Source organism: Symsagittifera roscoffensis, chromosome 4 (genome assembly GCF_963678635.1).
Source record: "Symsagittifera roscoffensis chromosome 4, txSymRosc1.1, whole genome shotgun sequence".
Lineage (NCBI taxonomy): Eukaryota > Metazoa > Xenacoelomorpha > Acoela > Convolutidae > Symsagittifera > Symsagittifera roscoffensis.
This window is the reverse complement of record NC_087065.1, coordinates 72,608,813-72,752,991: the sequence shown is the minus strand read 5'-3', so window position 1 is coordinate 72,752,991 and position 144,179 is coordinate 72,608,813. Positions and strand designations below refer to the sequence as shown.

Below are 144,179 nucleotides of genomic sequence, written 5' to 3'. Positions count from 1 at the left end.
CTGTTCGCTCATAATCTGGTTGGGCTTGAAGTAGAAGCAGTCATTTTGCAGATGGGTTTTCAGGCTATCGGCTGACATAAGCACCTCGCATTTTGGCTCAAGACACCTCACGTGTCTATGACAAATTCCATGGGAAATATACCTGTGATTTCGCAGGCCTTCCAAATCATCAGTATAGGAATCTTCTTGAGTAGGACATGCGTAGCATCGAAAATCTCCGGTTGCCTTCTTTGCGTGGGACATTTGCAAATGTAACAGAAACTCATCCTGGACATAAATCCTCGGCTCTTTACCAGGTAAACACCTCTCACACTTGTACTTTTGGTTATTTCTATTTATGGCCATTTTTCCACAGTCGATGCAAACTAGAAACTTTCGTGGATCTGATTTAGTCAGAAGTTCCAGGCGTTTGGAAGCATCGCTAGATAGCCTACCCAAAAACAAGTCATCTAAATTTGGAATGGACATCGTATGTTTTGAATTCAAGTGCTCTTTCAGCTCGTTAACATTACCAACTATTAACTCGCTGCAGCCGAAACTACACTCAATGTGCTCAGAACAATAATGAGAAGCCTTATGCTCGAAAAACTCTTCGTAAGAGGGACATAACTTATCACAGATGGGGCATTCTGGAATGGATTGTCCGACTACAGTATCTAGTGCTGCTTTATGTATGGTCCTCATGTGGTGTTCCATAGCTTTGTAATCCACAGTACTAATTGAGCATGACTTGCAGATCATCGGCATAGGATGGTATGTCAATGGGCACTTGGTGCAGTGCACGTAACCTTTTTTGATCAAACTGTCTCGGTTACTTCTAACTACGCACTCTTTAGCACCATCTATGTACTGTTTATCTCCAAAAACAGATCTATTTGTCACTAGAAATAACTTCACAAAATTAGATCGACTAGAAAAATCTTCTCTTCCTGGGTGACTCAAGTATAAATACTTGTACTTCTCAAGTAAGGTTTTTCCACCCGGTGACAGATTCGTGTTAGTCGCGATAGCGTCTGCCGAACTTCTTTGCCTCGCAAGTGGAGTCGTGTTCAAACTATTTGAGACTGAATTGTCATTAGTGTTTTCCTCCTTTATACTGATTGGATCATCTTCAATTAGATCGACGACTTCGATTGTCTTTTTCTTAATCATAGACGGACCATCATGTCTATTTGGAGCTTTAACTAGTCTGGTAGCGAATCCAGCTGGTTCTCTATTCAAACTTGAATCACATTCTTTTTCAACTAAGCTAACTTGTTTCAAAGGCTGCGGAGACGGCGATGGACTAGCGTTTTGACTAATAGTTTTGTTTTCATCTTCTTTCGGAAGGCTATTTAAAAAACATTTGTCGGGTGAAAGCTTTTTTGTCGACACGTTATTTTCCTCTAAGGTATTTTTTAGACTTTCGTTAATTTGCGCCTCTGCGTCCGTGACTGTATCATCAACAGTTAGTTGTAAATTTTCATTAAGAGCTATCTTTATATTTGAATTATCGATGGTCAAAATTGGTTTCAGGGGATTAAAAGTTTCCTTCAGTTTAATAGATTGAACAACTTGCTCGTCATCTTCTTGCTCGTGTTCATCTTCACTGTCGAGCAAGCTTACGACTTCTACTTTTCTGGACTTCGCACATGTTCTTTTCGCTTTCTGAGTGCAAACCTTCTCGGCTGGTTTGATAACCTTCGCTGTGCCAGTTGAAACCTTTTCAGTTACCTTACTTGCCAATTCCTTAGTAGGAAGCCCCATTTTTGACCTAATGGATTGTTTCAAAGCTTCTTTGGGCTTCAATTTCAGTAAATTTTTTGAATCGGCTATCTTCTTTTTCTTGATGTTCGTTTTCGGCGAAGTCAGACTAGCCATGTTAACTTTGGCTAGCTTTCGTTTCTTGGCAACGGCGGTTATTTCCTTCAAGGTTACCCAAGCTTTTGATACTTTCTTACCCTTTTCTAACTCTTTTCCTGTGTTTATGGCGCTGCTACTCTTTCTAACATTTGATTCAAGGTTTACGTCAGAGTGGGCAACTTCTTCTGTAGATTCTGTATTCATCGGAAGTTCCGAGCTCTCATCTCTTTGCTGAACTTTATCGATGCCTATGGATTTTCCGGATTCCTTTCCAATAATCTCCCTGTCAACAAGTCCTTCAGGCTTTCTGTCACACTTCGTAGCAAACGCATTGTTATTATTTTCCAAAATAGTCGGCGAATCAGATTCAGTTGGCTTGTTTTTATCCAAACCTATCAAAGGATTGTTCACATCGTTGGTACGTGTGTTAATACTATTTCCTAATTCGTTTTCTTCAGCGGCGATTCGTCTAACAGATATCGGACACTCAATTGATGGTTCTCTCATTTCGGTGTTTACTTTTTGGGAAGACAAGAGTCCTCGAATTTCGGCAGCAATCACACGGTCAAAAGATAGAACCGTATTAGACCTATTTTGTTTCACTTCATTTCTTTCAAGGCCAAGTGCTCTAATTTGAGATAATCGAACCTCTTCGTCACTACTAACAGAACTCGTGGTCGACAAATTAATATCCGAAAATGAATCAATTGTATGTTCTGCTTTTATTGGCGTGCTGGACGAATGCTTCGATTGAAACTGTTCTAACGCCAATTTGCTCTCTTCGCTAGCTTCATCTTCACAATCATCTGAGGTTGAATTTACATAACTATCATCCGATTCTTCGTCTGAAAGTTGGTCACACTCTGTCTTGATTGGTTGGAACTCAATTTTAACATTTACACCTGCAATTTCATTTGAACTTTGATATTTAGAGGGTTCAGGAATCGAAGTTGTGCCAGACTCATTAGAGCTCTTTTGGGATCCCTGTGCGGGTCCCAGCGTCATTGATACTTGAGGCGACTCGAAAAATGTAGGACTAGAAATTGCCTGCTCTTGATGAGTTTCCTGTTCGATCGACGTCCGTGGGGGCTCTAAGTCCATCACTGATTCAAAATAGTCTTCATAACTAGAATCGGCTGAGTAAAGTATCCCTCCCTCCATCTCTAAGCTGGCAGTGGTTGCATCAGACATGCAAACATCTTCAGCAGCTCCTAGACGAGAAGAACTGGCGTGTAATTCTCGACTAACAGTTAAATCTCCATTGAATTCACCCGCATTCCCTGTAAGTTTGGTGTTTTTGACTAAGTCGTCTACCGAGCATGCTGTAATATTTGCCATTAAATTTGGTGCCTGAGAAACAGAAGTTCTTGGTAGGTCACAATATTGAGTTTTGTTCACTCCCGCACAAGCTTGTGTATTCTTGGAAGTTTGACATTTCTCAATAACATGCGGGACAACCCTGCCACTTAGCTCCACATTTTCAAATGAGCTATTATCTACGGAAAATTTCCCAACGTTAGTCTGAAACTTATCCAATCCTGGTGCTACCAAGCTCCTAAGTCCGTTATTTGCTTGACAACTCGACTCCAGTAAACAAGGATTTATATCTAGATGCTGCGCAATAGTTGACTTTTTATTACTTTTTTCATTCATTCTACGATTTTCGGGCTCTTCATTTGCTTCAATTTTTATTTCCATTTCTTTTGTTTGTTCAATACTTTTTGAATTATGGACATTAGCGTCATGAAGAGCCTTCAAATTTTTGATGGTACATTGGCACAAGCTACAAAAGAACCCATGAACCAAGTCCAGATGCGCTTCTAGCGTCTTCTCAGTTAGAAGATCAATACATCCTTCATCGCACTGTTTATGTTTATCAGAACAAAGGTGCTTCTCTTTCAAATGCAGGTCAAAATTCTCAACCAACTCAAAACTACTTCCGCAGAAATCGCAATCCAACTTTTCAGGTACTTTGACTACACTACTATGATTCGCTTCAACATGCAATAACAACTCTGATAGCAAAATAAATTTTGTTTCCTTGAATTGATTTTCACAAACTCTACACTGAAACCCTCCTTTCAGAGGACAAGAGTATTTGCATAGTTTACATCTAGTCCATGTCGCTTTCTCAGCTATAGAAGCCGACGGTAGCTTGAACTCGCTTATCGATTTTGATTGGACGAATTCTGTGTCACTTATTGGTGACATAGAAGCTGCCTCTGAAATCGGCGAGAAATTGATGGCATCTAAAAGTCCACTCAGTTCGTCTTCTGCTTGCTGACCACACGTGTAAACCTCAGCTGGTCGCGACTCTTTTACTTCACATTCTTTAATTTTCTCTGTCTTCAACATTTGCAAAGCATCCAAAACACCTCTTTCAATAATTAAGTTACTTATAGAAGTCGCTGGTTTTGTATTTTCCACTTGACGCACTAAATTGAAAGAATCTTTGGTCAAATTTAGCGTTCGCGTTGTATAACTTCCATCCACTTGTAGTGTTTTTTGAGTTTTGCCAATCGATTTCTCGAAAACTGGAGATCCATTCTTCGTCTTGGAGCGCTTTGGGCTCCTCTTTTCATGATTCTTGGAAAGCGGCGATCTACTTCTTGGTCTACTTTTGCTATGATCTTTACCGTGAGAAGACCTACTCAATGATCTTTTACGACTTTTTGATTTTTGTTTTCGAGCTCGACCTCTCGATCTTGACCGTGAACGTCTTTGGGACTTTGATGGTTTTCTATCTCTGGAACCCGAACGTCGTCTTGACTTAGATCGATTTCTCGGCGATATTCTACGCGAGCGTTTCGAGGACGAATCATAGTCGTTTCCACTTCGTGAACTACTACTACGACTCCTGGATCGTCGCCTCGTTTTGAGCGACCCGGAGCCACATGTTCCTCTGGAACCATGTTCATTTTTTTTCTTAGAGGACCTTTCGTCTTTTCGCTTTTCTTCATCTCTTTGTTCTTTCCTCTTACTTCTGTGCAAATTTTCAATAGCTCCTTCTAATTTTTCCAAATCATGCTCACGATGTTCATAGTGGTGATCTGGATATAACTGACGTTGATCGGATTTTTCGTTTCCTGTTCTTTCATCGTATGGGTTGAAAAATGGGTCTTCGCTGCTTTCAAAAACCGTGTTATCCTCAAGATCGCTTATCGGCTCGCCATCTAAGTCTTCAATCAGCGATTTGCTGGTGTTCAGATTGATAGAAATAGGAACTGGCTTTGATTTCTCTGGTCGAACTCTTAAATCTGATTGCAAATCGTTATTTTCCTTTGACAGGTCTCTGATATTATCTTCAATGTTGTTGTTTATTCCTACAGAATCTCGCGACCTAGCCAGAAAACTATCCATATCGAACGCAAGATTTCTCTCTGACAAAGTCCTGTCATCGTTATGATTACTGCGAGCTGAACCATACGCTAGCTCTCGTTCAGGCATTGGTTCTCTACGTGTGCTGGAAACTGGAAGGTCGTTGTTATACAAATTAGATCGACTGTTCTTACTGCGACTCACTGGGCCTAAAATCAGAGATATCAAAAATTTTCCTCGATAAAACATCTAATATTTAACCACAGAAAAGGATAGATGATTTAAATAAATCGTTCAATACTACCTGAAGCATTGGATTCAAATTTATTACCATCTCTGCGCGGTCCAACGGTTGCATGGAGTGGAATAGTCGGCACTGCTTTCACATTTACAGCACGCTTTCCATACTGGGCATCATGATAAACTGTCATATGTTCACTCAGCGAACAACTCAACACATCATTGCATACCTGGCAAACATGCTCCGAGTATACGTGCTCAGCCATGGAGCGAGAGTGCGTTTTTGGGATTAAGGTTTTGCACCCAAACGTGCACTCTTCGTGATCAGACGTGCACATATGGTTGCTGTAGAAATGGGCTCTTAAAGCATTTGGGTTCTTGTTGAACATCTGATGACAGTTCTGCACGTTACACTGAAACTGAGTCATTTTCACGCAACCGTGATCTTCCTTTTCGTGTACGTATCTATCGACGACTGTTGTGAACTTCTTCGAACACGCGAAGCACGGAAACTTATCACTTGGGTAACTCAGCTCACAGTTTAAACTCTCACAAAAATACTCCATGTGCTTTTTTGGCGAGTCTTTGGACATTATGGGTTCTGACGAAGCAATCATGGCATGACATATTGCACTTTTGGGGTTTATTGCTTTCCAGTGTTTTTCCTTAATAAGTTTTCCAACATACTCCTCGAAGTACTTCTGACGGTCCTCGTTTCCTATGCCGTATTCTTGCAGAATCTCTTTCATTCCCTCAGTCAGTTTCTTAATTCTCTTTTCAGAAGTCGCATGCGGCTCTTTCACAACACCTTCATAACGATCGCTCATGGCTTTCATCATCGGTGACATTTGCTCGTCGTCTTCTGCTTCCGAAACCGTTTCATATTCTATTTCCTCAGCCCTTGGTCGATTCTGCTTCTGAAACCTTTCAAGTCTAATTTTGATGACAGACTCCAAACTCTTGCCATCTAACGGTCCTTGAGAAGCACCGCTGAACGAGGGTCTATCATAAGCGTTCGCCTCTTCCATAACTTTTTGGGCCTTTACTCCTCTCGGTCCAAACTGCTTTTTTCTTCCAGAAAACTTCACGCCTTTCGGCGGCTTGAAACCGTTGTAGAGATAACCAAACCTGTAAAGTAACTCTTATTACACGTGTGGATAAATATAATGCAAAGTTAGGTTTATACTTTCTACCCTGACTGTTTTCAAGGACCACTTTGGGCAACATTTACCTCCAATTTCGACTAAGGTTTCACACCAACTGAGAGCAAATGTTATCAGCTATCTTCTATGTAAGTATTAATATTATGTTTCATCAAATTATCATCATATTCGGGGTCTTAAAATGCTAGCTTCAAAATCAGCGGAGTGAACATCTTCTCAGCTAGAGAATTTAACTGTTCGCCGTTATAACTTTTTGTAAATGGCAAAAACTACCATTTTTAGACCCAGAATAACCTGCTGTCTTTTAAATCAAACATTGATACTTTCATAAAGAGTAGCAGAGAACATTTTTTTTTCGATCCATGTAACAGCTTTGTCCAAAAATGGTTTTAGAATATAGCCATTTCAGAGACTAAAACGTGGACGAATGCAAGAAGCTACGCCTCCAAAAATTCACTGTTACAGGCATCACTAGAGAATTTTGCAACAAAAGTGTGCATCGATTTCAATTGGCGATAAGTTTGTTAGCATTTTTGTAGAATTTTCTATTTTTCAAGCGAGCATGCATGATACACTATTGGACAAACTTAAACGCAAGTGTATCATGAATGCTCACATGATAAATAGAGAATTCGACAAAAATCCTTAGCAAACTCGTCGTCAATTGAAATTAATGCGCACTTCGTTGCAAAATTCGGATCAATTGAGCAATCATAACCCCCCCCCCCCCATTCTCGCGTACTCAATAGGTACTTGAGACATGTTTATAACCACTTGAAAATAGTTTGAATGACATGAAATCACAAAACATATTTTCCAACGAATGTGGAAAGCCAAAATTTACGATGAAAAGCTCTAAAGTTTCATTTAGATTGAAAAAAAAAGAATCAATAAAACAGGCATAAAAAGCGACTTTTTTCTTTTTTAAAATGGCAAAAACTTTTTGCGAACAATATAAAGGTGCTGCGGAGAACCGTTTTTGCTATTCAGATACAAGTCTAGAGCACCAACCCTGGTAAATTGCTTTCTTCGATGAGGCTATGGTCGCCTAAACAAAATTTTGCAAAAAAAAAAACATTTTTTTTCCATAAATTTCGATTTTTTTCTAAATTTTTCTCGATACTCATGTGAGATAAACTTCGTTCGGTCAATTGATTGCGTGCTATAAACACATCATCCATCTACTTGTGTTTGCTGACGTCTTTTTGTAGAGTTTATTCGGTTTTGCTGGGGGGGGGGGAGATAGCTCAATTGGTCATTACGGGGGGGAGATTGCTCAATTGATCCCAAAATTCTCTAGTGCGTTGCCTGTAACAATGAAACTTTGGAGGTGTAGCGACTTGTATGCGTGCCGCTTAGCATGTGCAATTAAAGTAACTACTCACTTTGTTGCGGCACGTATCATATTCAGTTTTAGTTACAAACGTGATAAAACTAACTCAATCCTAATTGCGCTAATAGCGGCGTGCTAAGCGGCACGCATGCACGTGGGCAGCTCGTCAAATTTTCTAGCGCAATAACCTGCAATTTAACAAACTCGATTTTTACATACCTTGGATCTGTGCTTTGTTTTACAGCTTCCGCTGCAACATCTGGACCATCAAGTCCAAAGAAGGACTCGTTATGTACGTTATACTGCCTTCTTGGTTCCTCTTGGCCCGGTGCCTGACTCTTTCCTAACTGCTGCATTAATCTGTTCTGTACCCTTCTGGTATGACTTGACGAGCAAGACAATGCTGCCGGCTCATTAATCACGTTCACTGTCAAACTTTCAGACGACTTATCAATTGAGAACTCTGCTTTATCTTTTTTACGGTCACTCGACTGCTTGGGATCAGACTTTTTGGGGGCAATGTGCTCAATTTTGATATCGTTTTTCTGCCATTTCATTGACTTGTTTACAATTCTTGGAACTCCTGCATGATTGGTGAACCTCGAAGCCTTGTCCCTTTCAGTAGTGGACAGACTCTGAGTCAATGATGGTGAATCATTGGAGGCCCTTGATGACTTGTTGTCATATTCATTTCTACGATTAACACCAGAAGCACCAACTACCGACAGTGGGATGACATTGACAAGATTTGGATCCAAAAAATTATCAGAATCTCTGAATTCATCCGCGTTACTCGTCAGACTATCCGGCAAATCCATCGGAGCAAGTTTTTTTCTTACGACCGGTTTCATTTTTACTGAAAAGTCTTAACACATTTTTTTCTAAAACTACGCCCATTTAAGTTTTGATTGGTAAAATGTATGGTCCTATTTTTCATTACCCACAAACTGTCTGAAAATCAAATTTCGATTACGGTAATTCAGATACACAAGCTTCTGTTATCACTCCCATAGTTCATCCTGAAATTACAACTCAAACCATTTTTTTGCCTTTTCAATGATCATGATTCCTTCCTTAAAAGCTGTATTTTATCCGAATGAAGTTTTTAAGGAGAGAAAAGTAGTAATCACTTGTTGTTCTGACCATTGAGACACTTAGTCATCAGGTGTGTTTTAGTTGTTTTTTTTTTAGCTTTTTCCACGGTAAATCAGGTACCATTAACCATCATCAGAGTTATAATCCTATGTAATGTTGAAAACCCGAAAAAGGGTTGCTAGTGTCGACAGTGCAAAGTTTCTACTTCTAATCGATTAGGTCGTTGGAAGTCCTGCCTCAAACAGACATCATTACTAGAACAGAGGTTCTTGTTAGAATACAGAGGTCGTTGCTAGAAAACAGTAGCTTTTCGTTTTTTCGAACTTTTCATAAATAACATTGATGGAAAATTCCAAAATTACGATAACACCAGCTTATTTGTGAAAATTTTCTTGAATAGAAAAACATCTCGGTGGCAAAGGAACGTTTCACACAACCGAGGCGAAGCTGAGCTTCGCACTACTTGTGATACAAATATGAATGGCTATGAAATTCAAACTAAAAAAATTCAAAAAGTCGTTTTTGTCAGTAAAAAATCCTACAAAAGCCCAAAATATCCGGAACAAAATCGCCTGCACCATAGAAAACTTTACAAAGAGCTTTGAGAAAGCTAAATAGAAGCCAACTTTTCGAAAAATAGGCCTTTCTGCGGAACTAAGCAGATAATACCCGTACTGAACTTTTTGTGCCATTTCACGGCTGATCATCCATTTAGCAGGGGAGAGAATATTCTCAGGACTGTTCCCCCATTATGCAGGGCTGTTCACAAGTGAGCATGCGTATTTTTCTACAGACGTGGTCGTACCTGGATCTTACATGATCAGACCTGAGTGAAACATGTTCATACCTGTCGCAGACATGATAACGACTGACTGAAAACTTGACAAATTCACTTCGTATCTTGACTAATTGGTCTTTGTTGTTAAAAATTCACTTTTTCAGATTTTTTTTGAAATGAGCTTATCCAAATTTACCTCCTCGAGTCAAATATCTTCAAATGAAGAAAATTATGTCGCATCTACATCCCAAAAAAGAGGACGTCAGGTTAGTTTCAGGGGATCAACGGGAGGGATAGTCGAAAAAACTAAGAATCCCCGGTTTGAACTATAAAGCATTGAATTGAAGCAATTCGTCACAAAATTTTTTGGCCAATAATCCTTCAATTTTCGCGAACCAGTAGCCGCAATAATTGCGAATAAATTAAAAAGATTTGATTGGTTGATACTGATGATCTCATTGAATAAATTAACAACAAATGTGCGACTACTTTTTAACGCATGATTTTTGTCTAACTTTATTTGTTAAGCATTTATTTAAAGTGATGAAGTTTTGACTAACAATTAGTTTTATGTTGACAGGAAACAGAGAAAAGTATCCACATGCCCCGCTACTAACGACTCCCTGCTGGCAATTAAAGAAAGATGCATCTAACGACTACAGTAAATTTTCAAAAAAAAAACTTCACCGATGTCAGAAAAAATTTGAAAAAAAACTAAAAATTTGAAGTAAAGTGTCACATTATCAAGCTGAGTTTATGATGTTGTTACAATTTAACCATTTCTTTAATTATCTTATAATACTGAAGATACCGATTTGAGCATATTCGGTTCAGGCATGGCCATGTATCCTGCAGATGTGAGCATGTTTAGTTCAGGTATGATCATGTATCCTGCAGGTGTGAGCATGTTTAGTTCAGGTATGATCATGTATCATGCAGGTGTGAGCATGTTCAGTTCAGGCATGATCATGCATGCTGCAGGTGTGAGCATATCTTCAGTTAGCACACCTGATGCAGGTCTGATGCAGGTATGTGCATGCCGAATATAGACATGCTGCACATCTGTTACAGACATGAATTTTGCATGATTTTACAATGATCAGATATGATTATGGCCAAAAAGTTCGGTACGGGTAAGCAGACAGACATTAAAATTAGCCAAATTGTTCTAATTGCAAGAAAAACAAGTCTCAACTGGAACTAGAATCGAACTCCCGGGTTTTCTCATTTCAAACATTGGGGTTACAGCAACCTGGAATACAGCTCAACCATCGAGCTACGGAAAATTAGCCGAAAAAAATTAAGCAGACGGACGATAGTCCGAAAATGCACAAAAGCTCTAGTTTGCAAAAAGGGCCCTACCTGATTCCAACCGCAAATAGTTGCCGTCTCAAGCAGTTGTTTTACCTCTACGCCAGATGCACCGGATGGTTGATTGGATTTGAATTTGTTATTACCAGGAGGTAACAAAGCCGAAATAATCTCAACAGAGACCCTTCATGCAGAAAAGAATTTCAGAAAAGTTCTTAACTTATAAAAAAAGTCCCTTTCCCCTCAGAGCTCACACGAAAAAAGTGAAATTTTAACAAAAAAGTGAAATATATTTTTTTAAAGGTTCAACAGTTAATTAAAATTTGTATCTGAAAAATACAGAACGATACAGACAATTTCAATATAGTAAAAATGCACAGCATCAAACCATCCAAAACGGTGTGCAACGACAGGCCGAGTTGTGGTACTCGGGAACCATGAACAGATGGAAGTAGAGCGGGCGATAGACACTGATGGACATGGAACTGGGTTGAGGGAAATCTATAGCAGAGGGACAAGAAGGACGACACGGGAAAGAACAGAAGAAAGGCGCATCTAGGAGAGAGTGAACTAAAAGACAGACTATCGGGAATTGAGAATATTTACATCAGCATCCACCATTCTTACTGGAGAATCTCTCATTTTCTTTTTACCGCGTAGGGCTATCAGAGCGGACTTGATGACGGTAAAACTCAGGCGCTTTCTTATATAGTTCTTATTATCAGCGTAAGAGCAGCCATTCTTAGAGCAAAGTTTCTCCGCTAGAACAGTACAAAAGTGATCGGCCTCTTCACCCATTGCTCCATTAGTAGCAAAGACAAGGGGGTGAAACTGTCATGCTCCACTTTCTGAACCCGTTCTAGGTATGCAGATTTCTTCATCTTCTCGTGGTCGGCAAGAATTGTTTTAACCGGCTTACCACGGTTCGATGGTGAGTTGATGTGGGTCACTCTGACGTCGTACATCGATTTTTGCATTGGCGTCCAGAAAGACCTGCACGCGATATCGAGACGAGCGCCTTCTTCAATTTTTCCCCGAATAGTAATTTTTTCCTCATCGGTCAGGGAAATTAGCGGAGGCTCAATGCTTACATCTTTACATACACTATTAAGAACATCAGCAAAGAGATCCCGGACGCAGTTATGGCGCATAATAACAAAGCCACCTAGCTTACAACTTAATGAGTGGTCAATGCTGTTATTTTGTCCACATTCACACTTCGTGGCCATGTTGACAAGTGGCCACTCATATCGCAAATTCAGACAATGTCTGAATTCATCGCTGTTAAAGTAGAAACCGTGTTCTCTGGACGGCATGCAAGACAGCCAAGTTGATGTTCCCTTTGGCTGGAGCACCTCCAAGGCTCACCTTAGAGACGGCGTGGCTTCTTGCAATATTAGATTCAATTCTGACTTAGCGTGTTCTTCGTTCCGTTTTCTGATGGCTTTGCGCGCTTCTGTGGTAGCTCGCATTTCTCGATAACAGCGCTCGTTAATCTCGTGCACAACTGTTTCGAGTTCTCGTGCTCTCGTTCCGCTCGCGTAAGGGGAATGAAAACGCCTAGACCTCCTATTTTGCAGGGCAACGCTAAAACTCTGCGCTCAAAGTCAGTGATGGTTCTGCCCAAAATCTTTTCTAGGAAATAACATATGTGGACCTCTAATTTAGTTAAACCGTCGTCGATGCCGCGAATGGTGCGCATGGCGAACGACCACTTGCTCTGCATGACTTTAAGAAACAGCATAAGAAAGATGTGGTTCGCGAGTCGCCATTTCGCTTAACTTATCGATCTGTATGACCCACTCCTCAATCAGTTTCCCAACGTACTGCTGTTTAAACTGCGCCGAACCTAATGTTCCCCCGATATATCGGTGGCACTCCGTGGTAATGTTAACTTTTGAACTAGCGAAAAGGTCTGAAGCTACTTTCTTGGACAATTCATCTTTTAATATCAGCCAGCACTTGTCTGGTCTTGGGTACTATCCATATCTAGGGCCCAGTGACAACAATGACTCCCACCAGCTTTAACATGTTGCAGTTTTCCGATCGAGGCGGCGTCGTCAGCAAACCATGGTTGATGGCAGAGGTGGGTTTTCAGACGGTCAATCAGAGGCTTAATACTAACCGCATAAAAAGCCATGGCAGGATTATTGCCTTGTGTCGTTTCTTCACGAGAAGTGATTTCCATTCCGTTATTGAGTATGAGGCGCGCCGGTCTTCGATAGGCGTTGATAATGAAGCGCGAAATTTTAGGGCATAGCAGCTGTATATTGTAGAGGGCCGTTTTACGATTGAGACTATTGAAGGCGTTGGTTGCATCCACAAGAAGGGCAGCTTCAGATTCTTCTGCTCTGAACAGTTCTTGCGCTGCGTGTATCGTCGCCTCCACTCCCCCATCACGACCCGCACATAACTGATGAAGGCCAGCAGTGGTTGCGATGTCTTTGCTAAATTGTCGTGTTGTTGACTTGCCAATGATTCTACGAAGTACCTCACCGATGCCAATGGGTCTTATTCCACCTGTTGAATCTTTGGGTAGGGCTATTTCGCGACAAGATATAAATGACTCAAGCGCGCGAGGATCTAGTTCTCGGTACAAATACGTCTAGCGACCAGCGAGACGTCTGCGCACAGATGCTCAGACTCTGCACGGTGCTTCTTTGAGCAAAGAAGGGTGCGCATATGCTCAGCTGAAACCCCAGAAGGACCTGGAGAGCCTCTCGTACCCAGCGCAGAGCGATATATCGAGTCTCCATCGATGGTTGCGTACACCACTGGATCAACAGCGGGAATATCACCATTCAGTAGCTCCCCGGGCGATGGTTCTGCCGCGTCTGGATGTAACTTAGCGATCTTCTGCCGATTTTCTTTGTTAATAAGCAGAGGTGCACCAGAGTCGGACTCACTCAGCAGTTTCAAAGCAGCAGACAATTAACCTTGAAGAACTAAATTTGCGAAGGCCTTTGTTATGTTTGTTGCGTTTGAAACTTTCATCTCCCCCTGGATAGCGGCACCTTCATTAAACAACATGTCCATCTAACCCTCTCTCCACCACCGAACACGTTTCTCCAAGTACAATACATGATCTTTCGCTTTGGAGGTTTTGGATGGTTTCTGCAGGGCTAGACACAGAAGTACATGAAAAGCTTTTAACGATATAAATTCATAGCACGTTTTATGAATAAAATGGTTCAATATGCTTGAGAGTTCACGTTTGAGATCTTTCGCAGCATTGCCATGTGGGATGTCCAAGAGGTTTTTCTTCCAATGCACACATTTATCATATTATAAATTAATTTTACCAATGAAATCAGAGGGGCAGTGATATCTCTCCGGTTCATCTGCCCGAGGCAAGTCAACGCAGTAGAAATGGTACCAACGGCCGCACCCCGTCTCGATATCACACCCAATCCAGGATACACCGCGTCCAGTGCAGTCGGGCTGACGGCACTTTTCGCCGATGTTTTCTTGTCGTTCATCATCAGTACTGCCAGTTGTATGTGGTGTCACAGCATCTTGTCGATTCCTGGCGGACCCCAGGCGTGTCCGGCTAGTGACTTGACTGGCCATTCTGCTCCTCGTGTGATTTCAGACAGCTTCCGCATCCATAATACCGGAAACTATTTAATAAGTTTATGACAACAATTAAAAAGTGAAATATTGTTCAGTAGATGAAGAAAGTGAAATATTAACAAATCGAGCTGGTAAAATTACAACATCAAAAAAGCAAAATTAGATTCAGCCTTATTCACAAAAACACTAAAAACATCTGCAGTTAAAATTGTTTACAGCTTAAATAAACGATACTTAGATGTGGCAATAAAGTAGAAAACAAAAAAGCAGAAAAATAACAGACCGAAATTTTTTTGAACCGGAACAGTTACCCTTTGAACAACAGAACCTGGTCACATTCGAAGTAAGGACTTTTGCCGTCCTAGGCGTATTCGTTACCACCAAGCAAAGGGTGCAAAATAAAAGATATCGGTGCCAGAGAAGGACATCGACGACGGACTGGATCGACGAGCGACTCGACTGAAGCGTGTGCAACGAGTAAAAAAACGGTAATAACTAGGATTCAGTGTTGTAACATTCGCCCGGAAGTACAAATCGACGGAAATTAAAGCTAGGTTCTAAAACGACTGGCTAGCGCCTAAACACAGCTCTACATACTTTTCACCGTCTCTGCCACAGACAGTTCTTTTGGTGGTCTTCGTAACATCGGGTCGACAAAACGTTACTGCTTCTGGCTAGTGTCAAAATACTCTAATTAACTTAATTATATGCAAGAATAGTGAGCTCATGGCTGGGTATCAGTATCCCCAGACCACGAGGTCACTCCTAAAAACATGGCTACTACTATTTATTATATTTCTATTGTTTTTGTTCAGTAGATAAAAATCATCATCGCTATCGAAGATGGATCAACCCTATCCCTCATCCTAGCTTCTCATTCTCTGAAAATGATTCGGTATGTTAATTAAATTCAACTCAGGACATGACCAGGAGGCCAAAAGTTAATATATAACAGTAAGTTTCTCGTAGTTGTTCACACTGCAACTATTGTTGTTCTGTTTCGCCGTTTCAGTGTGTATGAAATATAAAAAGGTTACGTGTCGTTGACGTCAAAATCGAAATTTTTAAAATTAGCATGTCAGTTAAAACTAACCCTTCTCAATTCGTCTAATCGTTCAAATAACGTCGCTAATCCGTTAAAACCATCAATCTTCTAGGTCAGATGTTCTTTTTCTGGTCGATAAAAATTCGAATGCGAAACTGCATTTTCGTACATCCTGGTCGAATGTCACATGTGAACATAAAAAAGTTTTGGATGCATTCCTGTTGCGTTGGAGAATCCAAAAACGATTATACTGTCATCAGATCAAAATGAAAACCAGAGTGGACGCGTGAGAATTGTGTCTCGAATAATTCAATGAAAGCCGAGGGTCGATAGGAATTGGCCGAAAGTCGATGCAAACAAATTGAATGCAAGCTGGACCGCTCCATGGAAGCCGCACATGTGACATTCGACACGAATGGCGGTCAAAAGGCTTGTCAACAACGAAATTTTATTAGCGGCAGCCAAGTGAGAAAATTGGTTGTTTCGATGAGTTTACAGTGTCACTCGTTCAATTTGACGGATTAGGAGAGGTCAATTTGCAGTGACGAAATTAATCTCAAAAATTCGTTCAAATTTAAAGACACTTAACAATCTTGAAAATTCGCAGTAACTGAAAATGCGCGAAAATCAGAAGAACGATTTTCGCTAGTAGAAACAACAACGCCTCTCGACAAAGAAGAAACAAAAGGCAAAAACTATATTGAAATTACAATCGAGACTATCCAAATTGTAGCGATTGTACTGCTACAATCTTTACGGAGCAGTTCCCGAGAATTTGGAGAGGTATTGTGAAGATTTTACTACCCCTCCTGGACCGCAACAAGACCGCTGTTTGACCAGTTTCAAGAAACCGGAAGGGTGTTGGGAAGAGACTGAAACTGGTTTTTAAACAATTCTTGGCTTCCTGGTGTCCTGAATTGATTTTAATTATCATCTTGTTCGTTTTTCAGAATATGAGAAACTAGAAGTTAAGGAAAAGGGTTGATCCATCTCCGATGGATATGATGATTTTTATTTACTGAACAAAAAAAGTAATTTGATAATCAGTAGTAGCCCTGTTTTTAAGAGTGACCTCGTGGTCTGGAAATACTGAGACCCAGCCATGAGCTCACTATTTTTGCATGCAACTAAGTTATTTTTTGCGGTCTGCTCGATAGCCCTGAATAGTAACAATTTTGTCGACCGGATGTTAATGGACCACACATTGAACTGGTTCTGGTAGAGACGGTGAAAAGCATGTGAAGCTGTGTTTATACGCTAGCCAGCCGTTTTAGGACCCAGCTTTATTTTCCGTCGGTCTGTACTTCCGAGCGAACGTTACAACAGAAAAATGTTAAGGAGAACAAAGTCACGTATTGACCAGAATCATTAATTAGCAAGCCGACACGGGCTAATGCTCGTGGCGAACTTGCAGTTCAGATACAAAATTCAATTGAATCTACATGAGAATCCCAATATGGCCAAATTGAAGTAAAGTGAGATTTTTTTAGATAATAATTTCTTTAAATTTCTACTTATTTTAAGTCGATGGTGCACAAATGTGCAAAAACTTTCGTATTTCACATTTTTAATACCCTCTACAGACATAATCTACATAAATTCAATTCGCTTCCGATTTGCTTCCAAATACTAAAATAATTCGTTCTAGTTTTGCAAAATTTCAAATAATGACAGGAATTCTCATGTGTAAGGTCGCAGTTTAGTCTATTGCCCGTCCTAAACTCTAAAAAGTTTGTTCTAATTTTGCAAAGTTTCAAATACCGACAATAGTTTGTGTTGCAGTTCAAATCAATCTCAAATACTGAAAAGTTCCTTCCAATTACAGTACAAATTTTAACTCAAAGAGAAAAAATCAATATTTTGAATGAAAACCTAAAACGAACTTGGAGCTAAAAAATCAAATATATATGGGCGAAATCGGTAGTTTGTTGAATTTCTGCAAAACCTCAACTACTGGAAAAAGCCAATACATTTGCGGATCAACCATACATTCCCCTCAATCGATTTGGAGGGGTTAAAAACTGGGGATCTTCTTAAGTATTTCTCCCCTTCTGCAATAGTGGAGAAAAAAATTAAAAGGTGCAAAATTTTTTTATGCTTACACGTTAATTTTTTTCTTCATGGGGGTTTTTCTTTACAAAGTACCATAGTGAGGAAAATAGTTACAAAGATCCAAAACTGGTTTTTCAGAAAAAAGTTAAAGTCAATTTTCAGATAAAATTTTAAATGAAATTCTTGATGTATTTTCTATATAAATATTTAGTAATACAAAAGGTCCAAAAGGAGAAAAGGGGGCTCTATGCTAGGTCATTTAGGTGGAGAGATTGCACGGTGGTTGATCCCACATGATGTTCGTATTTAATTCAAATTAAGATTAATTTATTTTCAGATCTGATTTGTTTTAATTTCGATTTGATTTCCAAATCATCAATACCGATCAATCCGATATGACTAGCTTCGAATGCAAAAGCAAGTTATCATGATTTTTACTCATTTTTTTCAAGTGTTTTTTTCTTCATACAGCTTTCAAGCTGGGGTAATAAAATGGTCTTGCATCTCAGATAAACTCTTACAACTAATTTGCAAAAAAAACAACGCATTTCATTTCTACTTTTTTTCAGTTTACGTTACGTTTATATAAATCTGTTAACGGGTCTGTTGGCCGAGAGGTAAAAAACATGGTTACAAACCACGGTTAGGTGGATCAAATCCTTGGCAGTGCATTTTTTTTCTAACACCCAACGAAGTAAACGTGTATCAAAATTATCGTGGCCTAAAACACATTTTTTAAAATTATATCTTAATAAAATTTAAGGCTCGCATTTCACAATCCTATTCACAATTCTCGTTCACTTTTCACAATTGATGTACCAGTTTCACATCCTAAAGGGCTATTTTCACAAAATTGATGTGGCATTGTTCCAAGATTCGATGCTGGAGTCAAATGACAGAGCTTAAGATTTTCCGGAATCCATTCAAATTATTGGCTTTTTGCTTTTTTCCGTTTCTGCCAACATCACATTTGAATCAATTTTAGGTTGTGAAGGATGCTTTTGTAACAAGGGCTAACGATGTCATAGCCTAATTTTGTCTGCATACCATTTTTGTAACAATCCGATACTGTGAAAAAAGTTTCACTCAAAAAATTTTGCTGGTGGGGGCGGGGGATCGAAGGAAAAAATTCCATTTATTCAAATTTCTTTTTTTAATCCTTGGCTGATTTTGATTTTTTGTTCTTCATAGAGTGCGACCTACAATTTTTGCAAGAAAGTAACATGGACCGCCATGTTACTGAAAAACGATGCGAGGAGATGGAGGCGACAGTGAAGAAATTGATTTGAATGCTCTGTGGCTCGTAGGGTTTCAGCGACTGCTACAGAACTGCAGAGCATTTGATGTCGCCTGCATGCTGGGACAGGATAAGAGCCGTGAGTTCGACCTGCGAGGATAAAATTGGCGATAATGAAAGTGAGTGAATATGTTTGCTTTTCAAGTAGGATACAAACCCAACAATCTGTCTAATTTTAGATTTCATATTCAAACTGTTTTAGCACTAGCCCCATTAATTCAGTCCACGTCCGTGCAACTAGACAGTATCACAACAACGACGATGAGGCAGACGACGAGACGAATTACAATAAAAAATGCGTTCGGAACCAGCAGAAACACGACCAAGACAGAGACGACTAGCAAGATGACCTGGAGCAAACATGAGCCGTGCAGAAAGGAGCAAGATGCGACAACCTCCTGGTGCAAGCAGGAGCCAAACGATCCGGATGCGACGACCTGGTACAAGCAGAAATAAATGACGAATGTATGCAATAAAGAGCCGGAGATTCAGGAACCCTTTTTGACCAATTCAGTTGTTTTTGACAAAAACGCCTGATTTTTTATGTTAATTTTCTAAGTATAACTGTCCACCCACTAATCTGCAATTGAATCAACATTATTGTTTTAGCCCTCCAATTCACTGAATGGCAAGGAATTTTCTAAGGGTAGTGCTTGAGGTACTGTTGGTACTACAGCTACTGCTCCAGAAATGACAGGTAGTAGCAATGAACATACCGGCCAGTTGCCTTATCGGAAACCAGAAGCTCTCGAAAAGAAACGGCAAAGTTTTTCCGTGTTTTCAGGCAGTTTCTGTATCACGAGTGCCAGTCCGATTGAAATATTAACTCAAATTGACTAAGGCGAACTGAGGGAAAGACTTCCGCAAGCAAGCATCTAAAGCTAAAACTAGCTCAAAGTCATTATAATTAAATTTCGATAATCTTTTTCATGTGTTTTGTTAGATCATGCCTTTCTCAATTGTAATACATTGCGTGCCTGCGGTTAATCTTGTCAATATGATCCAGTCAGACTGGCTTATTGGCCGAAAAAGAAGCTTGTTAGTTCTATCGGCTAAATCTATCAAAGGTTTCACTAGCCAACTAACAGGGCCTGACTTCGCTGTCCCAAAAGCAGTCAAGGATGTGTCGTTGGGACACATACATAAAAGGAAGTTGGAGAAGACAGATATACCGACGGAGAAGTCAAGCTACCTGCTGCTATTGCAGGCTGGTGCAGTAACACAATTTCACCAGGATTTCGCCGATACATCTGTGATGCACATTTAAGTGAAAAATTAAACAAAGTTTCGCGTAAAATTTTTCAAAGAATACAGAAATCTGTTGATCTTAGTTCTTTTTTGTTTTAGGCTGCAAATCAGTTTTTTTGAGGCTCCGTCGGTCAACAATAAGCAGATACTCCAGGAAAACATGGTGCAGCAATCTCTGCGTTGGAAACCAATGTTTCCTTGGGATGACCCTCGCTGTGATGTTGGAGGGTGTCACAAAACTGTTCTGACGAGCACCAGGCCCTTGTTATACCAGCTGGCATGAAACACTTCATGCCAGCTGGCACGATACACATTATGCCAGCTGGCGTGATACAGTTCAGTTTCATCCATCGTTGACACCTGTTGACGGCTGCCAGAGTTTTTGGACACTACAAGAGCCCTTCAGCAGCTGCTAACTGCGTTTTCGATGTTGGCTCTGAATGAGCTGATGGCGCAATTGTGGTTAGTATCAAAGATTAAATTGATACCAACTTGTCGAAATAAAAAAATAGAGAGTATATTTTAATAGCACCATAGAAACGATGCCGCAGCAAGAATTAGGAGAAGTAGAAGAGGTCTGGTGTACTCTGAAGATTCACGACAAAACTATAGAAAACCAACTTGCCAGAATAATTTGCTTACGTACCTCCGGCCGATTTTCAACCCAGATACTAAAATACTTACTTCCGTAACCCAAAAAATGTACCCAGTTTGATCGCATTTACTGAAATACTCAACTCATCCCAAAAAACGAGTTTCATAATCCGTATACTGAAATACTCCATCAAACCCAAAAACTGAAGATCACTCAGTTCAATATCACATACTAAAGCCTCAATACCCCGCCCAATATCAGTCAAAAAAGCCTGAAGACTTATACCGAATTTGATAGCGAAATCGATTTTCAAACAATCGCATCGATCTCATTTTTTTTGTCAATATTATTAGTTTTCAATCTTTCAAGGTCAAAACGTAAACGTCTGGATGTGGTAATTGACATTTTGAAGCGGTTTTTTCCATCAATTGCAATTTGTGATTCTATTTTTTATCATGCTGTCTCAGTAACAAACTGAATTACTGCATTTCAGAAAACATGCGATCATGTTCCTCCTTAACTGAAATTGTCTGTGTGTGACTGCCAAGAATTGTGCCCTATCTGTTGCGAAGAGGGAAGACTTTTCCAGATACACAAGGGGCATGTTGTCCTTGCACACAAGCTATGCATGATTTGTTGGCGTAGGGTGGCAGCCGAAATGTTTCTTCTGTCGGCATGATTTTTAACCATTCAGTCTGTTCTTTTTTAATCCTTGGCTGATTTTGTTTTTTTTGTTCTTCATAGAATGCGACCTACAATTTTTGCAAGAAAGTAACATGGACCGCCATGTTACTGAAAAACGATGCGAGGAGTTGGAGGCGACAGTGAAGAAATTGACTTGAATGCTCTGTGGCTCGTAGGGTTTCAGCGTCTGCTACAGAACTGCAGAGCATTTGATGTCGCCTGCATGCTGGGAGAGGATAAGAGCCGTGAGCTCGACCTGCGAGGATAAAATCGACATTAATGAAAGTGAGTGAATATGTTTGCTTTTCAAGTAGGATACAAACCCATCAATCTATCTAATTTTTGATTTCATATTCAAACTGTTTTAGAACTAGCCCCATTAATTCAGTCCACATCCGCGCAACTAGACAGTATCACAACAACGACGACGAGGCAGACGACGAGACGAATTACAATAAAAAATGCGTTCGGAACCAGCAGAAACACGACCAAGACAGAGACGACTAGCAAGATGAACTGGAACAAACATGAGCCGTGCAGAAAGGAGCATGATGCGACAACCTCCTGGTGCAAGCAGGAGCAAAACGAGCCGGATGCGACGACCTGGTACAAGCAGAAATAGATGACGAATGTATGCAATAAAGAGCCGGAGATTCAGGAACCCTTTTTGACCAGTTCAGTTGTTTTTGACAAAAACGCCTGATTTATTATGTTAATTTTCTAAGTATAACTGTCCACCCACTAATCTGCAATTGAATCAACATTATTGTTTTAGCCCTCCAATTCACTAAATGGCGAGGAATTCTCTAAGGGTAGTGCTTCAGGTACTGTTGGTACTACAGCTACTGCTCTGTGGCTCGTAGGGTTTCAGCGACTGCTACAGAACTGCAGAGCATTTGATGTCGCCTGCATGCTGGGAGAGGATAAGAGCCGTGAGCTCGACCTGCGAGGATAAAATCGACATTAATGAAAGTGAGTGAATATGTTTGCTTTTCAAGTAGGATACAAACCCATCAATCTATCTAATTTTTGATTTCATATTCAAACTGTTTTAGAACTAGCCCCATTAATTCAGTCCACATCCGCGCAACTAGACAGTATCACAACAACGACGACGAGGCAGACGACGAGACGAATTACAATAAAAAATGCGTTCGGAACCAGCAGAAACACGACCAAGACAGAGACGACTAGCAAGATGAACTGGAACAAACATGAGCCGTGCAGAAAGGAGCATGATGCGACAACCTCCTGGTGCAAGCAGGAGCAAAACGAGCCGGATGCGACGACCTGGTACAAGCAGAAATAGATGACGAATGTATGCAATAAAGAGCCGGAGATTCAGGAACCCTTTTTGACCAGTTCAGTTGTTTTTGACAAAAACGCCTGATTTATTATGTTAATTTTCTAAGTATAACTGTCCACCCACTAATCTGCAATTGAATCAACATTATTGTTTTAGCCCTCCAATTCACTAAATGGCGAGGAATTCTCTAAGGGTAGTGCTTCAGGTACTGTTGGTACTACGGCTACTGCTCTGTGGCTCGTAGGGTTTCAGCGACTGCTACAGAACTGCAGAGCATTTGATGTCGCCTGCATGCTGGGAGAGGATAAGAGCCGTGAGTTCGACCTGCGAGGATAAAATCGGCGATAATGAAAGTGAGTGAATATGTTTGCTTTTCAAGTAGGATACAAACCCATCAATCTACCTAATTTTTGATTTCATATTCAAACTGTTTTAGCACTAGCCCCATTAATTCAGTCCACGTCCGCGCAACTAGACAGTATCGCAACAACGACGACGAGGCAGACGACGAGACGAATTACAATAAAAAATGCGTTCGGAACCAGCAGAAACACGACCAAGACAGAGACGACTAGCAAGATGACCTGGAACAAACATGAGCAGTGCAGAAAGAAGCATGATGCGACAACCTCCTGGTGCAAGCAGGAGCCAAACGAGCCGGATGCGACGACCTGGTACAAGCAGAAATAAATGACGAATGTATGCAATAAAGAGCCGGAGATTCAGGAACCCTTTTTGACCAGTTCATTTGTTCGCCTGATTTATTATGTTAATTTTCTAAGTATAACTGTCAATCCACTAATCTGCAATTGAATCATTATTATTGTTTTAGCCCTCCAATTCACTGAATGTTGAGGAATTCTCTAAGGGTAGTGCTTCAGGTACTGTTGGTACTACAGCTACTGCTCCAGAAATGACATGTAATAGCAATGAACATACCGGCCAGTTGCCTTATCGGAAACCAGAAGCTCTCGGAAAAAAACGGCAAAGTTTTTCCGTGTTTTCAGGCAGTTTCTGTATCACGAGTGCCAGTCCGATTGAAATGTTAACTCAAATTGACTAAGGCGAACTGAGGGAAAGACTTCCGCAAGCAAGCATCTGAAGCTAAAACTAGCTCAAAGTCGTTATAATTAAACTTCGATAATCTTTTTCATGTGTTTTGTTAGATCATGCCTTTCTCAATTGTAATACATTGCGTGCCTGCGGTTAATCTTGTCAATATGATCCAGTCAGACTGGCTTATTGGCCGAAAAAGAAGCTTGTTAGTTCTATCGGCTAAATCTATCAAAGGTTTCACTAGCCAACTAACAGGGCCTGACTTCGCTGTCCCAAAAGCAGTCAAGGATGTGTCGTTGGGACACATACATAAAAGGAAGTTGGAAAAGACAGATATACCGACGGAGAAGTCAAGCTACCTGCTGCTATTGCAGGCTGGTGCAGTAACACAATTTCACCAGGATTTCGCCGATACATCTGTGATGCACATTCCAGTGAAAAATTAAACAAAGTTTCGCGTAAAATTTTTCAAAGAATACAGAAATCTGTTGATCTTAGTTCTTTTTTGTTTTAGGCTGCAAATCAGTTTTTTTGAGGATCCGTCGGTCAACAATAAGCAGATACTCTAGGAAAACATGGTGCAGCAATCTCTGCGTTGGAAACCAATGTTTCCTTGGGATGACCCTCGCTGTGATGTTGGAGGGTGTCACAAAACTGTTCTGACGAGCACCAGCCCCTCGTTATATCAGCTGGCATGATACACTTCATGCCAGCTGGCACAATAATCATTACGCCAGCTGGCGTGATACAGTTCAGTTTCATCCATCGTGGACACCTGTTGACAGCTGCCAGAGTTTTTGGACACTACAAGAGCCCTTCAGCAGCTGCTAACTGCGTTTTCGATGTTGGCTCTGAATGAGCTGATGGCGCATTTGTGGTTAGTATCAAAAATTAAATTGATACCAATTTGTCGAAATAAAAAAATAGAGAGTATATTTTAATAGCACCATAGAAACGATACCGCCGCAAGAATTAGAAGAATTAGAGGAGGTCTGGTGTACTCTGAAGAATCACGACAAAGCTTTAGAAAACCACCTTACCAGAATAATTTGCTTACGTAACTCTGGCCGATTTTCATCCCAAATACTAAAATACTTACTTCCGTAACCCAAAAAATGTACCCAGTTTGATCGCATTTACTGAAATACTCAATTCATCCCAAAAAACGAGTTTCATAATCCGTATACTGAAATACTCCATCAAACCCAAAAACTGAAGATCACTCAGTTCAATATCACATACTAAAGCCTCAATATCCCGCCCAATATCAGTCAAAAAAGCCTAAAGACTTACACCGAATTTGATAGCGAAATCGAATTTCAAACAATCGCATCGATCTCATTTTTTTGTCAATATCATTAGTTTTCAATCTTTCAATGTCAAAACGTGAATGTCTGGATGTGGTAATTGACATTTTGAAGCGGTTTTTTCCATCAATTGTAATTTGTGATTCTAACTTTTATCATGCTGTCTCAGTAACAAACTGAATTACTGCATTTCAGAAAAGATGCGATCATGTTCCTCCTTAACTGAAATTGTCTGTGTGTGACTGCCAAGAAATGTGCCCTATCTGTTGCGAACAGGGAAGACTTTTCCAGATACACAAGAGGCATGTTGCCCTTGCACATAAGCTATGCATGATTTGTTGGCGTAGGGTGGCAGCCGAAATGTTTCTTCTGTCGGCATGACTTTTAACCGTTCAGTCTGTTTACTTAGCCATAACTATTGCTTTCTACCTTTTTTTTAACTGAATAAGACTGGGGCCATGTGAACAACCCTTCTTTTCCACCTTTGATCACTTAGTTGAACCTTCCCAATAAAAACCACAAAAGAAAAACCCAACCCCCTCCCTCCGTATCAATCATGTACTACCTTTGTTTAGAAAATTCTCAGAAACTTATACCAATGATATCTTCTGGAGGAACTATTATTTGTCCCGGACACCACGTTGGGTGACGGACAAACCGAAGTTGAAACAGTATTGCTGTTCCGTGGCTCCGACGAGGAACCGGCAGTGATACTGAACATATCGGATTGTTCTAGTGGTGAAGACGAAGTCAGTGCCTCATCTGCCGTTGTGGCGAACAGGGCGTGCAAGAGTCTGGAACGGCACTCTATCATCGGACTCCGACGACTCTGACGACAAAATTTCAACGCGATCGGGCGCGGGCGTGTTGGAACAGCGCCATTGAGTTCGGGGCCGTCGGTCGCGAATCTACCAGTCCGGGCCTGAGGCCAAGGTCAAAAAACCGCTGGTTTTCCGCAATCTGATATCGTTCCCCTGTCCTAGAATCTCAAAATTCCAAATTTTAAAATATATTACTAAATTTTTCAACGACTATTTTTTTCAGAAAACTGTTTTTAGTGCTAATGTCAGTCAACTCCCCACTACTCCAGTACAGTCTATTTTATCAGTACGAGTCAATGTCAGTCACATAGCTCAATCTTCATCAGGCGTCTAAGAATCAAAATTTAAGAATCTCAAACTAATTTTACTAAAATATTATATGAATTTGTGTTTATTAGAAAACTGTATTTAGTGCAAACGTCAATCTTTTCAGGATATGTCTCATATCTCTTCTGTTCAACCAATCCTCTATTCAGTATTTCTATTCAGTATCTGTCCCAAATCTTTTTCTTCATTTCAAGTGGAATTATTCTCAGCATTTGTCGCATTCTCTCGCAGGAAAGAAAATCAATAGTATTAGTTGAGTTCTTGTGCCCAAATTTTATTAGTGCCGCAGTCAATTTCCATCCTGCTGTGCAATTTCTCGTGTCACACTATTATTAGTGCTCTAGTCATTTTTCTCCCTACTGTGGCATTACCATATCATTTAGTTTGATCAATTTAGTGCCAATTGTGCCGGAATTTGATGATGCGAATTGCTGTATAGTTTGTAACTAATTGAAATTAAAACTCCCAATCATTTGTTTTTCTGATTTGCTCTATTTAAACCTAATTTTTATTCCTTTTAGGATCTACGCGTCTCGTTAATCATCCACCAGAATGTCTCAATCTATTTGGCAATAACTAAACCTACGAAAACTGTTCACACTCAAAACGAGCGCATGAAGATCAAAATGTGATGGCCCATCTCATTTCTCCGAAATTATAGAAAAGTATCTTCAATCTTCTTTTTATTAAATCACCGTTTACCACATTTTTTTAAATTATGTTAGAAATTACCGGTCCAATATCAGAGTTTCCTGGGTTTTCAATTGATCGCTTCAATGTTGAGAACCTCAAATCTACGGTTTATTTTCTTTCGCAGTGCTATACAGATCAAATGAAGGGCCTTAATGAGCCTGAGCTTTTCGAAAGGTTAAAAGACTCTAATTTTAAATTTTATTGTCCTAAAGTTTTGGCTGCTTTGTTGAGCTCATTGCCGCTTTATGTTCATTTAATTCATTGTATAAATCCAATGGATTGAAAAATTGAGTTAACATTGAAAGATTCAACGGAAGGGTCGAGACACTCTTATTCCTGCGGGTCACTGTCCAGGTGCAGTAATTATCCTACTAGTCTCCAAAGAGACATCTGTCCTTTTTATTGGCAGTTTCAGATGATAAATTGACCATACGAGGCGATTAAATCATCTTTTCAACAATTTACAAGAATCTGCTGTTCACAACTTTGATAATATTCAAATCGACACAACGTTTTGAAATAATGGATTCCAGTTTTATACCTAGTAAAAAGGGGTGTCTTTCAACCATCTTTCACGCTGTTTCCGCATGGCTTTGATCATTTCAAAATAACGTGGTCCATTTTTTTGTAACAAAATCTGTTACGGCAATGAGTTTTGATGAACGAGCTTGCACTTAGATTCAACACTGAAGTTCACGTTTCATTATATCAGTATCAACTGTGCAAATTTGTTCCGGCAAGTCATAATTGCCTCACCTTAGATGTCGAGAGAATCAAAATCTATTTCTGCAAGCTGTCGTCTGCGTCTGAAAACTTAGACTGCCTTACAAGCCGGGCATCTTAAGTTCAGAAACGCTTACAATCATTCCAACCTTAATATTCTTCACTAAAAATGCGATAACTGCTGGGAGAATGGTTGAGGCAGTGTCTGAGAGAACTATTTGGTGCTGCTACTCTGTTATTTTTCGCACTCTTCACCTGACGAAATAATTGATTTTTTCCGAGCCTGCAGCTCAAAAGTATTACACGCGTCGTTTGTCCGGATGAAGATACTTTGCTTCCCTCTGTGAAAGCTGTTGTTTTGAATACGCTGAAACCTCAGAATTCAAGCACGTCAAACGATGTGCGTACAAATCTGTGGAAATAGAAAATTAGGATCGTTAAGAGAAAAACGCACACTTTATCTCGAAAAAATTGCAACAAACAAACCAGAATACTAACACCAACAGTATGCAATGAATAGAAAACGTAGAGACATTGAAACAACAGAAACACTTTGTCGAAGTTGGATATTTGAGGGAAGGGATTCACAACTAGTGAAAATGAAATTGCAGAGACAGAAGAAAATAAAACAAGTATATCGTTCAAAGTGCTCAACATTATTTGAAAACATGAATACTTATTTTTCCGACCATATTTTTTTCAATCAAATTGATCAAATTGTTCAATAATATTTTAAAACAGTTTTTAATTATTTTTCTTACTAAATTTCTTACCGCTTGTATAAGTTTTTCTTTCAGTTTTTAAAAAAAGAGGATGCTTCAATCCAATCTTTAGAGGATGTTTCAGTTCAGCTTTTAAAAAACACAATCGAGTCGTCCTTTTTTGCAATTAACATAGGAAACATCTCATCTCAAATACTGATGAATGATGATGCTTTCTAAACCAAATGAACTATCTCATCTAAAAGAGTGATGAGTGATGATGATTTCTGAACCATTTCACACCCTGAACTAAAAAATGCCATTCGATGATTGTGTTCACCGTTACCAAAAAATCATCCGATCATCAGGTGATCGATGAAGCTTTGACATCCGCATCTAATTATTTAACTAATGTTTTAAAATTCGTTTGTGGATTCCGCTGCCAATGGATAAGTCCTTGCTTTCAAATTGCGCGTTGCTATCGATAAAAATTCCACCTCTAGCTTTTAATTGTTCTTATGCAAACTCAGTTATTAACAAAATTGCAGAGTCCACCTACAATTTGCGCAATCCGCATACATTTGCCGATTCCGCTGACAAATTTTGCGGATTCCACTTAAATTTTGCGGCATCCACTTACAGTTGCGATCCAGAAAAACTAGCTATATTTGCTCGTTGCGGAATCTGCAACAAAATAAATGTTCTGACAAAATTTACATTACAGGTATTTGTTCGCGGAATCCACTTAAATTTTGTTAGTTGAATCCACTTACATTTTGGAACATTTTTAAAGTTTTGTCTCTGGAATTCAGTAACACAAAGACTCAAAATTTTGCGCCTCGTGATGTTCAAAAGGTTTTTTTAATTATGAAAATATTTCAAAAAAAATCTCGGAAATGAATTACCGGTACCTCTGGAACTTTGCTTCTCTAAGTGGCGAGGAATTCTCTAAGGGTAGTGCTTCAGGTACTGTTGGTACTACAGCTACTGCTCTGTGGCTCGTAGGGTTTCAGCGACTGCTACAGAACTGCAGAGCATTTGATGTCGCCTGCATGCTGGGAGAGGATAAGAGCCGTGAGTTCGACCTGCGAGGATAAAATCGGCGATAACGAAAGTGAGTGAATATGTTTGCTTTTCAAGTAGGATACAAACCCATCAATCTACCTAATTTTTGATTTCAAATTCAAACTGTTTTAGCACTAGCCCCCTTAATTCAGTCCTTGTCCGCGCAACTAGACAGTATCACAACAACGACGACGAGGCAGACGACGAGACGAATTACAATCAAAAATGCGTTCGGAACTAGCAGAAACACGACCAAGACAGAGACGACTAGCAAGATGACCTGGAACAAACATGAGCCGTGCAGAAAGGAGCATGATGCGACAACCTCCTGGTGCAAGCAGGAGCCAAACGAGCCGGATGCGACGACCTGGTACAAGCAGAAATAAATGACGAATGTATGCAATAAAGAGCCGGAGATTCAGGAACCCTTTTTGACCAGTTCAGTTGTTTTTGACAAAAACGCCTGATTTATTATGTTAATTTTCTAAGTATAACTGTCCATCCATTAATCTGCAATTGAATCATTATTATTGTTTTAGCCCTCCAATTCACTGAATGGCGAGGAATTCTCTAAGGGTAGTGCTTCAGGTACTGTTGGTACTACAGCTACTGCTCCAGAAATGACATGTAATAGCAATGAACATACCGGCCAGTTGCCTTATCGGAAACCAGAAGCTCTCGGAAAGAAACGGCAAAGTTTTTCCGTGTTTTCAGGCAGTTTCTGTATCACGAGTGCCAGTCCGATTGAAATATTAACTCAAATTGACTAAGGCGAACTGAGGGAAAGACTTCCGCAAGCAAGCATCTAAAGCTAAAACTAGCTCAAAGTCATTATAATTAAATTTCGATAATCTTTTTCATGTGTTTTGTTAGATCATGCCTTTCTCAATTGTAATACATTGCGTGCCTGCGGTTAATCTTGTCAATATGATCCAGTCAGACTGGCTTATTGGCCGAAAAAGAAGCTTGTTAGTTCTATCGGCTAAATCTATCAAAGGTTTCACTAGCCAACTAACAGGGCCTGACTTCGCTGTCCCAAAAGCAGTCAAGGATGTGTCGTTGGGACACCTACATAAAAGGAAGTTGGAGAAGACAGATATACCGACGGAGAAGTCAAGCTACCTGCTGCTATTGCAGGCTGGTGCAGTAACACAATTTCACCAGGATTTCGCCGATACATCTGTGATGCACATTTAAGTGAAAAATTAAACAAAGTTTCGCGTAAAATTTTTCAAAGAATACAGAAATCTGTTGATCTTAGTTCTTTTTTGTTTTAGGCTGCAAATCAGTCTTTTTGAGGCTCCGTCGGTCAACAATAAGCAGATACTCTAGGAAAACATGGTGCAGCAATCTCTGCGTTGGAAACCAATGTTTCCTTGGGATGACCCTCGCTGTGATGTTGGAGGGTGTCACAAAACTGTTCTGACGAGCACCAGGCCCTCGTTATACCAGCTGGCATGATACACTTCATGCCAGCTGGCACAATACACATTATGCCAGCTGGCGTGATACAGTTCAGTTTCATCCATCGTTGACACCTGTTGACGGCTGCCAGAGTTTTTGGACACTACAAGAGCCCTTCAGCAGCTGCTAACTGCGTTTTCGATGTTGGCTCTGAATGAGCTGATGGCGCATTTGTGGTTAGTATCAAAAATTAAATTGATACCAATTTGTCGAAATAAAAAAATAGAGAGTATATTTTAATAGCACCATAGAAACGATACCGCCGCAAGAATTAGAAGAATTAGAGGAGGTCTGGTGTACTCTGAAGAATCACGACAAAGCTTTAGAAAACCACCTTACCAGAATAATTTGCTTACGTAACTCTGGCCGATTTTCATCCCAAATACTAAAATACTTACTTCCGTAACCCAAAAAATGTACCCAGTTTGATCGCATTTACTGAAATACTCAATTCATCCCAAAAAACGAGTTTCATAATCCGTATACTGAAATACTCCATCAAACCCAAAAACTGAAGATCACTCAGTTCAATATCACATACTAAAGCCTCAATATCCCGCCCAATATCAGTCAAAAAAGCCTAAAGACTTACACCGAATTTGATAGCGAAATCGAATTTCAAACAATCGCATCGATCTCATTTTTTTGTCAATATCATTAGTTTTCAATCTTTCAATGTCAAAACGTGAATGTCTGGATGTGGTAATTGACATTTTGAAGCGGTTTTTTCCATCAATTGTAATTTGTGATTCTAACTTTTATCATGCTGTCTCAGTAACAAACTGAATTACTGCATTTCAGAAAACATGCGATCATGTTCCTCCTTAACTGAAATTGTCTGTGTGTGACTGCCAAGGAATGTGCCCTATCTGTTGCGAACAGGGAAGACTTTTCCAGATACACAAGAGGCATGTTGCCCTTGCACATAAGCTATGCATGATTTGTTGGCAGAGGGTGGCATCCGAAATGTTTCTTCTGTCGGTATGACTTTTAACCGTTCAGTCTGTTTACTTAGCCATAATTATTGCTTTCTACCTTTTTTTTAAACTGAATAAGACTGGGGCCATGTGAACAACCCTTCTTTTCCACCTTTGACCACTAAGTTGAACCTTCCCAATAAAAACCACAAAAGAAAAACCCAACCCCTCCCTCCGTATCAATCATGTACTACCTTTGTTTAGTAAATTCTCAGAAACTTATACCAATGATATCTTCTGGAGGAAATATTATTTGTCCCGGACACCACGTTGGGTGACGGACAAACCGAAGTTGAAACAGTATTGCTGTTCCGTGGCTCCGACGAGGAACCGGCAGTGATACTGAACATATCGGATTGTTCTAGTGGTGAAAACGAAATCAGTGCCACATCTGCCGTTGTGGCGAACAGGGCGTGCAAGAGTCTGGAACGGCACTCTATCATTGGACTCCGACGACTCTGACAACAAAATTTCAACGCGATCGGGCGCGGGCGTGTTGGAACAGCGCCATTGAGTTCGGGGCCGTCGGTCGCGAATCTACCAGTCCGGGCCTGAGGCCAAGGTCGAAAAACCGCTGGTTTTCCGCAATCTGATATCGTTCCCCTGTCCTAGAATCTCAAAATTCCAAAATTTAAAATATATTACTAAATTTTTCAACGATTAATTTTTTCAGAAAACTGTTTTTAGTGCTAATGTCAGTCAACTCCCCACTACTCCAGTACAGTCTATTTTATCAGTACGAGTCAATGTCAGTCACATAGCTCAATCTTCATCAGGCGTCTAAGGTTCAAAATTTATGAATCTCAAACTAATTTTACTAAAATATTATATGAATTTGTGTTTATTAGAAAACTGTATTTAGTGCAAACGTCAGTCTTTTCAGGATATGTCTCATATCTCTTCTGTTCAACCAATCCTCTATTCAGTATTTCTATTCAGTATCTGTCCCAAATCTTTTTCTTCATTTCAAGTGGAATTTTTCTCAGCATTTGTCGCATTCTCTCGCAGGAAAGAAAATCAATAGTATTAGTTGAGTTCTTGTGCCCAAATTTTATTAGTGCCGCAGTCAATTTCCTTCCTGCTGTGCAATTTCTCGTGTCACACTATTATTAGTGCTCTTGTCATTTTCCTCCCTACTGTGGCATTACCATATCATTTAGTTTGTTCAATTTTGTGCCAATTGTGCCCGAATTTGATGATGCGAATTGCTGTATAGTTTGTAACTAATTGAAATTAAAACTCCCAATCATTTGTTTTTCTGATTTGCTATTTAAACCTAATTTTTATTCCTTTTAGGATCTACGCGTCTCGTTAATCATCCACCAGAATGTTTCAATCTATTTGGCAATAACTAAACCTACGAAAACTGTTCACACTCAAAACGAGCGCATGAAGATCAAAATGTGATGGCCTTCTCATTTCTCCGAAATTATAGAAAGGTATCTTCAATCTTCTTTTTATTAAATCACCGTTTACCACATTTTTTTAAATTATGTTAGAAATTACCGGTCCAATATCAGAGTTTCCTGGGTTTTGAATTGATCGCTTCAATGTTGAGAACCTCAAATCTACGGTTTATTTTCTTTCGCAGTGCCATACAGATCAAATGAAGGGCCTTAATGAGCCTGAGCTCTTCGAAAGGTTAAAAGACCATAATTTTAAATTTTTTTGTCCTAAAGTTTTGGCTGCTTTGTTGAGCTCATTGCCGCTTTATGTTCATTTAATTCATTTATGTTCATTTATGTTCATTTAATTGAATGATTCAACGGAAGGGACGAGACACTCTTATTCCTGCGGGTCACTGTCCAGGTGCAGTAATGTTCCTACTAGTCTCCAAAGAGACATCTGTCCTTTTAATTGGCAGTTTCAGATGATAAATTGACCATACGAGGCGATTAAATCATCTTTTCAACAATTTACAAGAATCTGCTGTTCACAACTTTGATAATATTCAAATCGACACAACGTTTTGAAATAATGGATTCCAGTTTTATACCTAGTAAGAAGGGGTGTCTTTCAACCATCTTTCACGCTGTTTCCGCATGGCTTTGATCATTTCAAAATAACGTGGTCCATTTTTTTGTAACAAAATCTGTTACGGCAATGAGTTTTGATGAACGAGCTTGCACTTAGATTCAACACTGAAGTTCACGTTTCATTATATCAGTATCAACTGTGCAAATTTGTTCCGGCAAGTCATAATTGCCTCACCTTAGATGTCGAGAGAATCAAAATCTATTTCTGCAAGCTGTCGTCTGCGTCTGAAAACTTAGACTGCCTTACAAGCCGGGCATCTTAAGTTCAGAAACGCTTACAATCATTCCAACCTTAATATTCTTCACTAAAAATGCGATAACTGCTGGGAGAATGGTTGAGGCAGTGTCTGAGAGAACTATTTGGTGCTGCTACTCTGTTATTTTTCGCACTCTTCACCTGACGAAATAATTGATTTTTTTCGAGCCTGCAGCTCAAAAGTATTACACGCGTCGTTTGTCCGGATGAAGATACTTTGCTTCCCTCTGTGAAAGCTGTTGTTTTGAATACGCTGAAACGTCAGAATTCAAGCACGTCAAACGATGTGCGTACAAATCTGTGGAAATAGAAAATTAGGATCGTTAAGAGAAAAACGCACACTTTATCTCGAAAAAATTGCAACAAACAAACCAGAATACTAACACCAACAGTATGCAATGAATGGAAAACGTAGAGACATTGAAACAACAGAAACACTTTGTCGAAGTTGGATATTTGAGGGAAGGGATTCACAACTAGTGAAAATGAAATTGCAGAGACAGAAGAAAATAAAACAAGTATATCGTTCAAAGTGCTCAACATTATTTGAAAACATGAATACTTATTTTTCCGACCATATTTTTTTCAATCAAATTGATCAAATTGTTCAATAATATTTTAAAACAGTTTTTAATTATTTTTCTTACTAAATTTCTTACCGTTTGTATAAGTTTTTCTTTTCAGTTTTTAAAAAAAGAGGATGCTTCAATCCAATCTTTGAAGGATGTTTCAGTTCAGCTTTTAAAAAATACAATCGAGTCGTCCTTTTTTGCAATTAACATAGGAAACATCTCATCTCAAATACTGATTAATGATGATGCTTTCTAAAACAAATGAACTATCTCATCTAAAAGAGTGATGAGTGATGATTTCTGAACCATTTCACACCCTGAACCAAAAAATGCCATTCGACGATTGTGTTCACCGTTACCAAAAAATCATCCGATCATCAGGTGATCGATGAAGCTTTGACATCCGCATCTAATTATTTAACCAATGTTTTAAAATTCGTTTGTGGATTCCGCTGCCAATGGATAAGTCCTTGCTTTCAAATTGCGGGTTGCTATAGATAAAAATTCCACCTCTAGCTTTTAATTGTTCATATGCAAATTCAGTTATTAACAAAATTGCAGAGTCCACCTACAATTTGCGCAATCCGCATACATTTGCCGATTCCGCTGACAAATTTTGCGGATTCCACCTAAATTTTGCGGCATCCACTTACAGTTGCGATCCAGAAAAACTAGCTATATTTGCTCGTTGCGGAATCTGCAACAAAATAAATGTTCTGACAAAATTTACGTTACAGGTATTTGTTCGCGGAATCCACTTAAATTTTGTTAGTTGAATCCACTTACATTTTGGAACATTTTTAAAGTTTTGTCTCTGGAATTCAGGAACACAAAGACTCAAAATTTTGCGCCTCGTAATGTTCAAAAGGTTTTTTAATTATGAAAATATTACAAAAAAAATCTCGGAAATGAATTACCGGTACCTCTGGAACTTTACCAACAGACTCGAAGCAAAGCTCCGCACCAATTGCAATTCAACCACAGATGAGAACGTCGAAAAACTAGGTCTACCAAAGTTTCTGAAGTCTCCGTAGAAGTACACTTTAAGCAACAATGCCAGACATTTGAGTGTTAAATTAGCAACAGAACAAAACTTACCAAAAGGAAATAAAGCCGACTGTCTGTGAGCAGACATAAGTGGAGCCAAAAAATAAATAAATTCAAAAACTTTCAAGTCCTCTTGGAACAACACTTGCAACTGAAATAAAAGAGTGGACTGCAGAACAAAAAAAGCGATAAAGCAACTAAGCTGACAACTTTTCAGCAAACACTTTTCGAGGCGAAAAAAAATGATTTAAAAAAAGTTTGTCCCCTGAAACTACATTAATCAACACTTGCAACTACATTGAAAATTATGTACATCACACTAATTCATTACTCATTCTTCTTGTCTTTCTTTTGGAAATTATTATAAAAACCAGAAGTATCTGTTTTGATACTTTTCCATTAAATTCAGTTGGTTTTAATTGGTCACTTAAAAATCATTCCAGAAAAAAGCTAGTGTACTGTAATCGGGAACAAGTCATTTTTTCCGTTGAAAAACTTTTTACAAATCGTTATTTTTTTACTTGCTTTATTATTATAAGAAGTTTTTCAACGGAAAAAATGACTTGTTCCCGATTACAGTACACTAGCTTTTTTCTGGAATGATTTTTAAGTGACCAATTCAAACCAACTGAATTTAATGGAAAAGTATCAAAACAGATACTTCTGGTTTTTATAATAATTTCCAAAAGAAAGACAAGAATGCTTTGACATTTCAAACAAAAATATTCCTAAAAACTCCTTTCGCCTGACAAAAAATTCCAAAGCACTCGACTGAGGTAGACGGTATTTGATATCCAAATAGGTTTCCACGTGTAGTATACTTTCCTCCCTTTTAACAAATTTCAAAAAAGGTCATTATTCCATTCAGAAAACCTTGAATTAACCTGAAACTTACAATTTTGTACAAGTATTCACAAACATTTACAACAGACTGTGCAATCAAAGACAAAATTGAAACTTTAAACGCTACAACACTATGTTTAGAAATAGAAACAGGGAAGGTCAACCCCAAAATAATACGTATGACAGCCTTTTTTTAATCTTTCAAGTTGACACTCCCTTTTTACAAAGAAAAAAGATAGAGTTTAATTAGTTTCGTTTTTTATTCTTGAATCTAGTTGTTCTGGATTTAATCCAGTTCAGTCCACTGCTGCCCAGTGATGCCAAGACAGTCTCTGTTCCGTTCTGAAGTGTTCAGTGAGATCTGTTTGATGAGGAGACGAGTTTGAGAATCCTCACTGCCGGCACTACACGGTCTAATCTGTCCACTCCTAAGCATAACACAGATAAAAAACTAAACAAAGAACAAAAAAAACTGAAAAAAAAATATTTAAATTTTTGATATTTTTCAACTTTCGGAGATGTATAATAGGCGGCGGATGCAACTGATTTAACCCTGATAAAGCTGGTTCCAGCCGGAATTCGAACTCAGTACGATAGGGGGTTTTCGTTATATGTTTTAGCCACCATATCAACCAGTCATAACCGAGAATTACCAATTTCCGTCCATGTACTTGCGCCAAATAATTATGCTAAATATTAAGAATTCTTTGTTGGGTGATAAATTCTCCATTCCTGCAGGCTTTGCGACTGCTTAGTACAGTGGCCAACACATTTGACTCAAGGCGCAGAAGTATGGATTCGCTTCCATATGTGAACATTTTATCGTTATGTACAGATTGAGATTAGTGGAAAGTAAACCGCTCTTCTTCGCGTAAACCACATGAAAAATCAAATTTGAGCGTGAACAATATTTAAGAATTTTCCTGAAAAAAAAACAAATAGAAAATCATAAAGATATTTAAGTGGAAATAACTTTGCTCTTTTATACTTAATGATAAACACTACAGAGGCGAACGCTACTGACGAACGGTACTTACTTAAAAAAATTGTTTCAAAAATTATCGCAAAACAAGAGATATCAAAATTAGTTGTCATTAAAATATTGAAACTAAAAGCTTGAAGTTTCGCATACCCCCGAAGTCTATCGTCAAATATAAAATGGTGAAAAAAAAAGAAATTAAAAAACAGGTAAAGCTTCGCAAACACTTAGCGAAAACACGAAAAAAGCAGCTTTATAAAGTGCAATAAGAAAAGTAGAAAAAAGCCTCAAATTAGTAAAAATTCGGCCACGTCTCGGATTCGACCTGCGACCTAGAGAATGAGTCTCGGGCACCAATCACTCAGCCACGGACGCTTAAAAAATCACAAACACTAGCTACAAATAAAGCAGAGAACAGATGCTATGAAAATCGTGGTTATAGCAGAAGGCACACAAATAAGTGAACACTTTTATTTGCGATTTAGGTTAGAAAAAAAACAAGTTTCATACTAATACACTACGCTGCTGGCTAGTGTAATTAAAAACATCAATTCGATCGTTCTAAAAGAGCGGAAATTAAACCGACAGGAATTGAGACCAAGAAGCTGAAAAATTAACATTTATAGGTAAACACCGATACTGCCGATAAATGAAGTTCCTGCCGATACTGGACCCGCTGCCTTTTGGAGGCTGAAGCAGGCGTTTTACCGCTACACCAACCGGACCGACTCGTGAAATTAATTAATAATTCATATTAATGCAAGGTCACTTTCCTAACAAATTCGAAAATGTTGAAAATTTTTACAACACTTCCTTTAAAATTCTTGAAAATGTGATTACTTTTTTCAATATTTGGTGCTTTAAATCCAATGAAAAATCGTACATCAATATTTTATTTTTAAGAGGGGGAGTGCTGACGTTGTTGTTCAGTAGTCTGTTGAATGAGAAATTGAGATGAGAAAAAGGTTAGAGCAAACTCTAAGTACTCACCTAACGCATGCATCACCTCTTCTGCCATGCACTCGAACTCCGGAAAGAACTCGTCGTGGATGCGCACCTTCTCAGTTATACTAAAAGGAGAACAACAATGATTATCACATCAATCAACAAGGAACGAGGAATCTCAATCAGGTAATTGCTAAAATATATTCTAAGGATCCGTCATCGGAAGATAAATCCACGAAGCCGAGAGCAACATAGATCTGGCCGAAGTTTTGAAACATATTTCATGAAGTTTTTCCAAAAATCTGAAGGTTAAATTAAACATTTTTCTTCTTCATTGATTTCATTCTTTTATGATATAGCTAATTAATACAGCCTGTAGAGGCAGACGCTTAGCGGATCCTAGGATCCCGTTGCCTGTTCTCTCAAAGTTTCTTCAGATTCTGATGCTCTGATGTATTTTTTTTTACTTTCGTTGGAGAAATATATTCTTCCTTTCTTTCTCAAGTTAAATTTACATCATCCAAAAGGTCATTTAAACTAGTGAACTAACTCATCTGCGAATCAGATTTCAGCAAGGCTTGATCAAAAACTTAAGGCACCCTTTTTTGAACCAATTAGGTGTTCTTTTTTTACCCCACTTTAAAACAGACAAAAAGACTACAAAAAAGTAGAGAGCGCGAGACCGATAGAGAGATACTTCTTTGTTCTATTGGCAGCTTACTTGAGAAGGTCGTCGGAGGAGATGAGAGTCTTGAGTTGTTCGTAAGTCCTGTTGTTGAACTCCCTGCAAACTGCCTCAAATGCACCAATCAGAGTACGCGTGGTGGTAGAACTCTGGTCTACAATAGAAACAACATTGTGAGACATACAAAATAGTGAGCTATGGATGATTTGAACAGATATCGGGGTCTTTTCTGTTATACGGCCCAAATTAACAAACTGTTAATTGAGCTTCAGTTTTCATTGAAAATGCTCAGAACTCTTTTTCACTGATATTAATTTCAACCAATCATTTTCGAGCATCATAATCTAACTGTCGAAATGGCACAGAGAATACGTTTTGGGCCGTATAATAAAAAAGACAAATATCTTTTTTTAACTTCTCATGCAAAAGGGGCAGATTAGATTAGTAGATACTAATCAGCATATATCTTACCAGTAAAATCAAAGACACGGATATTTGGACTGGTTATGATAAAGCTCTCTTTACCCAAGTGTGGTTGCTTTTTTTAAGCTTTTTGGTCCGTTTGAAGCGTTTTCTTCTCTGATTTCAATTTTCTCACTTGTGGCTACAATTAAAGATGTATATACTATATTCTGTGCGTTCAGCCACGCGCGTATCTTCGAAAATCAATGGTATATTTCCGAAGATTTTTTGGTCAATCAAATTTACTTTCCTAAGGACGCTTATCCCGCAAAATTAGTATATACTAACCTTTTGAAAAAAAAGGCCCCGTGAGCCATAAATGAATGTCTTAAAACAGTATCTAAAAGGAGTTGACTCCGAGCGAAAAGCGAAAGAGAGAGAGAGAGAGAGAGAGATGAGAGAAGAGATGCGAGAAGAGATGAAAAAACAGTCAGTCAGCCAAGTTCTTCACTATCATCAGAGAGGACCAGAGTTGAGGAGACTGAGAGAATCCAAAGACCACTTCATTGAGAAACCCTACGACCTACAAAGGCTCCTCACGCGGATGGAGAGAACGTATCTCGACGCCGTAGTGTCGAAACAAGCGTCGTAAGTGAGAGTATATATAGAGAGAAAAGCGAGAGAGACAGAGAGAGAAAGAGAGTTGCTGACCCTTGATTCCTCTTGGGCGTTCAGTTACATTCAATCCAGTTCTAGTTAAAAGTTCAAAAGTTCAAGTTGCAGTAAGGCGATGGGGTTAAGTTATGCGCTTTCCACTGAAGAACATATTCGACACAGATGCGAAGCTATACAAAACAAAAATAGCATCATGGATTAGCAGACAGACAATGAGACGAAAGCAACTATATCGAAGAAACTTTTTTCAAATTCGAAAGCAAATGTTTCAATATTTGTCGCAAATTAGCTTCCTTTTGAGGACTATATTCCAAACACACCATCATCACCACTAAATCAACATTCAAAACCATTTGCCGAGTGGCCCCTAAGCCAATACTTGGGTAGACACCAGTTGAGTCGAAAAAAATGAGCTACAAACTTTACGCCCATTCATTGAAACACACAAAAGAATAACAATCTATTTTAGGATTTTCATCGACGCCACATAAAGTAAATGACTCGATATTGCTTGAACCGAACTCTTTCAATTAGAAAAAAAATTATAGTAAATCAAAGTAAATCAAATCAAGCTTCCAAAGTACAGACCAACTTTCAATTATAATGAAGTTGCTAAAAAAATAATTTAGAAAAAACATGCTATGAGGATAATCCATGCGTTGGAGCATAAGTCAACAAAATAAGCAGATAAACGATACTTAAACATAGCCAAAAGACAGTTGGAAAAAACGAATGCACAGAAAAACTTAATGACTTAATTTATGAAAAAATCAAATTTGAACTTTCAAATTGCAAAAAAATACACTTAAAGCTTTCTTAATATCTAGAACAAATTATGATTGAACTTTTTTTATTATTAAAAAACCGAATATGAGAAAAATGAATCAATAAGCAAAGTCTTTACTTCACTGGGAAATCTGAAAAATCAATTCCACTTTCGAAACGAGAATTCGATCAAGTTTTAGTGATTTTTACATTTTGCTGCTCGCGAGCAGAATTTGACTTCCTGTGAACAAAAAATGGAATTGAGCTTAAAAAGAAATCAAAAATCCAACCTTGAAAAAGTAAAATTTGAGCCTGAGCAAGACTTTTCCCGAAAAAAAAACAGAAAAACCATCGCGACCTATATAAGAGTCTGAACAACGTTCATCGGCTCTTAATAATATGCAGACAAACGATAATTAAGTTTTCCGAAAAAAAAATTATTTCCGCAAATAATATCAAAAGATGCGGCCGGGACTCAAACCCTCGAAACTTATGTTCCAAAGAACTAATTGGAAACAGACCTGAAAGGTGTCCATGTATATATAAAGCAAGGTATAAATTCACAAAACAGAGAGTTGAAAAAGAGTCAATGAACGCACGTTACCAGAAAAATATACGGACTTAGAAAAAAATAGATGGCCTCAAAGCTCTTTTAATTTCTGGAACAATTTATGATTGGCACTTTTTTGATAAAAATAACCCAATTTCAGAAAATTGGGTAAATAGGTAAAATATTTATTTTGCTGGGAAATTCGATAAATATCATCCACATTCGAAACTAGAAGTCGACCACATTTTCGTTACTTTTAAACTTTCGCTCAACAAAGATAGCCTGAACAAATTAAAAGGTTTTGCCTGAAAAAAATACGAACGAAAAAAAAATCATCGCGACCTATTTAAGAGTCTGAAATATGTCCATCGACGCTTAATGTAAGATGGAAAATAAAACAAGGTCAGGCCGGGATTCAAACCTGAGACCTGTAAGAAAAGTTGTTAACGGGAAAAATACTAGTTAGCGATTACAAGTCACTTGCGCATGCAAGAGAAAAAAAGTTCCAGGTAACTAAGCAGCATAGAGGGTAGGAAGCTAGATGGTGCATACCCAGTCCAAGGAGGTCCTTGAAAGTGTTGATGGTGTTCCGACTCTCCTCTAACTTGGAGAACACATCGTTCATTCTGGGATACACGCCCTGTAGGTGGGGACAGTCGAACAGCTGCTGGAAGTGCTTCACCATGTCACGCAGTGTCTTCACATCCACTGTGCCTGTCGGATCAAGCGAATCCTAAAAGAAAGCATTCTCAAAACTAAGAGGCACATTTATCCCACTCAACCAAAGAACAACATGAAAAGAGCCAGATCAAAACACAACAATGACAGGCTCTTTTTCCTTTTCCTCCACCTGCAATTTTTATAATTTAAATTACTGTTCACATTGTCCAATTGTCATAAATTAGGCCATGACAAACATGTTTGGTCTTCATAGTTAACCTAGTAAAACCACTCGTTAGACCATAAAATTGATGCTTGTGTTAAGTGCGGAGGAAAAAAAGAGAGCCTAATGACACATACGGTGTACAGGGAAAAATAAAATTCCCAGAAAGCTCAAGAAATGCTCAACTTCACAATAAGATTGAGAAAAATAGCCGACAGGATATCTATTTTGGTTTCAATCAACTCAGAAATCCCTGCCTTCTTAAAAAAAGGATCATCCATGAGAAAGCAAGCACTATAGAAACCCATTTATTATAGTACAACAGCAATAGTCGCATTTATCAAATTAGTTTTTAGTGATTGATTAGCTTTAATTTCTATATTATTTTTTATCCGAAAAACTAAAATGTTGAAGGAAGTATATAGAACAATAACTGATCTGATTACTTTCTGAACCGCAATTGCTTCAAAACAATTAGGTTTACAGTTTTCGAAAGTCTCTAAAACATCTTTCTATTTAGAAAGCATGCACTATCAAAACTACTTCGAATAATGTACAACATAACCAGGCAAGATTGTCATCTTAGCCTCGTCTAGTTTAGGATTATTTCGCTTTCATTCCTTGAAAACATTAGAACAGTTTTCTACACAAGAAAGCAAGAATCATCAAAACTTCTGCAAAGAAGCACAAATGGCAGGGTAAAAAACAACCACGCAAGATTACCATATTAACCTAGTCTAGTTTACAATTATTTATCTTTCGTTCCTTGAACAGCAGTGAAAAGATGAAAAACAATTTTCTAAGCATGATAACATGAAACTTCATAACTTCACTAAAACATGAAGCACAATAACCGCAGGTTTCAATCAACTCAGAATAGGACTTCTCAAAGTAGGACCTTACAAGAAAAAGCTAACACTAAGAAACCCATTGATCGAAGTACAACAGCACTAGTCGATTTACCAAATTAGAGCTTAGAGATTGATTAGCTTTCATTTCTAATAATTTTCTATCCGAGAAAAACAAATTAATTGGTGAACGAAGCATGTAGGACAAAATTGTTTTTGTTTTCTGAATTGCAATTTCATCGAAACATATAAGATTCCAGATTTCGAAAGTATTCAAAACCTAAGTCGATTTCGGAGGCATGCACCATCGAAATTATTTCATTTAATGTACAACACAACAAGGCAAGAATATCATCTTAGCCTTATTTAGTTTACGACTGTTTAGCTTTCGTTCCTTGGAGACTGAAAACCAGTCTTATACTCAACAGCAGGAAACGCTGAGATTTCAGCAATAAACATGCACAGTTGGCAGGGCGCATATTCTGGTTTCAGATAAAACACAAGGACATTGCTTTCGGAACCAGATCAATACATGACCTTGTTTTGCTTTCGTGATTTTCGCAAGGAAAGCTCGAAAGGAGAAAGCGGCAGGCGCTTAAGAAACATATTCTTTGTGTACAATAGCGCTGGTCAATTCACCAAATTACACCTGACTGTTCGAAAACTGTCTAGTGTTTATTGCTCATATTATCTTTCTGCACAAAAACAAAAGTAAAATTTACACGAATCAAGTTGCACATTATCTGGTTTATCAAATTTCTGAACTAAAAATGGTCCAAAACAATCAGGTGTACAGTTTTCGAAAATATTTGAAAGAAATTACCATTTGTACGAGCGCAATCAAAAAACTGATTTACGTACAACACAACCAGGTAAGATTATCGTCTCACCCTCGTCTACTTCAAGATTGTTTAGCTTTCGTTCCTTGAAAACTGTGAAAAACAGTTTTCTACAGAAGAAAGCAGGAAACAACATAAATTGTTCAAAGAAGCATAATAGATTGCAGGGTAACAAATGTGGTTTCAAATGATTCAAAATTACCTGGCTTTCCAAATCTGACTTTTAAATGAGACAGCTACATCAGAAAGCAAGCTCTAGAGAAACGTATTTATTTTATGCACTACAGCACTGGTTATTTCACCAAATTAAGCCTGTGTGTTATAAAATTGTTTAGCGTTTACTGCTTATATTTTTTTCAACACAAACTGAAAAAAAAATAAATTTTGATTGAATCATGTTGCACATTTACTGAATTATTCAATTTCTGAACTGCTATTGCTCCAAAACATTCAGATTTACAGTTTCGAAAACATTTAGAAGCAATTATCATTTGAACAAGCACAATCGAAAAAACATTGATTCAAGTACAACACAACCAGGTAAGATTATCGTCTTACCCTCGTCTAGTTCATGATTGTTTAGCTTTCGTTCCTTGAAAACTATGACAAAGTTTTCTACACAAGAAAGCAGGAAACAACATCAGTTCTATAAAAAAGCATAATAGAGTGCAGGGTAAAAAAATATGGTTGCAAATAATTCAAAAGTAACTGGCTTTCCAAATCTGATTTTTAAAAAGAGATCGTAACATCAGAAATCAAGCTCTTAAGACACGCATTTAACGTATGTACGAGAGCACTGGTTATTTCACCAAACTACGACTGTGTGTTAAGAGATAGTGTATGGTTTACTGCTTATATTATTTTTCAACAAGAACAAAAGTAAAATTCGATTGAATCATGTTGCACATTTGCTGGTTTAATAAAGTTCTAAACTGCAATTGCTCCGAAACAAACAAGTTTACAGTTTCGAAACTATTTGAAGCAATTACCATTTGAACGAGCACAATCGAAAAAACATTGATTCATGTACAACATAACCAGGTAAGATTATCGTCTTACCCTCGTCTAGTTCAGGATTGTTTAGCTTTCGTTCCTTGAAAACTGTGAAAAATAGGTTTCTACACAAGAAAGCAGGAAACAACATAAGTTCTAAAAAAAGCATAATAGAATGCAGGGTAAAAACTATGGTTGCAAATAATTCAAAAGTACCTGGCTTTCCAAATCCGAGTTTTAAAAAGACATCGTAACATCAGAAATCAAGCTCTTAAGACACGGATTGAACTTATGTACTACAGCACTGGTTATTTCACCAAACAACGACTGTGCCTTAAGAGATAGTGTACGGTTTACTGCTTATAATATTTTTCAAAACAAACAAAAGTAAGATTCGATTGAATCAAGCTGCACATTTGCTGGTTTAATAAAGTTCTGAACTGCAATTGCTCCGAAATAAACAGGTTTACAGTTTCGAAAATATTTAGAAGCAATTACCATTTGAACAAACACAATCGAAAAATCATTGATTTATGTACAACTTAACCAGGTAAAATAATCATCTTACCATCATCTAAATCAGAATTGTTTAGCTTTCGTTCCTTGAAAACAGTGAAAAACAGTTTTCTACACAAGAAAGCAGCAAAAACAAAAGTTCTAAAATGAAGCATAATAGTTTGCAGGGTAAAAAAAAATGTGGTTTCAAATAATTCAAAATTACCTGGCTTTCGAAATCTGATTTTTTAAAATGAGATCGCTACATCAGAAAGGAAACTCGAAATAAACGCACTTAACTTAATTAGTACAGCACTGGCTATTTCACCAAACTACGCCAGTGTGTTAAAAGATTGTTTAGCGTTTACTGCTTTTTTATTTTTTTCAACACAAACTAAAACAAAACTAAAATTTCTTTGAATCGTGTTAAACAGTTTACTGGTTTGATAGATTTCTGAGATGCAATGGCTCCGAAACAAACAGGTGTACAGTTTCGAAAACATTTAAAAGCAATTACCATTTGAACAAGAACAATCGATAAAACATTGATTTACGTACAATTTAACCAGGTAAAATAATCCTCTTACCATCGTCTAGTTCAAGATTGTTTAGCTTTCGTTCCTTGAAAACAGTGAAAAACAGTTTTCTACACAAGAAAGCAGGAGCAACATAAGTTCTATAAAGAAGCATAATAGAATGCAGGGTAAAAAATATGGTTGCAAATAATTCAAAAGTACCTGTTTTTCCAAATCTGATTTTTAAAAAGACATCGTAACATCAGAAATCAAGCTCTTAAGACACGGATTGAACATATGTACAACAGCACTGGTTATTTCACCAAACAACGACTGTGCCTTAAGATATAGTGTACGGTTTACTGCTTATAATATTTTTCAAAACAACTAAAAGTAAAATTCGATTGAATCAAGTTGCACATTTGCTGGTTTAATAAAGTTCTGAACTGCAATTGCTCCGAAACAAACAGGTTTACAGTTTCGAAAATATTTAGAAGCAATTACCATTTGAACAAACACAATCGAAAAATCATTGATTTATGTACAACTTAACCAGGTAAAATAATCATCTTACCATCATCTAAATCAGAACTGTTTAGCTTTCGTTCCTTGAAAACAGTGAAAAACTGTTTTCTACACAAGAAAGCAGCAAAAACATAAGTTCTAAAATGAAGCCTAACAGTTTGCAGGGTTAAAAAAATGTGGTTTCAAATAATTCAAAACTACCTGGCTTTCGAAATCTGATTTTTTAAAATGAGATCGCTACATCAGAAAGGAAACTCTAAACAAACGCACTTAACTTAATTAGTACAGCACTGGCTATTTCACCAAACTACGCCAGTGTGTTAAAAGATTGTGTAGCGTTTACTGCTTATATATTTTTTTCAACACAAACTAAAACAAAAGTAAATTTTCATTGAATCGTGTTAAACAGTTTACTGGTTTGATGGATTTCTGAGATGCAATTGCTCCGAAACAAACAGGTGTACAGTTTCGAAAACATTTAAAAGCAATTACCATTTGAACAAGAACAATCGAAAAAACATTGATTTCCGTACAATTTAACCAGGTAAAATAAAACTCTTACCATCGTCTAGTTCAAGATTGTTTAGCTTTCGTTCCTTGAAAACAGTCAAAAACAGTTTTCTACACAAGAAAGCAGGAGCAACATAAGTTCTATAAAGAAGCATAATAAAATGCAGGGTAAAAAATATGGTTGCAAATAATTCAAAAGTACCTGTTTTTCCAAATCTGATTTTTAAAAAGAGATCGTAACAACAGAAATCAAGCTTTTAGGACACGCATTTAACTAATGTACTAGAGCACTGGTTATTTCACCAAACTACGACTGTGTGTTAAGAGATAGTGTAGGGTTTACTGCTTATATTATTTTTCAACAAAAACAAAAGTAAAAATCGATTGAATCATGTTGTACATTTGCTGGTTTAATAAAGTTCTGAACTGCAATTGCTCCGAAACAAACAGGTTTACAGTTTCGAAAATATTTAGAAGCAATTACCATTTGAACAAGCACAATCGAAAAATCATTGATTTATGTACAACTTAACCAGGTAAAATAATCATCTTACCATCGTCTAGTTCAGAATTGTTTAGCTTTCGTTCCTTGAAAACAGTGGAAAACAGTTTTCTACACAAGAAAGCAGCAACAAATAAGTTCTAAAATGAAGCATAATAGTTTTCAGGATAAAAAAATGAGGTTTCAAATAATTCAAAACTACCTGGCTTTCCAAATCTGATTTTTTAAATGAAATCGCTACATCAGAAAGGAAGCTCTAAGCAAACCTACTTAACTTAATTATTACAGCACTGGCTATTTCACCGATTTACGTACAAATAAACCAGGTAAAATAATCCTCTTACCATCGTCTAGTTCAGGATTGTTTAGCTTTCCTTCCTTGAAAACAGTGAAAAACAGTTTTCTACACAAGAAAGCAGGAACAACGTAAGTTCTATATTGAAGCATAATAGTTTGCAGGGTAAAAAAATGTGGTTTCAAATAATTCCGAACTACCTCGCTTTCCAAACCTGATTTTCAAAATCAGATCGCCATATCAGAAAGCAAGCTCTAAAGAATTGCATTTAAATCATGTACTACAGCCTTGTTTATTTCACCAAATTACGCCTGTGTGTTAAAAGATTGTTAAGCGTTCACTGCTTAGTATTTTTCAGCACAAACAAAAACAGAAGTAAATTTTGACTGAATCATATTGCATATTTACTGGTTTAATATATTTCTGAACTGCAATTGCTCCGAAACAAACAGATTTACCGTTTCGAATACATTCAGAAGCAATTACCATTTGAGCAAGCACAATCGAAAAAACATTCATTCATGTACAACACAACCAGATAAGACTATCGTCTTACCCTCGTCTAGTTCAGGATTGTTTAGCTTCGTTCCTTGAAAACAGTGAAAAAAAAAACAGTTTTCTACACAAGAAAGCAGGAAACAGCATAAGTTCTACAAAGAAGCATAAGATTGCAGGATAAGAAGTGTGGATTCAAATAATTCAAATTACCTGGCTTTCCAAATCTGATTTTTTAGATGAGATAGCTACATCAGAAAGCAAGCTCTCAAGAAACGCATTTAACTTGTGTACTATTGCACTGGTTATTTCACCAAACAACGACTGTGTGTTAAGAGATAGTGTAAGGTTTACTGTTTATATTATTTTTCAACATAAACAAAAGTAAAATTCGATTGAATCATGTTGCACATTTGCTGGTTTAATAAAGTTCTGAACTGCAATTGCTCCGAAACAAACAGGTTTACAGTTTCGAAACTATTTAGAAGCAATTACCATTTGAGCAAGCACAATCGAAAAAACATTCATTCATGTACAACACAACCAGGTAAGATTATCGTCTTACCCTCGTCTAGTTCAGGATTGTTTAGCTTTCGTTCCTTGAAAACTGTGAAAAACAGTTTTCTACACAAGAAAGCAGGAAACATAAGTACTAAAAAAAGCATCATGATAGAATGCAGGGTAAAAATATGGTTGCAAATAGTTCAAAAGTACCTGGTTTTCCAAATCTGATTTTTAAAAAGAGATCGTAACATCAGAAATCAAGCTCTTAAGACACGGATTGAACTTATGTACTACAGCACTGTTATTTCACCAAACAACGACTGTGTGTTAAGAGATAGTGTAGGGTTTACTGCTTATATTATTTTTCAACACAAACAAAAATGAAATTCGATTGAATCATGTTGCACATTTGCTGGTTTAATAAAGTTCTGAACTGCAATTGCTCCGAAACAAACAGGTTTACAGTTTCGAAACTATTTAGAAGCAATTACCATTTGAGCAAGCACAATCGAAAAAACATTGATTCATGTACAACACAACCAGGTAAGATTATCCTCTTACCATCGTCCAGTTCAGGATTGTTTAGCTTTCGTTCCTTGAAAACAGTGAAAAACAGTTTTCTACACAAGAAAGCAGGAAACAACATAAGTTCTAAAAAAACATCATGATAGAATGCAAGGTAAAAATATGGTTTCAAATAATTCAAAACTACCTGGCTTTCCAAAAATCATTTTTAAATGAGATCGCTACATCAGAAAGGAAGCTCTAAACAAACATACTTAACTTAATTAGTACAGCACTGGCTATTTCACCAAACTACGCCAGTGTGTTAAAAGATTGTGTAGCGTTTACTGCTTATATATTTTTTTCAACACAAACTAAAACAAAAGTAAATTTTCATTGAATCGTGTTAAACAGTTTACTGGTTTGATAGATTTCTTGAATATGCAATTGCTCCGAAACAAACAGGTGTATAGTTTCGAAAACATTTAGACGCAATTACCATTTGAACAAGAACAATCGAAAAAAAAAATTGATTTACGTACAATTTAACCAGGTAAAATAATCCTCTTACCATCGTCTAGTTCAGGATTGTTTAGCTTTCGTTCCTTGAAAACAGTGAAAAACAGTTTTCTACACAAGAAAGCATGAACAACGTAAGTTCTATAATGAAGCATAAAAGTTTGCAGGGTAAAAAAATGTGGTTTCAAATAATTCCAAACTACCTCGCTTTCCAAACCTGATTTTAAAAATCAGATCGCCATATCAGAAAGCAAGCTCTAAAGAATTGCATTTAATTTATGTACCACAGCCTTGTTTATTTCACCAAATTACGCCTGTGTGTTAAAAGATTGTTAAGCGTTCACTGCTTATAGTATTTTTCAACACAAACAAAAACAAAAGTAAATTTTGACTGAATCATATTGCATATTTACTGGTTTAATATATTTCTGAACTGCAATTGCTCCAAAACAAACAGATTTACCGTTTCGAAAACATTCAGAAGCAATTACCATTTGAGCAAGCACAATCGAAAAAACATTCATTCATGTACAACACAACCAGATAAGACTATCGTCTTACCCTCGTCTAGTTCAGGATTGTTTAGCTTTCGTTCCTTGAAAACTGTGAAAAAAAAAACAGTTTTCTACACAAGAAAGCAGGAAACAGCATAAGTTCTACAAAGAAGCATAAGATTGCAGGATAAAAAGTGTGGATTCAAATAATTCAAATTACCTGGCTTTCCAAATCTGATTTTTTAGATGAGATAGCTACATCAGAAAGCAAGCTCTCAAGAAACGCATTTACCTTATGTACTACTGCACTGGTTATTTCACCAAACAACCACTGTGTGTTAAGAGATAGTGTAAGGTTTACTGCTTATATTATTTTTCAACACCAACAAAAGTAAAAGTAAATTTTGAATGAATCATATTGCATATTTACTGGTTTAAAAAATTCTGAACTGCAATTGCTCCGAAACAAACAGGTTTACAGTTTCGAAAACATTTAGAAGCAATTACCATTTGAGCAAGCACAATCGAAAAAACATTCATTCATGTACAACACAACCAGGTAAGATTATCGTCTTACCCTCGTCTAGTTCAGGATTGTTTAGCTTTCATTCCTTGAAAACTGTGAAAAACAGTTTTCTACACAAGAAAGCAGGAAACAGCATAAGTTTTACAAAGAAGCATAAGATTGCAGGGTAAAAAACGTGGATTGAATTAATTCAAAATTACCTGGCTTTCCAAATCTGATTTTTTAGATGAGATAGCTACATCAGAAAGCAAGCTCACAAGAAACGCATTTAACTTATGTACTACAGCACTGGTTATTTCACCAAACAACCACTGTGTGTTAAGAGATAGTGTAAGGTTTACTGCTTATATTATTTTTCAACACCAACAAAAGTAAAAGTAAATTTTGACTGAATCATATTGCATATTTACTGGTTTAAAAAATTCTGAACTGCAATTGCTCCAAAACAAACAGGTTTACAGTTTCGAAAACATTTAGAAGCAATTACCATTTGAGCAAGCACAATCGAAAAAACATTCATTCATGTACAACACAACCAGGTAAGATTATCGTCTTACCCTCGTCTAGTTCAAGATTGTTTAGCTTTCGTTCCTTGAAAACTGTGAAAAACAGTTTTCTACACAAGAAAGCAGGAAACAGCATAAGTTTTACAAAGAAGCATAAGATTGCAGGGTAAAAAACGTGGATTCAATTAATTCAAAATTACCTGGCTTTCCAAATCTGATTTTTTAGATGAGATAGCTACATCAGAAAGCAAGCTCACAAGAAACGCATTTAACTTATGTACTACAGCACTGGTTATTTCACCAAACAACCACTGTGTGTTAAGAGATAGTGTAAGGTTTGTTGCTTATATTATTTTTCAACACCAACAAAAGTAAAAGTAAATTTTGACTGAATCATATTGCATATTTATTGGTTTAAAAAATTCTGAACTGCAATTGCTCCGAAACAAACAGGTTTACAGTTTCGAAAACATTTAGAAGCAATTACCATTTGAGCAAGCACAATCGAAAAAACATTCATTCATGTACAACACAACCAGGTAAGATTATCGTCTTACCCTCGTCTAGTTCAGGATTGTTTAGCTTTCGTTCCTTGAAAACTGTGAAAAAAGTTTTCTACACAAGAAAGCAGGAAACAGCATAAGTTTTACAAAGAAGCATAAGATTGCAGGGTAAAAAACGTGGATTCAATTAATTCAAAATTACCTGGCTTTCCAAATTTGATTTTTTAGATGAGATAGCTACATCAGAAAGCAAGCTCACAAGAAACGCATTTAACTTATGTACTACAGCACTGGTTATTTCACCAAACAACCACTGTGTGTTAAGAGATAGTGTAAGGTTTACTGCTTATATTATTTTTCAACAACAACAAAAGTAAAAGTAAATTTTGACTGAATCATATTGCATATTTACTGGTTTAAAAAATTCTGAACTGCAATTGCTCCGAAACAAACAGGTTTACAGTTTCGAAAACATTTAGAAGCAATTACCATTTGAGCAAGCACAATCGAAAAAACATTCATTCATGTACAACACAACCAGGTAAGATTATCGTCTTACCCTCGTCTAGTTCAAGATTGTTTAGCTTTCGTTCCTTGAAAACTGTGAAAAACAGTTTTCTACACAAGAAAGCAGGAAACAGCATAAGTTTTACAAAGAAGCATAAGATTGCAGGGCAAAAAACGTGGATTCAATTAATTCAAAATTACCTGGCTTTCCAAATCTGATTTTTTAGATGAGATAGCTACATCAGAAAGCAAGCTCACAAGAAACGCATTTAACTTATGTACTACAGCACTGGTTATTTCACCAAACAACCACTGTGTGTTAAGAGATAGTGTAAGGTTTGTTGCTTATATTATTTTTCAACACCAACAAAAGTAAAAGTAAATTTTGACTGAATCATATTGCATATTTACTGGTTTAAAAAATTCTGAACTGCAATTGCTCCGAAACAAACAGGTTTACAGTTTCGAAAACATTTAGAAGCAATTACCATTTGAGCAAGCACAATCGAAAAAACATTCATTCATGTACAACACAACCAGGTAAGATTATCGTCTTACCCTCGTCTAGTTCAGGATTGTTTAGCTTTCGTTCCTTGAAAACTGTGAAAAACAGTTTTCTACACAAGAAAGCAGGAAACAGCATAAGTTTTACAAAGAAGCATAAGATTGCAGGGTAAAAAACGTGGATTCAATTAATTCAAAATTACCTGGCTTTCCAAATTTGATTTTTTAGATGAGATAGCTACATCAGAAAGCAAGCTCACAAGAAACGCATTTAACTTATGTACTACAGCACTGGTTATTTCACCAAACAACCACTGTGTGTTAAGAGATAGTGTAAGGTTTACTGCTTATATTATTTTTCAACACCAACAAAAGTAAAAGTAAATTTTGACTGAATCATATTGCATATTTACTGGTTTAAAAAATTCTGAACTGCAATTGCTCCGAAACAAACAGGTTTACAGTTTCGAAAACATTTAGAAGCAATTACCATTTGAGCAAGCACAATCGAAAAAACATTCATTCATGTACAACACAACCAGGTAAGATTATCGTCTTACCCTCGTCTAGTTCAGGATTGTTTAGCTTTCGTTCCTTGAAAACTGTGAAAAACAGTTTTCTACACAAGAAAGCAGGAAACAGCATAAGTTTTACAAAGAAGCATAAGATTGCAGGGTAAAAAACGTGGATTCAATTAATTCAAAATTACCTGGCTTTCCAAATCTGATTTTTTAGATGAGATAGCTACATCAGAAAGCAAGCTCACAAGAAACGCATTTAACTTATGTACTACAGCACTGGTTATTTCACCAAACAACCACTGTCTGTTAAGAGATAGTGTAAGGTTTACTGCTTATATTATTTTTCAACACCAACAAAAGTAGAAGTAAATTTTGACTGAATCATATTGCATATTTACTGGTTTAAAAAATTCTCAACTGCAATTGCTCCGAAACAAACAGGTTTACAGTTTCGAAACTACTTAGAAGCAATTACCATTTGAGCAAGCACAATCGAAAAAACATTGATTCATGTACAACACAACCAGGTAAGATTATCGTCTTACCCTCGTCTAGTTCAGGATTGTTTAGCTTTCGTTCCTTGAAAACTGTGAAAAACAGTTTTCTACACAAGAAAGCAGGAAACAGCATAAGTTTTACAAAGAAGCATAAGATTGCAGGGTAAAAAACGTGGATTCAATTAATTCAAAATTACCTGGCTTTCCAAATCTGATTTTTTAGATGAGATAGCTACATCAGAAAGCAAGCTCACAAGAAACGCATTTAACTTATGTACTACAGCACTGGTTATTTCACCAAACAACCACTGTGTGTTAAGAGATAGTGTAAGGTTTACTGCTTATATTATTTTTCAACACCAACAAAAGTAAAAGTAAATTTTGACTGAATCATATTGCATATTTACTGGTTTAAAAAATTCTGAACTGCAATTGCTCCAAAACAAACAGGTTTACAGTTTCGAAAACATTTAGAAGCAATTACCATTTGAGCAAGCACAATCGAAAAAACATTCATTCATGTACAACACAACCAGGTAAGATTATCGTCTTACCCTCGTCTAGTTCAAGATTGTTTAGCTTTCGTTCCTTGAAAACTGTGAAAAACAGTTTTCTACACAAGAAAGCAGGAAACAGCATAAGTTTTACAAAGAAGCATAAGATTGCAGGGTAAAAAACGTGGATTCAATTAATTCAAAATTACCTGGCTTTCCAAATCTGATTTTTTAGATGAGATAGCTACATCAGAAAGCAAGCTCACAAGAAACGCATTTAACTTATGTACTACAGCACTGGTTATTTCACCAAACAACCACTGTGTGTTAAGAGATAGTGTAAGGTTTGTTGCTTATATTATTTTTCAACACCAACAAAAGTAAAAGTAAATTTTGACTGAATCATATTGCATATTTACTGGTTTAAAAAATTCTGAACTGCAATTGCTCCGAAACAAACAGGTTTACAGTTTCGAAAACATTTAGAAGCAATTACCATTTGAGCAAGCACAATCGAAAAAACATTCATTCATGTACAACACAACCAGGTAAGATTATCGTCTTACCCTCGTCTAGTTCAGGATTGTTTAGCTTTCGTTCCTTGAAAACTGTGAAAAACAGTTTTCTACACAAGAAAGCAGGAAACAGCATAAGTTTTACAAAGAAGCATAAGATTGCAGGGTAAAAAACGTGGATTCAATTAATTCAAAATTACCTGGCTTTCCAAATTTGATTTTTTAGATGAGATAGCTACATCAGAAAGCAAGCTCACAAGAAACGCATTTAACTTATGTACTACAGCACTGGTTATTTCACCAAACAACCACTGTGTGTTAAGAGATAGTGTAAGGTTTACTGCTTATATTATTTTTCAACACCAACAAAAGTAAAAGTAAATTTTGACTGAATCATATTGCATATTTACTGGTTTAAAAAATTCTGAACTGCAATTGCTCCGAAACAAACAGGTTTACAGTTTCGAAAACATTTAGAAGCAATTACCATTTGAGCAAGCACAATCGAAAAAACATTCATTCATGTACAACACAACCAGGTAAGATTATCGTCTTACCCTCGTCTAGTTCAGGATTGTTTAGCTTTCGTTCCTTGAAAACTGTGAAAAACAGTTTTCTACACAAGAAAGCAGGAAACAGCATAAGTTTTACAAAGAAGCATAAGATTGCAGGGTAAAAAACGTGGATTCAATTAATTCAAAATTACCTGGCTTTCCAAATCTGATTTTTTAGATGAGATAGCTACATCAGAAAGCAAGCTCACAAGAAACGCATTTAACTTATGTACTACAGCACTGGTTATTTCACCAAACAACCACTGTCTGTTAAGAGATAGTGTAAGGTTTACTGCTTATATTATTTTTCAACACCAACAAAAGTAGAAGTAAATTTTGACTGAATCATATTGCATATTTACTGGTTTAAAAAATTCTCAACTGCAATTGCTCCGAAACAAACAGGTTTACAGTTTCGAAACTACTTAGAAGCAATTACCATTTGAGCAAGCACAATCGAAAAAACATTGATTCATGTACAACACAACCAGGTAAGATTATCGTCTTACCCTCGTCTAGTTCAGGATTGTTTAGCTTTCGTTCCTTGAAAACTGTGAAAAACAGTTTTCTACACAAGAAAGCAGGAAACAACATAAGTTCTAAACAAAAAACATCATGATAGAATGCAGGGTAAAAATATGGTTGCAAATAATTCAAAAGTACCTGGCTTTCCAAATCTGATTTTTTAAAAGAGATCGTAACATCAGAAAGCAAGCTCACAAGAAACGCATTTAACTTATGTACTACAGCACTGGTTATTTCACCAAACAACCACTGTGTGTTAAGAGATAGTGTAAGGTTCACTGCTTATATTATTTTTCAACACCAACAAAAGTAAAAGTAAATTTTGACTGAATCATATTGCATATTTACTGGTTTAAAAAATTCTGAACTGCAATTGCTCCGAAACAAACAGGTTTACAGTTTCGAAACTATTTAGAAGCAATTACCATTTGAGCAAGCACAATCGAAAAAACATTGATTATTCTACAACACAACCAGGTAAGATTATAGTCTTACCCTCGTCTAGTTCAGGATTGTTTAGCTTTCGTTCCTTGAAAACAGTGACAATCAGTTTTCTACACAAGAAAGCAGGAACAAATTAAGTTCTATAATGAAGCATAAAACTTTGCAGGGTAAAAAAAATGTGGTTTCAAATAATTCCAAACTACGTCGCTTTCCAAACCTGATTTTTAAAATCAGATCGCCACATCAGAAAGCAAGCTCTAAAGAATTGCATTTAACTTATGTACTACAGCCTTGGCTATTTCACCAAAATACGCCTGTGTGTTAAAAGATTGTTAAGCGTTCACTGCTTATAAAAAATTTCTCAACACAAACAAAATCAAAAGTAAATTTTGACTGAATCATATTGCATATTTACTGGTTTAATATATTTCTGAATTGCAATTGCTCCGGAACAAAAAGATTTACCATTTCGAAAACATTTAGAAGCAATTACCATTTGAGCAAGCACAATCGAAAAAACATTCATTCATGTACAACACAACCAGGTAAGATTATCGTCTTACCCTCGTCTAGTTCAGGATTGTTTAGCTTTCGTTCCTTGAAAACTGTGAAAAACAGTTTTCTACACAAGAAAGCAGGAAACAGCATAAGTTTTACAAAGAAGCATAAGATTGCAGGGTAAAAAACGTGGATTCAATTAATTCAAAATTACCTGGCTTTCCAAATCTGATTTTTTAGATGATATAGCTACATCAGAAAGCAAGCTCACAAGAAACGCATTTAACTTATGTACTACAGCACTGGTTATTTCACCAAACAACCACTGTGTGTTAAGAGATAGTGTAAGGTTTACTGCTTATATTATTTTTCAACACCAACAAAAGTAAAAGTAAATTTTGACTGAATCATATTGCATATTTACTGAATTAAAAAATTCTGAACTGCAATTGCTCCGAAACAAACAGGTTTACAGTTTCGAAAACATTAAGAAGCAATTACCATTTGAGCAAGCACAATCGAAAAAACATTCATTCATGTACAACACAACCAGGTAAGATTATCGTCTTACCCTCGTCTAGTTCAGGATTGTTTAGCTTTCGTTCCTTGAAAACTGTGAAAAACAGTTTTCTACACAAGAAAGCAGGAAACAGCATAAGTGTTACAAAGAAGCATAAGATTGCAGGGTAAAAAACGTGGATTCAATTAATTCAAAATTACCTGGCTTTCCAAATCTGATTTTTTAGATGAGATAGCTACATCAGAAAGCAAGCTCACAAGAAACGCATTTAACTTATGTACTACAGCACTGGTTATTTCACCAAACAACCACTGTGTGTTAAGAGATAGTGTAAGGTTCACTGCTTATATTATTTTTCAACACCAACAAAAGTAAAAGTAAATTTTGACTGAATCATATTGCATATTTACTGGTTTAAAAAATTCTGAACTGCAATTGCTCCGAAACAAACAGGTTTACAGTTTCGAAACTATTTAGAAGCAATTACCATTTGAGCAAGCACAATCGAAAAAACATTGATTCATGTACAACACAACCAGGTAAGATTATCGTCTTACCCTCGTCTAGTTCAGGATTGTTTAGCTTTCGTTCCTTGAAAACTGTGAAAAACAGTTTTCTACACAAGAAAGCAGGAAACAACATAAGTTCTAAATAAAAAACATCATGATAGAATGCAGGGTGAAAATATGGTTGCAAATAATTCAAAACTACCTGGCTTTCCAAATCTGATTTTTTAAAAGAGATCGTAACATCAGAAATCAAGCTCTTAAGACACACATTTAACTTATGTACTACAGCACTGGTTATTTCACCAAACAACGACTCTGTGTTAAGAGATAGTGTAGGGTTTACTGCTTATATTATTTTTCAACACGAACAAAAGTGAAATTCGATTGAACCATGTTGCAAATTTGGTGGTTTAATAAAGTTCTGAACTGCAATTGCTCCGCAACAAACAGGTTTACAGTTTCGAAATTATTTAGAAGCAATTACCATTTGAGCAAGCACAATCGAAAAAACATTGATTCATGTACAACTCAATCAGGTTAAATAATCCTCTTACCATCGTCCAGTTCAGGATTGTTTAGCTTTCGTTCCTTGAAAACAGTGAAAAACAGTTGTCTACACAAGAAAGCAGGAACAACATAAATTCTAAAATGAAGCATAATAGTTTGCAGGGTAAAAAAAACGTGGTTTCAAATAATTCAAAATAACCTGGCTTTCCAAATCTGATTTTTAAAATGAGATCGCTACATCAGAAAGCAAGCTCTAAGCAAACGCACTTAACTTAATTAGTACAGCACTGGTTATTTCACCACACTACGCCATTGTGTTAAAAGGTTGTGTAGCGTTTACTGCTTATATATTTTTTTCAACACAAACTAAATCAAAAGTAAATTTTGAATGAATCGTCTTGCACATTTTACTGGTTTGATAGATTTCTGAGATGCAATTGCTCCGAAACAAACAGGTTCACAGTTTCGAAATTATTTAGAAGCAATTACCATTTGAGCAAGCACAATCGAAAAAACATTCATTCATGTACAACACAACCAGGTAAGATTATCGTCTTACCCTAGTCTAGTTCAGGATTGTTTAGCTTTCTTTCCTTGAAAACTGTGAAAAAAAAAACAGTTTTCTACACAAGAAAGCAGGAAACAGCAAAAGCTTTACAAAGAAGCATAAGATTGCAGGGTAAAAAACGTGGATTCAATTAATTCAAAATTACCTGGCTTTCCAAATCTGATTTTTCAGATGAGATAGCTACATCAGAGTGCAAGCTCACAAGAAACGCATTTAACTTATGCACTACAGCACTGGCTATTTCACCAAACAACTACTGTGTGTTAAGAGATAGTGTAAGGTTTACTGCTTATATTAATTTTCAACACAAACAAAAGTAAAATTCGATTGAACCATGTTGCACATTTGCTGGTTTAAAAAATTCTGAACTGCAATTGCTCCGAAACAAACAGGTTTACAGTTTTGGAGCTGCAATTGCTCCGAAACAAACAGGTTTACAGTTTCGAAACTATTTAGAAGCAATTACCATTTGAGCAAGCACAATCGGAAAAACATTGATTCATGTACAACACAACCAGGTAAGATTATCCTCTTACCCTCGTCTAGTTCAGGATTGTTTAGCTTTCGTTCCTTGAAAACTGTGAAAAACAGTTTTCTACTCAAGAAAGCAGGAACAACATACGTTCTAAAATGAAGCATAATAGTTTGCAGGGTAAGAAAAATGTGGTAAAAAAGTTTTATGTTTTTCAACATAAACAAAAGTAAAATTCGATTGAATCATGTTGCACATTTGCTGGTTTAATAAAGTGTTGAACTGCCATTGCTCCGAAACAAAACAGGTTTACAGTTTCGAAATTATTTAGAAGCAATTAGCATTTGAGCAAGCACAATCGAAAAAACATTGATTCATGTACAACACAACCAGGTAAGATTATCGTCTTACCCTCGTCTAGTTCAGGATTGTTTAGCTTTCGTTCCTTGAAAACTGTGAAAAACAGTTTTCTGCACAAGAAAGCAGGAAACAACATAAGTTCTAAATAAAAAACATCATGATAGAATGCAGGGTAAATATATGGTTGCAAATAATTCAAAGGTACCTGGCTTTCCAAATCTGATTTTTTAAAAGAGATCGTAACATCAGAAATCAAGCTCTTAAGACACATATTTAACTTATGTACTACAGCACTGGTTATTTCACCAAACAACGACTCTGTGTTAAGAGATAGTGTAGGGTTTACTGCTTATATTATTTTTCAACACGAACAAAAGTGAAATTCGATTGAACCATGTTGCAAATTTGCTGGTTTAATAAAGTTCTGAACTGCAATTGCTCCGAAACAAACAGGTTTACAGTTTCGAAATTATTTAGAAGCAATTACCATTTGAGCAAGCACAATCGAAAAAACATTGATTCATGTACAACTCAATCAGGTTAAATAATCCTCTTACCATCGTCCAGTTCAGGATTGTTTAGCTTTCGTTCCTTGAAAACAGTGAAAAACAGTTGTCTACACAAGAAAGCAGGAACAACATAAATTCTAAAATGAAGCATAATAGTTTGCAGGGTAAAAAAAATGTGGTTTCAAATAATTCAAAATAACCTGGCTTTCCAAATCTGATTTTTAAAATGAGATCGCTACATCAGAAAGCAAGCTCTAAACAAACGCACTTAACTTATTTAGTACAGCACTGGTTATTTCACCACACTACGCCATTGTGTTAAAAGGTTGTGTAGCGTTTACTGCTTATATATTTTTTTTCAACACAAACTAAATCAAAAGTAAATTTTGATTGAATCGTGTTAAACAGTTTACTGGTTTGATAGATTTCTTGAGATGCAATTGCTCCGAAACAAACAGGTGTATAGTTTCGAAAACATTTAGACGCAATTAGCACTTGAACAAGAACAATCGAAAAAAAAAATTGATTTACGTACAATTTAACCAGGTAAGATTATCGTCTTACCCTAGTCTAGTTCAGGATTGTTTAGCTTTCTTTCCTTGAAAACTGTGAAAAAAAAACAGTTTTCTACACAAGAAAGCAGGAAACAGCATAAGCTTTACAAAGAAGCATAAGATTGCAGGGTAAAAAACGTGGATTCAATTAATTCAAAATTACCTGGCTTTCCAAATCTGATTTTTCAGATGAGATAGCTACATCAGAGAGCAAGCTCACAAGAAACGCATTTAACTTAAGTACTACAGCACTGGTTATTTCACCAAACAATGACTGTGTGTTAAGAGATAGTGTAAGGTTTACTGCTTATATTATTTTTCAACACAAACAAAAGTAAAATTCGATTGAACCATGTTGCACATTTGCTGGTTTAAAAAATTCTGAACTGCAATTGCTCCGAAACAAACAGGTTTACAGTTTTGGAGCTGCAATTGCTCCGAAACAAACAGGTTTACAGTTTCGAAACTATTTAGAAGCAATTACCATTTGAGCAAGCACAATCGGAAAAACATTGATTCATGTACAACACAACCAGGTAAGATTATCGTCTTACCCTCATCTAGTTCAGGATTGTTTAGCTTTCGTTCCTTGAAAACTGTGAAAAACAGTTTTCTACACAAGAAAGCAGGAACAACATACGTTCTAAAATGAAGCATAATAGTTTGCAGGGTAAGAAAAATGTGGTAAAAAAGGTTTATGTTTTTCAACATAAACAAAAGTAAAATTCGATTGAATCATGTTGCACATTTGCTGGTTTAATAAAGTGTTGAACTGCCATTGCTCCGAAACAAAACAGGTTTACAGTTTCGAAATTATTTAGAAGCAATTACCATTTGAGCAAGCACAATCGAAAAAACATTGATTCATGTACAACACAACCAGTTAAGATTATCGTCTTACCCTCGTCTAGTTCAGGATTGTTTAGCTTTCGTTCCTTGAAAACTGTGAAAAACAATTTTCTACACAAGAAAGCAGGAAACAACATAAGTTCTATAATGAAGCATAATAGTTTGCAGGTTAAAAAATGTGGTTTCAAATAATTCCAAACTACCTCGCTTTCCAAACCTGATTTTTAAAAAAAGATCTAACTTCAGAAATCAACCTCTTAAGACACGTATTTAACTTATGTACTACAGCACTGGTTATTTCACAAAACAACGACAGCGTGTTAAGAGATTGTTTAGGGTTTACTGCTTATATTATTTTTCAACACGAACAAAAGTGAAATTCGATTGAACCATGTTGCAAATTTGCTGGTTTAATAAAGTTCTGAACTGCAATTGCTCCGAAACAAACAGGTTTACAGTTTCGAAATTATTTAGAAGCAATTACCATTTGAGCAAGCACAATCGAAAAAACATTGATTCATGTACAACTCAATCATGTAAAATAATCCTCTTACCATCGTCCAGTTCAGGATTTTTTAGCTTTCGTTCCTTGAAAACAGTGAAAGACAGTTGTCTACACAAGAAAGCAGGAACAATATAAATTCTAAAATGAAGCATAATAGTTTGCAGGGTAAAAAAATGTGGTTTCAAATAATTCAAAATTACCTGGCTTTCCAAATCTGATTTTTTAAATGAGATCGCTACATCAGAAAGCAAGCTCTAAACAAACGCACTTAACTTAATTAGTACAGCACTGGTTATTTCACCACACTACGCCATTGTGTTAGAAGGTTGTGTAGCGTTTACTGCTTATATATATTTTTTCAACACAAACTAAATCAGAAGTAAATTTTGATTGAATCGTCTTGCACATTTTACTGGTTTGAGAGATTTCTGAGATGCAATTGCTCCGAAACAAACAGGTTCACAGTTTCGAAATTATTTAGAAGCAATTACCATTTGAGCAAGCACAATCGAAAAAACATTCATTCATGTACAACACAACCAGGTAAGATTATCGTCTTACCCTCGTCTAGTTCAGGATTGTTTAGCTTTCGTTCCTTGAAACCTGTGAAAAACAGTTTTCTACACAAGAAAGCAGGAACAACCTACGTTCTAAAATGAAGCATAATAGTTTGCAGGGTAAGAAAAATGTGGTAAAAAAGGTTTATGTTTTTCAACATAAACAAAAGTAAAATTCGATTGAATCATGTTGCACATTTGCTGGTTTAATGAAGTGTTGAACTGCAATTGCTCCGAAACAAAACAGGTTTCCAGTTTTGAAATTATTTAGAAGCAATTACCATTTGAGCAAGCACAATCGAAAAAACATTGATTTATGTACAACACAACCAGTTAAGATTATCGTCTTACCCTCGTCTAGTTCAGGATTGTTTAGCTTTCGTTCCTTGAAAACTGTGAAAAACAATTTTCTACACAAGAAAGCAGGAAACAACATAAGTTCTATAATGAAGCATAATAATTTGCAGGTTAAAAAAATGTGGTTTCAAATAATTCCAAACTACCTCGCTTTCCAAACCTGATTTTTAAAAAAAGATCTAACTTCAGAAATCAACCTCTTAAGACACGCATTTAACTTATGTACTACAGCACTGGTTATTTCACAAAACAACGACAGCGTGTTAAGAGATTGTTTAGGGTTTACTGCTTATATTATTTTTCAACACGAACAAAAGTGAAATTCGATTGAACCATGTTGCAAATTTGCTGGTTTAATAAAGTTCTGAACTGCAATTGCTCCGAAACAAACAGGTTTACAGTTTCGAAATTATTTAGAAGCAATTACCATTTGAGCAAGCACAATCGAAAAAACATTGATTCATGTACAACTCAATCAGGTAAAATAATCCTCTTACCATCGTCCAGTTCAGGATTTTTTAGCTTTCGTTCCTTGAAAACAGTGAAAGACAGTTGTCTACACAAGAAAGCAGGAACAACATAAATTCTAAAATGAAGCATAATAGTTTGCAGGGTAAAAAAATGTGGTTTCAAATAATTCAAAATTACCTGGCTTTCCAAATCTGATTTTTTAAATGAGATCGCTACATCAGAAAGCAAGCTCTAAACAAACGCACTTAACTTAATTAGTACAGCACTGGTTATTTCACCACACTACGCCATTGTGTTAAAAGATTGTGTAGCGTTTACTGCTTATTTATTTTTTTTCAACACAAACTAAAACAAAAGTAAATTTTGATTGAATCGTCTTGCACATTTTACTGGTTTGATAGATTTCTGAGATGCAATTGCTCCGAAACAAACAATTTCACAGTTTTGAAATTATTTAGAAGCAATTACCATTTGAGCAAGCACAATCGAAAAAACATTCATTCATGTACAACACAACCAGGTAAGATTATCGTCTTACCCTAGTCTAGTTTAGGATTGTTTAGCTTTCTTTCCTTGAAAACTGTGAAAAAAAAAAACAGTTTTCTACACAAGAAGCATAAGATTGCAGGGTAAAAAACGTGGATTCAATTAATTCAAAATTACCTGGCTTTCCAAATCTGATTTTTCAGATGAGATAGCTGCATAAGAGAGCAAGCTCACAAGAAACGCATTTAACTTAAGTACTACAGCACTGGTTATTTCACCAAACAATGACTGTGTGTTAAGAGATAGTGTAAGGTTTACTGCTTATATTATTTTTCAACACCAACAAAAATAGAAGTAAATTTTGACTGAATCATATTGCATATTTACTGGTTTAAAAAATTCTCAACTGCAATTGCTCCGAAACAAACAGGTTTACAGTTTCGAAACTATTTAGAAGCAATTACCATTTGAGCAAGCACAATCGAAAAAACATTGATTCATGTACAACACAACCAGGTAAGATTATCGTCTTACCCTCGTCTAGTTCAGGATTGTTTAGCTTTCGTTCCTTGAAAACTGTGAAAAACAGTTTTCTACACAAGAAAGCAGGAACAACATACGTTCTAAAATGAAGCATAATAGTTTGCAGGGTAAGAAAAATGTGGTAAAAAAGGTTTATAATTTTCAACATAAACAAAAGTAAAATTCGATTGAATCATGTTGCACATTTGCTGGTTTAATGAAGTGTTGAGCTGCAATTGCTCCGAAACAAAACAGGTTTACAGTTTTGAAATTATTTAGAAGCAATTACCATTTGAGCAAGCACAATCGAAAAAACATTGATTCATGTACAACTCAATCAGGTAAAATAATCCTCTTACCATCGTCCAGTTCAGGATTTTTTAGCTTTCGTTCCTTGAAAACAGTGAAAGACAGTTGTCTACACAAGAAAGCAGGAATAACATAAATTCTAAAATGAAGCATAATAGTTTGCAGGGTAAAAAAATGTGGTTTCAAATAATTCAAAATTACCTGGCTTTCCAAATCTGATTTTTTAAATGAGATCGCTACATCAGAAAGCAAGCTCTAAACAAACGCACTTAACTTAATTAGTACAGCACTGGTTATTTCACCACACTACGCCATTGTAATAAAAGATTGTGTAGCGTTTACTGCTTATTTATTTTTTTTCAACACAAACTAAAACAAAAGTAAATTTTGATTGAATCGTCTTGCACATTTTACTGGTTTGATAGATTTCTGAGATGCAATTGCTCCGAAACAAACAATTTCACAGTTTTGAAATTATTTAGAAGCAATTACCATTTGAGCAAGCACAATCGAAAAAACATTCATTCATGTACAACACAACCAGGTAAGATTATCGTCTTACCCTAGTCTAGTTCAGGATTGTTTAGCTTTCTTTCCTTGAAAACTGTGAAAAAAAAAACAGTTTTCTACACAAGAAAGCAGGAAACAGCATAAGCTTTACAAAGAAGCATAAGATTGCAGGGTAAAAAACGTGGATTCAATTAATTCAAAATTACCTGGCTTTCCAAATCTGATTTTTCAGATGAGATAGCTACATCAGAGAGCAAGCTCACAAGAAACGCATTTAACTTAAGTACTACAGCACTGGTTATTTCACAAAACAACGACAGCGTGTTAAGAGATTGTTTAGGGTTTACTGCTTATATTATTTTTCAACACGAACAAAAGTGAAATTCGATTGAACCATGTTGCAAATTTGCTGGTTTAATAAAGTTCTGAACTGCAATTGCTCCGAAACAAACAGGTTTACAGTTTCGAAATTATTTAGAAGCAATTACCATTTGAGCAAGCACAATCGAAAAAACATTGATTCATGTACAACACAACCAGGTAAGATTATCGTCTTACCCTCGTCTAGTTCAGGATTGTTTAGCTTTCGTTCCTTGAAAACTGTGGAAAACAGTTTTCTACACAAGAAAGCAGGAAACAACATAAGTTCTATAATGAAGCATAATAGTTTGCAGGTTAAAAAAATGTGGTTTCAAAAACTACCTCGCTTTCCAAACCTGATTTTTAAAAAAAGATCTAACTTCAGAAATCAACCTCTTAAGACACGCATTTAACTTATGTACTACAGCACTGGTTATTTCACAAAACAACGACAGCGTGTTAAGAGATTGTTTAGGGTTTACTGCTTATATTATTTTTCAACACGAACAAAAGTGAAATTCGATTGAACCATGTTGCAAATTTGCTGGTTTAATAAAGTTCTGAACTGCAATTGCTCCGAAACAAACAGGTTTACAGTTTCGAAATTATTTAGAAGCAATTACCATTTGAGCAAGCACAATCGAAAAAACATTGATTCATGTACAACACAACCAGGTAAGATTATCGTCTTACCCTCGTCTAGTTCAGGATTGTTTAGCTTTCGTTCCTTGAAAACTGTGGAAAACAGTTTTCTACACAAGAAAGCAGGAAACAACATAAGTTCTATAATGAAGCATAATAGTTTGCAGGTTAAAAAATGTGGTTTCAAATAATTCCAAACTACCTCGCTTTCCAAACCTGATTTTAAAAAAAAGATCTAACTTCAGAAATCAACCTCTTAAGACACGCATTTAACTTATGTACTACAGCACTGGTTATTTCACAAAACAACGACAGCGTGTTAAGAGATTGTTTAGGGTTTACTGCTTATATTATTTTTCAACACGAACAAAAGTGAAATTCGATTGAACCATGTTGCAAATTTGCTGGTTTAATAAAGTTCTGAACTGCAATTGCTCCGAAACAAACAGGTTTACAGTTTCGAAATTATTTAGAAGCAATTACCATTTGAGCAAGCACAATCGAAAAAACATTGATTCATGTACAACTCAATCAGGTAAAATAATCCTCTTACCATCGTCCAGTTCAGGATTTTTTAGCTTTCGTTCCTTGAAAACAGTGAAAGACAGTTGTCTACACAAGAAAGCAGGAATAACATAAATTCTAAAATGAAGCATAATAGTTTGCAGGGTAAAAAAATGTGGTTTCAAATAATTCAAAATTACCTGGCTTTCCAAATCTGATTTTTTAAATGAGATCGCTACATCAGAAAGCAAGCTCTAAACAAACGCACTTAACTTAATTAGTACAGCACTGGTTATTTCACCACACTACGCCATTGTGTTAAAAGATTGTGTAGCGTTTACTGCTTATTTATTTTTTTTCAACACAAACTAAAACAAAAGTAAATTTTGATTGAATCGTCTTGCACATTTTACTGGTTTGATAGATTTCTGAGATGCAATTGCTCCGAAACAAACAATTTCACAGTTTTGAAATTATTTAGAAGCAATTACCATTTGAGCAAGCACAATCGAAAAAACATTCATTCATGTACAACACAACCAGGTAAGATTATCGTCTTACCCTAGTCTAGTTCAGGATTGTTTAGCTTTCTTTCCTTGAAAACTGTGAAAAAAAACAGTTTTCTACACAAGAAAGCAGGAAACAGCATAAGCTTTACAAAGAAGCATAAGATTGCAGGGTAAAAAACGTGGATTCAATTAATTCAAAATTACCTGGCTTTCCAAATCTCATTTTTCAGATGAGATAGCTACATCAGAGAGCAAGCTCACAAGAAACGCATTTAACTTAAGTACTACAGCACTGGTTATTTCACCAAACAATGACTGTGTTAAGAGATAGTGTAAGGTTTACTGCTTATATTATTTTTCAACACAAACAAAAGTAAAATTCGATTGAACCATGTTGCACATTTGCTGGTTTAAAAAATTCTGAACTGCAATTGCTCCGAAACAAACAGGTTTACAGTTTTGGAGCTGCAATTGCTCCGAAACAAACAGGTTTACAGTTTCGAAACTATTTAGAAGCAATTACCATTTGAGCAAGCACAATCGGAAAAACATTGATTCATGTACAACACAACCAGGTAAGATTATCGTCTTACCCTCGTCTAGTTCAGGATTGTTTAGCTTTCGTTCCTTGAAAACTGTGAAAAACAGTTTTCTACACAAGAAAGCAGGAACAACATACGTTCTAAAATGAAGCATAATAGTTTGGAGGGTAAGAAAAATGTGGTAAAAAAGGTTTATAATTTTCAACATAAACAAAAGTAAAATTCGATTGAATCATGTTGCACATTTGCTGGTTTAATGAAGTGTTGAGCTGCAATTGCTCCGAAACAAAACAGGTTTACAGTTTTGAAATTATTTAGAAGCAATTACCATTTGAGCAAGCACAATCGAAAAAACATTGATTCATGTACAACACAACCAGGTAAGATTATCGTCTTACCCTCGTCTAGTTCAGGATTGTTTAGCTTTCGTTCCTTGAAAACTGTGGAAAACAGTTTTCTACACAAGAAAGCAGGAAACAACATAAGTTCTATAATGAAGCATAATAGTTTGCAGGTTAAAAAAATGTGGTTTCAAAAACTACCTCGCTTTCCAAACCTGATTTTTAAAAAAAGATCTAACTTCAGAAATCAACCTCTTAAGACACGCATTTAACTTATGTACTACAGCACTGGTTATTTCACAAAACAACGACAGCGTGTTAAGAGATTGTGTAGCGTTTACTGCTGATATTATTTTTCAACACGAACAAATGTAAAATTCGATTGAATCATGTTGCACATTTGAAGGTTTAATGAAGTTCAGAACTTCAATTGCTCCGAAACAAACAGGTTTACAGTTTCGAATCTATTTAGAAGCAATTACCATTTGAGCAAGCACAATCGAAAAAACATTGATTCATGTACAACACAGCCAGGTAAGATTATCGTCTTACCCTCGTCTAGTTCAGGATTGTTTAGCTTTCGTTCCTTGAAAACTCTGAAAAACAATTTTCTACACAAGAAAGCAGGAAAAAACATAAGTTCTAAAAAAAGCATAATAGAATGCAGGGTAAAAAATTTAGTTGCAAATAATTCAAAAAAACCTGGCTTTCCAAATCTGATTTTTAAAAAGAGATCGTAACATCAGAAATCCAGCACTTAAGACACGCAATTAACTTATGTAATAGAGCACTGGTTATTTCACCAAAGTACGACCGTGGGTTAAGAGATAGTGTAGGGTTTACTGCTTATATTATTTTTCAACATAAACAAAAGTAAAATTCGATTGAATCATGTTGCACATTTGCTGGTTTAATAAAGTGTTGAACTGCAATTGCTCCGAAACAAAACAGGTTTATAGTTTCGAAATTATTTAGAAGCAATTACCATTTGAGCAAGCACAATCGAAAAAACATTGATTCATGAACAACACAACCAGGTAAGATTATCGTCTTACCCTCGTCTAGTTCAGGATTGTTTAGCTTTCGTTCCTTGAAAACTGTGAAAAACAATTTTCTACACGAGAAAGCAGAAAACAGCATAAGTTCTACAAAGAAGCATAAAATTGAAGGATAAAAAAGGTGGATTCAATTAATTCAAAACTACCTGGCTTTCCAAATCTGATTTTTTAGATGAGATAGCTACATTAGAAAGCAAAATCTCAAGAAACGCATTTAACTTATGTACTACATCACTGATTATTTCACCAAATTACACCTGTGTGTTAAAATATTGTGTAGCGTTTACTGCTGATAATATTTTCCAACACAAACAAAAACAGCAGTAATATTTCATTCAATCATGTTGCACATTTACTGGTTTAAAAAAATTCTGAACTGCAATTGCTCCGAAACAAACATGTTTGGTTTCGAAAACATTTAGAAGCGATTACCATTTGAACAAGCACAATCGAATAAAACATTGCTTTATGTACAACACAACCAAATAAACATATCGTCTTACCATCGTCTACTTCAGGATTATTTACTTTCGTTCCTTGAAAACTGTGAAAAACAGTTTTCTACACAAAAAAAAGCAGGATGCAACATAAGTTCTACAAAGCATAAAAGATTGCAGGGTTAGAAAAAAATGTGGTTTCAATTAACTCAAAATTACCTGGCTTTCCAAATCTAATTTTTTAGATGAGATAGCTACATCAGAAAGCAAGCTATCAAGAAACGCATTTAACTTATGTACTACAGCACTGGTTATTTCACCAAACTACGACTGTGTGTTAAGAGATAGTGTAGGGTTTACTGCTTATATTATTTTTCAACATTAACAAAAGTAAAATTCGATTGAATCATGTTGCACATTTGCTGGTTTAATAAAGTGTTGAACTGCAATTGCTCCGAAACAAAACAGGTTTAGTTTCAAAATTATTTAGAAGCAAATACCATTTGAGCAAGCACAATCGAAAAAACATTGATTCATGTAAAACAGAACCAGGAAAGATTATCGTCTAGCTAAGGATTGTTTAGCTTTCGTTCCTTGAAAACTGTTAAAAACACTTTTCTACACGAGAAAGCAGGAAACAGCATAAGTTCTACAAAGAAGCATAAAACTGCAGGGTAAAAAATGTGGATTCAATTAATTCAAAACTACCTGGCTTTCCAAATCTGATTTCTTAGATGAGATAGCTGCATTAGAAAGCAAAACCTCAAAAAACGCATTTAACTTATGTACTACAGCATTGGTCATTTCACCAAGTTTCGCTTGTGTAATGAAAGAGTGTTTAGCGTTAGCTGTTCATATTAATTTTCTACCCAAACAAAAACAGAAATAAAAAGATGAACCAACCATGAAGCACAATAACAGGTTTAAAAAACAACACACAGGCGTGAACAGTTTTCTACACAAGAAAGCAGGAAACAAAAGAAGTTCTAAAAAAAGCATAATAGAATGCAGGGTAAAAAATGTGGTTGCAAATAATTCAAAAATACCTGGCTTTCCAGATCTGATTTTTTAAAAGAGATCGTTGCATCAGAAATCAAGCTCATAAGACACGCATTTAACTTATGTACTACAGCACTGGTTATTTCATCAAACTACGTCTCTGTGTTAAGAGATAGTGTAAGGTTTACTGCTTATATTAATTTTCAACAAAAACAAAAGTAAAATTCGGTTGAATTATGTTGCACATTTGCTGGTTTAATAAAGTTCTGAACTGCAATTGCTCCGAAACAAACAGGTTTCTAGTTTCGAAAACATTTAGAAGCAATTACCATTTGAACAAGAACAATCGAAAAAACATTGATTCATGTACAACACAACCAGGTAAGATTATCGTCTTACCCTCGTCTAGTTCAGGATTGTTTAGCTTTCGTTCCTTGAAAACTGTGGAAAACAATTTTCTACACGAGAAAGCAGAAAACAGCATAAGTTCTACAAAGAAGCATAAAACTGCAGGGTAAAAAATGTGGATTCTATTAATTCAAAACTACCTGGCTTTCCAAATCTGATTTCTTAGATGAGATAGCTGCATTAGAAAGCAAAACCTCAAAAAACGCATTTAACTTATGTACTACAGCATTGGTCATTTCACCAAGTTTCGCTTGTGTAATGAAAGAGTGTTTAGCGTTAGCTGTTCATATTAATTTTCTACCCAAACAAAAACAGAAATAAAAAGATGAACCAACCATGAAGCACAATAACAGGTTTAAAAAACAACACACAGGCGTGAACAGTTTTCTACACAAGAAAGCAGGAAACAAAAGAAGTTCTAAAAAAAGCATAATAGAATGCAGGGTAAAAAATGTGGTTGCAAATAATTCAAAAATACCTGGCTTTCCAGATCTGATTTTTTAAAAGAGATCGTTGCATCAGAAATCAAGCTCATAAGACACGCATTTAACTTATGTACTACAGCACTGGTTATTTCATCAAACTACGTCTCTGTGTTAAGAGATAGTGTAAGGTTTACTGCTTATATTAATTTTCAACAAAAACAAAAGTAAAATTCGGTTGAATTATGTTGCACATTTGCTGGTTTAATAAAGTTCTGAACTGCAATTGCTCCGAAACAAACAGGTTTCTAGTTTCGAAAACATTTAGAAGCAATTACCATTTGAACAAGAACAATCGAAAAAACATTGATTCATGTACAACACAACCAGGTAAGATTATCGTCTTACCCTCGTCTAGTTCAGGATTGTTTAGCTTTCGTTCCTTGAAAACTGTGGAAAACAATTTTCTACACGAGAAAGCAGAAAACAGCATAAGTTCTACAAAGAAGCATAAAACTGCAGGGTAAAAAATGTGGATTCTATTAATTCAAAACTACCTGGCTTTCCAAATCTGATTTCTTAGATGAGATAGCTGCATTAGAAAGCAAAACCTCAAAAAACGCATTTAACTTATGTACTACAGCATTGGTCATTTCACCAAGTTTCGCTTGTGTAATGAAAGAGTGTTTAGCATTAGCTGTTCATATTAATTTTCTACCCAAACAAAAACAGAAATAAAAAGATGAACCAACCATGAAGCACAATAACAGGTTTAAAAAACAACACACAGGCGTGAACAGTTTTCTACACAAGAAAGCAGGAAACAAAAGAAGTTCTAAAAAAAGCATAATAGAATGCAGGGTAAAAAATGTGGTTGCAAATAATTCAAAAATACCTGGCTTTCCAGATCTGATTTTTTAAAAGAGATCGTTGCATCAGAAATCAAGCTCATAAGACACGCATTTAACTTATGTACTACAGCACTGGTTATTTCATCAAACTACGTCTCTGTGTTAAGAGATAGTGTAAGGTTTACTGCTTATATTAATTTTCAACAAAAACAAAAGTAAAATTCGGTTGAATTATGTTGCACATTTGCTGGTTTAATAAAGTTCTGAACTGCAATTGCTCCGAAACAAACAGGTTTCTAGTTTCGAAAACATTTAGAAGCAATTACCATTTGAACAAGAACAATCGAAAAAACATTGATTCATGTACAACACAACCAGGTAAGATTATCGTCTTACCCTCGTCTAGTTCAGGATTGTTTAGCTTTCGTTCCTTGAAAACTGTGGAAAACAGTTTTCTACACAAGAAAGCAGGAAACAACATAAGTTCTATAATGAAGCATAATAGTTTGCAGGTTTAAAAAATGTGGTTTCAAAAACTACCTCGCTTTCCAAACCTGATTTTTAAAAAAAGATCTAACTTCAGAAATCAACCTCTTAAGACACGCATTTAACTTATGTACTACAGCACTGGTTATTTCACAAAACAACGACAGCGTGTTAAGAGATTGTGTAGCGTTTACTGCTTATATTATTTTTCAACACGAACAAATGTAAAATTCGATTGAATCATGTAGCACATTTGCTGGTTTAATAAAGTTCAGAACTTCAATTGCTCCGAAACAAACAGGTTTACAGTTTCGAATCTATTTAGAAGCAATTACCATTTGAGCAAGCACAATCGAAAAAACATTGATTCATGTACAACACAGCCAGGTAAGATTATCGTCTTACCCTCGTCTAGTTCAGGATTGTTTAGCTTTCGTTCCTTGAAAACTGTGGAAAACAGTTTTCTACACAAGAAAGCAGGAAACAACATAAGTTCTATAATGAAGCATAATAGTTTGCAGGTTAAAAAAATGTTGTTTCAAAAACTACCTCGCTTTCCAAACCTGATTTTTAAAAAAAGATCTAACTTCAGAAATCAACCTCTTAAGACACACACTTAACTTATGTACTACAGCACTGGTTATTTCACAAAACAACGACAGCGTGTTAAGAGATTGTGTAGCGTTTACTGCTTATATTATTTTTCAACACGAACAAATGTAAAATTCGATTGAATCATGTTGCACATTTGCTGGTTTAATGAAGTTCAGAACTTCAATTGTTCCGAAACAAACAGGTTTACAGTTTCGAATCTATTTAGAAGCAATTACCATTTGAGCAAGCACAATCGAAAAAACATTGATTCATGTACAACACAGCCAGGTAAGATTATCGTCTTACCCTCGTCTAGTTCAGGATTGTTTAGCTTTCGTTCCTTGAAAACTGTGAAAAACAATTTTCTACACAAGAAAGCAGGAAAAAACATAAGTTCTAAAAAAAGCATAATAGAATGCAGGGTAAAAAATTTAGTTGCAAATAATTCAAAAAAACCTGGCTTTCCAAATCTGATTTTTAAAAAGAGATCGTAACATCAGAAATCCAGCACTTAAGACACGCAATTAACATATGTAATAGAGCACTGGTTATTTCACCAAAGTACGACCGTGGGTTAAGAGATAGTGTAGGGTTTACTGCTTATATTATTTTTCAACATAAACAAAAGTAAAACTCGATTGAATCATGTTGCACATTTGCTGGTTTAATAAAGTGTTGAACTGCAATTGCTCCGAAACAAAACAGCTTTACAGTTTCGAAATTATTTAGAAGCAATTACCATTTGAGCAAGCACAATCGAAAAAACATTGATTCATGTACAACACAACCAGGTAAGATTATCGTCTTACCCTCGTCTAGTTCAGGATTGTTTAGCTTTCGTTCCTTGAAAACTGTGAAAAACAATTTTCTACACAAGAAAGCAGGAAAAAACATAAGTTCTAAAAAAAGCATAATAGAATGCAGGGTAAAAAATTTAGTTGCAAATAATTCAAAAAAACCTGGCTTTCCAAATCTGATTTTTAAAAAGAGATCGTAACATCAGAAATCCAGCACTTAAGACACGCAATTAACTTATGTAATAGAGCACTGGTTATTTCACCAAAGTACGACCGTGTGTTAAGAGATAGTGTAGGGTTTACTGCTTATATTATTTTTCAACATAAACAAAAGTAAAATTCGATTGAATCATGTTGCACATTTGCTGGTTTAATGAAGTGTTGAGCTGCAATTGCTCCGAAACAAAACAGGTTTACAGTTTTGAAATTATTTAGAAGCAATTACCATTTGAGCAAGCACAATCGAAAAAACATTGATTCATGTACAACACAACCAGGTAAGATTATCGTCTTACCCTCGTCTAGTTCAGGATTGTTTAGCTTTCGTTCCTTGAAAACTGTGGAAAACAGTTTTCTACACAAGAAAGCAGGAAACAACATAAGTTCTATAATGAAGCATAATAGTTTGCAGGTTAAAAAAATGTGGTTTCAAAAACTACCTCGCTTTCCAAACCTGATTTTTAAAAAAAGATCTAACTTCAGAAATCAACCTCTTAAGACACGCATTTAACTTATGTACTACAGCACTGGTTATTTCACAAAACAACGACAGCGTGTTAAGAGATTGTGTAGCGTTTACTGCTTATATTATTTTTCAACACGAACAAATGTAAAATTCGATTGAATCATGTTGCACATTTGCTGGTTTAATGAAGTTCAGAACTTCAATTGCTCCGAAACAAACAGGTTTACAGTTTCGAATCTATTTAGAAGCAATTACCATTTGAGCAAGCACAATCGAAAAAACATTGATTCATGTACAACACAGCCAGGTAAGATTATCGTCTTACCCTCGTCTAGTTCAGGATTGTTTAGCTTTCGTTCCTTGAAAACTGTGAAAAACAATTTTCTACACAAGAAAGCAGGAAAAAACATAAGTTCTAAAAAAAGCATAATAGAATGCAGGGTAAAAAATTTAGTTGCAAATAATTCAAAAAAACCTGGCTTTCCAAATCTGATTTTTAAAAAGAGATCGTAACATCAGAAATCCAGCACTTAAGACACGCAATTAACTTATGTATTAGAGCTCTCGTTATTTCACCAAAGTACGACCGTGGGTTAAGAGATAGTGTAGGGTTTACTGCTTATATTATTTTTCAACATAAACAAAAGTAAAATTCGATTGAATCATGTTGCACATTTGCTGGTTTAATAAAGTGTTGAACTGCAATTGCTCCGAAACAAAACAGGTTTACAGTTTCGAAATTATTTAGAAGCAATTACCATTTGAGCAAGCACAATCGAAAAAACATTGATTCATGTACAACACAACCAGGTAAGATTATCGTCTTACCCTCGTCTAGTTCAGGATTGTTTAGCTTTCGTTCCTTGAAAACTGTGAAAAACAATTTTCTACACGAGAAAGCAGAAAACAGCATAAGTTCTACAAAGAAGCATAAAATTGCAGGATAAAAAGTGTGGATTCAATTAATTCAAAACTACCTGGCTTTCCAAATCTGATTTTTTAGATGAGATAGCTACATTAGAAAGCAAAATCTCAAGAAACGCATTTAACTTATGTACTACATCTTTGATTATTTCACCAAATTACACCTGTGTGTTAAAATATTGTGTAGCGTTTACTGCTGATAATATTTTCCAACACAAACAAAAACAGCAGTAATATTTCATTCAATCATGTTGCACATTTACTGGTTTAAAAAATTTCTGAACTGCAATTGCTCCGAAACAAACATGTTTGGTTTCGAAAACATTTAGAAGCGATTACCATTTGAACAAGCACAATCGAATAAAACATTGCTTTATGTACAACACAACCAGGTAAACATATCGTCTTACCATCGTCTACTTCAGGATTATTTACTTTCGTTCCTTGAAAACTGTGAAAAACAGTTTTCTACACAAAAAAAAGCAGGATACAACATAAGTTTTACAAAGCATAAAAGATTGCAGGGTTAGAAAAAAATGTGGTTTCAATTAACTCAAAATTACCTGGCTTTCCAAATCTAATTTTTTAGATGAGATAGCTACATCAGAAAGCAAGCTATCAAGAAACGCATTTAACTTATGTACTACAGCACTGGTTATTTCACCAAACTACGACTGTGTGTTAAGAGATAGTGTAGGGTTTACAGCTTATATTATTTTTCAACATTAACAAAAGTAAAATTCGATTGAATCATGTTGCACATTTGCTGGTTTAATAAAGTGTTGAACTGCAATTGCTCCGAAACAAAACAGGTTTAGTTTCAAAATTATTTAGAAGCAAATACCATTTGAGCAAGCACAATCGAAAAAACATTGATTCATGTAAAACAGAACCAGGTAAGATTATCGTCTAGCTAAGGATTGTTTAGCTTTCGTTCCTTGAAAACTGTTAAAAACAGTTTTCTACACGAGAAAGCAGGAAACAGCATAAGTTCTACAAAGAAGCATAAAACTGCAGGGTAAAAATGTGGATTCTATTAATTCAAAACTACCTGGCTTTCCAAATCTGATTTCTTAGATGAGATAGCTGCATTAGAAAGCAAAACCTCAAAAAACGCATTTAACTTATGTACTACAGCATTGGTCATTTCACCAAGTTACGCTTGTGTAATGAAAGAGTGTTTAGCGTTAGCTGTTCATATTAATTTTCTACCCAAACAAAAACAGAAATAAAAAGATGAACCAACCATGAAGCACAATAACAGGTTTAAAAAACAACACACAGGCGTGAACAGTTTTCTACACAAGAAAGCAGGAAACAAAAGAAGTTCTAGAAAAAGCATAATAGAATGCAGGGTAAAAAATGTGGTTGCAAATAATTCAAAAATACCTGGCTTTCCAGATCTGATTTTTTAAAAGAGATCGTTGCATCAGAAATCAAGCTCATAAGACACGCATTTAACTTATGTACTACAGCACTGGTTATTTCATCAAACTACGTCTGTGTGTTAAGAGATAGTGTAAGGTTTACTGCTTATATTAATTTTCAACAAAAACAAAAGTAAAATTCGGTTGAATTATGTTGCACATTTGCTGGTTTAATAAAGTTCTGAACTGCAATTGCTCCGAAACAAACAGGTTTCTAGTTTCGAAAACATTTAGAAGCAATTACCATTTGAACAAGAACAATCGAAATAAAACATTGATTTACGTACTATTTAACCAGTTAAAATAATCATCTTACTATCGTCTAGTTCAGGATTGTTTAGCTTTCGTTCCATGAAAACAAGGAAAAACAGTTTTCTACACAAGAAAGCAGAAAAAAATTAAGTTCTTTAATGAAGCAGAAAAGTTTGCAGCGTAAAAAAAATGTGGTTTCAAATAATTCCAAACTAACTAGCTTTCCAAACCTGATTTTTAAAATCAGATCGCCACATCAGAAAGCAAGCTCTAAAGAATTGCATTCAATTGATGTAACTCAGCCTTGGTTATTTCACCAAATTACGCCTGTGTGTTAGAAGATTGTTAAGCGTTCACTGCTTATAGTATTTTTCAACACAAACAAAAACAAAAGTAAATTTTGACGGAATCATATTGCATATTTACTCGTTTAATATATTTCTGAACTGCAATTGCTCCGGAACAAACAGTTTTACAGTTTCGAAACTATTTAGAAGCAAATAACATTTGAGCAAGCACAATCGAAAAAACATTGATTCATGTACAACACAACCAGGTAAGATTATCGTCTTATCCTCGTCTAGTTCAGGATTGTTTAGCTTTCGTTCCTTGAAAACTGTGAAAAACAGTTTTCTACACAAGAAAGCAGGAAAAAACATAAGTTCTAAAAAAAGCATAATAGAATGCAGGGTAAAAAATTTGGTTGCAAATAATTCAAAAAACCTGGCTTTCCAAATCTGATTTTTAAAAAGAGATCGTAACATCAGAAACCAAGCACTTAAAACACGCATTTAACTTGTAATAGAGCACTGGTAATTTCACCAAACTACGACTCTGGGTTAAGAGATAGTGTAGGGTTTACTGCTTATATTATTTTTCAACAAAAACAAAAGTAAAATTCGATTGAATCATGTTGCACATTTGCTGGTTTAATAAAGTGTTGAACTGCCATTGCTCCGAAACAAAACAGGTTTACTGTTTCGAAATTATTTAGAAGCAATTAGCATTTGAGCAAGCACAATCGAAAAAACATTGATTCATGTACAACACAACCAGGTAAGATTATCGTCTTACCCTCGTCTAGCTCAGGATTGTTTAGCTTTCGTTCCTTGAAAACTGTTAAAAACAGTTTTCTACACGAGAAAGCAGAAAACAGCATAAGTTCTACAAAGAAGCATAAAATTACAGGGTAAAAAATGTGGATTCAATTAATTCAAAACTACCTGGCTTTCCAAATCTGATTTTTTAGATGAGATAGCTACATTAGAAAGCAAAATCTCAAGAAACGCATTTAACTTATGTACTACATCACTGGTTATTTCACCAAATTACACCTGTGTGTTAAAGTATTGTGTAGCGTTTACTGCTGATAATATTTTCCAACAAACAAAAACAGCAGTAATATTTCATTCAATCATGTTGCACATTTACTGGTTTAAAAAACTTCTGAACTGCAATTGCTCCGAATAGAGCACTGGTAATTTCACCAAACTACGACTGTGGGTTAAGAGATAGTGTAGGGTTTACTGCTTATATTATTTTTCAACATAAACAAAAGTAAAATTCGATTGAATCATGTTGCACATTTGCTGGTTTAATAAAGTGTTGAACTGCCATTGCTCCGAAACAAAACAGGTTTACAGTTTCGAAATTATTTAGAAGCAATTAGCATTTGAGCAAGCACAATCGAAAAAACATTGATTCATGTACAACACAACCAGGTAAGATTATCGTCTTACCCTCGTCTAGTTCAGGATTGTTTAGCTTTCGTTCCTTGAAAACTGTGAAAAACAGTTTTTTACACAAGAAAGCAGGAAACAACATAAGTTCTATAATGAAGCATAATAGTTTGCAGGATAAAATAATGTGGTTTCAAATAATTCCAAACTACCTCGCTTTCCAAACCTGATTTTAAAAAAAAGATCTAACTTCAGAAATCAACCTCTTAAGACACGCATTTAACTTATGTACTACAGCACTGGTTATTTCACAAAACAACGACAGCGTGTTTAGAGATTGTGTAGCGTTTACTGCTTATATTATTTTTCAACAGGGACAAATACAAAAATTCGATTGAATCATGTTGCACATTTGCTGATTTAATAAAGATCAGAACTTCAATTGCTCCGAAACAAACAGGTTTACAGTTTCGAAACTATTTAGAAGCAATTACCATTTGAGCAAGAACAATCGATAAAACATTGATTCATGTACAACACAACCAGGTAAGATTATCGTCTTACCCTCGTCTAGTTCAGGATTGTTTAGCTTTCGTTCCTTGAAAACTGTGAAAAACAGTTTTCTACACAAGAAAGCAGGAAAAAAACATAAGTTCTAAAAAAGCATAATAGAATGCAGGGTAAAAAATTTGGTTGCAAATAATTCAAAAAAACCTGGCTTTCCAAATCTGATTTTTAAAAAGAGATCGTAACATCAGAAATCAAGCACTTAAGACACGCATTTAACTTATGTAATAGAGCAATGATTATTTCACCAAACTACGACCGTGGGTTAAGAGATAGTGTAGGGTTTACTGCTTATATTATTTTTCAACATAAACAAAAGTAAAATTCGATTGAATCAAGTTGCACATTTGCTGGTTTAATAAAGTGTTGAACTGCAATTGCTCCGAAACAAAACAGGTTTACAGTTTCGAAATTATTTAGAAGCAATTACCATTTGAGCAAGCACAATCGAAAAAACATTGATTCATGTACAACACAACCAGGTAAGATTATCGTCTTACCCTCGTCTAGTTCAGGATTGTTTAACTTTCGTTCCTTGAAAACTGTGAAAAACAGTTTTCTACACAAGAAAGCAGGAAACAACATAAGTTCTATAATGAAGCATAAGTTTGCAGGGTAAAAAAATGTGGTTTCAAATAATTCCAAACTACCTCGCTTTCCAAACCTTATTTTTAAAGAGATCTAACTTCAGAAATCAACCTCTTAAGACACGCATTTAACTTATGTACTACAGCACTGGTTATTTCACCAAACAACGACTGTGTGTTAAGAGATTGTGTAGCGTTTACTGCTTAAATTAATTTTCAACACGAACAAGAGATAGTGTAGGGATTACTGATTATATTATTTTTCAACATTAACAAAAGTAAAATTCGATTGAATCATGTTGCACATTTGCTGGTTTAAAAAAGTGTTGAACTGCAATTGCTCCGAAACAAAACAGGTTTACAGTTTCGAAATTATTTAGAAGCAAATACCATTTGAGCAAGCACAATCGAAAAAACATTGATTCATGTACAACACAACCAGGTAAGATTATCGTCTAGCTCAGGATTGTTTAGCTTTCGTTCCTTGAAAACTGTTAAAAACAGTTTTCTACACGAGAAAGCAGAAAACAGCATAAGTTCTACAAAGAAGCATAAAATTACAGGGTAAAAAATGTGGATTCAATTAATTCAAAACTACCTGGCTTTCCAAATCTGATTTTTTAGATGAGATAGCTACATTAGAAAGCAAAATCTCAAGAAACGCATTTAACTTATGTACTACATCACTGGTTATTTCACCAAATTACACCTGTGTGTTAAAGTATTGTGTAGCGTTTACTGCTGATAATATTTTCCAACACAAACAAAAACAGCAGTAATATTTCATTCAATCATGTTGCACATTTACTGGTTTAAAAAACTTCTGAACTGCAATTGCTCCGAAAAAAAAACATGTTTAGTTTCGAAAACATTTAGAAGCGATTACCATTTGAACAAGCATATCGAAAAAAAACATTGCTTTATGTACAACACAACCAGGTAAACATATCGTCTTACCATCGTCTATTTCAGGATTATTTACTTTCGTTCCTTGAAAACTGTGAAAAACAGTTTTCTACACAAAAAAAGCAGGAAACAACATAAGTTCTACAAAGAAGCATAAAATATTGCAGGGTTAAAAAAATGTGGTTTCAATTAACTCAAAATTACCTGGCTTTCCAAATCAAATTTTTTCGATGAGATAGCTACATCAGAAAGCAAGCTCTCAAGAAACGCATTTAACTTACGTACTACAGCACTGGTTATTTCACCAAACTACGACTGTGTGTTAAGAGATAGTGTAGGGTTTACTGCTTATATTATTTTTCAACATTAACAAAAGTAAAATTCGATTGAATCATGTTGCACATTTGCTGGTTTAATAAAGTGTTGAACTTCAATTGCTCCGAAACAAAACAGGTTTAGTTTCGAAATTATTTAGAAGCAAATAACACTTGAGCAAGCACAATCGAAAAAACATTGATTCATGTAGAACAGAACCAGGTACGATTATCGTCTGGCTAAGGATTGTTTAGCTTTCGTTCCTTGAAAACTGTTAAAAACAGTTTTCTACACGAGAAAGCAGGAAACAGCATAAGTTCTACAAAGAAGCATAAAATTGCAGGGTAAAAAATGTGGATTCAATTAATTCAAAACTACCTGGCTTTCCAAATCTGATTTTTTAGATGAGATAGCTGCATTAGAAAGCAAAATCTCAAGAAACGCATTTAACTTGTACTACAGCATTGGTCATTTCACCAAGTTACGCTTGTGTAATGAAAGAGTGTTTAGCGTTAGCTGTTCATATTATTTTTCTACCCAAACAAAAACAGAAATAAAAAGATGAACCAACCATGAAGCACAATAACAGGTTTAAAAAACAACACACAGGCGTGAACAGTTTTCTACACAAGAAAGCAGGAAACAAAAGAAGTTCTAAAAAAAAGCATAATAGAATGCAGGGTAAAAATGTGGTTGCAAATAATTCAAAAATACCTGGCTTTCGAGATCTGATTTTTCAAAAGAGATCGTTGCATCAGAAATCAAGCTCATAAGACACGCATTTAACTTATGTACTACAGCACTGGTTATTTCATCAAACTACGTCTGTGTGTTAAGAGATAGTGTAAGGTTTACTGCTTATTTTAATTTTCAACAAAAACAGAAGTAAAATTCGATTGAACCATGTTGCACATTTGCTGGTTTAAAACATTCTGAACTGCAATTGCTCCGAAACAAACAGGTTTACAGGTGCGAAACTATTTAGAAGCAATTACCATTTGAACAGGCACAATCGAAAAAACATTGTTTATGTTCAACACATCAGGTATGATTGTATTACCCTCGTCTAGTTCAGGATTGTTTAGCTTTTGTTCCTTGAAAACTGTAAAAAACAGTTTTCTACACAAGAAATCAGGAAACAACGTAAGTTCTACAAAGAAGCATAATAGATTGCAAGGTAAAAAATTGAGGTTTCAAATAAATCAAAAATACCTGGCTCTCCAATTCTAATTTTTAAAATGAGATCGCTACATCAGAAAGCAAGCTCTAAAGAAACGCATTTAACTTATGCAGTACATCACTGGTTATTTCACAAAATTACACCTGTGTGTTAAAATATTGTGTAGCGTTTACTGCTGATATTATTTTCCAACTCAAACAAAAACAGCAGTAAATTTTCATTCAATCATCTTGCACATTTACTGGTTTAAAAAATTTCTGAACTGCAATTGCTCCGAAACGAACATAGTTGGTTTCGAAAACATTTAGAAGAAATTACCATTTGAGCAAGCACAATCGAAAAAAAAACATTGCTTTATGTACAACACAACCAGGTAAACATATCGTCTTACCATCGTCTATTTCAGGATTATTTACTTTCGTTCCTTGAAAACTGTGAAAAAAAGTTTTCTACACAAAAAAAGCAGGAAACAACATAGGTTCTACAAAGAAGCATAAAAGATTGCAGGGTTTAAAAAAATGTGGTTTCAATTAACTCAAAATTACCTGGCTTTCCAAATCTGATTTTTAGACAAAATAGCTACATCAGAAAGCAAGCTCTCAAGAAACGCAATTAACTTATGTACTACAGCACTGGTTATTTCACCAAACTACGACTGTGTGTTAAGAAATAGTGTAGGGTTTACTGCTTATACTATTTTTCAACATTAACAAAAGTAAAATTCGATTGAATCATGTTGCATATTTGCTGGTTTAAAAAAGTTCTGAACTGCAATTGCTCCGAAACAAACAAGTCTACAGTTTCGAAATTATTTAGAAGCAAATACCATTTGAGCAAGCACAATCGAAAAAACATTGTTTATGTTCAACACATCAGGTAAGATTGTATTACCCTCGTCTAGTTCAGGTTTGTTTAGCTTTCGTTCCTTGAGAACTGCAAAAAACAGTTTTCTACACAAGAAATCAGGAAACTACGTTAGTTCTACAAAGAAGCATAATAGATTGCAAGGTGAAAAATTGAGGTTTCAAACAAATCAAAATTACCTGGCTTTTCAAATCTAATTTTTTTTAAAATGAGATCGCTACATCAGAAAGCAAGCGTTAGCTGTTCATATTATTTTTCTACCCAAACAAAAACAGAAATAAAATGATGAACGAACCATGCATCACAATAACAGGTTTAAAAAACAACACACAGGAGTGAACAAATTTCTACACAAGAAAGCAGAAAACAACATAAGTTCTTTAAAAAATTATAAAAGAATGCAGGGTAAAAAATGTGGTTTCAAATAATTCAAAATTACCTGGCTTTCCAGATCTGATTTTTTAAAAAAGATCGTTACATCAGAAAACAAGCTAATAAGACACGCATTTAACTTATGTACTACAGTACTGGTTATTTCATCAAACTACGTCTGTGTTAAGAGATAGTGTAAGGTTTACTGCTTATATTATTTTTCAACAAAAACAAAGGTAAAATTCGATTGAATCATGTTGCTTATTTGCTGGTTTAATAAAGTTCCGAACTGCAATTGCTCCAAAACAAACAGGTTTACAGTTTCGAAAAAATTTAGAAGCAATTACCATTTGAACAAGCACAATCGAAAAAACATTGTTTATGTACAACACAACCAGGTAAAGATTATCGTCTTACCCTCGTCTAGTTCAGGATTGTTTAGCTTTCGTTCCTTGTAAACAGTGAAAAACAGTTTTCTACACAAGAAATCAGGAAACTACGTAAGTTCTACAGAGAAGCCTAATAGATTGCAAGGTAAAAAATTTAGGTTTCAAATAAATCAAAATTACCTGGCTTTCCAAATCTGCCTTTTTAAATGAGATCGCTACATCAGAAAGCAAGCTCTAAAAAAACGCATTTAACTTATGTAGTACATCACTGGTTATTTCACAAAATTACACCTGTGTGTTAAAATATTGTGTAGCGTTTGCTGCTGATATTATTTTCCAACAAACAAAAACAGCAGTAAATTTTCATTCAATCATCTTGCACATTTACTGGTTTAATAAATTTCTGAACTGCAATTGCTCCGAAACAAATAGGTTTACAGTTTCGAAAACATTTAGAAGCAATTACTATTTGAACAAGCACAATCGAAAAAAAAAACATTGCTTTATGTACAACACAACCAGGTAAAAATATCGCCTTACCATCGTCTATTTCAGAATTATTTACTTTCGTTCCTTGACAACTGTGGAAAACAATTTTCTACAGAAAAAAGCAGGAAACAACATAAGTTCTACAAAGAAGCATAATAGATTGCAGGGTTTAAAAAATGTGGTTTCAAATGAATCAAAATTACCTCGCTTTCCAAACCTGATTTTTAAAATCAGATCGCTACACCAGAAAGCAGGCTCTAAACAAACGCATTTAACTTTATAAACTACCGCACTGGTTATTTCACCAAAATACGACTGAGTTGAAAGACTGTTTAGCGTTGACTGCTTATAGTATTTTTCAACAGAAACAAAAGTAAAAAAATTTTGATTCAATCATGTCGCAAATTTACTAGTTTAATACATTTCTGAACTGCAATTAATCCGAATCAAGCAGGTTTACAGTTTCGAAAACATTTAGAAGCAATTACCATTAGAACAAGCACAAGAAAAAAAACATAGATTTATGTACAACACAACCAGGTAAGATTATCGTCTTACCCGCGTCTAGTTCAGGATTTTTTTTAGCTTTCTTTCCTTGAAAACTGTGAAAAACAGTTTTCTACAAATGAAAGCAGGAAACAACGTAAGTTCTACCAGAAGCATAGATTGCAGGGTAAAAATGTGGTTTCAAATATTTCAAATTACCTGGCATTCCAAATCAGATTTTTAAAACGAGATCGCTACCTCAGAGAGCAAGCTCTAAAGAAACGAATTTAACATATATATAGAATACAGCACTGGTTAATTCATCAAAATACGCCAGTGTGTTAATTGATTACTAGCGTTTAACGCACCTCCGGTGCTTCGAAAAACCGCATATAATGGAAACAACATCTGCAAACTTTAAGTGTACTCTGACTGCACCCAATTACAGGGTTGGTAATTTCGAACCTTTTAAATTTTTTTTAATTCCCATTTTAAAAGCGCCGTCTTGAAAATTTAATGGGCCTCTGGAGAAATTTGGAGGCCAGATATGCAACCACTGAGAGTCCCTGAGAGCACCCTACTAAAGGGTTAGGAATTCAAAATTTTGTGAATTTTTTCAACCTAAGTTTCCCGAAAAAAAAAATTGAAAAAAAAAAAATGCCTTATCTCGGAAACTAAAAAGATTTGAGCATTCATATTAAGAGGCAAGATTTTGAGACGCCATGGAATACGTCATATCTCGGAAACTAAAAGCAATTGAGCAGTCGCGTTTAGCAGTCACATATGGCAAGATTTGCACTCTTTAGAGTACCCTGACAACACCGAATTATAGCGTTTGGAATTTCAAAGTTTGAAAAATAATTAATTTTAACTTTCTGAAAATTTTGAAAAAAATCACAAAAACGTCACATCTCAAAACTACAAAAAACTGAGCAGTCATATTTGGAAGCAAGATTCGCAATCCTTGAGAGTACTCTGATAGGACCTAACTGCAGGGTTGGGAATTTCAGATTTTTAAAAAACGATAATTTACGTTTTCCGAAAATTGATGGAAAAATCACAAAAAACGTCATATCTCGAAAACTACAATAAATTGAGCAGCCATATTTGGAGATAAGATTCGCAATCTTTGAGAGAACTCTGACAGGACCCAACTACAGGGTTGGGAAAATCAGATTTTGCGAAAAAAAAAAATTAATAGAAGTTTTCTGATTTTTTTGAAAAAATTACAAAAAACGTCATATCTCGAAAACTACAAGGATTTGAACAGTCATATTTGGAGGCAACATTTTTAACTCTTTAGACTACTCTGATAGAACCCAACTACAAGGTTGGAAATTTCAAATTTTGAGAAAGATTTAAATAAAATTTTCTGAAAATTTTTGAAAAAAATCACAAAAAACATCATAACTCAAAACTACAAGGACTTGAGCAGTCATGGAGGCAAGATTCGCAATCTTTGATAGTACTCTGACAATACCCAACTACAGGGCTGGGAATTTCAAAACTTGCGAAAAAAATAAATAAAAATCACAAATAAAAATCACAAAAAATGTCACATCTCGAAAACTACAAAGAGTTGAGCAACCATATTTGGAGGCAAGTTTCGCAATCCTTGATAGTACTCTGACAGCGCCCAACTACAAGGTTGCGACTTTCAAATTTTGAAAAAAATTTTATTTAAATTTTCTGAAAACTTGAAAAAATCACAAAAAACGTCATATCTCGAAAACTATAAGGATTTGAGCAGTCATATTTGGAGGCAAGATTTGCAATCCTTGATAGTACTCTGACAGTACCCAATTACAGGGTTATGAACTTCAAGTTTTGTAAATATTTTGTTGTTTGAAATTTCTGAAAATTTTTGAAAAAATCTCAAAAATCGTCTTATCTCGTTAAGTAAAATGATTCGGGCATTCAAAACTGGAGGCCAAATTCGCAACCCCTAATTCAATATTGGGCTGTTGAATTTAAACTCGGTAAAATAACCACTAAAATCAAATTGAAAATCGAAAAAAAATTCTTAACCATTGCAATATACAATATAGCTTAAACATGTAAAAATAATACGTTGAAAAAGCTTAAACATGGCGAGATAGTGAAGCCCGCATTTAAATATATAATAGATTTAGCGTTTACTGCTTTTATTATTTGTCAACACAAACCAAAACTAAAATAATTTTTGATTGAATTATGTTGCAAATTTACTGGTTTATTAAATTTCTGAACTGCAATTGCTCCGAAAAAAAAACAGGTTGGTTTACAATTTCGAAAACATTTAGAAGCAATTACCATTTGAAAAATAACAATAGAAAAAACATTGATTTATGTACAACACAACCAGGTAAGATTATCGTCTTACCCTCGCCTAAATCAGAAGAAAGCAGGAAACAACATAAGTTCTACGAAGAAGCATAATAGATTGCAGGGTAAAAAAAGTGCTTTCAAGTAATTCAAAATTACTTGGCTTTCCATATCTGATTTTTTAGATGAGATCGCTACATCAGAAAGCTAGCTCTAAAGACACGCATTTAACTTATGTAGTACATCACTGGTTATTTCACCAAATTACACCTGTGTGTTAAAATATTGCGTAGCGTTTACTGCTGATATTATTTTCCAACACAAACAAAAACAGCAGTAAACTTTCATTCAATCATCTTGCACATTTCTGATGTAGATCGCTACATCAGAAAGCAAGCTCTAGAGAAACGCATTTAACTTATGTAGTACAAAAAATATGTACTACAGCACTGGCTATTTCACCAAATTTCGCTTGTGTGTTAAAAGATTGTTTATCGTTTAATGTTCATATTATTTTTCTACACAAATAAAAACAAAAACAGGTTCAAAAAATTTCTGAACTACAATTTTTCCTAAACAATCAGATTTACGGTTTTTGAGAACTTTCAAAACAGATGAACATTTAAATTAACATAAAATAACAAAACTTAAAACAAAATTTAAAATAACATTTCAAAACAGATAAACAGAGTAACATTTATACAAACACAGGGTTAGTAATTCCAAATTTTAAAGAAAACTTAATTTGGGTTTTCTGAAAAAAATCACATAAAACTTCACATCTGGAAACCAGCAGCCGCACTTAGAGGCACGATTCGTAATCTATGAGAAAACTCTGACTGCACCCGGCCAGTGATCGGAATTTCAAATTTTGTGAAATACTTTATATAAAGTTTTCTGGATATTTTTGAATAACAAAAATCACCATAATCGTCGTATCTCGTAAGCCAACAACATTTGGGCATTGATAATTCGTGGCCAAAATTGCAACCCCTGGGTAAACCTTGAAAGCAGCCAACTATTGGGTTGCTTAATTTATACTCCGTAAATGAACACTGAATTCAAACTGGAAAATCAAGAAAAAATTCTCAACCATTGCAATATACGATAAAGCTTAAATGTAAAAAAATTCTTTTGTTAAACATGCAAAAATAATGTTGAGAAAGCTTAAATGAAGCCCGCATAAAAATATAAAACAGATTTAAGTACAACACAACCTGGAAAATTACTCAAGTCAGCCTCGTCTAATTTAAATGTCTTTCGCTTTCGTTCCTTGAAAAATGTGACTAACAGTTTTATGCACAAGAATGCAGGGAGAGTCATAACTTCAGTCAAATGTGAAGCACAATGGTGGCAGGGTACATAATGTGTTTTCAAAAACAGCGATACAACTCAATTGTTCATACCTGGAAAGAAAACAATAGAGTTCCAAATGAGAAAGCAAGCACCAGGCGCCGCGGATCTAGGAATTTCTCAAGGGGGGGGGGGGGGCGAATTTTCAAAAAAAATTGAAAATTTTGTCGACCTTTTTTTACGCCGACCATATTGATTTTCTGAGCTCTCCCAAACCACAATAAAGACTCTAATTTGACAAAAATTTCTGCGCCGCAAGCAAATGTTTGAAAAACGCAAAAAAAGGCGTTTTTAGGCAATTTTTGGAAAATTTCGACCAAAAATTGCGTTTTTTCGGCGCTTGCTCCCCCCTCAAAATTAAAATATATTGGCGCCGAAGGCGCCTTTAGAAAACTTTTAAGGTGAGTCAGCCAAAAATAGATATCTCAAAATAGTACAAAGGGGGCAACCTTTGGGTCGTCAGGGGGTCAAATTCCTGAGGGGGGGGGGGGGGGGGGCGCCTGCCCCCCTAAATCCGCTACTCACAAATGCTCCCACATATTTACAATTGAAATGCAGGCGATATCGAAACTACACTAACTAATGTACAGAACATCCGGGCAAGATGATCATCTATACCTCGTCTAGCTTGAGATTTTTCAGCTCTTCTGTTTTGAAGACTGAAAAACAGTTTTAAGCAGAAAACGTCGAAACGTAAATAAAATATAAAGCATAATAGCTGGCATGGCATACCTATTGGTCTCAGATCACTCAATAGTAGCTAGTTTTTCATCCCGGGTTTTTGATAGACTTCTACGGGAAAAATCAAGCACTATAGAAACGAACTTGATTTATGTACAACAAAACTGGTCCAAATTGGTCATGTACACTTGTATATGTGGAGATTACTTGCTTTTTCTGAAATTATTTTCTTTAAAAAAATTGAAAGTAAATTGATGAACCGAGCCTGTAGCCCACAAATGGTTTTTAACTTTCTGACCCGCAAATAATTGCCTTCATAGCCGCTGAAAACATTTAAAGACAGATTTCTATTTAGGGGGGTTATGAAATTAGACGATAAGCAAATTAGACGTGACCAACAAAATCGAATTTAGACGTTAAATTGTTTTTGCAAAACTAGCATTTTAGACGGAAAGCAAAGAGCTAACAAAACTTATTGCTTAAAACAAGTTTCCATAATTACAAAAATAATATATGATCCCATTGCATATCCAAATATTTATCTCAATTGATTTATAAAATGTTAATTTCAAAATTATAAAACATTTTTGAAATGCATAAGTTATACAGAAAGCTGAACGAAAGTTAATTGTAGTCGGTAAACAAATTTCAGACACAAACAATACAATTACGTCTAATTTCCCGTATTTGTAATTTTGCATCGACGTCTAAATTCGTTTTTGTTGGTCACGTCTAATTTACTTTTCGTCTAATTTACTAGGCCCCCCATTTAGACAGAATGCACTACCGCAACTAATTTCATTAATGTACAACAAAACAAGGCAAGATTATCATCACAGCCTCGTTTAGTTCAGTATTGTTTTGCTTTCATTCCTTGAGAACTGTGACAAACAGTTTTCTACACAAGAAAGCCTAAAAGTCGACATTTCACTAAAACGTGAAGCAGAATAGCTGGCAGAGTATGTTTTCTGGTCACAAACTAAGTTAGGCGAATTTTTAACAAAGATTTTTAAATGTGATAGCAAGCACTGTTAAAACTTTTTTTAAATATGCAGTATCGAAACTATCTCAATTAATGTACCACACAACCAGGCAAGATTATCATCTTACTCTCGTCTTGCTGAAGCTTATTTAGCTTTCGTTCCTTTAAAACTGGAAAAACAGTTTTCTACACAAGAAAGCAGGAAACTGTGAGACTTCAATATAATATGAAGCACACTAGATGTTAGGGTAAGTTTCTTGTCTCAAATAACTTGACAGAACTTAGCTTTCCATCCCTTTCCATAAAGCAGGATTTACAATACTTCAACTCTATAACATCAGGGTACAATATAGGCGTTTTTAATTCATGCTAAATAATTCCCAACACAGTTTCAATAATAACAAGGGCAATGCCAATAAGCAATAAAGTAAAATCTTTCATTTATGCACAACGCAATGCTGGGAATATTATGATCGAACACTTTTTAGTTTAACATGTGTAGCTTTCTTGAGAGCTAACTCCAATTAACTAACCAGCTGGAGTTGTTTGTTGTTTTGCTGCGTGATGGAGTCTACGTAATTGATGAGGTCTGAGACGGACAAATCAGCAGAGAGTGGCAGAATCTTTTCAGTCGGCATCACAGTAGACACCAGATGAGTCACTGACTGGTACAGGGTCTAGAGAGAAACAAAAAGGGGACAGTCTAGACTCTTCCAAGATTCAAATTGAACTCAATCTACATGAACAATTTAAGTGTTTTTCCAGGCACTTTTACATTTTCTGCCCCTATTTCAAAATGTCTCTTTTGATAGTTGTTTTTGTTTTACGTGTGATGCCCAAACACATTATTTTGTTATTCGAAGAAACAAATTTCACGATAGTTTGTTCACCATACAAACTTTCAATGCAATATGGCACAGTTGGAATAGTTTTACAAATCTGGGGGGGGGGGGGCGGAAAATAGCCCCTGTGGCATGACTCCTGTGATGATATTCTCACCTGTATGGCCTTGAGTTCCTGTACCCACAGTCTGAGAGTGTGGGTGACTGTGTTGTATGTCCTCCTCGCCTGTGCCTCCCTCTTGTTGCCCTGCGTGAGGGTGGAGGGGAGTGAGGTGTCACTCGTGATTTCAGTCACCTCCTGGATGAACTAAAAATGCAGAACGTTTTTTTTACAATCTCAGCTCTTGAATTTCGAAAAAAATAGAAGGCCTCAAAGCTCTTTGAATTTCTAAACAATGTATTAGCGACATATTTTTGGTAAAATTTACCCAATTTCAGAAAACTGGAGTAATAAGTAAAATTTATATTTCGCAACTTGGGAAATCTGCAACTTAAATTCCATTTTCGAAATAAGAAGTCGATCACGTTTTTCGATAGTGGAGTTTACCTTACTTTTAGCAATGGAAATGCACTGAAAGAAATCACGAGTCAAAACCCGAAAAATTGAAATTGAACAAACTCTAAGACTTTTTCCTATCAGCAAGACCTATATAAGAGTACTCACTACATTCATTAGTCTTAAAAATTAAATTCCACTTTCGAAAGTAAAAAGTGTTCACGTTTTTTCGCGCCATTTCCAGGTTTGTATTTGAAAGAGTGCTATTTAAGTAACTTTTAGTAAATGGATTTCAATTGAACTCAAAAGTGCATATATACCTAAGTGCATTCACAAATGCATTAATATGTATGAATGCACATCTGTATGAATGCACATCTGTATTAATATGTATGAATGCACAACTTTTTTCTAGGAGAAAACAAAAATATCACAAGACCTATATAAGAAAATTCACAACGTTCATTACTCTTGACAAAGCCAACATACAGTTGAAAAAATGTTAATCAGCAAAAGTCGAACAAATATATATGACGTTGAAGCTCTTTGAGTTTCAAGAAATGTTAATGATTGGCACTTTTTTTTTAAAACTGACCCAATTAAGAAAACTGAATCAATGGGCAAACTTTGTATTTAGCAGGGAAATCTAAAAAACGAAATCCACTTTCGAAACTAGTAATCGATCAGGTTTTTGCGCAACTTCCACATCCGTACTTAAAAAGTGCAATTAGCCTAGCTTTTAGCAAATGAACTTCATTTGAACAAATGAAAAAATGCAGATATACCTAAGTGCATTCATCAATGCAATAATATGTATGATGCACTTCGGCAGTTAATCGAGCATGTCAATACTTCTTCCTGACAAAACCACAACCCCAAAAAAATCATCAAAACCTATAAAAGTGAAAATCACGTTTGTAACATTTAATCAGACAAAAACCATTAAAAATTATATTTTGTCGCGAATGAATTTCATGCCGAGAAAAACAATTAACAGCAATATATTGTCGCTGGAACAAACTTTACACATAGGCGAAGCTTCGGTTCGCAAACACTAGCGAGAACACGACAAAAACTTGAAAATTCAAAAACGAGGCAGCTACAAAATCTTCATGGTTGTAACAGAAGAAGTTCAAAAACAGTCTAAAAAAAATGGAAATCAATTACGAAGCGTCAACAAATTTTTGGTCGAAACCTGTTTGAACCGAAAACAAAACTGTTGTCATAAAAACTTCATTGAACTTTTTTTCAAAAAATTACGACCCATCCAATCTGAAACACAAAATCGCATGCTAATATATTTGCCCTCAAAATTATGCAAAAATTGTTGACTGAGCCGATACAACATGCACTGAAACTGTTTAAGCATTAAAAAAAGAAACGAAAAAAATTTAAAAAAACTATGTCAGACTTGGTAAATTCAAAAAAATTACTGAAAATTCAGTTGCAGTAGAAAAGCTGTTTAAATTTGAACAAAACACATGCTCTAAAAACGCAGCCAATAAAAACCCTATCTGATTAAAAAGCGTTTAAAAAAAACAGAAAAAGAACCGACAGAAACTAGGACGAAAACCACAAACCCGAAAAAAATTGAGAATTTTTTGAAATAATTACACCGTGAAATGGGCTTGACCTAAGTACTAATTAATTTAAACTATTTTTTAATTTTCAAGAAATTGAGCATGTCAGAAGATGCAGAAGTCCAGGAGATATGAACTGAGCCCAGTGAAGAACGTTGTTTACGGGAAAAAAAAAGCCTAGTACCGGATTGCAACAACCTTGCCAATCGAAAGAGTAATTATGAGTCTCACTCACTAACCACTGAGCCACAGACGCTTAATGAACCACAAACACTAGCCAAAAATAAAGCAGAGAACAGATGCTATGAGATTTCCTATAATAAAGATCGGGATTATAGCAAAAGTGCCACTAATTAAGTGAACACTTTTATTTGCGAGTTAGGTTCGAAAAAAAGAAGGTTTGTATTAATAGACTATACTGCTTTCAAATGTAAGGAATCGATTACTGAGCCGACAAAAATAGAAACTTCAAAAAGAGCCAAATTTGTAATGCAGATTTATCGAAATGTGTCTGTAAAAATTGTTCACTGCAAAAAATTCTAGTTCCCGAATAATTGACACTTCCACTCGCAAGTGTGTTGAAAAAAGTTATTTAGCGCGTAACGATAAAGTTAAACCAAATGGCACTAAACTCTATACTAAACTCGGCATTTGGAAACCGAAGTAGGAAACCAAATTGTAATGAAGAGAAATGACAGAGAACAAGATGTGTTCATGGGTTTACCAGTGTCGATTACCTTTTTCATTTTAAGGTGGTTGGCATTCTTCTCGCCCATCTGTCTTAGAGCAGGAATCACCTCATTTAGATCATCCACACCCATGTGATCACAGAACATCTATAAACACACAATAAAAACAAGTAATAACCAATCAAATTATATTATAACGCTTCTTAAGTGAATTAAATATTAGTAGTTAAGATGATTGGTACAGATTTCGTCCTTGAACAGATTTCGTCCAATTTATTTAATTTACAGATTTCGTCCCATATCCAACATCCTATCATTTTTGGGACGAAATCTGTGTACGCTTTGAAATGGGACGAAATCTGCTGAAATTAAAATGGGACGAGATCTGTCATGGCACGAAATCTGTCACAGCCGTTAAGATTCCTCAAATAAATACTTCTATCACGTTATAGCTCCATTGGGTTGGAACCACAAATAAAGACCTCACCTGTAAATTTTCATGTAAATTTTTTACTGCTTGGTAAACCTTTTTTAAGCTTGTCCTGGGATTGAGAAAAAAAGTCAACACGAGGAGGGGGCTGTTATATAGTTTATTACCTTGAGGTACTTTCGAGTGGTCTCGATGTTCAAATATCGGATCTCATCTACTCCAGTGGGCTCATTCGAACTACCTTCTCCCTTTCTCCCACCCCGACCACCTGACTTGGAATCCACTTTGCCATTCACATATGACGTCCTGTGCAAAAAGAACAGTCAAAGAACATCGGACATATCTTATGGTCGAATAAAGGTCTGTAATAGAACACACAAGAAAAAATCTACGAGCAATATTTAGGGGACAGTTTCGGGAGAGCAGTTTTCGGATGATTTGACTAGATATACTTCTGTTTTCTGTCATTTTTCAGGGTCAATACAGTCCAAGACATAGAATTAAAAGATCCAATTCAGGGCAGAGATTTGAGGAATAGCGAATAGGAGTTCGATGCTTGAGAGTAAAGTAACACGGCCAACAGGCAACTGGAGAAAAGTTACCCCCATAAGTTTAAGCGCATTAAAAAATTAAATGCAATTTCTTTGACTTCTGACAACTATAGCATCTCGTGTACTCACTTACACGCTTATAGGGTACTAAGGATAATTTGAGGTTAGTTTTTGAATGATGACAAGTCGCGGAGAAATGGTTGTTTGCATTTTTTGTAAGGAGTTTAAACCTTGGGTAATATGGCTGCACTCAAAATTGCTAGATGTTTATAGATTGGCTTTGGTTTAAGCTGTGATTAGAAGGCTTGTTATTGAAATTATGTAATTAAATTGGCTGAATGAAAAAAGCAAGCAAATTCGAACGCAAGAGACTACATTAATGAAATATAGCGAAGCAATTCAAGCGTTGATTGAATCTTTACAATCAAAAATAAATCATATTACGAGAAACTACAAACGATCAAATATCGATGTCAGATTATTATTTTGCGCAGAGGATCTGAGAAAATATATCAGGCCTGTCTAAGCATAGTCTGTTAAACTAATTTCACCACATTCATTCCAAATTAGATTATTTTTCTGAGTGAAGCTCATTTTTTGCAACTCTAGGTCGCTTTTTTTGGGTCACGAATTTCACACATTTCACGCGGTACCACTATTGCAGCCGATATCGGTCAGATATTTGTGATAGACCTGAAGCTAGAGGTCAAGTTTCATACAAATTTTGGTATATTCAGTGCAAATTTTAGTGCCAAGAACGATTTCAAAAACAATCTGCCAGATTTTTCTCGGCGACGTCATAATTGGATAGGTTCTTTCATGTGTCTGGACTATGTACACTTGAATTGCTTCGCAACATTACATATAATACACGCAACACAGAATCAAGCAACACTCTGACATGCGGATTTCTTTACTTAATGTTGTTCTCGCGCAGAAGAGCCTCCAATGTTTTCACGCGTTTTTCAGCGTATTGCAACTCGGTTGTAGTATACCTTGAAAAACCAATCATTGAAATCAGAAATCGGAAGGATTAAAGTATTAACCATAAATGGTTCTTGTAGAAAATTACTATATGGGACTTTAGACCTTCGGAAACTGCAAGTGTTCCTTTGTTTGCTTTTATTTCCCAACTTTTATCAAAAATGATGGACCCATATTCTTTCTTGCTTTTTCTAGTGACCCAGCTATTATACTTGTATCATGCAAAAAGAAAACTGAATTCCTTGGATGCTTATAGCTTTTCAGTATAACCAGTATAACTACGATCATTTAGCAAATACAATTTACCTGAGATCGAATTTGGGAGCAAAAACTGAAAACTCGCTTTATAACCCTCAATATTTTGACTACCATACCAACTTTCCGATATCTTTATTTATAACAGGCTAATTGATTGCTACTCACATTTTAAAACTTGAAATAACACAAGGTTTTTTTTTAAATGTAAATACCAAAATGGTCATAAAAATAGGCAACTAAACTCAACTGTTTATCATTGATGGGCATACCTACTGAAAAGCACATTGTGGACTCAACATAAAAGGGTCATGATGTCCTATTCCGCGTGAATAAAGTGCTTATATTAACTGTACTGTAAATAAAACTGTGCTTATACATTAAATTAACTGCTAAGTAACTGTAAGTGCTAGGAAATCTGTGATAAAAACTAAGCGTTAAATGGACTGGAGCAGCAGACCTGGTGTCGTGCTCTATCTTCATCAGAGTCTTCTCCTTCTCACTCTCTTTTAGTTTCCTCTTCAAATGAGACACGTCCTTCTCCAGAGACTAAAACAAAAAACACAATGCCCCCAATTTACCAAGCTTGTTAATTGTAAACAATTAAGGTCACCTTTCTCTCAACTTGACTTTTGACATTACAGCCAAGCTGACTCACTCGTTTCTCTCAACTTTTCAAAAACAGCATGACTTACAAGGAAATGACAAACTTTCAGGTAAAATAATGTTTCAATTTATACGAAAACTCGGGATTAATATCAACTTTTCTGAATAACCCCCTTATTAACAGTTCCCCTTTTTCTAACGTTCGCCTTTTAGTATTCCCCGTACCATGTAATATAATATCCCTATTTATGATATTATATTTACCTTAGTTTTATCCCTGATTTACTATTGTATTATTTTTCATGTACTTACTCAACTGATGCCCAACTGCATGGAACTCCTTTGACTCAACCCTTAAAACTACCCTTACTAACAATTGGTGTATTACTCTCCTCAGGTAATTTACCCAATTATTATATTGGCGCCCCGAAAAAGTTTTGATTAGCTCGTTACACTGTGTTTTTTATTCCCCCACAACCAAAAATTTATGGTTAGTTACTGTTTTTCCTCCCCAGTTTTTACGTCTGCGGTTTATTATATCTTGTTATAATACTTCCCCATTACAATATTATTTCATTTATTTACAGTTAATCGCAGTTTATTTGATTTACATTTAAAAAAAAAAAAAGATCAATTATTGCTCTTGATTTCTAACCCATGTAAACTTTAAACGTTTCAATTGTTCATAGCTTCATTTACTTTGAATAATGTATTAAGTTATTTTCATCAATTTTCCCCTTTCAATTCGTTTTTTGTTGCTTTGCTATTCCGAGTCTTTTGTGACTCATTTATGAAAAAACTTCAGTTTTCCCGACTCATTTTTCATTCCGTTCAGAGTCTTTATTGCCTTTTGCGTTCCTTTCCGAGTCTTTTCTGACTCAATGTTTCATTCCTTTCCGAGTCTTTCTCGACCCATTTGTTGTTCGTTTCCGAGTCTTTCCCTACTCATTCATTCATTCCTTCCGAGTCTTATCTGACGCCTTGTATATTCCTTCCGAGCCTTTCTTGGCCCTTTGCTTCCTTCATTGCTTCCTTCCTTCAAGTGTTTTCTGACACTTTTGCTTTCTTATTGCCCGACTCCTTGGTTACCTGATTCGAGTTCTTTTTGGACTCTCAATTTTCGTCATTGTTCTTCGACATGACATTTGTTTGAGCTTTATCTGAGCTCACTTATTCCGCTTGCTTCGAGCCTCACTGAGTTCGTGGCTACATTCGAGCTTCGTCTTAGCTCACCTTATTTTCTGCTTTGAGCCTCTCGGTTCTTGGCTACTTCCTGTCGAGCTTTACCTGAGCTCATTTCCTCTGCTGCTTCGAGCCTCACTGGGTTCGTGGCTACATTCGAGCTTCGTCTTAGCTCACCTTATTTTCTCCTTTGAGCCTCTCGGTTCTTGGCTGCTTCCTGTCGAGCTTTACCTGAGCTCATTTCCTCTGCTGCTTCGAGCCTCACTGGGTTCGTGGCTACATTCGAGCTTCGTCTTAGCTCACCTTATTTTCTGCTTTGAGCCTCTCGGTTCTTGGCTGCTTCCTGTAGAGCTTTACCTGAGCTCATTTCCTCTGCTGCTTCGAGCCTCACTGGGTTCGTGGCTACATTCCAGCTTCGTCTTAGCTCACCTTATTTTCTGCTTTGAGCCTCTCGGTTCTTGGCTGCTTCCTGTCGAGCTTTACCTGAGCTCATTTCCTCTGCTGCTTCGAGCCTCACTGGGTTCGTGGCTACATTCGAGCTTCGTCTTAGCTCACCTTATTTTCTGCTTTGAGCCTCTCGGTTCTTGGCTGCTTCCTGTCGAGCTTTACCTGAGCTCATTCCTCTGCTGCTTCGAGCCTCACTGGGTTCGTGGCTACATTCGAGCTTCGTCTTAGCTCACCTTATTTTCTGCTTTGAGCCTCTCGGTTCTTGGCTGCTTCCTGTCGAGCTTTACCTGAGCTCATTTCCTCTGCTGCTTCGAGCCTCACTGGGTTCGTGGCTACATTCGAGCTTCGTTTAGCTCATCAACTGCTTCGAACAACTCTAGTTCGTCTCATTCGCTACGCTACAGCGATAAAGGCAAGTTGTCCTCTGGGAGGTCAACTGGTATAAGTGCAAATTTTATTGCACAGGGATAAATCTACGGTATTAGGACAGGTAGGTAAACAGGTACATCAACTTTAGTTGTCCTCTGGGAGGTCAGCAATCACAATTCGGTCGTCTGCTAAATAGCGACAGGTAGGTAGGTAAATACGTCATCCTCAGTTGTCCTCTGGGAGGTCAACACTCATTGGTGCTAATCTTTGCACCCGGTTTTTTTTGCCGTTTATACTGGTAATTGGTAGGTAGGTAGGGTCGGTAGGCTGGTAGGACCAGGTAGGTTCTTGGACTAGCTTTAAAATCGCAGTTAATTGTTAATACCGAGGACACTTTGAACGACCGCTCAATTTTCCCTCGGAGGTAGGTACAAGTGGTAAGGTACAGTGGTAATTGGTTAAACTTTATCCATTATTTCGCTCCTTCTTACGAGCATCGGTGGTATTCGGTATAAGTTGGTAGGTTGGTAAAGGTAAATTCATATACTGGTATAAGTTGGTAGGTATTGGTTTACGTCTCCTGGTTCAAGGTATGGCCCCATCCGGTAGAAATAAAACGACGCAAAACAATGACAGCGATCCTTCGGAACAAAATGGTACCCAAACGCAAGATACCAATCAAAACGTTCAAGAGACTGGCGTTCGAAAACTGGTTTCGCTTCGACGTCATCACGAAATGGAGATCAATACTTTGATCGACATGCTCGAAAACAACATCTACGAGGAAGAAGATGATCTTGAACTCATCAATGAAACGTTCACTGAATTGTCTCAATTCCAACAAAAACTTGATACCCTGAACGATCAAATGTTACAGGCTGGTTCTGAACACGATTTTGAAGAACATTCTCACTGGACAGTACAGTTGAAACAGAAAATCCGAGTATTTTCAATGAAAGTGAAAAAATATTTGAAAAAACAAGTATCAAATCCTGCTACTTCTACAATTCCAAATAACAGCGCTCAAGAAAATGCTACTTCAATTTTCCCACAGGAAACCGCAACCTCCATGCCGACTGCAAACATAATGGATATACCAAACAACAACCTTATAACCATGAGCAACAATACTCAAGGCAATGCAAGAACAGCTGCCGCTGACGACAACCTTTCGGCGCCATTTCAAGGCGACCAATCATTTTCAAATCCATTTGCTAGTGATGTTCCTAACCACAGCTCACAACAAGCTAGTGCTGCAAACCCTCCTAACAACAACAATCGAGCTTTGGCAACTAATTCAAGCGACACTTCTACTACATTCAGTCGATCAGTGCCAAAACTGAAGCCTACAATTTTCAATGGCAATCCCAACTATTGGTTGCACTGGTATGGTGTATTCGTATCATCGATTCATAATTCTAATATGTCTCCAACTGAAAAGATGATCCATCTTCAATCATTGGTAACTGGCCCAGCTAAACTAATGATAGCTGGTTATGGTGCAAACGGCGACACATACGAACTAGCACTACAACGTCTTCGTGAAAACTTTGGCAATACCAATAGAATTGTCAACTCTTTTTTGCAACGTCTTGCAAATTTCAAACCTCCAAATCTGGCTCAACCAGAATCATACATGCAGTTTTCTGTTTTTCTCCTAACTTTAGTGGACACTTTTGAGCAACTTGGTTTTGTTCACGATATTTGTTCTACAACAAACTTGAACACTGCTCTGGCAAAGCTTCCCGACCCTGTGAGATTAGAATGGAATCGCTTCGTCATCGACAAAGACTACGATCAACCCTCCTTGAGACATCTAGCACAATGGTTTCAACGGTACGCACAGGCTTGTCGCGACATGCCTCCGACAGGTTTCCGAAACCAAAACAATAACAATTTTAACAATTCTTCTGGAAACGCTAAACACCCTAGTGGTTCCCGTTTCAATGGTTTTACTACAAATGGTGTAGGAAATCAAAATCAGCGCTTTAACCATCAGGGAGATCAACAAAACTCTCGTGCTCAGAATAATGTAAACTCGAATGCTTGTCCTAGTGGAGACACCTGTGGACCTCTCTACAAATGCGAGCACTTCAAAGCTTTAGACCCTAAGCAACGAAAAGAGCATGCCCGAAAAATGCACTTATGCTTTAACTGTCTAGGGAATCATAGGTTTACTGACTGCAATTCGAAATCGCTCTGTCGAACCGATAATTGTGGTAAAAAACACCACACTCTACTCCACGATCCTTCTGATACTTATGGAAAAAACCCTAGTAAAGCTGCAGTGAATCGCGCAATAGCTTGTCAGAGATCAGGTCAATCAGCTTTTGTACCAATCGAATTATCAAATGGTGATAAAACACTTTGTACCTACGCTTTCTTAGATAGTGGTAGCTGCGTAACTCTACTACTGGACTCAGTGGCAACTCAACTAGGCTTGGACGTCAACAAGAAGCACTCACTTCCCATATCTGGATATCATGAGACCAAGTCAGTTCAAGTTACATCTGTGGATGTACAAATTAGACCATACAAAAGCACATCGACTCCAATGACGCTCGATGACGTACTCACGGTAGATGAAAATAATTTGGCCCCAGTTGATATTTTTCAACTAAACGCAATGTGCAACAATTTTCCACATTTAAAGCATGTTAAATACCCGGACTTAAACGACAATAGCATATCGCTAGTCATCGGAAACAACAATCCAGAATATCATGAGATCAAAAATACCGTTTATGGCCCCAAGAATGTTCCCTGGGCTATCGAAACCCTTTTGGGATGGACATGCACAGGTCGGAACAAAACGCAATATAATTCCGTTCCATCTGTTCCGGTGAACTTCACACAAGTTCATTCACACAATAACTTAGATGAAAAATTATACCAGAAAGTTCTCAACTGGATGAAAATAGAAAACACAGGCATCGCTTCTTCAAAACGCTCGCACTCAAAATCGGATAAAAGAGCAATCGATATTCTCGAAAACTCTTGTACTTTAGTAGATGGTCACTATCAAATTGACCTTCTTTGGAAAGAGGATACTGATCTTCCAAATAACCGTTGGCTAGCTGAAAAGCAACTCAACAGCCTCGAATTTCGCCTTAAAAGTAAACCTGATTTAAGGGAGAAATACCGCGCAACAGTCATCACTGACTTAGAAAAAGGCTTTGTCACCAAAATAGATGCAAAACATGACACTGCAATCAAATCTTGGTATTTGCCGCATCATCCAGTGACAAATGTCAACAAACCAGACAAAGTTAGACGAGTCTCAAATGCTTCCAGCATTTTTCAGGGTAAATCCCTCAACTCGAGTTTGCTCAAAGGGCCCGATCTTTTGTGCAACTTAACAGGTCTCATAATTCGCTTTCGACAAAATAAAATAGCAATATCTGCTGACATAGATGCTATGTTTATGCAAGTGCTAGTCAGCCCAAAGGATAGACCTTTTCTAAGATACCTTTGGAAAGAAAATGTTAAATTAGAAACTCACGAATATACACGACACATTTTCGGTGCCACAGACTCACCATGCGTGGCTTGCTACGCAGTACGACGATGTGCATCAGACAGTAAAAACGACTTTCCTCTGGCTTCTGAAATCATTCAACGGAATATCTACATGGATGATTTGTATGTCACTTCGTCAACGGTAGAAGAAGCCCTCCAACAAATGACACAACTACGAGGATCTTTATCTCGAGGTGGGTTCAACTTGAATAAGTGGAACTCAAACAGTAAACCATTCCTGGATTCAATTGATCCAAATATTTTAGTCAGCCCTAATGATCCAACGCCTAAACATCAACGAGTTCTCGGTGTTCACTGGAATACCAACACTGACTGCTACTTCATCGATAACAAAAAGTTTGTAAAAATTCTACGTATTGGCATTGCTACGCAACGGAAACTCCTGAAGTATACCGCTTCTTTATTTGACCCACTCGGAATAGTGGCTCCATTGACAATTCGGATTCGAAAAGTTCTCCAATCTGTTTGGTCACAAGGTGTTAAGTGGGATACTCCATTAGACACGGATAAACTTCCCGATTTCAAACTTTGGGTAGACGAAATGGAAAATTTCGAAACTGTTTCATTCCAAAGGAACTTCTTTGATAAAGAAAACCCTGCTTCAATCCAGCTTCACACGTTTTGTGATGCATCAGAATTCGCTCTCGCTGCTGTTTGCTACCTAAGAATAGTCTACAGCGACGGCTCCACATCTTTGAAGTTTATAATAGGAAAGACAAGAGTCGCTCCTATGAAACGTGTTACAATTCCCAATCTCGAGTTGCAAGCTGCAGTATATGCTGCCCAACTATCGCTCTTTGTTTCAGAGGAAATTGACCTCAAAGTTGAAAAAACTTATTTCTGGTCTGACAGCACTACTGTTTTGTATTGGCTGCGAACACCTGAAATACGACACAAAATTTTCGTCGCTAATCGGCTTCAGAAAATTTTAGACGTTTCTAAACCTGAACAGTGGTTTCACGTTCCAACTCTGCTACATCCTGCTGACGACGGTACCAGAGGATACATTGCTTTAGAAATGACCTCAAGCTGTCGGTGGCTACTAGGACCGGAATTTCAGTTGAACGATTCTTCTCAATGGCCTTCACAGGAAAACATTCGGCTTGAGAACATTCCTGTATTCGTTACTTCATTAGAGGCTAAATTTGAGCCTATATTTGACATCAAACGCTTCAGCAACTGGAAAAGACTAATACGGACAGTTGCATACTGCTTCTTATTCGCAGAAAATCTCAAACGGAAGATCAACAAACAGTCGAAGGTCGATCTTCAACTCTTGCATCTAACGAAATCGCACTTTCTCATAATTAAAACTGCCCAAAGGACAGATTTTGTCTCTGAAATTTCAGACATCAAAAAAGAAAAACCAATTGAAGGCAAAAGTAGACTTCGAACATTAGCACCGTTTGTGGACAACTTCGGTATCCTGCGTTCTCGTGGACGTCTCACGCGTGCCCCTATCATGCTATCAGCTAGATATCCAATCATTCTCGCTGGTGAAAACCCCAATGTTCGCCTGCTGTTAGCTAACATCCATGTTCTACATTCCCACTGCGGAAAGGAACAAGCAATGGCCATAGCACAGGAAAACTACTGGATTCTTCGCTGCCGCGTCATGCTGAAAAGTATCATACACAGTTGTATACCCTGCAGAAGAATGCAACAACAAGTCGACTACCCTCAGATGTCAGATCTTCCAATTGATCGACTGCCATCAAAAAATCATTTTCCTTTTGCAACGACTGGATTGGACTACGTTGGACCTTTTCCCATCATCCTTCAAGGAAAACAATACCAAGCGTATATTTTACTGTTCACATGCTTAGTGATCAGAGCTGTGCATCTTGAAATCTCATTAGGACTATCGACAGACAGCACTCTTCTTTGTATCAGACGCTTTTTTGCCCGGCGAGGAAAACCATCGAAAATGGTTTCTGATTGTGGGACAAGTTTTGTGGGCTCCAATTCTGAGCTGAAGAAATGTCTAGACAACTTGGAAAAGAACAAAGAATTTGTGGAAAGCATCAATCAGCTGGACGTATCACTCGAATGGAAATTCAACCCTCCTGCGGCCCCTCATTTTGGTGGTTCTTGGGAACGACTAGTTCAGATATTTAAACTTTCCCTGTACAAAGTCATCGGATCAAGAACACTCTCCTATGAAACACTGGCTACTTTCACGACCGAAATTGAATCAACCATGAATTCACGACCTTTAACCAATGTGTCTGACGACATCAAAGATGATCTGCCTCTCACTCCCAACCATTTCCTTCTTGGTCGTGGAACTCCAAATTTACCGCCTGGTATCTTCAAGGACAAGGATTTATCTCTGTCAAAATCATGGAAAGCATCCCAACTACTCGCAGATCACTTCTGGAATCGCTTTCTTCGAGAGTACTTACCAGGTCAGCAGAAACGATCAAAGTGGACTTCTGCGACTTCCAATTTGCAACCCGACGACATGGTCTGGATGTTGGAGGATTTTACACCTCGTGGACTGTGGCCTCTTGCTAAAGTGGTGGAAACCTTTCCTGGACAAGATGGAATAGTCCGCTCAGTGAAGCTGAAAACGCCAACTGGATTCAAAGTTCGACCTGTGGTCAAATTGAGCCGCGTTTTCCCAGTTTCGCAGTAACCAAGCTCCAAATAGCTAACCAACCAAATAATCACGCAACTCAGCCTTCAACATATCAACTCGACAAAGATGAACAAATCTACGACTCGTCAATTCAACTAAGACAATCAGCTCAACGATAGACAAACCAAGATGAAGATGAAAAAGAACAATTTCTGGTTCCCTTATCTACTGGTTCCCTTATCTTTGTATTTTACCGTATCCTTACTATTTTATTCAATACTTTATTTGCAAGCTCTGCAAATGTGGGCGGGTGTTAATTGTAAACAATTAAGGTCACCTTTCTCTCAACTTGACTTTTGACATTACAGCCAAGCTGACTCACTCGTTTCTCTCAACTTTTCAAAAACAGCATGACTTACAAGGAAATGACAAACTTTCAGGTAAAATAATGTTTCAATTTATACGAAAACTCGGGATTAATATCAACTTTTCTGAATAACCCCCTTATTAACAGTTCCCCTTTTTCTAACGTTCGCCTTTTAGTATTCCCCGTACCATGTAATATAATATCCCTATTTATGATATTATATTTACCTTAGTTTTATCCCTGATTTACTATTGTATTATTTTTCATGTACTTACTCAACTGATGCCCAACTGCATGGAACTCCTTTGACTCAACCCTTAAAACTACCCTTACTAACAATTGGTGTATTACTCTCCTCAGGTAATTTACCCAATTATTATAAAGCTGTCAATCAAACTCAACTCTCAAACTAAAAGAGAGCTGCAAATGATTCAATCAAGTCATTATCATTTCGTTTTTTCCCTCTAAAAATAGAGCATATGTTGATAAATGGAACTTCCGCAACACAAATAATTCCGCATCATCATTTAGAGCCAATTAGACTATTCGCGAAGTTATCTGCCATCTGCGTCAATTCTGTTAATTTTCATCATATTTCTCTCAGAAAAACACTTCAACCTTAAATACGTCAATTAAAAAGAAAATTAAACAGTTTTTCTCAATACAGCCACTTGCCCTATAACAAAAATTCAACCCACAAAACTCTTTGTGAAGTTTTTTTTTTCGAATTGGACAAGAAAGAGCAAATTATTATATTCTAAAGGAAAGTGCCAAGTAAGTATGACTACTTATCAAGTATGACTACTATTGGCTATGACTACCTCACACAAGTGCCTGTAGTAGTGAACCGCCTCCTTTGGATTGTCTTCATCCTGCTCTCTCGTTCTTCTACTGCTACTGGCGGCACTTTGCAGAGACAGTGTAGAGTACTCGTGTAGTGTGTTTCTTGTTTTGTCAGCAGAGCTGTCATGGACTGAATAGTCTTCTTCCTCTTCCCCTGTGGTGTCCACAAGAGTGGTCTCATCTATGTCTGTTGTGGTCATCATCGACAGATTTCTAACACAAAAAAATGACATTTCTATGAGGGTAAATGCAAAAAACCGTTGATCTGTGAAATGAAGGTGAATCTGTACTTGTATTTAATTAGAATAAAACTCAAAAACTTCAAAAAACTGAAACACACTCAAAGACAAATTTCCACAACACTTTCAAGAGATGAAACAAAATTGCTGACTATAAAATTAAATCAATTTGAGAAAACTGGATCAATTTTTCAAACTACTGGGAGAACCAAAAATTAAAGTTCACAATCGAAACTAGAAGTCATTCACGTTTTTTCACATCAATTGGACTATTAGCGTAATTTGATCAGAGAGCGTTATTGGAGAGCGTAACTTTCCTTCCATTTGACAGCTGAATTGAAAAGAGTCCAAAGGCTAACCGACAAATATAAATTTGGGCGTCAATAATTTTCATTGACACTAAAAAAAAAAGGAATGGCGAGACCTAAAACATTGCCAATGAACAGTTGGAAAAGAGTAAAGAACGCACGAAAATCGAAAAAAAAATTGACTTGTTTTTAAAAAATCAACTTACGAATTAAGAAAAACTATATACCGTTAAAGCTCTTTGAATTACATAAAGAAATTATGTTTGATCGTTTTTGAAAAAATTAATCCAATTTGAGAAGGGTGGATCAAAAGGTAAAATTTTCAATTTGCTGGGTAAAGTGACAGACATTCCACTGATCAACAATGAACTATTCCTCAATGATTTCATATCTTGTTATCTAAACTTATTGATATTTTTACACGTTAGTAAAGATGACTAACTTTATGAGCAACCCTCAAGACCGGTTGCTAGCTTCATATATAGTAAATTTAACTTGCGAAATGGCATTTTGAAGAGAAAAAGTTCAAAACTATCAGCTTTATTACATGGTAACGGCGATGGAGCGCCCTCAGAGCATGAACCCTGCATCCAATACATGGCCTGCTTCGGAATAATAAACTGATGGACATCCAATCAACGCTGTTCCCACTGATGATAATACTTTTGGCCAGCTTTATCAGACCTAAAGTGCCGGCAGCACGGAAGCAACAGGAGTATATCAGTTCGGGTACGGCGGTGATTGCAAAAATGAGTTGAAACTACTCAACTCGAGTTAACAGAAACTACTCAACATGAGTTAAAAAGAAAAAGTCAAAACAGTGCTCTAGCTTAGATCTGCGCGAAACACAGCAACGAATCACATATTGCTCGTGACAGAATTTCGAAGGCAATGCGTTTTAATTCTCAAAGCGAGGGAAAGAACCTAGAGGAGGGAAAAGTGAAATTCCATTGCTGAACTATGAACTGTCACTCCATAAACTCTTATCTTGTTATCTAAATTTATTTAAATTTGTATCCGTTAGTAAAGATCACTAACGTTGTTAGCATCTCTGAAGACTGGTTGTCAGCTTAATATATATTAAATTTAACTTATGAAATGGCAATTCGAACAGAAAGGGTTCGAAGCTATCAGCTTTGTTACAGATAATCTGAAAATTAAAATCCACTTTCGAAACTAAATATTCGATTACATTTTAAGTGACCTTTATATTTTTGCTGTTCGATTTTGGAGTTTGCCTTCCTTTAAAAAAAAGGAAACGAAGTGATGCCTTCTTTCTCACACGATTTTGGAGTTTGCATTCCTTTAAACAAAGGAAAAGAAAAGAACTTTTTAAAAAAAAAATCAGAAGTCAAACCGCAAAAAATCAAAATTGAGCCTGAGTAGATTTTCCTGAAAAAAAAACCAAAAAAAATCACCAAGTCCTATATAAGTACGTTCATTACTCTTATTAAATGTCTTCACTTCGTTTATTGACACAAAACTTGATGAAGAGACTCAGAGGCAGCGTCTCATTAAATCCGGAAAGAAACACACTCACTTTTGCTTCTGCTGTTTCTGTCTCTCTACCATGGATGCCACTTTGCTCCTCAACTGTTCTATGGCTCCTTCGTAATGGTCAATCATGGCCAAAATTCTAAACAAGAGCAGGTCTTTGAAATTTGAAATCAGGAGATTAGAGACTGAAGAAGGTAGATTTCAACATGAAAACTCAACGTCTCTATTCCCAACAGAACACGACAGGTACTCACTTTTTATCGGATATCCTCTCTCCCGTTGCCAACTGTGCCCTGACCTGATTGAACACCTGCTCATTGTCCCTTCTACGCTTCTCCTCCTGTTTAAATTAGGCAGAAGAGGATAAGAAAACGGTTTTTGAGTATATTAAAAATGCAATGCAAAACACTGATATAAAAACCAAATCTGAAGCATTTTCAGAAACATTTTTGACAAATAGAAAATCAACTGTTAGCCAATTACCCATAACTCCTATATAACTAGACAACTCAGATAACTTTCAAATGAATGACCGATAAAACGTTCAAAAAATAAGAAACAAAAAAATAGCAGATCGAAAAAAAACTCATTGGAAACTCGAATTGGAAAATCGGAAGGCAAAAATAAACACAGAGGCGAAGTTGTACTTCACATATACCAGCAAAAATATGACCGAAACCGCTACTGGGAAAATTACGACGCATTAGCAGTACTAGTCAACTTGAAAAAGAAAGAAATTTACAATTGCACATGCCTCAATTTATAGAGCAGTCTATGGAGCAAAACTAATTTGAAAAAATTAAATGTAATAAAAACAAAACGAATTTTTTTATTATGAGATTTTTGTGTAAATCATCCCCCCACGCGCCATATCAAGTACAAAGTGCTAAATTTCGCTCCAAGTAACAAAACAATTATGGCAAATAAGCTTCCTTCAACCAATTTGGAACGATTTCTAGGACGGATTAAATCTCCGCTTACGCGTTAATAGCCCGAAATCTACCGCGCATTAGTTTTCCTAAATTGACTAAAATGGCAATTTTTAAACCCCCAAAAAATTTACAAAAAATGCTCACAGGTGAAATATCTTTTCAAATTTAAGTTCAGGACAACAATATCTTTTAAATGATATTAGAAAATTCCGTCAAAAATGGCTAGTTAAAAAGTCGAAATTTGTCAAAATAAAACGAAAACCACCCCGAGCACTAATATTCCGTTACGAAAGTCGGAACAATAATAGTCGGTGTTAATATCCTTAGCATTGGCTGTACTTAATCACTGGTTATTGATCAAATGAACATATTTTATCGCAACAATATTTTCGTCGCAACAATATTTTTGACTTAGGTCAGAAAAAAAGATAGTTCATGCTATAACACAAGCTATGCTTGTGTAAACAACAAGACTGCTAGTACACCAGGGCAAAGCCCTGAATGTTCCGACGTTCCCTTAACTCATATCGAATAGTTTGTTGGGAAAAGATAATATTGAAAACCAATAAATTTTGGACAATATCAAAGTGTGAAATGTTGAGTCGTACGAAATTAATACGACCGATCTGATTAGCTAGCCTCAATTCAATTTGGAACGATTTTGATGCGAGATAATTTTCCACGCATAAATAATTCGCGTTACGCTCTCAGCATGATGAATAAATTCTTCAAGGCGCGCATAATTCAGTCCGAAACATGGCCAGTTTGGCAATTTTCAAACCCCCAGAACAAAAAAGGATTGGAGGTAAAATATCTTTCTAGATTTGAACTCAGGAAGTCGATGATATCTTCAATGGGGTATAAAAATTTTTTATCAAAAACTATTATTTCGGTCGGCGAAAATTGACTGAATAAAAAAACCACACCGAGCATAAACATTCCGTTTTCTTCGAAAGTCGGGACAATAAACTGACAGAAATTTAGAAATGGCAGACACCTAAAAAATCATCCTTCCATTGCAAAAAGAATCAAAAACGAATTCTTAAATCATCCTTTCATTGCAAAAAGAATCAAAAACAAAATTTTTAAATAAAAAATGCAATTAAGAAAAAAGTACTGCAAAAAATACTCTGTAATTTGTTCTTTATATACAGTTTGATAGCACTCAAAAAACGAAATAAATATTTTAAATGCGGAAGAATTCGTTTTGAAATTAAAAATAACACTGTTTTCTTGGTTTTCAAAGCTGAACTTTTATAAAAACCTCGTGTTGAGAGACATGTGCCTAACCCACTTGACCAGCTTTATTCTTTCTCCCCTCCCCCTCTTGGAATTTTAAACCACCTTTTTGAGTCCTAGTGCTATCTGCCTGTGTGCCCTGTCCACTTCCAGTCTGAGATGTTTGTTCATGTTGTCCAGCTTAGAGCACCTGTTCCGGAGTTCGTGGTGCTCCTCCCTCAAACTGTACAGCTTGTCACTCAGTCCCTGCATGTCTCCCACTCGCGACTCCTCCACGTCCTAAACAACACAAACACACGTAGTTATACTCAAATGCGTCCAAAAATGACATCAAAAAAATCATCTTTCAAATGATGGTTGAAACGTCTCCGTCCTAAATACCGCACACTGTTATACACTAGGGTGATTGAAAATTGACAATGAAAATTATCATCTCTTAAATGACGTTTTAAACGTCAAGAAATAAAACAATGGATTTTCCAATTGTATCTTCATGACACCAGTGTTCCAGAAAAACTAACTAAACGTTCAGCATACTATTCCTTTTATACTTTTACTTTTTACTATTCAATGCACCCGAGTTTCATTTCAACCATAAGTCCATTCGCGCAAAGTCAGACTTGCCTATGTAATTTCAAGTAACTATCTGAATAAACTACACGACTTTTTTACAAGTAGATAGCTTGTTTTTTCTAACACTAAAGGTTCACGTAGTCTCTTTACGTCGCATGATAAGTGGTTCAACACTGACCCTAAACTAACAAGATGTGGAACACTTCTTGTTAGTTTAGGGCGATACAACATAAATATAACCACTTGTGATATGTTGCATCGCAAGTGGAACACTTCATTTTGTATCGCAAGCGTAAAGAAGCAAACGAGTCAATCGCCTTTTATCCCATTAATTACATAATTAAGCCACAATTTTAAAAAATGGAAAATATTTCATGGAAAACTCACTCTAATAGAGTTCAAAAAACCATAGAAAAGGCCCCGCTCAAATTCTCCCCTTGAGACCACCGGAAGTTTGAAACAGAGCAGGTTTTCGCACTTTCGATTAGGCGCTCCCTTGCCCAAATAAAATCTAGATATCGCCCCTTCCTCAATAACTACATGAGTAAAATAGACCCAATTTCCCCCAATTAACTATCGTTTTTAACCCACAGACCGCCGCAACTCTTTGATTACACGGTCTGAAGCGCCGTGCGCATTAGTTTGAACTGAATTAGCTTACCCTGAGTTTGTTTTTCTGCCTTGTGATGACACTCTCCATGTCTCTAATAGTTTTCCCACTCCGGACGCTCAACTCCCTCTGCTGTGACACCTCATCCCTACACAGAATATTCTGAGCTAGCAACATTATGTGCGCCGGACAAAACGCTTGCTAGGAATAAAGGGTCCTTTCTACTTTCTATCTTAGAAAGTAAATCTAAAAATCGCTGAGAAATATTTTATTAGAAAAGAAGTTAGTATGAATTTACAGCAAGTTGCCTTTTGACTCAATATCTATTTTAACGGTGAGATTAGAGATATTTTTACTGAGAATGGATATTATTTTAGAGAATGGTTGGGGTGCTTGAAGAGAGTGGTGTTGGTGTTAGAAGAGAAATTGTTGGGATATTAGAGAGGGAGGTAGTGGTGTTAGAAGAGAAATTGTTGGAAATGAATTCCCGTAGTTTTGAGCTTCTATTTATACTCAGATGGGAAATCGTACCACTTTTCGTATCAAATGAGAAGTTACTTCTTAACTTCATATTCTCTATTCGTACTTTCGTATTTTACGCGAAGAATGTTTCGTATGCTCGTATTTTACAAGAGGAATCGTTATTATTCGCGTTGAACGAGAATAGTCGTTTCAATTCTCAATGCTTAAAATGTTATACGAATTATTCCAATAGCATTTCCCTTCCTTTTGCAAGGGAATAAAAACATATTTATTTTGTGGTGGCGGCGGCGTCACACTTTGTGAGCTCAATAAAATAATTCATGTTTCTGTTTCTATTTGAAATCAGAACATATCCATCCTCCTATTTGGAGAGGAAAAAAACTAAAACTTTCATTTTTACTTTCACTTGAATAGTAGGGTAATTGTTTATCGATCAAAGCTTTTTCTTGCAATCTCATGAAGTTTGTTCAATAGTTTGTTGGTAAAGATAGGTAGCAGATGTTTTTGAACATCTGATACTTTGAGTCAGGATTGAATGAATATAAATACATCAGTTACATTTATAAATCAAAAATAGAGTTTACACCACCAAGAGATTTAACTATAAAATTAAATACATCAAAATTATTTGTTTCTCAAAAGTTTGCAGGTCAGTTTAATATTATCATTCCTTGAACATTCTCTTCTCGAAGTTTCCTTTTTGTCCTGAAGTATGTGAAGTGGGTGTCCATATGCGTAATAAGGGGAGGACTGGTTCATACAAAAGGGTGTTTTTTTGTTTTTTATAAAAATCAAAATTGTTGGAAAAGGCAAAATTAGTAGCTATACTACATAGCTAAATAAAATGAAAGGATAAATTTTTAAATGAAAGGATAAATTTCTATAATTTTCCTTCCAACCGGGCTATAAAGTGGTGATTTTTTGTTTTCAAATTGTGGATTTGCTTTTTCAGCTCCCGGATTTGATGCGTTTCATGTATATGACTGCGCTGAATTTGCTCAGTATAGTCATCTAACTGGGGGGTTTGAAATTTTGCTGTCAGATATTTTGCTGTGACATAGATTTTTTGATATTCAAGAAGGGAATTAGTTATGGAGTACATTTTTTTTATAGGGTGATAGGCTTCTAATTTAAAACGATTGATTAATGGATTCAAAGCATAATTGAGATCCATATCGAAGCCGGGATTGCTGTTAGAATTAATGTATCGTTCCCTTTCTAACTGAATGTGTAATTTAGTATTTAATTCAGTGGGGTGTAAGGGCTGTCGCCTAATGGTCATTGGATATTGAGAAGTTGATACCGGCGTATTTGCCGTTAGTATCTTATATGGTCTTACAATCTGGGTTCGCTTTTTAATTTTGGAATTCGAGGGAACCAGGGGTATTTTGAAATCAGGGGGTGAAACTTTTAGGGGTGGTGGCTTTGATGCTGTAGTTATTGGGACGACTGAATTGGTTTGAAGTAGTGGCTCAACGAAGGATCGTGTTGAGGTCGGCTTTGCAGTGGGGGTAGTAGTAGTAGAAACAGTTGGTTGTTGAGTGAGTGCTGAAATATGCGAGTCCAGTGGATCGGTTGGTGGCAGGAGTGAGAGAAGATCCTCAAAATCTCTCAAGTCGTCATCAAGTGTTGCGTCCATAGTTGAATCTGTTGGTATATCCTAGAACAGTAGAATTTTTTTTATTAGACTGGGTTTGTTGGGTGATCCAAGTTTTGAGTTCTTCTCTCAAAACTTGTTAATTGGATGTGAGGATACATGCGATCCTGGTTGATTTTATCAATTTCCTCTAAAAGAGGGGCTTGTATTTTCTGATCACATTCTTGTTCTATTCTTTCAGTTTGCTCATCTTGAGTGAAAATTGAGGTCACTATGGAAGTGAAAAGTATATTATATGAGGCGGCAAGCAATACTTTGCCAAAGTGTAGTGAGCGGCCGGTGATTTTGTGAAAATGCATAGCCTTTATTATGAATATTAGACAATCTAGTATGAATTTCACAAATAGAAAAGAGGCGAAGACTATTTCGCATTTTTCTAAATAGTATTGTACTTTCCCGAATATACGGGTGTATTCGTTTTTCCAAAAGTTTGGAGAGATGAGATAGTCCAAATATATTCTTTGAGAAGAGCCTAGTGGGCTATATGAGTCCGTGAAAAGAAATTTTTGAGCGTTTAGAAAGGACCTGGATACTTGCAGTATTCCTTTCATCTCTGAATTATCGGAAATCATATTCCAGAATTTTTGCATTTGAGCATAAGTGTAGATTGAAGCGCCTTGGCTAGAGACTAAAGAATGCTTACTCTGTTGAATTATCTCTTTTGGTTTAAAGAGATATGGTCCTGTAACCCTTGTGATTTGGGGGGTTAATTCAATCCAGGACTTATCATCATCAACATCTAGTTGAAAGAGATTTGAATGTTTGTCGGAGCAGTCTTGTAGATCTGCCGACTGAAAAGTTTGTCGCGTAATTGGATCGACAAATCGAATATTTTCCTTATACATATTGGGAATGCGATTATAGCATTCATCCATTAATTGCAAAGGTGAGTAAAATTTCGGACAATAGTAGAGTCAGGCAACATTGCCATTGGTCTCTAAGAACATAGAGCGGTTCTGAGTTAAAATATAGCCAGCCAAACGTGGGCTTTCAAGTGAAAGCATTGGAGTATTTAATATTGAGGAGCGTTCTAGCTCACATTGATTTTGCAGAAGGGCTAACTCGGCCGTTCTGAGCCTGTAGAAGCTATTAAAAAGAATATAGTCCAATTTGGTTCCTATATGAGCTTCGTAGTCAATTTGACTAGTTGAGAATTTGAGTGGCGGCAAATCATCACTTGTTGTGAGAAAAGTAGAATTTGGTTGGCCGGCATTATGAATAGTTCCCGTTTCTGGGGTTGGTTTAACTTGGATTCCAGTATCCATATTGAAACCGTCAGTGTATGCAATAAAAAGTGAATCATATGAAGTTGGATACACTTTTCTGGGATGACCACAAAGAGATTGCGGTTTATTTATCACCTGTAGCATGAATTTTTGAGAATCCCTTGTTTGGGTAGAATGAATAGACGGGCTAGAAAAGCCTTTAATTATGTAGTATGATTCTTCGTTTCGAATAATTTTAGTCGGAAATCTGTTTAAAACAGTGAAAATGCAATTTTTGGGTTCTTCCCAAGTATAAGCAAAAGAATCTATTGACGTTGTTTCACATCCATTTGTAGACACTGGACAGGGCAAAGGGATGTTTTGCCAATTATTGACTGTTCCATCTTTGAGGTTAACAGTCAGAGTTACATTTTGCATGTAAGTTTCAAAAGTGTCCAGTTTAATCCAAGAACGGCCATCACATTCATTATGATGTTCGCCGTCAACTTTGCCAGCATGGGCATTAGTTACTGTTTTAACCTTAAATTTGAAAGGAATATTTCCAATACTAGCAAAGCCTAGGTTAAGATAGCCTCTGTCGGCGGCCGATTTACATTGATCGGCAGATAAATGGAGATCAGTAGTGATCATATTTTGTCGAGCGTCGATACCACTCGAATCAAAAGAATCGCAGAACCAACGCATTGATTGGTGTTTGATTCGACACATTGTCGCATTTACTTTTACGCGATAATGTCTCTGATAAAGAGTAACATAAGCATGGGTTACTTTAATATTTTCTGGTTGGACTTTGCAAGGTGCTACTTTATTTAGAGAGAACATTTTGTTAGAAGTCATTAGTTGACAATCATAATGAGCAACCCGAAGATTATTAGCAGTATTTGCATACGATTGTTCTTTCGGATCAAATGCTGAGGTTTGATTCGAAAGTATTGTTAGAGTTAAAAGACCAACCTGGTTTGCAAACTTATTTTTTGGTGGTCAATGATAGCAAAAGAAAAAGTACTCACTTTAAGCATTTCTTCGAGAGTGGCTAGAACAGGATTTTGGTCCATTAGTTCACCTTCCTCTAGTTCACTATTTGGATTTGTCATTTTGTGGATTTTTTGATGGGAAATCTGAGTTAGATTTTTTTATTTTTGTTGAGGAAATCAGCAGATTTATTTTTTGGAGAGAGAGGAGGTTTAGGATGCAAGATGTGAAATTGAGCAAGAATAAAAATAACTATATATCAGTTAATTTTTAAAGGCTGTTTTTGCTTTTTTGCAAATCTAAGCTCTGATTGGCCGTTGTTATTCGGCGTCTCTCGTTTTAATTCGTATTTCCTTCGGCATTCGTTTTGTAATGTTGTGGTTTTTTCCACTTTTGTTTAAAGTCGTGGTTTTCCACTTAGTTTTGATTTGTTGAGATCTAGCAGTGAAAAGATTTATATTCGTTATGCTGTTGTTAAATTTTAACAACTGCATTCCCCTTCCCCATTGGAGGAGGAAAAAAAATGAAAAAATAAACATCTCTTCATAAAAGAGGACTAAAAGCAACATCATTTATTTGCTTTCTGTTAAACTTAATCTGTCATTACATTATTTAAAAAACTTTTTTGCTTCCTCAAAAAATGAATTATATTGAGCCTGAAGACAATCTGGTGGACTTCCCGGAGAAATTTTTGAATTTACGGGATGAGTTAAACTTCAAACACGAAGCCTTGCTGCAGGACAAGGAAATTGAGAGGATGGTGACAATTTACGATTGGCTAGTGGAGAAAGGGGTAAATTTGACACCGATGGAGTTTATGATTTTTATGGACCGGAGTTTTATTTGGAAATATCCGGTACTAAATGCCGGAGAATTATTTGAGTTGGGCTCAATTCAGAGCAAGTTCCTTGCCAAGAAACTGTGGAGTCCATGGGTGGGAGACGATGTGGTCTCAAGAGAAACAATGGACTTTTTGTCCTTATTCTTTGGAGAGGATATAAGTTTCTTTTACAATACACCCAAAAAAAAAATTTTTTATTTAAGTGACATGGCAACATGGAACTAGTATATAAATTTGTTTTAGTTTCAAGAAGAATTCTTCAGAAGACCAGCAACAGAAGAAGATTTTAGGAAAAAGATAGAGCTTGGTGGCGGCCTTATTCAGCGCTGCAGTTTGCAGTGAGGAGCCTGAGTAGGGCCGCTGAAAATTCTCTTGAGAAGATGGCGGCTGTTAACCTGATCAAATCCTTTACGGATATAAAGTCTAACCTTTATAAAAGTTATTTTTAAATCTATTTGTAAATAGATTTATTTTTTGTGATTTTGTGGTTTTATTACAAACAAAAGAATTATAAAATAGAAAAGAAAAGGCCAATAAAAAAGAATGTTAAAAAAAATTAGTTTTGGCCAAATAAATAGTTGGTGTTTATTATTTCTTTTTAAAATTGCCAATTTTATACTAGATGGAATTGTAGTTCCATAAAAGTTTGTAGGACGATTTGTCCGTTTAGGTCTTTTGGACTCGGAAAGTGATCCAGGTGCCGATCGAGTGTTCTCATAGAAGCTTTCCTGAGAGCTATGAGCAAATTTTTTTCCATCAGTAAAGCTTTCTGATGATTCAGATAAACGAGGGAAATCAGGAGGACGGGGAGTATTATATTGTGTTGTTATATTTTGGTGGCGGCGGCCAAAGTCATTTGGGAGACTAGTATTAGGACTTATACTGCGGCTAGGTAGGCGGCGGTGGCCATAACTACTAGATTGACTAGTTGAAGGATTAGGGGTTTTATCAACAGGATAGGGAGTTGAACTTTGAATAGGTCTAAGATTCCGGTCAATCGCAGTTGCATCGAACAAAGTTCTTAGATGCATGGTGGTTTCTCTGCCTGAATCTAATGATTGTTCTTGGACAATGGTTTTATTCTGATCCTCATTTGTAGGATTATTATCAATCATTTGCTGATAACCATTATTGACTACTGGCCAAAACTGGTATTGTAGATTTTCAACCTGTTTAGGTTTATTGAAAGAGTTGATTTGCTGATTTGTTATATGATCATAAAAATCACTTGAAAATAAATCACTAGAGTACTCTTGTAGTAGTTTGGGCATTTGTTGTTCTTTAGGAAAGTATTCAACAATTTGATTGCGGTGGACAATCTTTTTTTCGTTAGTAAAATATTTTTGAATTCCGTATGTTACTTCCGTGATTTTTTCAATTACGGTGTAAGGTCCAGATTTCAAATTCAAAAGCTTTTGAGATTTCAATAGTGCTTTAGATCTATTTTCTAGTAACACCTTAGTGCCTTCTTTTATAGTCCGTCCTAATTTAAATTGATTTCGGAACATGTGGGCCTTATTAGTGATGCGGCGGCAATGGGTATAGGTGTTACTATAAATCAACTTAAAATCATTTTCCCTTTTCAGTATTTCAGCGAAAATCTGATTTTTTAGAAATCTATCTATGGTCTCATTGTTTGACTTACGCTCGGTATGAGCATGATTTTCGAGACCAGCGCAAAATTCAGAGGTACATCTTTTGTTTTGGTCGCGGTAGAGGCCTAATTTAAGGCTAAGGGGAACCTGAGGTTTTATGCCAAAGACAATCTCATATGGAGTGTAACCTGTACTTGAATTAATAGCCGTGTTATGTGCAAAAGCAAACTTATTTGTTAATTCAGACCAGTTTGAGCCTGAGGTACTCAAGAAATGTCGAAAGTACTGGGTTAAATGTTTATTCTGGACTTCAACTTTTCCGTTAGTCCAAGGCGAGTAAGTAGTTTTTGGCCTCAGGGTTATTCCCAACTCAGAGGACCAATGAGCAAAGTCATTACTCATGAATGCACTTCCATTATCATAAATAATTTGTTGTGGAATACCAAATGTTGTGATGTATTTCTCTAAGAGCTTAATGGTTTCCTTAAAGTCTGCATGGGTGCATGGTTATACTTCAATATATCTAGAGAAGGCATCTATCACAACTAAGCAAAATTTTTTTTGCAGTGACTTGATGGTCTGAGTGGACCTTTATGGTCAATGTGGATCGTTTTCATTGGGATTGTTTCTAATTGTCCCCATTGTTGTAAGGGAGCTTCATTCAGGTCTTTCCGTTTAGACTTATTCTTCTGACATTCTAGACAATCATGAAGAAGCATGTTGACCCATTTATAGAGTCCGGGCCAATAGAAAAATCTTTTGATTATTTCCAATGTTTTTGTTTCGCCGTGGTGACCGCTAAGAGGATGCTTATGAGCTAACTCAAAGCAGTTTAGCACTAGAGAGATGGGCAAGCAAATTTTTGGACTCTTAGTATAGTCGTCATTATAATCATTAATACATAGAAGATCATGTTGGTCTTCAATGAATAATAATTCAAATTGCCTGATATAGGCTTTTAATCATTTTTCTTCACGATAAGGATTTTTTTTGTTTCTTTCTGGCTTTTCGTTTTGCTTTATGCAATTTTTGATATCTATGGTTACAGTATCGTTACACTGCTCTTGCATATTTGTTTCAACATCTAAATTTGCTTCTTTAGCAAAGTCGGTCATTTTTGCTATTAGTTCAAGAGAATCAGAACTAATCTTGTTTTGGTTGCAAAATCATTTTTTGCTTTAACCAGGTCGTTGAGAAGGTTTTTCTCAACATTGCCTTCATATGAGTCAAGCCATTCTGAATTTTCCAAAGGATCATCAAGTGCAGAGATTTCATCTGGGATTTCTTCATAAATGTTTTCATTGTTTATATCTGGTATAGATAGTCGCTTGATTTGGTTGATTTGTTTGCCAAATTGGAAGAAATCTGTTGTATTTTGAATCGCACTACAAGATTCCTCAAAATATTCTGGAGCATCTTCAATGCTGAAGTCTCCTCTGTCACTTATGTTGATTAATTTCGTTTTCGCACCTTGCACTTGAGCAATGACTGGATAGCAATCGTTTTGAAATATGTTATTATCGTCTTTGTGGAGTACTGAATAACATATTTGTTCTCCATTGTCTAGGATGAACTTAATATCATTCCGAATAGTTTTATGTTCGAGTTGATATTTTTTGATATCAGCGATGGGTACATTTCGGCTTAATAAGTCAGGAAAGGCTAAGTTTGAACCTGGAGTATAGATTATTTTCAAATTGTTGAATTTTGTCAATACGACTTGGTATTTGAAAAATCTATGCGATAATTGTCCTTTTCTGGACCATAAGAAGAGAATAGGTCTGTGATCACAATATAGGTATAGAGGAAAGGGTGAACCTATAATGTAGAATTCATAGGTTTGCAAAGCAGATATTATTCCACATAGTTCACGATGTTGAGTAGACATTTTCTGCTCGGCCTTATCAAAGACTCTAGAATTTGCAGAAACAATTCTTTTCCCTTCAGGAAGGTCTTGGATGAGTATGCACCCGGTTCCTACATTTGAGGAGTCGGCGTGAATGTGGAATGGGTAATTTACATTAGGTATAGCATTTGAAATATCATGACAGAATTTGTCTTTCAGTTTTTGAAAAACTTCTTCATGGCATGGTAGCCATTGAAACTTATCATTACTGTTTGCCAGTTCATATAAACATTTTGCGTCTACATGAAAATTGATGATGTATGTGCTGTAGAATCCCATGACACCTAATACTCCTAGAACTTCTGTTTTTGATTCAGGGGATTTCAATTTTTTTATATCATCAATTCTTGAAGCATTTGGGGAAAGACCATCTTTAGAGACAACATGGCCTAGAAACTTAACTTTTCTTAGGAAGAAAAAAGTTTTATCAGGACCGGCTTTTAAGTTAGCTTTCCGTAACAGAGAATGATATTCTCGAATTGCACCAAACATTTCATTTTTATTTTGACTCTGTAACAGAGTGTCGTCTATGTAAGTAATTGCTTTTTTTCTTTAATGAGGGGTCCAAAGGCATATCTCATTAATTTACTGAAGAAATTTGGAAGTGGTTCCAAGCCATAGAAACCGACTTGGTAGGTATATTGTCTACCACCTACGATAAAGCTTGTTAATTTCTGGGCCTCATCTGTTAGAGGTACTTGATGGTAGGCGCAAGAGAGATCACTACTTGTGAAGTGTGATCCGTTTATTCTGGTCATGAGAACTTGTAGTGGTTCTAATGGCCAACTACAATTGCTAGTATCTGTGATTGAGTTTAGATACCTAGCATCCAAGACCAACTTAACGTAGTCTTTTTTCGGAAGAATGATGACCGGGTTTACGAACCATGAGTTCATATCATCTTTTTCATTTAGTTCTCTGACTATGCCTGCTTGGATTAGTTCATCCATTAATTTGTCCAATTTATCTCTTAGATGGACTGGGATTTTACTAGGTCGTTGCTTTTTGAATGTTGCGTCCTTTTTGAGTGGTATATGGAATTTATGTTTTGTTTTTCCAATATCATATTTGTGATGAGAATAGACATCTTGGTCCTCTATCAACATTTGAATTAGATCTGCAAACTCATCATCGGATATATCACTTTGTGTGAAATCGAAGTCAGATAAGAATTTAATAGAAGTTTAGATTTTTTCCAAAGTACTACTATTGTCTTTATCAATTGAGGAGTATTGGGTAAACGTTTTATTGACTAGAAAGGCAATTAGCCGATCATTATGTTCTTTGTTTCGGTACTTTTTAAATTGTTCTTTCAGGGGAGGCCTGCAAAGGTTCTTTGCATCATTAGAAAAGTCGGTTGCTATTTCGTTTTCATTTTTGCATACTTTGACTATATCTGAACCAATTTGTTCAAATATTTCTGAGACATTTTCTGTATCAAACACTTCAAGGGCAGGCATGTCCTTGATTTCTTGTCCTGAAACATAGACAAATATAGTAATTCCAGAATGTTGGAATACATCGACAGTGATTTTAGAAACTTCTTCCCAATTCATTTTATCTAAGCCACAAGCAATTTTAGGCATTGCGATAGATCGAATGTTATTTGCTATAGCATGATCTTTCATTTCGGACAAGGTATTGAATACAGCGTCGTAAGTGGGTTTCTGAAAGTATCTCTGTTTGGTAATGAGGTTATATATAATTTGTCCAGATTTTGGACCAGTGAAGATAAGAATATCGTTAATGTTAGCATGTATTGAGTTACAAAAGTGTCGTAACTCAGGATACCTTTTGCTAATTGATTCAGCAAACACTTTTTTCATTGCTCTATCTGCAGAGATTGTATGAGCAATGGGCATATTCGATTCGAATATGGACCTTTTTTTGAAGTCTACATATTGTAGACAGGGGCCGGATAATTGGTTGTTGCTTTCCTGTGTAGTATTGACAACCGTGTTCAGCATGAAACAGCTATCGAATTCCGAACTTTCGTTTAAAATTCTCGTTGTGAACTCATCACAATCGTGGATAGCAATTATTTTATCCTCGTATCCTTGAATATCAGTTACTGCATAACCTAGTACACACTTGTTTAGTGTGACAGGATGATCTTTCTGATTCTCAATTAGGATAGGTAGGCTCTGCTCAATTTGAGTACAAACTGTATTTATGAAAACCAGTTCAGTTTTGGTTGTATTTTTATGAGGCAGAAAGGTAGTCCCTTTTTCGAAGTATGAATTTGGTTCAGTCAGCCAAGTGTTTGTATAAGTATGTAGAGCGTGCTGGAATGAACAGGGGTTCTTTCAAGTTAATTGAGACAATTTTTGAAACATTAGGATATTCTTTATCATTGTTCATCAACCCGTAGGATATTACACCTTCTTTTGATTTTAGCTCAACTGCGGGGATATCAAAGTAGAGAGCTTTCAAGAAGAGATGACAAAAGTTTACTCCTTAAGATTAGCAGTCTTTTCTTCAGTTATCCACACTTTGTGGTTAGATGGATACTTTCCATCAGTGTCGAAACAAGATTGAATAGATGTTTGGCCAAAAATACGTATATCAGATCCATTATAAGTCTTTGCTTTAATTTTGGATCGGTAAATTGTCATTTTTTTGACCTAATTTTTCCAATTCCTGATACGTTGGGTAGTTTATGATACTACATGTTGATCCTGGGTCAATCATGAATTCAATTTCGAGTCCACTATTATTATTTTTGTCTCCGGTGGCAAAAGGATATAAGCTAAGATATATCCTTGATTTAGGATTACTATCATAGCTTGGTTTCGGAGACTTTAATAGTTTAAAGGAAAGAAATCAGTGATCGCATCACAGTAATTGACTTCTTCCTCAACCCAGTGGGTAGTTTCAGACTGTATTTGATTCGATCTAAAATTTGGTGATTGAGATCGCGTTGAGTCTCGACTGTTATTGCTATTATAGCTCCCAGTGTTATATGGTCGACCTCTAGGGTTACTATTGAATTGCCTATTTTCTTGGTCGTAGAACTGTTTAGCAACTTGTTCATTTTCTCTGAATTTGTTTTCTCTGGGATACCTATCATCATAGGTTTGGGGCCTTTTGGTATTGAAAGACGATTGTGCATTAGCCTTTTGGAAATTGTTTCCGTTGTAGTTATAATTATGGCGAATGCCATAGTTGTTTTGGCTAGGATTTGAATTGTTTGTAGTTCTGTTTTGGTTATCCCAAAACCGGTTGCTTGGGTTAGGGTTAATCTGGTTAGTGAAGTTATTCGGTCTTCGATTTCGTTTATAATCGGTTTCAAATGAAACTCTTCGTTCATTTTTTGTTGTGAGCTCTTTTCGCAACTTATTTACTTCGTCCTGAACTTGGTTTTTTGAACATCTAGATATAGAATGTCCATTCATTCTGCAGTATTCGCAAAATCGTGTACTATTTGGTCTTCCCTTAATGTCAGGGTGACGTCGTTGAAATGAGTTCTGATCATTGATTGCACTAACTTCTTGATTCTTGATCAATTTAGTTAGTTCTTTAATTTGAGTCTCTAATGAAGTCATTTTATCCGTTGTTGACTTATTAGCAGGATCAGTAGCAACAATGAATGTTAGATCCTTAGTGATTACATGATTTGTGAATTGATCCCAATTGGCATTTGGATGCTCTATCATGTATTCATGAGCTTTTTGTTTAAGGGCTAGAGGTCGTAGTCCCTTAATTGAGAAATCAATATACTTTTGACTTCTTTGTCTGGTTTGTATAGTTCTCTCAGCATTTTGAGCATCTTCATCAGCATGGACTGCTACATCAATACTTTCGGGCCATCCTCTATCTACAGAAGATTTGATTCTGTGGAAGTAATTTTTTATTAATTCGCCTTCTTGGCGAGCTGCATTTTCAGCATTAATTCTATGTTTGAATTGATCTCTTCCGTCAGTGAATCTGTTTAGGAAGAGATCTTTGAGTTGTGCCCATGTGGTAGCATTGGTTACATTATCATTGAACCATTCAAGAGATGTATCAGTTAACAATGATCCGAATAGGGATCGTTGTCTGCTATCATAGCTGCGTCGTGCGTCGCCATCATTAGGTCTTTGACCTAATGAGAAAAGAATTTTGTTTTCAACTGAATTCCAAAAAGCTGTAGCATTTTGGTTCGGGTCGTTTCCCGAAAATGTCATTAAAGACAAGTTGGGATGGGATATTGGGGTATCAGCCATATTATATTTAGCTTAAAATTAAAAAAAGAAAGATAGAAAAGTTTATAAACTTGCTTAGAAAACTTAAATTTCCGATTTGGAAATTTATTACTTCTCTTTATTTGTAAGAGAAATTTCAACAATTCTCCAGTTTGAGAATTGGATTCTTTGCTTTTTTATCTCTTTTCGAGACTTTTGCGATTTTTGTGAATTTTTAGAAGGTGAGCCTCACTGGTCGCACCAATTTATTCTGAGCTAGCAACACTATGTGAGCCGGACAAAACGCTTGCTAGGAATAAAGGGTCCTTTCTACTTTCTATCTTAGAAAGTAAATCTAAAAATCGCTGAGAAATATTTTATTAGAAAAGAAGTTAGTATGAATTTACAGCAAGTTGCCTTTTGACTCAATATCTATTTTAACGGTGAGATTAGAGATATTTTTAGCGAGAATGGATATTATTTTAGAGAATGGCTTGGATGGTTGAAGAGAGTGGTGTTGGTGTTAGAAGAGAAATCGTAGGGATATTAGAGAGGGAGGTAGTGGTGTTAGAAGAGAAATTGTTGGGAATGAATTCCCGTAGTTTTGAGCTTCTATTTATACTCGATGGGAAATCGTACCACTTTTCGTATCAAATGAGAAGTTACTTCTTAACTTCGTATTCTCTATTCGTATTTTTGTATTTTACGAGAAGAAAGTTTCGTATGCTCGTATTTTACGAGAGGAATCGTTATTATTCGCATTGAACGAGAATAGTCGTTTCAATTCTCAATGCTTAAAATGTTATACGAATTATTCCAATAGCATTTCCCTTCCTTTTGCAAGGGAATAAAAACATATTTGTTTTGTGGTGGCGGCGGCGGCGTCACACTTTGTGAGCTCAATAAAATAATTCATGTTTCTGTTTCTATTTGAAATCAGAACAAGAAAACATCATTTATACACAAAAAAAATAGCCAACTGACATATAAATTAACGAGTTTATTATTGTATTATTAGGTTAAATATTTTTGAAAGCGCTGATTTCTTCGAGAAAAAGCAGGCTGCGCACCTGTAACGATGATCAATCTGCATTGAAACAAGTTTTTCAGCTGCTATCCTTTTTGCGTGTTTCTACCATGTCAATTTTGTCGACCAAATAAATTTAACGAATTCTCCAAAACACCCTTTCTTGTCAAAAAATTTATTCACAGCTGACATTTTTTCATAAATTATTGCAGAAATTAAGATATCCACCTCTTCGTCTCTACCAAATGTTTCAGGGGCAGTTCTACGAGTTTCTCAAGGGGGGGGGGGCTTTTCAAAAAAAAATAATTTTTGTCTACATTCTTAAGTTCGACTAATTTGATTTCCGAAGGCGCTCACCCCGCCAAAGACGTTTTTAGAAAAAATTTAGGGTCGCTCAGCCACAAATTTAGGGTCGCAAAGGTGGATCGACCCTTTTGTTTGTCAGGGGGTCTCTCTCAAATCCGCTACTGACCTGTTTCGACAAATGAAAAATTAGGGGACAGAAAATTATTTCAAGTTTTCTTGGCCAAAGTTTTCTTCTGCCTACCCTAATAAACACTCATGACATGATGAGGCTGTGTGTCAAAATGTGGCGTGGCCTAACTTGAGTGTGTTGTTGTTTTTGAGGAGGTCCTGGATGATGGCCTGTCTCCTGTCATTGTCCTTCACCAGCTGAGTCATCACACTCTTCACTGTGAAGGCACTGCTTCTATTCAGGCACAACATATCTAAACACAACACCTATCAATAGAAAGTTGCAAAAACTTCGGACAGACATAAAAACTAAAAAGAGCAATCTGCCAAATTGGAGCATTTTTTACATGCAAATTTGAATTTTAAGGTGACATCGAGACTTAGTTTTTGTCTGAAAGGTAGTTTTGCAGGCAAAAGTTTTCTGAAAAAGGTCATTTGCTCTTTTTAATTATTTAAGTATAAATAATTAAAAGTATAAGCCCCTTATGCATACACAACTATCAGCCACTTATCTCAAAGTTCCATCCCATTTATTTTAGACTTAATGTTACGACACCATGGTAACAAGTTTTTGGTCTACCACCATCATCATCAGCATCGTAATTACCAATCATAAGTAGATCTCAAACATTAGAAACACTTAACATTTGAAATAATTTCCATCTATTTTATTATATTCGAAACAACTGATTGGAATTTTCAATGGACATGTTTGTTTGGTCTGAAAACAGTTCAAATTTTTAAAATTGTCCAGCTTAAACGTGATTTTAGGACTCGAATTGACTGCATTTGGTGTGTACCTGTTGGGTTTAGCTTCTGTATGCCGTGACACTGCAGCAACTGGTTCATATCCTCCCAAAATGAATCATCAACCCTCGTGCTATCCTCCTGTGAAACAATATCTGTAACTTTTCGAAAACACCACTTATTACCAGCTTACGACAAAATTCATTTTCAAAACAATCACATAAGCATAAACAAGCAATAAAAAATTATATTTTGTCAAAAGATTTAATAGGAAAACATCGAAAATTCTTTTTTTTAAATTTTTTACAATCATTAACAATTTGAAACCGGTTACATGATGACCAAATTAATTTCAAGAATATCCTTAAGTACAGAAAAGCAAAAACAATTTTTAAGGATTATTATTTATTATTCTTTAATGAAGATCCAACAGTGGCTACCTATGGAGAAACTTCATGGAGATATTTCAAATTTCTTTAATGCAAATCTCGTAAGATAATGATATTATCATCAAATGCGTAAACTTAGTTAGTAATACTAATTTTGGGCGTATTTGACAATAATTATCATCATTAACATCACAATTTGACTTACAGTTGTACATTTGAAAATATTTTCAACTGGCAAAGTGTTTTTTTTTTGTATGAACAAGGATGACCGGTTTCAGTGCAAACAGCAGAGAATGCTTAGACCGCAGCTTTCACAGCTAAAAATTATAAAATTGGGAACGAATCATGTCGCTGGCAGATGATTTTCAAAACTTTGGGAGAGGAAGGGGAAATTTGATATTTGTGTTCGGATCCAAATCACGACTAAAAAGAATTTAATTTACAAATTTTGAACCCTTGACCTATCTCGGAGGTGCCTGAAACAGCCGGAAAAACACATAGTTTTTCCGTACTTCATCAAATGGTCGGATGGAGCAATAGTAATTGAAAAAACGAAAAAAAAACCTGGTTCATAAGAACCCATACATTCGAATACAAAGTGCAAACAATCTCTTAAACTGTAATTTTCCACTAAATTATAGACTTCTCGCATAGTTTCCTTATTGGACAAGTCTAAATCAAAGACTAAATAAAAAATAAAGTAAAAGACAATGTAGGATAAAGACTCTACTTTTTGTTCATCAAAATTCTGCAAAAAAACGACATTTTTTTAAATTGAATTTGGAGACATTTCAGCTTTGCAAAACTCAAAGATCCGACTCAGCTGGGCTAAAAGCTACTCAAAACAGATTTCAGTAGGATTAAGGCCAGTTCTCTTATCTTACTGGTTCTGGTTCTCTAAATTCGGGCTTCTTTCTCTCCACCACCACAAACTGGTGTCCCCCAGTATCATCCTCAGTTTCCGGCATAGCAGCCCCGACAGAGGAGGAGGGAGTGAGTGTGGCACTGGCATTACTGTCCACTAGAACCGAGGACGGAGAAGACAACAAGCCATTATTATTGCTCTTGTAGTTGTTGAGATCAAATGAGACATGGTTATTTTGATGCTGTTGGTTCGTGTTGCTTGAACTATAGGGGTCACACAAGGTCACCTGATCAGAGACTACTGTGTCCGAGTCCATAACAAAAGCTGATCTGAAAAGCAGTCAACGAATTCGAAATGAGGATTTATCCTTCTGTTGTAAAAGTATTGAACTCTACTCGAAATACCGAAAGCACTATTAAAACTCCCTTTAAATTATTGAACAATTGAGTTTGCTCTGCTCGGAATGTTTCGACCACTCTGATTTAAGGAAACAAATTCAACACAGAGGCGAAGCTTCGATTCGCACCACTTGCGATACAAAACAAGAATACCAAAATGATTAAGGGTAGTTTTGAAACAAAAACATCCACAGACAATAGAATGTGAAACTAGCATCGGAAGAAAATTAGCCAAGCGGTAACAAAGCCGAAAATACTTTAGCACAAACCTTCCAAGCCGAAAAAAATTAGCAAGACAAAGACTACTAAAAATTTAACAAATCCACACGCCCTCAAAACTAACACAACCAAAAAACTATTTACTCAAATGAAATAAAATGAGGTCACTAAGCTGATATCATATAGAGCGAAACCAATCAAGCAAAAAAAAGAAAGAAAGCCCAAAAAATTATTCATGAATAACTTGAACTATGATTTCCTTAAGGTTTTAGCAATTTGAGGGACCCAGAGGCAAGCATAAAAACTATGTTTCACGTGAAACGACTCAACATTAGGTCACTAGGCCGAGAAAATACAAGGCGAAACAATTTGAGCAGAAAAAAAATTTAAGCGAAAAAGTGCGAAGTCAAGAAAAACAAACAGCCGAAATAAATCAAAACACTAAAAGCAACTACAAAATTGCGTATAGAAAAATAACAATTCTACGATGTGGCAATTATGCCGACAAAACATAAGCAGACAAATAAGCCGACAATGTTTTATGAAACGGAATATTTCCCGTTTGAAAGTAAAGAGGTCCTGACGGATTCAAACCTACCGCCTTTGCCGTCCGAGGCGTATTCGTTGCCTCCAGATCAGGTAGTAACTAATTGTGAAAACTAAGCGGACAAAACATAAGCTGTTTGCTAATGTTCTGTCAGCTTACTTTCCACAATTCTTAATTTTCTTGGTCTGTAAGCTAATTTTATTGTATTCGAAAGTGCCTTTGATTATATTTATTTCCCTAGCGATAACCAAAGGTATTGCAATCGGGAACTTCCTGGTAGGACGATAATTTTTCGATACTAAATACCTTGATTTAAAAAAAAACAGGTGCTGACCGGATTCGAGCCTAAGCCCTTAGCAGTCACCTAGTTTTCGTAAGCAATAGTTAAGTTTGAAAAAATTTAGCATGTTTGCTGCAGAATTGAATACTGTAAATGATTGAGTGATTTGTTTAACTAGTTGTTAACCCGAAAGTCTATAATCCCATTTGATAACGCCTGCTAATCGCAAGCGCAAAAAAAAACAATTTTTTTTGCTTATTCTAAAAAGGGTAAGGGAGAGCGTATTTTGAACACTAAACTTTGAATACTTGTTGTGTTTATTGGAGTTCATAATTTGTCTACAAAAATTTACTTGAAAGCAACTTATAAAATAATCAAAAATCAAACCTCGAAAACAAAACAAATTCGAAGAATAATAATTTTTGAGGATTTTTCCTGAAAACAAAAAATTCAAAACGTTTAAAACATGCTAGCCTGTAACCCACCTCCGGTGCTTCAAATTTTTGACAACTCATGAAAAACCGCATACATTGGAAGCCACATCTGCAGGCTTTTAGTGTACTCTGACAGCACCCAATTACTTGGCTGGTAATTTGATATTTTATAATTTTTTTTTAATTCCTATTTTCCCTTATCTCGCAAAAATCAAATCTCGAAAAGTACAATTACTTGAGTACTCATATTTGGAGGCAAGATTTGCCACTCCTGGGATTACCCTGCCAGCACCCAATTACAGGGTTAAAAATTTCAAACTAAAAAAAAAATCAAAGTTTCGTTTTCTGAAAAACGTTGACAAAATCACTAAAACTCATATCTGGAAAACTACAAAATTTTGAGCAGTCATAATTGGATGCAATGTTCACAACCCGTGAGACTACTCTGACAGCCCCCAACTACACGGTTGGGAAATTTTGAAAACAAAATATTGTTTGGGTTTGATTTTTTTTGAAAAAATCACAAAAAAACTTCAAATCTCAGAAACTACAAAAATTTGAGCAGTCATAATTGGAGGCAAGGTACGCAACCCCCTGAGAGTACCCTGATAGCCCCCAACTACAGGGTTGGAAATTTCAAATAGTAAAAAAAAATAATTTAAGTTTTGAAACTTTTTTAAAAATCGAAAAAAGTCATCTCTCGAAAACTACAAGAAATTCAGCAGTCAAAAGCGGAAGCAAGGATCGAAACCCCCTGAGAGTACTCTGGTAGCCCCCATCTACACGGTTGGGAATTTCAATTTTTCAAACCAAAATTCGTTAAGCTTTCTGAAAATTAAAAAAAAAGTCATATCACAAAAAGTGTCATATCTCGAAAACTACAAGGAATTGAGTCGTCTCATTTGAAGGTAAGATTCGCAGTCCTTGAGAGTACTCTCACAGCATCTAACTACAGGGTTGGGAATTTCAAGTTTTGTAATTTATTTTGTAATTTTGAAAAATTTGAGCATTCTTAATTGGAGGCCAAAGTCGCAACCACTTTGTGAACCCTGACAGCATCCCACTATTGAGCTGCTGTTTTAAAACTCGGGTGGAATAACTACTGAGATCAAACTGGCAAATAAAAAAAATAGAAAAAGAAAGAAAGAAAAAAATGAAAAAAAGATCCAAAAAAGATAGAAAATCCAGATAAAGAGAGATTGGAGACAACCGTTTGGCAGTATTACTATTTCGAATTAAATTGTCGAAACCAAATTCAAAGTTAAAAAATTAGGAGACGGGTAGACATACAATATCAAATTAATTACAGAAGCAGGTATTCAGACAGACAGACTTAATTTGGCCTCGAAAAAAAAACTACTGAAAAATTAATGACATTGCGGAAAACATACTGACAAATTTTCTTAAGCATTGCAATATATGATATAACTTGAACATGAGAAAACTCTTTCGTTAAACATGCAAAACTATTAAGCTTAAACATGGGAGATAGCTGTCACTAGCATTTAAATATAGTATAGAAGACCATTTATGAAATGAAATTAAATGGAAATCACGGGTTTTCGCACTTTTGGCTTTTTTTTATGGCAGAGCGTATTTTGTTTCCGTAAGAATTTGAAACGAACCATTGACACAGAAGCCAAGTTGCACTTCGCCTACACAAACAAAAATATGACCGATAACGCTACTGGGAAAAACTGAATGAGTAAAACTTTCAGTCTACAAAATTTCTTAAGTGACGCACGCCAATTATGACGCATTACCAGTACCAGTCAATTTGATAACAAAAGAAACTAACCAACTAACAAACCTCAAGTTATAGAGCAGTCTATGGAGCAGTAATAATCTGAAAAAAATAAATCTAATAAAAATAAAATGATTTTTTTAAGTTTGAGATTTTTTGTGAAAATCATCCCCCCAAACGCCATATCAAAAGCAAAGCAGAGTAACAAATTAATTATGGCAAATGAGCTTCCTTCAACCCATTTGGAACGATTTCTAAGACGGATTAAATCTCCGTTTACGCGTTAAAAGCGCGAAGTATATCGCGCGTTAATTGTCCCTTATTGGCCAAAATGGCAATTTTTAAACCTCCATAATTTTACAAAAAAAGATCACAGGTAAAATATCTTTTCAAACTAAAAATCCCGTCGAAATGGCTAGTTAAAAAGTCGAAATTTGTCTGAAGAAAAAAACCACCCCGAGCACAAATATTCCGCTACTTTCGTTAAGAAAGTCGAAACAATAATAGTCTGTCTTAATATCTTAAGCATTGGCTGTACTTAATAGCTGGTTATTGATCAAAATGAGCACTTTCAAAATGAACACATCGCAACAATATTTGCGACTTAGGTTGGAAAAAAGAGATAGTTCATACTATAACACAAGCCTTGCTTGTATAATAATCAAACCACCCAAAATTATTTTTTAAGGTCTTATGAAGTGAACAAGTGTCTCGACTTCGTGCATTCATGCTTAAAGATTTAACTCTGCTTTGGAAAAATATAGTTCCTCAGCACGGTCTTTTCTGGTAGTTAAAACAAAGTCGCCAAAAAGTAAGAAGCCTGTTAGACAGCCGGTTGCAGAAATCAAAGGCAACATTTTGCTTCCCCTAAGCACAAAAAAAGCTACTAAAATTTAAAAACGCGATAAAACTGATTTGCAAAAAAGTTACACGAGAAAATATTAAGTAGCCTTAGATTCATGCTGCCAACTAAGCAGTGAATATATCATTTTTTCACCAAAAATTTTTCTTAACTTCAAAAACATGACTCAAAGGAAAGAGACAGTTTCAATTTTGCTATCAAATATAATGCAATTGCAAGTATTGACAATGCTTTTAACCACCCATCACCTTTCATCATTACTAAATTTACATTAATTCGATAATTTTTAAAGTTTACTTTATTTCTGCCAGCGAGTTTAGAATGGTACAAGGATGACCCAATATTTTATTAGATCCGATGTACACTTTAGCTGTGCTGTTATACATCAACGCAGAATCTTTGATCATTTTGATTTCAGCCGGCGTTATTCCCCCCACTACAAAAAATATTATATTCGGGTAATCTGAGGGCCTCGGTTTGCTAACTGGCATGAAGTAGCTGAAGCTAGTTTTGATCAGACTTTTCAGATTTGTAATTGCTGTCGCACACACTATATCGTTTAACGTCTTGTTTGGGTCTTTTTTGAATATATCCTCTGCTATTTGTTCAACTAACGGTTTGTAAGTTGGAATCGTATCTTCAACTTCAAACAGTGACACATAATCTACAAGATTGCCCCTGCTAGTTGATACACATGCTAACAGCTTCATAAAGTCATCCTCAGAGTTAAGAAAACGAGCTACTGAATTCTCGTCACCTTTGTCGTCTTCTTTGCGAACAACGGACTTTTTCAGCAAAGCTGCAAAAAGTTTGCTCACTTTTTCGCGGGGAAAATACGACCCATCCGCTTCACAAAGCGAGAAACAAGAAACAACAAAAGCAAAACTATCATCCATTGATAAATTATCGCATTCTGATTCAATTATATTAACAAGTAAATCGCAAACTGAATCGAAAGATGGTTCTACGTCTTGAAACTGTTGGTTGAATAACTTCTGTAACTTATATTTCTCGTCAAAACTTTTATCCTCGCAAGCTAACCAAATGGCGATAACCACGCTGACTACACTTATATTTTCCATCAGAACTTTCCGATTAGTTTCAATTGCTCGCAGTAATTTTTCGGCGTTTTCAAACGATGCTTTATTAATTTTCTCGGAAATTTTAATATCACCTTTTGTACATATTTCATTCAGGATTCGAATGCTTGCATTTTGCAGCTCTTTCTTTTTGCCCGTAAAAAGTTTGCGGAAAATGGCTTGATGTGTGGCGTTATTCGGGTTGGAGAGACAACCGGGAATTTTAATATGCTTCAAAATCATTTGGTTAATTGGAATTTGTAAATCGCTGCTGTTTTCGCTCAACTCAGGGAAACATTTGTACACTTGATCAGCAAAACATCTATCCGAAGGCTGTAAAGGGGCAACTAGATCCAAACATCTGTCTATAAAAACGACAGCGAATTTATTCGTAGCCGACTTAGGCGCTGGAATGCTCGCCAAGTGTTCGGAAATGATTCGACTTGTTTTTCCGACTGAAAACGGAATAGCTTGAGCTTCCATATCCGTCATCAGTCGCCAGAAATTGCCGCAGAATTTCTTCACTCCCAGTTGAAAATTTGAAGGCAAAGAATCAAGTATGGAGGACGACGATGGCTCTAAAAAAATCACATTCAGTAGATTTGGTTTATCTAATAAACAACTGAGTTTCAATGTAGTCTATTTATGTTACCTAAACATTTGTATTCAAAAAATAGCAAAAAAATTTAAATCTTGGTATTATTACATTAGTTAAAAAAACAAAGTTTAACAAAAGAGTTATTGTTGTGATAAACTTATTTAATAGTTTCAGTGGTCAAATGTCTGATGAATCGCAAAACTCTTTCGAAGTCATGTGGACACAGACAAAAAGGGAGTAGAAGGCATTAAAAATGAAGTTCTTGACCAAGTTGGTTGCCAAGAATGTTGATTTTAGTGAAAGACAGAGTCACTTAGTGGCATGATACGAAGCCAAAGAAATCGAAGCCTAAGAAGGAGACAAAGTTAATATAATTGGCTTAAGAAGAAGCAACAACAAGCGCTAAAGGACGAATCACAAACGAATCCTCAGAAACTACATTGAAGAGTTATTGAAGTGTCAGGTGTGAAGTTTTCGAGGATAGTGAGAAAAAAGGATTTAATGAAGAAAATAAAGTGAACTAAAAAGTAAAGCAAATTTATGGAATATAAAGATCTTCCAAGATACAAGAAAAGCGCGGGCTGCATTCTTGAGGACGATGAGGCGCAACGCAGGTTTGCCTTGAGTCTGATATCTTATGATTTAATGAAACTTGGAGTACCCATCAAGGATTTAGGTGAAAATTGTAAAACACTTTAAACCAAACAAACGTTAAAACACTCGGTGGTGGTGGTGCGATGCTGAAAGCACGAAAAACTTGCTGTATACTGAGTCAACGCAATACGCTTTTCGATGGAAGCCTTCTAGTCGATATTGCGAAAAAAAACCTTACCAATACTCATTGTGCGTAATTTATTATTTACCAAATGCAAACAAACATCAGTTGTTTAAGGAACTTGATGAATTTTTGGATAATTGCAAATCGTTTAATCGAGCATGCATTTTACGTGGCGATTTTAACATCGATTTAATTCCAAAAAAATCTTCTTTGGCAAAGTCATTTGAAATGTGTCTATTCAAAGCCATTTTCCATTTCCAGCCCTGGGCCAACTCGTGTAACAGCCAGCAGTTCAACTTCTTTGGATCAATTTATCATCTACATTCAAAGATATCGGAACAACATTCAGTGCTTCTTAATATTGGAAACTATTCAGGCCATTACCCAGTACACAGAATAGTTGATGAAGTGCCAGATTTTTGATAATGAACCCATTTCCGCGACACAGCTTACAAAAAGAAACAAATACAAAAAAAAGAGTTTCTAGAAGTGACAGAAAAATAAATTGAAACAGTCAAACTGGTTCTTTAGGGAAACTAAAGACCCTGATAAAGCTGTTGATCTTTTCACACACTCTTTCGAAAAGATTCTTAATATGTTTGCGCCACTCATAAACGTCAGAAACAAGTCAACGAAAAAACCATCCTGATATTCAAACGATGTTAGAAACCTTAGCATTAAAAGAAAAGCTGCTCGCAAGAAAAGGAAATTAAATCAAATTAATCCGTATTGATTGGTATAATTGAAATTTTCGGTGAATCTTTTGTTGCCAACGTAAAAACAGCAGTGATCTAATATTGGGATAAACTCAAAAATTGTATAGGAGACCTGTGTCAATCATATAAATTGATTGGTTTTAGTGGCAAATGTCTCAACTAATTTCAATCAAGCTTTGAGAAAAGGATAGCCCAACAGACAAAATTGCCCACAAAATCAACAGCTTTTTCATTACACTTGGAAGACAACTAACAATTGAAAATCCCAACTTTCCTTAATCAGAAACTGATTATGTTGAATTACTAACCATTGAAGTTCCCAATATTGCTAGATCAGAAACTGATTATGTTCAAACCTTCAATGTTACACAAGAAAACGTTCAACTTGTAAACTTGGTGTTCAGTATTGTAAAATACTTGGATAACAAGAGCACATCTGGTGACGATCTTATTGTAAAAACTTCAGAGAAAGTTTAGGCCCATATCTGAGTGTCCCTGGCAACCTTTCATTTTCAATGGGCAATTTTCCCAAAAAACTCTGAAAAGCGAAAATACTGCCGCTTCATTAAGATGGATTGAAAACAGATCAAAATGACTACAAGCCCTTTTTCTACTAACAAAATGGAGCAACATTTTTGACCGTATTTTGAATAACCGTGTCAAGATTAACCTCGATAGGCTGTTTAAGAGGCTGTACAAGATGACATTTTTCGTTAAAACAAATTACTTCAAGAGAATAAATTGGCGTTTAACCTCACTAAAACTGCTCAAACGAATATAAAATTGAAAGCTTAATCATAAGTTCGGGTTAAAGTTAAATCAGTACGAATAAAACCTGTATGCAAATGTTAAGGTATCAACATTGATTCGAAAGTCATACTGATTTTGTAAAAATGAAACTAAGAAAGCTATGAGAAATAGTTTCCTAACTAAAATATTGTTCCTATGAGTAAAATGAAAAAAAAATTACTCTAGCAATAATGTTCAACTTCTTCAATATGGTGTTTCGATTTCCGGCTGTTACAACTAGACTCAGCTGAAACCAATCCATATCTTATAAAATTGAAGTCAAATTCACTTTTTCTAGAAAACGAAACGATCGGAGTCATGATACAAAACTGTTAACGTTTTTTTAGTACATTATACAGTTACATACACAAATCCGTAAATGTCTCTCATTCAGAACGTTTTTGAATGAAAAAATCCCTTTGAGAACAAAAAGTCACCAGGAGATCTGATTCTAGCTTCCCATCTTGAAAATAACTTGGAAAATTATCTCGTGCAGCACTACGAAATGGTGAAGCTGTTCACTTTATACAGTTTTTAACACCAAAAACCTTTAGCTGCATGCTACACGACTATAAAAAGTGAGCCAGTTTTCGTTTGTAAAAAATGACCCTCAAAACTACTTTGGTTTTCGAGAAATCGAGGTCTTTAGATTTCTTTCTCTATGTCCTCACTAATTTCTTCAAAAAATAGTGAAAGTTTGTCCATATCTTGCCTAAAATTGGAAATTTTTTGAGCCAACGCGTCCCCTTATCTTTTTTTTCTAGTTTCTTGAGTCGGATTTGAAAAATATTTAAACTTCCTAAATTTTAAAGAAAATAAATATTTAAGAAATCATTTAAGGGTCAGCAGCGCTCATTGTCTGTCTATTCATATGTTTGATGATACACTAGCGCATGACTCGCACCTACAGTGCTTCAAATAGATCGTTGAACGTAAAGATATCTTCAGGGTTGCATCTAAAATATCGTTGTTTTAGTACATGAATTAGAGTTATCTTTACGTTCAACGATCTATTTGAAGCACTGTAGGTGCGAGTCATGCAATAGTTTATCATCAAACACATGCATGGACAGACAATGAGTGCTGCTGGCCCTTAAACCGTCTACCTTGATGGTCAGGGCAATCAAAGATACATAAACAAATGAAGAATTTTTTCTTAAATGATTTCTTAAATATTTATTTACTTTCAAAATTTAGGAAGTTTAAATATTTTTCAAATCCGACTCAAGAAACTAGAAAGAAAAGATAAAGGGACGCGTTGGTTCAAAAAGTTTCCAATTTTAGGCAAGATATGGACAAACTTTCACTATTTTTTGGAGAATTTATTCAGGACGTAGAGAAAGAAATCTAAAGCCCTCGATTTCTCGAAAACCAAAGTAGTTTTGAGGGTCATTTTTTAAGAACGAAAACTGGCTCACTTTTTATAGTCGTGGCGTGCTGTCACGATACGCCTATTGGCTTCAAAACTGCCCTCTTACAAGTATGACTGCTCAAAACCTTCAACAGTTGAGATTTAGTGTCGGCTATTTGGGGTCATTTTTTCAATTAAAATCTGATGAAATTCAATAATTTTGGAGATATGACCATTTGACCAATTTGGTCAAAAATAGCCGAAAATATGGTTTTATTGTTCATTTTTTGACATAGAAACCCCTGATAGATGAGCCAAGTTTAACTTCCTAATTCATGTACTAAAACAACGATATTTTAGATGCAATCGTGAAGATAAACTTGGCTCATCTATCGTCGGTAGATCGTGATTATATCTTAAGTGCCACCAAATGAGCATTTTTATTTGCGAACTTTGAAAAAAATTCACTAAGCCCGCTATAAACTTTTACGCTGCGCTGTTGATATAAAGACTCATTTGCTTGCTTTCTAAAGATCGCGATGTACTAAAAACTACAAGTGCATCGAGGATGTCAGACAAAAAAGGTAATACTAAAACGATTGTCTATTATCATTTAACCAAAGCAGACAAAAACTTCAACATCAGAAGGACGATATCTATGAGAGCTTGAGAGACAAAAATAACAGTGACGAATGAAAAAAGAACAAGAAACGTCTGTCTAATATTAAGCAAACGACTGAAAACTTTTGTAAAATAAGCAAATTCTCATCTTTCTCATTCTAATTTTTTCAAAAATTGTTAAATTTTTAAGGATTTGAAAAGTCCTACTCTAAAACAATTTAGGTTCAACCACGAAAAATTATTTGTTTGGATTTAACCAAGGGAGTCAAAAAATTCAAAAACAAGCTTTAAAAAATTCAAAGCACCAAAACTGAATAATGTGAAACTAAATACTTTTTGATTCCATCAGTCAGAAACTACTTGGTTCATAAACACTCAATTTTGTTCCCTTATAAATATTGGAAATTCTGCAAAGATAATTAATGGTTTACCAATAGTGTTCGTAAATTCTGCGAATTGTTCTGATAAACTAGTCGCTGTGAAAGATGGCGTGACAAAGAAGTTCATAGCTTCATCTATAAGTGCCGACTGAAATGGGATATGCTGTATGTCGACTATTCTACTTCCTCCAGGAATAGCTCGCAATTTATATTTGATTCCGTCAAAGTTCTGTAAATTTTCTTGCTGATTCGATTGAAAACTAGCGTGAAAATTTTCCGAAAAAGGAGTGATAATAACATAACGCGTAACAGAAGACGAGGCTCTGATAATATCTTGTATCGTTTGATATGTATCTTTTGAGATGATATTGTCGATTAAAATAGACACTGCCTCCGTAGTGTTGGAGATCTGTGAGAAGGACGAAAAATATTTGATGTCACTGAATTTGTCGGTTAACTGGCTATTGACGAACTGCCAATGTAACAATTCTGCTGAAGCAGAGTCAACGACTAGGGTAGATCTAGAGGGTGCGCATTTCAGTATTGACTCAAAATGAGCATTCCAAACTTTGGCAAGCATTTTTTAACTATAACAATTTCAAAACTATTCTCAATTCTAATTTAAAACAGGCAGTTAAGCTGACATTGATCAATTTGACTTTCAACGTCGGTGATCAATTCGGCTTCCGACGTCAGTCAAGCGTCCGTTCATCACATATTCCAGTCAAAATCCTTCAAATTTTCTGAATATGGGTACGATATTGACAAAAAGGAGATGATTAATGTTGACTTTAGAATTAAACTCGATGCGGGTTACGTTTCTTCAATAAAAACTCAACTCGACACAAGAATATATATATTAAATTAAATGACAACTCAAACGTTTCGTCGAAAGCTGTTTTATCACATATTGCGCCGAGTACGCAAGCGACGTTCTCAATCTGTATTGCCAGATAGATCCTGTGTACTAAAAAGCTGCCTACCCTTGGTTCCTCAGTACACATGCTTCGAAAGCTTGCTCAAAAAAATTGACGCGCCCTGAATCTCAAAACACAACTGCTGTTGAATAAGATATCAATCATCTACTAAGTCTTAAAACTTGGCATTTTTCCGCTCTTCGGCATCAGCGTCAGCCATTTCAGGGTTACAAACCGACCCCGCATTAACCCTATGGGAGCTAGGGAGTCTACTACCGGAACAACCCACAAGAGCTGCTTACCAACAGACCATGGAACGAGCGTCAAAACATCTGGTCGCTTCTTATCAGTCACGTAATGATGTCCTGACTCTAAAACAGAAGGAATGTCCTGACTCTAAAACAGAAGGAAAGTCAGTTAAAGATAAACTCTCCATTATAAATGCATTCAGGTTTGAATACCTAGAGAATCTCCGAGCATTTTTGAGTACAACTCAAGAATTAGATAATATAACTAGATAAGTTTAATACTGAACAGTTTTTGTAACAGAAGTAAGTTCTGGCTCTAGAATTGGAGTTTTTGTATGAACCATTGGGACACTGAAGCTGTCCACCTTTCCATTGAAGGTTCACTCTAGTTTGCTCCGAATAGTTGTTCTCTCTTCTTTTTATTATCTCTCTTCCTATTCCGGGATAAGACAGCTCTACTCGTGTCCTATTGTATATCTGGAAATTGCGAATAGCAATTTCCTGCTGTTTTTCTTGATTATTTTCCCGCAATTGTATATTCGGATGTTCTGATTTTTCACTTTTTGTTTTCAGTTGGTACGAGAAAACTGAGCATGACAGGCTCCATTCGAAATTTTGAAAATTAAAACTTCACTCCAAAATCACGTATTTTCGTGTCTCTCAAGATCGATGTCCTCATCGCGTGCTGTCTTTGTCAGTGAATCCCCAGAGGCCCGAGTGTCACTCAAGATACAGTGCCAGTGGTCATTTACAGAAGTTTGCAGCAGACTTAAGTTTATCTACCTTCCAAAATTCACGACCATATAAAATTTTCACACTATCGCTAAACAGCAATCAAAATCTGCACAAACCTGCACCTTATGAATTCCCGCTTTTTAAGCTGGTGATTTAAAAATTCTTTTGTCCTATTCAATCAGGAAATTGTCATGCAGCATTTTGATTTATATAATAGATCTAGCATATTAATAACAATATCTCATTTGTTAAATTTTTTTTTTCGTGAACCCAGATTTCATCCGAGTTCACCCTTGAGCCCCCTCCCTCTCAAGACTCAAGACTCAAGAATTTCCTTTTGAGCCACCGGCTCACCTCGTGTTCTTCGCCCTCGAGGTACCCGATCCAGATATGTTTGACACTGTGATCTGTCTCAATAGTGCCTCCTCATCATCGGAGCTGATCACAATCTCCTCCCAAGCCTTCAGCTGTTCATAGGATCGCATCCACTCCCTTTGCTCTTGCAATCTCTTCACTTGATTCGGTAATCTCTTCACCTTCGACTCCCGGTTCAAACAGAAGGAATTGTGCAGACTCAGGCTTATATTCTTGTGCCATTCCGCCGGATGACACAGTATAACCTTCCCGCGACGGAAAAAAAAGTGACTAAAGGCCTTACGAACAGAAAAGTGTTGCGACGGAGGGTCAGAATGTTCTGGAATTTTTATTTTTAAAATTTCGATTTGAAGGAGAACATTTCTGAGAAATAGAAAAAAGACGGCCATTTTGAATAAAATAGAGAAAAATCAGAACGACGCCATATTTTGTGACGAACGGTTGTATCCGAGACGAGAAAATTACGGAGCCTCTTATCGTGGCAATAACACACGATAAGGACCTTAGTGACGGATATTTGTGGAGACGGAGGCTTCAGTGGGGGGAAGAGAAATACCACGGAACCCTCCCGGGACACGAAATATAGGAGATAAGAGTGTTGTCTCAAGAAAATCACGGGAGCGGAGGCTTGGTCCCCCAGAGACTGTTATATGTGAAGGGACTGGGTAAACTAGCCATAACAGTTGCTGTAATGTCCTAGATCTGAATTAAACACCGTTATTATTTAATATTTCAGAGCATGAGTAGATAGAGAAAGGAAAAGGTCAATCCATCTCCAATGGATTTAATATAAAACTGTCACACAAAAACATATAGAAATAGGTGGTTCGAGCCGTGTTTTTAATGACAATCACGTAGTCTGAGGATCCGAGACTCAGCTATGTGGTTGTGTTCGCATGCAAACGAAAGCTGATCAAAAGTCGTTTGACTGATGGCCTAAAAATAGTAACTTTTTACTTTGCCCTAGACAGACCAGAAAATCAACTGGCAAGGTCGAGACGGTGAAAAACGAGTGGAATTAAGGTAACTGACGCCTGCCAGTCGTCAATAGGTACTTTTTCTACGCTCCGTCGCTGTGTGATATTTGGGCGAATGTTACATCTTCGCTAGGTCCTCCTCCAGGATCGACTCCCTCGCTCTAGTGTTGTCTCTGGATACTCTACCCACTCTTTTCCACCCCGTCGTGATCGCATTTCGATGGGTCAGCAGAGGTCTCTTGAAGGCATCTGGCCCTATCTCGGCCTGGAATTGTCGATATTCTTTTTGATGTTTCCTCATGTGATCCTTCGTCACCACATATAACCAGGATACTAACGTCGCGCGAAACCAGGGAAAGAATCTCAAGCGGCTCCACATGTGTCTGACTTCCATTGGTATGGCAAATACCTTGCATGCAGTCTCGAACAACTCAAGTCTCCGGCTGTAGTCTATCGCGTGAATCGACTCTGCTGTTGGCGTCTTCGATTCCCGATACTTTGCAATGTTTTCTTCCATCCATCGTAGAGCCAGCATTGTGCTCACCACCAAGATGGTCACTTTTTGTTGATGCTCGGGTAGTCCCAACGACCTGATTTCTTCTACATCCCAGATCAGGCAGAGATTGGCGTGGTCTGGGTACCACACTGTCTGCGCCAGTCAGTGGTATCGACAATCCCCGTGTGTGAGGTCGATGCTCCTAAGATTGCGTTCTCCCGAGTCAGCAAATCTCAAGGCCGTCGTGGAGCTGAAATTTATGCTAGCGGCTATCAACCAGTCTACGCCGGTTATCGAGTACAATCTGTTGACGGATAGCGTCGCTCCATTCAGCATCCTCCTTGCATCTTCGATGAAGCTTACTCTCTGGAGATCCAGCTTCATTATTTCGTCTTTTTATATATGCCAAGGAGACGGTATGGGTCTTGACCACATCAATGAGCCTCTGCTCGGTCGTCTCTCCTCTCGACTGATACTTGTAGTCTCCGATCTAGTGTCCGATCTAGACGTGCCGGCTGTCTCTTCGATTGGGTTGACAGGTCCTATTCGTCTCCTAGGATGAATGGTCCTCCTCATCGGCGCTTCTCCCAATCGATCCTGTACGTCTGTCCTTTGACCTGGTTCGCTGGAGCTTTGTTGCCTGTAGTTCGTGACGGCCGGGACCGTACTCAAGCGTGTTTCCAAGCTAGGAGGCACAAAGGTGGTAATCACCGCGTCACTCACTGTTCCTTCTTCCTTCAGCACTCCTGTGTCAAAGAGTTCTGCTTCCAGCTCGTCCAACCGCTCTTGGAAGACTCGATTCAACCAAGCTTGTCCTTCGATACTGTCAAAGTGGATGCCGTCCGTGGTCAGTCTGGCCTGATCCATGGCTCTCAACTCATGTTCGATG

The 144,179-nt window shown here is 36.2% G+C and overlaps 4 protein-coding genes across 6 annotated transcripts in view; all 4 read right to left on the bottom strand.

The window, feature by feature from the left end:
- LOC134845096 (uncharacterized) overlaps positions 1 to 9,538 on the bottom strand; it is a 17,580-nt gene extending 8,042 nt beyond the window's left edge. Inside the window, exons 1-3 of one of the 2 annotated variants that reach the window (XM_063861948.1) lie at positions 8,116 to 9,538; positions 5,465 to 6,528; positions 1 to 5,369 (exon numbers count right to left, since the gene is read on the bottom strand). The exon at positions 1 to 5,369 is cut by the window's left edge and continues 403 nt beyond it. In XM_063861948.1, coding sequence (XP_063718018.1) covers positions 1 to 5,369; positions 5,465 to 6,528; positions 8,116 to 8,747 — 7,065 coding nt within the window. In that variant the 5' untranslated portion in view covers positions 8,748 to 9,538. The remainder of the gene's footprint in view (positions 5,370 to 5,464; positions 6,529 to 8,115) is intronic. The other variant, XM_063861949.1, reaches the window with a different exon arrangement.
- The window catches only part of LOC134845014 (spliceosome-associated protein CWC27 homolog), a 502,234-nt gene extending 487,518 nt beyond the window's left edge, over positions 1 to 14,716 (bottom strand). Inside the window, exon 1 of the mRNA XM_063861845.1 lies at positions 14,703 to 14,716. The gene's annotated coding sequence lies outside the window, so the exon portion shown is untranslated. The remainder of the gene's footprint in view (positions 1 to 14,702) is intronic.
- Positions 14,717 to 36,780: 22,064 nt separating this feature from the next.
- Positions 36,781 to 129,071, bottom strand: LOC134844276 (centrosomal protein of 70 kDa-like). 2 transcript variants are annotated; one of them, XM_063860878.1, is made up of 18 exons: positions 128,766 to 129,071; positions 127,546 to 127,633; positions 126,876 to 126,999; positions 112,453 to 112,549; positions 111,324 to 111,497; positions 109,302 to 109,387; positions 109,091 to 109,186; positions 106,982 to 107,216; positions 97,529 to 97,617; positions 96,747 to 96,824; positions 95,446 to 95,584; positions 94,897 to 94,995; positions 92,241 to 92,390; positions 91,775 to 91,918; positions 42,322 to 42,502; positions 39,414 to 39,531; positions 38,738 to 38,817; positions 36,781 to 37,196 (listed from the first exon to the last, which is right to left on the bottom strand). In XM_063860878.1, exons 1-18 carry the CDS (start codon positions 129,060 to 129,062, stop codon positions 37,120 to 37,122), a joined length of 2,352 nt encoding a protein of 783 aa, XP_063716948.1. In that variant the 5' UTR covers positions 129,063 to 129,071; the 3' UTR covers positions 36,781 to 37,119. The 2 variants fall into 2 exon arrangements, with proteins under 2 accessions (XP_063716948.1, XP_063716949.1); XM_063860879.1 differs by lacking the exon at positions 96,747 to 96,824.
- A 4,325-nt stretch (positions 129,072 to 133,396) lies between these two features.
- Positions 133,397 to 140,127, bottom strand: LOC134844056 (sec1 family domain-containing protein 2-like). Its single transcript, XM_063860522.1, has 2 exons — positions 139,594 to 140,127; positions 133,397 to 134,887 (listed from the first exon to the last, which is right to left on the bottom strand). The coding sequence occupies exons 1-2, from the start codon at positions 140,120 to 140,122 to the stop codon at positions 133,524 to 133,526; spliced, it is 1,893 nt and encodes a 630-aa protein (XP_063716592.1). The 5' UTR covers positions 140,123 to 140,127; the 3' UTR covers positions 133,397 to 133,523.
- Between the last annotated feature and the right edge of the window lie 4,052 nt (positions 140,128 to 144,179).

Excerpts from the sequence above, each read along its gene's own strand:
- LOC134844276 (XM_063860878.1), bottom strand. The coding sequence starts at position 129,062 with ATGGACTCGGACACAGTAGTCTCTGATCAGGTGACCTTGTGTGACCCC. Across the intron at positions 127,000-127,545 it reads ACAGAAGCTAAACCCAACAG|ATATGTTGTGCCTGAATAGA; the intron begins GTACACACCAAA and ends TGTTGTGTTTAG. Across the intron at positions 95,585-96,746 it reads CTGCGCGAGAACAACATTAA|GACGTCATATGTGAATGGCA; the intron begins GTAAAGAAATCC and ends CTTTTTGCACAG.
- LOC134844056 (XM_063860522.1), bottom strand. The coding sequence starts at position 140,122 with ATGCTTGCCAAAGTTTGGAATGCTCATTTTGAGTCAATACTGAAATGC. Across the intron at positions 134,888-139,593 it reads AGAATTTACGAACACTATTG|AGCCATCGTCGTCCTCCATA; the intron begins GTAAACCATTAA and ends TGATTTTTTTAG.